This window comes from Kogia breviceps, chromosome 14 (genome assembly GCF_026419965.1).
Source record: "Kogia breviceps isolate mKogBre1 chromosome 14, mKogBre1 haplotype 1, whole genome shotgun sequence".
Taxonomy (NCBI): domain Eukaryota; kingdom Metazoa; phylum Chordata; class Mammalia; order Artiodactyla; family Physeteridae; genus Kogia; species Kogia breviceps.
Window position 1 is genome coordinate 5272414 of NC_081323.1, and position 123430 is coordinate 5395843.

Below are 123430 nucleotides of genomic sequence, written 5' to 3' on the forward strand. Positions count from 1 at the left end.
CATTAGGTGGTCAGGCTCATGACACTCACTCTGGAAACAGGGAGCAGACTGGGAGTAAATTTTAAAGGTGTTGTCAGCACTTGCTGGCCTGCCTCATTCAATGCTGTCCTGCAAGACACGCGTTTATTCTTTTTTCGCTTCAAGATATTTTTATATTGATCATGTATGTATCTCTGGGTAAATCTGTTACATCTCTGAATAGGATTATACATTACATCTGCTTCCCCCACCGCCCCTGTCATCCACGCCTCCTGGGTCAAAAGCAGACCTTGGAGGTAGAACTTGTGGCCAAGAGAGCTGAGTAGAGGTACTCGAACATTTGTTTTCTGCAACCAAGTGTTAACGTGGCCTCCTACCTTTGTTCCATTTTGCGTGGTAAGCACCATATACTTGGCCAGGACCCTTCTCTCCTTTGAGCCACACTGGCTGGTCAAAAGCTGATAATGTGGAAAGCCAAGGAACAATACCGCCCACGATGCTACAGGCCTCTGTAGCCTCTCCCAGGAGCCCCTCCAGCAAGCAGCTGTCAACCACACACAAGTCCCTTGACATCCTGCGCAAAAGGCAGGGGAACATCTCTGTCCTGAAGGAGGCAAGTGACCGACAGCTACACCAAAGGTGCTGGAGGAACCTGAGGCCGGCCGGTGCCAACCGCAGCATCTTTAGGAGATGCAACAGCATTTCCCTCTGGGACAGGATGCCAGGTCTCCCAGGTCTCAGCAGGGCTACGCTGTACCCACCAGTGCTCTCAGGGACACCTACGATGGCAAAGCCAAGCCAGGCGCAAAGCTCTGGGTATTAGAACAGACACATGGCTCAGCTTACGACCTGTGTGGCCACTTGAGACCATCAGGAGATGGGTCTGGATGGAGCAGGGACAGGGAAGGGGTAAAGGAGGCAACGGAAGCAAATCTGAGGCATTCAGGCTTTTGACAAGCCGGTTGCAGACCCACGAGTTGATTGCTCTTTTCATTCTAGACTAAATGCAGGCAACCTGCCTCGCGCTTTACCTCAGTCCCCCTAATAAACAGGGATCGAGAGTTTAACTGGTAGAAACTGCTCCACGCACCCGGGCTGAAACTGGTCACATCTCGTACTTTGCTAGTCTCCTGCGCTCCACGGGCCTTTTAGCAGAAATCCGGCATCTCTTTCTGGAGGTGTCTCCCCCCGAATATTATATTAACCAAGGACGCAGGGAAGCTTATGGAATCGGAAAGGAAGGGTCAGTTCAGATTCCACAGAGAATAAGGAGTGGACGTGACAGTCACCTGCATCCGCGAAGAAGCCAGCCCTGCCGAAATGAGGCTTCGACAGTCTGGATTCTTCCAGAGGCTGCCAGCCAAGCCTGCTGCCTTGAGATTGTGTCTGGCCTACCGGGGGGCTCCGAGTACTGCCCACCTTTGGGACCCACTCACTGGCACGGCCAGGGTAGCAGCCTGGCCCAGGAAGGCTGCCTCGACACCCGCCGCCCCACGGGTCCTGCACGTGTGCAGTCTCCTCCCCCTCCCCCAGCAGCGGGGCTGCCTGGAGACTCCCAAAGCACGACAAGCTTCTGGGGTGTCCCTCTTACCTCCACCTTCTGAAAGAAGGCTCCGCAGAGGCTCCAAAGTGACACATCCTTCAGTGGGAGGTTTGCCAGGGAGTCCCAGGGGTGCCTGCAAAGAGGAAAAGAAACAGATGCAATCTTTGCTGGAACTTTCCACATCAGAACCAAAGTTTGGAAAACCGCAGGTTTGTCTGCTGTGCTCTACCTCCCTTGAGTGCTTCACCCACATCACCCTACTCTCCCTTTCAAGGAGGCTCTTCCCCTGCTCGCCCCTCCCCCCGACTCTCTCCTCTTTAAAGCCCCTACTTTTCCCTCCAGGTCTACCTCGGTTTCCCCTTTCTATGTCCCTCCTCTCCTTTAAAAAATGTGTTTTTAATCAGTAGTTGAAATTTCTGAACATGAATTTATTATATAAATCCTGGTAAAACTTTCTAGCTGCATGGGTGTGAAAGAAATAATGCAAAATCACCCGAGAAGGCACTAAATAGGTCGTATTGTTCAAGCAGAAAAACTCAGTTAAATGATTTAAAAGAAGTTATTATAACACACTCTTTTCCCAGTGACCTTCAAATATTTATCTTCACCCATATAGCCCACATACTGTCATAGAAACCCAGACACAATGTTAAAACTAGCCATCCAGGGCTTCCCGGGTGGCGCAGTGGTTGAGAGTCCGCCTGCCCAAGCAGGGGACGCGGGTTCGTGCCGCGGAGCCGCTGGGCCCGTGAGCCATGGCTGCTGCGCCTGCGCGTCCGGAGCCTGTGCTCCGCAACGGGAGAGGCCACAGCAGTGAGAGGCCCGCGTACCGCAAAAACAAAAAAACTAGCCATCCAAGATTTTAACCAACAACCCCATTACTGTTGGTACATGAGTTTTTGGGTTTTGGGGTTTTTTTGGTTTTTTATTGGAGTATAGTTGGTTTACAATGCTGTGTTAGTTTCAAATGAGTTTCTTTTAAAAGTGAATTTAGTTCTATCTTTTGTACTATCAAAAATGAAAAAAAATTGCATATGTACTCTGCACGATAATGTGAAATAAAATACACAGAGATACAAGAAGGGGCTGTGGAGAATGAATGGGCAGACATATAGGATGCACTTTGATGGACATCAACAATTCTCTGGCTATGGATGGGAGAAAAACCCATCACTGGTTTGTTGAAAGATGGGCTCAAATGAAGTCAGGCCAAATGACAGGCCATTCCTCCACTGAGGTTCTGGAGGCCCACCCCAATCCTGTCCTCAAGAATGCTTTCTTCTTTGAGTTAATTTCTGTTTCCTGGCATCCAAATATATTTGTACACAATCAGCAAACATTAAATTTTCATTAAAATTTTGAAAAAAGGTAAAAAGTAAAAATAAAACAATGAAATTTCCTGGAATAGTGTAAACCATGCCTTAAAAACATCAGTGAACTGCAAATGATTTTAACCATCCGTTGCCTCCAAACTTGTATTTATTTTGTATCTAACTGGAGAACCAACTCCTTGTGGAGACCATCAGAGTCATTATTCTCCATTAAAAAGAACTTATTGAGATGAAATTCGTACAAGAGAAAGTAACCCCTTTAAAGCGAACAATTCAGGGACAGCTGGTGGGTTCACGGCGCCTCCTGAGTTTCACCTCTCCCCCCACCCCCTTCCCTGTTTCTCTCTCACTTTCCCTTGCCCTCCACCTGCCTTACAGGAGAGGTTCTGGAAAGAACTTTAGACTGTCTAAAGAGCCGGGAAGGATGTAAAGCTGTACGGGAGTCCAGCCCCCTCCCAGCATCACGCCTTCTCGCTCCCTCTTGCTTCCACCTAGCCGTGTCTTCCTTCTGGCCTCCTCATATCACCTCCACAGCCCGCCCTTTCCCCCCCTCAAAGTCTTTTACTCCACTGACCTCCATTTCTCACCTCCTGGCCATGTCCTGGGCTCACTCCTGTTCTCTATCACGCCCGCCGTTTTGCCCCCTTGCTCCATCTCCTCCCGCTCTTCCTCTCCTCCGCCATCAATCCCGCGCTGAGCTCTCCGTGGCCTCCAGCGGTTTCCCTCCTCCCCCTTCCACACACTCCATCTCTCAAAACCCCTTTCACTTGGTTCTCTCCTCCCTTCCACTCCCCCCTCATCCATCTCCCCCCAGGTCTCAGCGCCCCCTGCAGGTCCCCCTCCACTCCCCCCTCATCCACCTCCCCCCAGGTCTCAGCGCCCCCTGCAGGTCTCCCTCCACTCCCGCCTCATCTACCTGCTCCCAGGTCTCAGCGCCCCCTGTAGGTCCCCCTCCACTTCCGCCTCATCCGTCTCCCCCCAGGTCTCAGAACCCCCTGCAGTTCCCCCCCCACTCCCCGCTCATCCATCTCCCCCCAGGTCTCAGCGCCCCCTGCAGGTCCCCCTCCACTCCCCCCTCATCCACCTCCCCCCAGGTCTCAGCGCCCCCTGCAGGTCCCCCTCCACTCCCCCCTCATCCACCTCCCCCCAGGTCTCAGCGCCCCCTGCAGGTCCCCCTCCACTTCCGCCTCATCCACCTCCCTCCAGGTCTCAGCGCCCCCTGCAGGTCCCCCTCCACTCCCCCCTCATCCACCTCCCCCCAGGTCTCAGCGCCCCCTGCAGGTCCCCCTCCACTCCCCCCTCATCCATCTCCCCCCAGGTCTCAGCGCCCCCTGCAGGTCCCCCTCCACTCCCCCCTCATCCCTCCCCGCCCCCCCATGGTCTCTCAGCACTACCTGCAGCGCCCCCTGCAGCTCCCACCTCCTCTCCTCCACATTCCACATCCTCCATCAACCCCTCCCCCCGCCCCGCCCCTTGCACGTCGCCCCACTTTCCCGCCCTGCGCCTGCGTACTGCCATTCTTGACCCTCAGCCCAGGCAGCTGGCTGGCGGCGGCGGCGGGCGGTGGCCTGCAGCAAGCGGCGGCCTGCAGCACGCGACGAGGTGGAGCCCGCCGGGACTGGGCTGGCCGGGCCGGGCGCCGAGGCCACACCTCCCGGGTGAGGGGCCGCCCCCGGGGGCCAGACTCCAGCCTCCTCCAGAGCCGGAGCTGCCCCGCGTGGGCGTGGACAGGAAAGGTTCTGGTGCGTGGTGAGGAGGGGGCCGGCCAGGGTGGAGCCAGGAGGGGGGAGGTGCCCCAGACCAGGTGGGGCGCATGCTAGACCTGAGGTCTGCAGGGCCTAGGCTGCGTGTGTAGACGCTCGAGGCCTAAAGCCTCCGTGGCTCAAAGGGTGCTGAATTTGGAATTGTGCCCTGGTGGGAAGCTTGTCCAGGCCTCCCTTCTAGGCCTAGAATGCACATTTGCTGTAAGCTTGCCCAGGGTCAAGCGTTCCAGGCCTGGAATGTGCATTTGTTGAAAGCCTGCCCAGGCCCAAATCTGTTGGTTCTAGAATCTTCTGGACAAACACCTGCTTTAGCCTCAATCTTACTTAGTCCAGCCCCTTCTAGGCCTAGGCTGAGTTAACTTAGTCCTGAGCGGTGTGAGCCCCAAAGCCTTTAGGGGCTGGAATCTTGTCAGGCCTTGATCAGCCCCAAAGCCTGTTAGGCTGAATGAACCCACTGTGCACACCCACATGGCTTGCTTCTTTCTCCGACAGACCAAGTCACAATGGCAGGGACCGAGATCTCTGTCCCTCCGGAGCAGTTCACCAAAATCAAAGAACCAGAGTTGATGAGAGAAAAAGCCCTGGAGGAGGAAGAAGAAGGGGTGTGCAGAGTGAGGGAACACCCAAGCTCTGAAGAGTTAGAGGCCGAGAGCACCCACGGGGCCCTCCAAGCCAAGATCCCAGGGGGCGAGCCGGAGCTGGAGCTGGCCATCCCGGAGGAGGGCGAGAAGCACATCCTGACCCTGCAGATGGTGCACTTGACTTCCGAAGAGACGGCGCTGCAGGACCTGGCACCACAGCACCAGGAAGAGGTGCAGGTGATGGTGCAGCAGGCTGGTAGTGGGCTGCAGTCACTGGTGTGGCTTGGGGAGGGGTCCCAGCAGAGCCTGCACCAGTGTGTCACCACTGGCATCCAGGAGGAGGTGGACTCGCTGCAGGAGGTGGAGGTGATACAGTTTCATGTTCTGGAGGAGAATGTGACCGGGGCCAGTGAAGACAGGAAGTGTGCAGTGAGCCTGGCAGAAAGTTCTGGATCTATAGAGGTACAACTGGTTTTAATAAAATGGGGGGTGGGGGAGGAAGCCAGAAAACTATTTTTCAGAGTTGCCCTTCATGCAGTATTATGTATGGACAAGCAGTTTAAAATTTGCAATTTAAAATTAAATACAGTAAAAATATTTCCCAGGAAAATCTTGGGGGACCTCATGTTTTTTGAGAGTTTAAAAAGTTACACTAATTAGAATACGATGAGATGCATCGAGTTTTTAAATTGTACTCTGTTTCACCACCGAAACCCTTGATGCTTAGTAATTACAGTTTAAGCATTTTGGTTGCAGTGGGCAATCTTCTGTGCTTCTTTAATTTGTGTTTTTCTCTATGGATTCTATGGTTTCATCAAAGCAAAGAGTTGAATCAGGCTGTAATTAATAGTATTGTACTTGCTTGAATACTTGTTTTTGTGTATTAGCTTGAGAAAGGTCAGGAAGAGGAACAGCTGCTGGCTGAAGGTGGATTCAGTGAAGAAACAGAAGGGCAGTTTTTTCTTGTGGAAGCGAGACCAGGAGATGAAGGAAGAGATGAAATTGTTCTGACAATTTCAGCCTTACATATTGAGAAACCTGCGCTGGGTCAAGCACATGTTGAAAAAGCCAACGCTACAAAAAGTCAAAAACAGACAAAGGGTAGGTCGGTTCATTTGTAAGAGACCCTTCAAACAACAGGGCTGCTGATTCTCTTTAGGGGAAGGGGATGGCAGTTGAAGTTTGAAGTGGTTGCCTTAGTCGCTTTCAGAATGTCAGGAAATGGGAGAAATTTTGAACTAACATTCTGTATTGGGAATCAAATCCAAAAGAGTTTTGCATCTTGTGCGCAGATGTTTTGAAAGCATAGTACAGAGGCTCCCGAAAAGGGCTGTGCACATAAATAGAAGTTTGGGCCCCATCTGCTCCCTAGTTTGCAGCCCCGGTGGGTTAGGGGGTCTGACGGAGAGCAGAGCAAGTGCTTCAGGCCCTGGAGAAGGAAGGAGTGATGCCCAGAGGGCAGCAGGGGTGCCCTTTAAGGGGAGGGCATGTTTAAGTGAGGCCAGGAGAGAGGATGACTCTGACTCTCGAAAATTATTTGTTCAGCTTTTTAAAAAGTATTCGTTTCTCCCTTATTTAAATCAAGAGAGTCCACCCTTGAAGTCTCAACTTTTAGCTCATTTATAAAAAGTCACATTTGGCCGCCCTCGGCTGTTTCCTCCTTCTAGCAACAGCTAGTCGGGTTTAGAAAGAGACTCCGTTTAGAAAGCCACACTGCCACCACTGTCCCTTCTTCTTACGTGTGGTTAACGTTATTTATTTAGGCTGATTGCCTCTGGCTTCAGTAGCTGGTTGCATTCATAACCTTTGCTATATATTAGTTTCTCATATATTTAAATCAAGAGATTGTACCCCCAAATTCCCAGCTCCTAGCTCATTTTCAGGTTTTTTAATATATTCACAATTCTGTGCAAGTGTCACCACTGTCTAATTCCAGAATATTTTTATCAACCTAAAAAGAAAAGTGTACCCATTAAACAGTCACTTCTGGGCAATTCATTTAAATGGAATCATACCCAGGTAACACGTGGCCTTTTGTGTCTGGATTCCTTCACTTACCATAACATTTTGAAGGCTCATCCACGTCGTAGCATGTGTCGGTACCTCATTCCTTCACCCCTGAATAACGTTCCATTGTATGGATACACACCATATTCTGTTTATCCAGTGTTCTGTTGATCCAGATTTAGGCTCTTTTTACCTTTTAGCTATTGTCCATGGTGCTGCTATGAATATTCATGGACAAGTTTTTGTTTGCACACCTGTTTTCAGTTCTTTTGGGTGTATTCCTAGGAGTGGAATTGCTGGATACTCTACGCTTCACTATTTGAGGAGCTACAGCTGCACCAATTTACATTCCCAGCAGCAATGTAGGAGGGTTCCACTTTCTCCACATTCTCACTATTCTCCATTTTAAAAAATTACAGCCATCCTAGTGAGTCTGAAGGGGTATCCCATTATGGTTTTCATTTGCATTTCCCTAACGACTAATGACGTTGAGTATCTTTTCATGTGTTATTGGCTATTGACGTGTCTTCTTCAAAAATGTCTATTCAAATCCTTTGCCCATTTTTAAATTGGTGCCTGTATTAGCTTCCCAGGGCTGCCATAACAAAATGCCACAAACTGGGTGGCTTAAAACAACATAAACGTATTCTGTCACAGCTCTGGAAGCTGGAAGTCTGAAATCACAGTGTTGATACAGCCATGCTCTGTTGGAAGGCTCTAAAAGAGAATATGTTCCATGCCTTTCTCTTAGCTTCTGGTGAGGCGACGGCACCCTTGCCCTGTAGATGCATCCCTCCAAGTCTCTGGCTCTGTTGTCCCATAAAGTTCTCCGTGTGTCTCTTCCTGTGTCTCTGTTCTCTTCTTATAAGGATACCAGTCATATTGGATTAGGACCCGTCCTAGTCCAGTATAATCATCTGAAATTGTCTTCAAAGACCCTATGTGCAAGTAAGGTCACATTCATAGATATTTGCCATGAGGACTGCAACGTATCTTTTTGGGGAACACAACTCAAGCCCAAAACCTTGTATTCCAAGTTTGTTGAGTGTTTCATCATGAAAGGGTGTTGGAATTTGTGAAGTGCTTTTTCTGTACCTGTTGAGATGATCATGTAGGTTTTTTTCTCCCTTTCTTTTGTCAGTTTGGTGTATTACATTGATTGATTTCCATCTATTCAACCTCTCTTCCATTACTGTGATAAATTCCACGTGGTCAAGGTGCACAATCTTTTAAATATGCTACTGGATTTGGTTTGCTAGTATGTTGAAGATTTTTGCATTGGTGTTCATAAGGGATATTGGTCTATAGTTTTGTTTTGGTGTCTTTTTCTTCAGTATCAGAGTAATACTGGCCTTAGGAAATGAGTTGGGAAGTGTTTCCTACTCTTCTCCTTTCTTTTTTTTTTTTTAAGAGTTTTAGATGTTAGAGTTTAGAGTTTAGATGTTTTTTTAAAAGTTTTAGATTGATGTTAATTCTTTAAGTCTGGTAGTATTCTCCAATGATGCCATCTGGCCCTGGGGGTTTCTTTGTTGAACGTTTTTTGATTAATGACTCAATCTCTTTATTGATTGTAGGGCTATTTGGATTTTCTATTTCTTCTTGAGTCAGTTTTGGTAGATTGTGTGTTTCTAGGAATTTTCCATTTTGTCTAGGTTTTCTAGTTTATTGGCACACATTTGTGTATTCTCTTATAGTCCTTTTTATTTCTGTATGGTTGGTAGTACAGAAATAGTAGTACACTTTGCTTCCTGATTTTAATTATTTTATTTATCTTTTTTTTTTTTTTGGTTACAAGTCTAGAGAAAGTGTCAATGTTGATCTTTTAAAAGAACCAACTTTCAGTTCCATTGGTCCTCTCTGCTGTTTTCTTATTTTCCATCTCATTTATCTTCACTCTAATCCTTATTATTGATTCCTTCTGCTAGCTTTGGGTTTAGACTTCTCTTATTTTTCTAGTTCCTTAAGATGTAAAGTTAGGTTATCGATCTAAAATATTTTTTCTTTTTTAATGTAAGTGTTTACAATTAAAAGTTTCCTTCTGAGCACTTTAGCTATATCCTGTAAGCTTGGTATGCCATATTTTCACTTTTATTCATCTCAAAATATTTTACAGTTTCTTTGTGATTTCTTCTTTGACCCATTGGTCCTTTGGGAGTGTGTTGTTTAACTTCTATATATTTGTGAATTTTCCAAATTTCCTTCTTTTATTGATGTCTGACTTCATTCCATAATGGTCAGAGAGCAAATTATTTCTGTCTTTTAAAATTAATTGACACTTGTTTTCTGATTTACCATATGGTCTTTCCTGAAGAGGGTGCCCTATGTACCTGAGAAGAATGTATGTTCTCCTGTTGTTGAGTGAAGTGTTCTATAGCTGATTCTTCTGTCCAGTTGGTTTATAACGTTGTTTAAGTCTTCTGTTTCCTTGATGATATTCTGTCTAGTTCTCTTCATTGTTGAATGTGGGGCATTGAAGTCTCCCAACTGTTATTGAAGCATCTCTTCCTGCTTTCAATTCTTTCAGTTTTTGCTTCAAGTATTTTGGGGATCTGTTATTAGGTTCACGTATGTTTATAATTGTTATATCTTCATGATGGTTTGACTCTTTTACCATTGCGTTATGTTCGTAATTGTCTCTTGTAACAATTTTTGTCAAAGTCTGTTTTGTCTATTAGTAGAGCCACCCAGCTTTCTTTTGCTTACCATTTGCATGGAGCATCTTTTGTTCAGTTACCACATCAGGTGAGAAAAGGATGTGTGTAGTTACTTTGTATTTAAGTGGAACTTGAACACCTAAAGAAAGGTTTTTACAAATCCATAAATGTTGTCTCTCCCTCCTGCAGAAGTAAAACGAACCTTCCACTGTGACATCTGCACGTTCACCTCTTCTAGAATGTCGAGTTTGAATCGTCATATGAAAACCCACACCAATGAAAAGCCCCACGTATGTCACCTTTGCCTGAAAGCTTTCCGTACTGTTACTCTCCTTCGGAATCATATCAACACCCATACAGGTAAACAGCTGAGAGGGATGTTTCCCTTCAATGGTGTGTGTTGAGGCTTGGGTAAGAAAGCAAATCCATCTGTTTGCATATTAAAATAATGCATTTTTTAAAACTTTAATTTTGTCTTTTTTCTTCAATTTCAGTTAAAAACGTTGGATGTTCCAAAGATTTTTCTCATATCTTTCCGGGGCATTTGTGGTTTAAAGAGCCTCTTAATTTTTAAAGCATTTTGAGACTGTCATTTATAAGTCATGATTCCCTAGGAAAGTTGTGGTTAAATCTTGCTTAAAAGAATAAACTATGTGATTTTACAGGAACCAGGCCCTACAAGTGTGGTGATTGTGACATGGCATTTGTCACCAGTGGAGAACTTGTCCGACACAGACGTTATAAACACACTCACGAGAAGCCCTTTAAGTGTTCCATGTGCATGTATGCTAGCGTAGAGGTAAGTTCACTCTTAAAGTTTCGTAGTGTCGTATTAAGAAGCTGCTGTAAAAGTCATGTAAGTCAAACTACTAGTAGAATCTCTTGTAACATCTCTGCAGGAAATAATACTCATTTTGTTTCCTAAATTTAATATTTTTTAATGTGATTTCTTTTTTTCCTTGATTACCGACTAGTGAAAGCAGTATGTAGAGCTGTACAAATTACAAATAATCTGTGATCCTTGAGAAATAATTCCCATATTTGTTAAAAAGTTCTACCCTGCATTCTTTGTAGGACTCATTCTGCGAAATCAAAGTGTATTTGCTCTAGCAGAACAGAGACCAGTCTGAATTTTTGCTGAGATTTTTGAGCTTTCCCCAATGGCACTTGATCTGATACAAAGCAATGCGCTTAAAGATTTAAACGTGGCCATTTCCACTCTTAATGACAGAAGCCAACTTTTTAAATCTTCAGTTATAAGTCATGTTCATTTATACTAGATAGATTTATTTATACCTTCCAGCAGATTTAGCACACCCTCAGTGAAACAACAGAACAGTATATTTACTTTTGAGTGTCACTTTTGTACAATTAATCTTTAAGAACTCCACTATCTAGCAGAGCACATGCTGGGTCCCGATTTTGAGCCCCGTTGGGAAAGGACAATACACTTGAATTGAACCAAGTTAAAGGGGCTGTGGCTAAAGTTTAAATACAGTAGTGATGAAACAGTGTTTCATCAGCGAGAAAATTTCACAGACAGGGGAGAATTTGATTCCAAAAAAAATTTTTTTTTTTTTGGCTATTACTATTTTTAAAAATTATTTGTCATTTGAGTTAAAGGTTGAAACTGTACTGTGAAAACACAAAATGAGGGTTTCAAAGAACAAAGCCATCTGAGAATGCTAAGCCTAGAGTAGACTTTTGGCTGGTGTCCTGCCACAGGTCTCAGCACAAATTTCCCGCGTTCGCTGAGACCTGAGACCCTTCTCCAGGGTCGACCTCGACATATGGACCCTCTGCTTCTGCCATCACCCTGTTTTTTGCATTTTCCAAGTCCTAGCATGCTGGTCTGCTCTAAGTGGGAGTAACCAAAGCCCCCCACCCTGACGCCACCCCTTTACACATGTACCAGCAGGAATGTGCGAAGCTGGGGTGCAGAGTACACCAACTTCTGAACTCCCCTCCCTCCCCCTCCTGCCTTTCAAAGCCGTCCAGAGAAGGTTTACACACAGCCTTCTTTGTTCATGCACGCCACTCAGCTTATCAAACCTCTCACGCTACAATTTTAAAAATTCCTTTTGTTTTGCTTTCTGATATACTCAAATATGCCTTTCTTTTCTTCTAAAAATCTAAGCTACGTTCTTTGGTTTGGATCTTGTTTTCCGTTCCGAGTCTTCCTTTGTTCTTGAATGTTCTTTAGGCTTCTGGGTACTTGCTGCACATTAGGGAACCAGGCCAAGTGGAGCCTTCCTAAGATCACAGACAGGCTGCTGAGGGCTTTCCCACGTCTGTAGCCCAAGCATGGTTCATTACCTCTGTTTCTGCTAAAGGTAGAAAAGAGCCTGAAATAAGTGAATACAGAATAAGAACAGTCCTAGAAGGCTAATACAATAGGCCAAAAACATGATAAAATGGGCATGTTTGCCTTTTAACTAATTGCCTACGATATGTAATCAAATTCGAATGTGTTTTCTTCTACTTAAAAGTTCTTATAAACTGCTACAGCGTAGAACCTATTCTTTTTATATATATATATAAATTTATTTATTTGTTTATTTTTGGCTGCGTTGGGTCTTTGTTGCTGTGCTGGACATTCTCTAGTTGCCGTGAACGGTGGCTTCTCTTGTTGCGGAGCACAGGCTCTAGGCATGCAGGCTTCAGTAGTTGCAGAACACGGGCTCAGTAGCTGTGGCTCGTGGGCTCTAGAGCACAGGCTCAGTAGTTGTGGCGCACAGGCTTAGTTGCTCTGTGGCACGTGGGATCTTCCCGGACCAGGGCTCAGACCCGTGTCCCGTGCATTGGCAGGCAGATTCTTAACCCCTGCTCCACGAGGGAAGTCCCCACGTAGAATCTATTCTTAATGGCAAGGAGGGTGTTCCTCCATCCCTGGGCTGTTTAGGGTCCACAGAACTTGGAACTGTGAAGTGCCTCCGACAGATGTCGGTCCATTCAAGAGCTCACGTTTTCAAGTTTCTCTGTTTATGCAAGCAAAAAAATTTTCGGGCCTCTGCACTTCTGCAGCATGATCTAAACTTTGCAGCTATTGAGATGCCGTTGCCTTAGAAATGAAAATAAAACTGTGGACGCCACTGAGCAGCTAGATTTCCACTTTCCTTTGTAAAGTGAAGCTGAAGGTGAGAGTCTCTTGAACCTCCTGCTGATTATCGCCCAAGGATCTTATGCACACACATCAAATTCAGAACATCATCCACCACAGAGGAGAGAAAGCAGTGGCTTTAGCATGTTTTCTTCAGGGTGTGAGATAGGCTCTGCTGTTGAAATCGGACTCGTTTAGATATCTTTTATAACGCTGGTTTATTGAAGACTCCACAAGTTTGAAATTTCTATTGCAATAAATATCTTTCATTTGTTTATCAGGCAAGTAAATTGAAGCGTCACATCCGTTCACACACGGGCGAACGCCCCTTTCAGTGCTGTCTCTGTAGCTACGCCGGCAAAGACACCTACAAGCTGAAACGGCACATGAGGACGCATTCCGGTAAAAGTTTCTCACGCTTAAGGCCAAATAAGGAAAGCGTAGTTTCCTTCTTACAAGCGACCTTGTCAAAGTTATCTTCAGTGCAGAATTAAAGTTCAAACGTCAAAGCGAAGTTTTGACAGGGATGTTGCCTTTGCATTTATTTAGCGTTGAGGGAGCGTAATTCAACACATAAACACAGCACGTAAATACCCCACGGTGACACCACTATGAAGAGTCAACACCGTCACCTGTTTGCTCCCATGGGTTTTCCAGGTTTTTAAAAGTCGGTGCCTTAATTCATCCTTCAACTTTAAGCAAAACAGAAAACAAAGTGTACTGATTTCGTAAAGCACTCTCTTTATATTTTGTTGTATAAGGACTATGATTATGTGTGCTTCTGGGTTCTTTACACCAAGGGTAAGAACGAGGTGTGGGTCTTGAACCGTCAGTAGCCTCCAGATGTTAGGAGCGTCGCCCATCTGGGCTGCTGTCCACACAGCTGGACATCACGTGGTCCAGGTTTGATTTAGGAAGCTGGCCCTAGTTGGGGGTTAAACAGATGAGAAAGGAGTTGCAAAGGGAGTCTTGGTGGGGGGCGGAAAGAGAGGCTTTCAGCTCCAGGTGTCCTTTGGGGAGCACCAGGGGTTTCGGGGTGAAGCCCCTCGGCGGAGGGTCATCGCCGTCATCCGTGTCCCAGGTGAGAGGCCCTACGAATGCCACATCTGCCACGCGCGCTTCACCCAGAGCGGGACCATGAAGACACACGTCCTGCAGAAGCACAGCGAGAACGCCCCCAAGTACCAGTGCCCGCACTGTGCCACCACCACTGCAAGGAGGAGCGACCTGCGTGAGTGTGTGACGTAGAGAACGTCCTCGCGCTGCCCCGCGGGCCGGCTCCTCGGGCAGCCTGTGGAGCCCTGGGCCTGGTTCCAGGGAGGCAGCCGGATTCAGGAGCTGCTCCCGGGTGGTGTTGGTGGTTTTTTTCCGGACGTCCTGTGGTGCCATCTCGTGGCTAGATCTCATAAGTGCAGTTTCAGAGTCTGGCCCGGGCCCGGTCCAGGTACACAGAAGAGCTCTCACGGGCATTCGAGCTCATAAAGGGCTTCCCCGGATATTATTGTATTCCATATTGGGCCTGTTTTTACAGATGACGAAGCGGATAAGGGACAAAAAGCGAACTGCCCCAGAGTCTCGTGACCAGGTGCCAGGAGGTGGCCTGATGGCAGGTTCTGACTCTCTATTAAATGATCTCTCCCGTGACACTCAGCAAATTTTTCTTAAACCCTTACCGTGACCCTAAACAATTCTGGGAACCGAGGGTGCAAAGGCAAGGAGCAAGACATGGTTTTTCCCATAAGGAACTTGCTTCGGTAAAAGAGCCCGCTTCATTCAGGTGACGTGAAATCCGTATTGTGACAGCGTAAACCCTCCTAGCAATACGAGGCACCCGGAGCAGGTCCCGGGTGCCAGATTGGGAGCCGGGCTTGTATCCCGCCTGCAGGGGAAACCGGCCCTCCTTAGCCGTGGGCGGTGGCGGAGGGGACGATGAGTGAACCAGCCCCTCTCCTTTGTTTCAAGGTTCCTGCTCTCTCATTTTCTTCTTTCTAAGACACATAACACTGTGACACTCAGAATATGTCGGCAGAAATAGAGTCCCTGGTTTGCCCAGAGAAATTCTGGAGAGGAGAGGCGCAAACATTTGCAAACATTTCTGAGAGGGTAAAGGTGTTTAATGAAGTCTTAATTTTGCGTCCAAATCCTTTGTCAGTTGCAAAACACAGCCCAGTGAGACCCTGTAGGACACAAGAGTCTAGAGCCAGTTGCCAAGAAAGGACATTTTCGACACCATGGCAAAGATATACAGGTTATGTCCCATCCAAGTCGGTGGCGCACTCCGTATACCTCCATATACCCGTAAGAAGCTTTGTACACAAGCTAAGTCTTCCTTCCTGTCACTATAGGAGACACCAAGCTCTTTAAATGACCGAGTCGGCACGTGTGAGGTGTGTACCTCTGCCCTGCAGAGACGTCTTACACAAAGGATCACAAAGCCACCGCGCTTTACACTTAGTTGAGCAGAAATTATCCTAGAGCGTGCCTCTCAATTACAGCGTAGGAGAAAACAGAGCACTGTCCTCTAACAGAACGTCGGGGCTTTTATTTTAAGCCAAAATACAGAAGTTATATCTTTGTTATGTAAAGCCATCTTAACATTATCCTAAAATTCCACCCACACCGTAAGGTTCTCCAAGTGCTTTGTTAAATGAACACGCTAGGTCCAATATGCCCTACCTTATGTAACGCTTGACTCTATATGAACGAATATTGAAGTGAGATGTCACTGCGCTGTGCATTTAGAGCAGCATTTTTTTAGCTGAGAATGATTTTACCTCCCAGGAGGCATTTGGCAATGTCTGGAGGCACTTTGGTTGTCACAAGTGGGGAGGAAGGGATGCTACTGGAACTAGAGGGTAGAGGGTGGAGGCCACGGATGCTGCTGAACATGCTGCAACGCACAGGACACCCACCCGGGAAGGCATCAGCCAGCCTCAAGTGTTAATACAGGCAGACCTCGTTTTATTGCACTTTGCTTTCTCGTGCTTCTCAGATACGGCGTTTTTTACAGATTGAAGGTTTGTGGCAACCCTGCCTTGAGCAAGTCTGTTGACACCATTTTTCCAACAGCATTTGCTCACTTCTTGTCTCCATGTCACATTTTGGTAAATCTCGCAATATTTCAAACCCTCCACCTGCGAAAAGATTATCGCTTGCTGAAGGCTCAGCTGACGATTAGCACTTTTTAGCAGTATTTTTAAAGTACGTACATTGTTTTTTAGACATAGGGCTACCGCACACTTAATAGACTATGGTATAGCATAAACATAAATTTTATACAGTGGGAAACAAGGAAATCCATGTGATTCACTTTATTGTGATGGTCTGGAACGGAACCTGCAATATCTCCGAGGTCTGCCTGTAGTAGCAAGGGTGAGAAACCCTATTTGGAGCATAGGGGGAAATCGGCCTCACAGAAAGTAACCCTATTCTCCTACGTGATGTTCTGTTACTCTTTTAGGTGCCCATTTGCGCAACCTGCATACGTACAAAGCTGCAGGGATGAAGTGCCGCTACTGTTCTGCTGTCTTCCACGAGCGCCATGCTCTCATTCAGCACCAGAAAACTCACAAAAACGAGAAGAGGTTCAGGTGTGAACACTGCAGCTACACTTGCAAGCAGGTACTGTGTTTTAGGCACTTTGGGGAGGAGCCGAGAGCTGAAAGCAACCGTTCTTAAAGTGTGGTTCACAAGTGTGGTTCACAGACCCCTAGAGGTCCTTGAAACCAATCAGGATCATAAGGTCAAAATCACTGTTATCAACTAGTTGTAATGCCAACATATTATTTGCCCTTTTCACTAGGTGACATTGGCCCTGATGGTGCAAAAACAGTGGAGCTGCTTTAATGTGAGTCAGTGTGGCCACACCAAGCAGGACCACTGTGTTCTTCTTCTTCGTGCACTGGCAGCAAAAAGAAAGAGCAGTTTACTTAAGAATGTCCTTGACAAAGCAGTGAAAGTTATTCACTTTATTCCATCTTGACCCTGAATGCTCTTTTTAATAGTCTGCTTGATGAACTATGAAGTTCGCTGTCCTCCAAAGCACGGCGGTCATCTGGAGAAGGCATCTGTGGGACTTTTGAGTTGCCAGCTCAACTAGCCACTTTTTCATGAATCACTATTTTTTCGTGAAAGATCAGATGACAAACTCTGCTTATTCCATTATTGGGTATTTGGTAGACGTTCTCTTGAGAGCAAATGAAGTGATCCTGCCATGTCAAGGAAAATGGGTTGCCAAGAAAGCAATTCCCACTTGGAAAACTGATATCCATCAGCGTGAACCTGGCAGCTTTCTAATACTTAAGACTTTTCAAATGAGATTGAAGTGATTTTAAGAAAGCATTTTTAATAGTATATACTCAACACCTAGAAGCTCTTTATAACTCAGTAAGCTGATGTTTTCCAAATGACCCATCTGTTATTTACAAAATCATGCATGGGTAAAAGATCCATTCAAAGTATAAAAAGATCAACACATTTTAACGTAACAAAGTACAAAAAGTTCATTGGTGTGGTTTCAGGCCCCACATTTTAACCAACTTTTAAGAAATTACCACTTGTTGAATTTTGGTGTAATAGAGAAGAATATCCACAATTATTTGAAAAAAACTATAAAAATTCTGCTCCCTTTCCCAACTATATATCTGGGAGAGCAGATGTTCTTCATCTGTTTCAGCCACAATAACACACCCCTGCAGACCGAAGGCAGAAGCTATTTCCTTTGAACAAGGTTGCCAGACTTAGAAATAAAAATAGATAATGACCAGTTAAATTTGAATTTCAGGTAAACAACAAATACTTCTGTATATAAGTATGTCCCAAATAGTGCAATCTTATATATGAGGTGAGACATTAGTTTTTTTGTTTTAAAAAAATAGATAAAAGGCATTTACAGAAGTATGTTAACATAGTTGTTGTTATTTTTAAATGAATTGATAAATATTTTTTATATTTTTAATTTCTCAATTGATTTCTAATACAGTCAATATTAATAGATATCATCCCCATGAACAAAAGCTCCTTGGAGTTGTCCTTGATTTTTTATGAGTATAATGGGTCCTAAGACCAAAAGTTGAGGAACTGAACAGCGGTTTTGAAGCATTGTGTGCTACTGTGAATATTTTGCCACTGGTCACCAAAGGTGGAGGTCAGTTCTTATTGTGTTTCAAAGTGTGGGCTGGAAACAGTATATGCTTTGAATAAAGGAGAGTGAGTTTTTCTCGTAGATTTTGAGCTTTAGACTGTTTGGATGCCTCAGGCTCAAATTTGTTTAAATGAACTAAGAGAGCTTCCTAGAAGATGGATGAGACTTGGGAGGTGGTCCCAGGGAGGATAGAGCCCCAGGTGTTTGGGGAGCAGAGAGCAAACGGGTACGTGGAGGCCAGGGATGAGGCCGCAGCACTGCTGGGTGCACTGAGCCGCTTTGGTCCTGGAGAGCAGCCCTCCCAGGTTGAACCATGACTCCCAGCAGGAGACCAGGTGATGCTTACCTGGGAGAGAGGGATGAGCTGAAAGGTGTGTGGCGGGGAGCTGTATGTTCATGAGAGAAAGATTGCGAGGAAGACCATCAGTTAAGGCATTAACACTAATGCAGAAGTGGCTGTACATTCCATCTGAATAGTCACGCCATTTTAAGTAAAACAAATAAAATGTGTACTTTAGCTTGGCTCTCTCTATATTCTTGTCCTGATGCCCCAAATGATTTACTCATAGAAATCTTAGTTAAAATTTTTGGCGATTTCTTTGCCAAGAACAATTATTTTCACCCAAATTCCTTTTTTTTTTTTTAACAAAGGAATTTATTGGGGCTTCCCTGGTGGCGCAGTGGTTGAGAATCCGCCTGCCGATGCAGGGGACGCAGGTTCGTGCCCCGGTCCGGGAAGATCCCACATGCCGCGGAGCGGCTGGGCCCGTGAGCCATGGCCGCTGGGCCTGCGCGTCCGGAGCCTGTGCTCCGCAACGGGAGAGGCCACAACAGTGAGAGGCCCGCGTACCACAAAAAAAAAAAAAAAAAGGAATTTATTAAATTTATTTTTTTATATATATTTTTTGGCTGTGTTGGGTCTTCGTTGCTGCGCGCGGGCTTTCTCTAGTTGCAGCGAGCAGGGGCTACTCTTCGTTGCGGTGCGCGGGCTTCTCATTGCGGTGGCTTCTCTTGTTGCAGAGCACGGGCTCTAGGCACGCGGGCTTCCGTAGTTGTGGCACATGGGCTCAGTAGTTGTGGCTCTCGGGCTCTAGAGCACAGGCTCAATAGCTGTAGCTCACAGGCTTAGTTGCTCCGCGGCATGTGGGATCCTCCCAGACCAGGGCTTGAACCCGTGTCCCCTGCTGTCTGGCAGGTGGATTCTTAACCACTGCACCACCGGGGAAGTCCCCCACTATGCTTTCAAATCGATGTGAAGATTTGTAACACTATCAGGAAGTAGCCGGGAAAATGTTTAGATGCTTAACGTCCTTCAGACCCCAAAAGTCTGCAGAGTTGAAACTCTAATAATAGATTTTCAAGTTTTCAGGTTCCATCTGCCCTTTGTAAACTCAGCTCATGGCAAATAATTCTAGAAATAGGGCTTCGAATATATAAGCTCTTTTGGAGGGGAAATTGATTATGGTTTCACTCCCCAAGGTATGTTCTACTGCATCCCCCCCGGGACTGTAGGACCAGCTGGAATTAATCGTGAGAACTTGGCAACCTGATGGCAGGGACTGTGTAAGCTTGTTTCCTAGAGGCCAGACTGCGCTACTTCCGCGGTAGTGCTGTGTCAAGAATGCGTTTGCTTTGTTTTCTCTTAAAAATGCACACATCTTGGGCTTCCCTGGTGGCGCAGTGGTTGGGAATCCGCCTGCCGATGCAGGAGACACGGGTTCGTGCCCTGGTCCAGGAGGATCCCACGTGCCGCGGAGCGGCTGGACCCGTGAGCCATGGCCGCTGAGCCTGCGCGTCCGCAGCCTGTGCTCCGCAGTGGGAGAGGCCACAACAGTGAGAGGCCTGCATACCGCCAAAAAAAAAAAAAAAAAAAAAAAAAAATGCACACATCTTTGGGGAGGGAAAAAAAAGGTACACGATAAATAACGTCTGATGCTATAAAATTCCTGTCAGTGGCTCAGCCATTTGTTTTCCTTCCCTTCTAGGAACGTCATATGACAGCTCACATACGTACCCACACTGGAGAGAAGCCGTTTGCCTGCCTCTCCTGCAATAGATGTTTCGGACAGAAGCAACTTCTAAATGTGCACTTCAAGAAGTGCCATGATACAACTTTCATCCCGACTGTTTACAAATGCCCCAGGTGTGGCAAAGGCTTTTCCCGCTTGGTAAGCTCACTCAAGTCCCAATAAATCCTCCTAGTTTTATCCTGGTTATAGAAACCTGCCCGGATTTAAGATAGCATCTGTCATGCCTTAAGAAAGTGGTTATTCGTTGTTTGGAGTCACAAAACTCTTGAAAATCTTATAAACATGTGGTTTCCCTTCCGTGAAAAAAGACACTCCTTGCAGACAGAATCTTGCAAATGGCTTTAGGGAGTTCTCAGACTCCCAAACGATCTACAAAGAACCCCTGCTTTTAGGGTAACATTTTAAAAATTGTCCCTGTGGATTAGATTTAGGCTACTTCACAGAGAGAATGCAACTTGTAATATGTTTCGTAGATATTCTTAGAATAGGGCTCTCGGTACTGTGCTCAGAAATACATTTACTCTTCAATTTTATTTTTTTAAGTGTCATATTAGTTATCTATTGCACAACAAATTACCTCGAGAGGTAGTGGCTTAAGACAACCAACATTTGTTATCTCTCATTTTCTGTGGCTTGGGAAGTTGGGAGTGGCTCAGCTGGGTGCTTCTGCCTCTGGGTCTCTCGTGAGTTGCAGTCTGGATGTTGTCAGGGGCTGCAGTCCTTTGATGGCTTGACTGGAGCTGGAGGGACCGCTTCCAAGATGGCGTGCGCAACATGGCTGTTGGCAGGAGGCTTCAGTTCCTCACTATGTGTACCTCTCTGTTGGGCTGCTCAAGTGTCCTCGTGACCAGAGCAAGAGAGAGAGCAAGGAGGAAGCCACAGTGTCCCCTAATCTTAGAAGTGACACGACCCTACTTCTTTCCATTAGAAATGCATCATATAATTCAGCCCGTACTCAAGGGGTGAGGGGTAAAGTCCCTTTTGAAAGAAAGAGTGCCAGAGAATTTGTGGACATTTTAAAGCCACCACAGATGATTAGTTAGATCCCTAGATGATGTGTGTACTTTATAAAAGTTTAAAATTATCTGAACTTGACTATTTTTATGGAAGAAACTATCTTTTCTCTTAGAAGAAGATGGTAGGGTAGTTGTGTTTTCTGGGTAGTGTGTGGGACAGTTCTGGAGTGTTAATGCTATTAGTTCAAAATTTCAAACAGAAGCGGTGGCAGTGCTCCAAAAACAGTGTCATTCATACTGAGTTAAAATTGTAAAGAAGCTGCCCTTTGGTGTGAGAAACAAGAAAACAGAGAAAAGAATAAGTCAGCCTCATAGAATCCTTCAGAACATAAAGTCAGAAGTTTTGAAACTTTTCCTTCCATTCAAGAAAGCACATTGGGACTTGCATCTAGAATGTAGAAAGAATTTTTACAACACTATAATAAAAAGTTAAATACCCTATTAAAAACAGGCAAAGGGGCTTCCCTGGTGGCGCAGTGGTTGAGAATCTGCCTGCCGATGCAGGGGACACGGGTTTGTGCCCGGGTCCGGGAAGATCCCACATGCCACGGAACGGCTGGGCCCGTGAGCCATGGCCGCTGAGCCTGCGCGTCCGGAGGCTGTGCTCCGCAACAAGAGAGGCCACGATAGTGAGAGGCCCGCGTACCACAAAAAAAAAAAAAAAAAAAAAAAAAACAGGCAAAAGATCTAAGTAGACATTTCTCCAAAGAAAATATACAGATGGCTGATAGGCACATGAAAACATTTGTCACTGAGGAAATGCAAATCAGAATCACAGTGAGATACCCCTAGGATGAGCCATTAGAATGGCTGTGATTAAAGAAGGCAGATAATAAAAGATGTGGGAAAACTGAACCTGTTATACATTACAGGTGGGATTTTTAAATGGTGAAGTCACCTTGTAAAACAGTCCGGCAGTTCCTCAAAAAGTTAAACATAGAGTTACCATGTGACCCGGCAATTCCACTCCTAGGCATGTATCCCAAAGAGTTGAAACATATGGCCACACAAAAACCTGTACACAAATGTTCACAGCAGCATTATTCATAATAGCCCAAAAGTGGAAACTACCCAAATGTCCATCAACTAACGAACAGATAAAACATGGCCCGCCCATACACTGGAATATTATTCAACCAAAAAAAGAAGTGAAACACTGATACATGCTATATAACATGGGTGAACCTTGAAAAAAGCCAGACACAGAAGGCTACATATTATATGATCCATCTTGATGAAACGTCCAGAACAGGCAAATTCATAGAGACAGAAAGTAGATTAGTGGTTGCCAGGAGCTAGAAGGAGGGGGAATGCAGAGTGTTTACGGCATAGGATTTCTTTTTGAAATGTTCTAAAATTGATGGTGGTGCATAGTTGCACAGTTCTTTGAATGAACTAAAACCCTTGAACTATACATTTTAAACAGGTGAATTTTATGGTATGGGAATTATATCTCGATAAAGCTGTTTATAAAAAATAAAAGAAAGGGATTTCCCATTTCTGGTTCCATGTGTAAGGAACTTGGAAGTCACTACTTCATCCTAACAAGTAAAAAGCTGAATAGAGTGAAAAATCAACAACTCTTTAGGATCCGTAAAAGAGGTGAGGCCACAGGGCAAAACCGCTGCCCCCAAGCTTGGAGACACAGACAGGTGAATGCAGGGAGTCCCCTCTTACCTGAGCAGAGACTTAGAAGCAGGAACTGCTATGGAAGCCAGTGCCGGTGTAGGAAAACCAGATCTGTCATTGATGAATTGCTGGAGGCTCGGTGTGGACAACTCTTGAGTGTTGAAAGGTGCAGGGGGATCCATTCGTAGGGAGATCCCCACAATATTGTGAGCTTTACCACCAGGAGTTTAGCAAGGTTCCCACAGCGAATATCTAAAAAAAAAAAAACCCCAAAACTCTCCTGTTTCCTGCAGGGAGAGTGGAAAAAGAACCATTCTTCTTAACAAGGCCTGTCCTGGGGGTACACTAGTTAACCAGTGCCTAATCTGCTGGGGTTTTATCAGAGCCTAACTGACCTGGGGAAGGGAAATGCCCAACTCCACCCCATTGTAGACGTTCTGTCCCACCCAAGAGGGGAGAAAAAAGAAACTGAGAAACCACAGCCCAGAGGCACAGGCTCAGGAAAAGGCTGAGCCCTCAACACAGGCTGGAGAATGCACCCCACACCACCACATTACTAAAGGCTTATTTACAGCAGCTTCTTTTATCCCATAAAAAGAAAGATTCCAAGGTGTGCCTAACAGCAAAAAACACAATTTGAAGAGACAGAGCAAGCATCAGGAACGGCAGGGATGTTGGGTTTTGTGTGCCTAGTTCTTTAGAGATCTAGCATGACCAGTGCTGAATACTTCTATTCAACTTGTGATTCCCAAAAAGAGGAGTGGGTGTCACTTTCATCTCTTTCGCTGAACTTGTAAATACAAGAAGTGACATGGTTCTCAGTACATTGTCGTTGTCTAGGAGGACAACAGTATACTTTGAATTAACTTCCTGTGTTAGGAGTTCATAGTATACACAGTAATACAAAATGAACTGCAGCCACTGCTTGTGGGGTAAAGGATGATAAGTGTCCCAGATTAATGAAAATGGTGCGATTCTCCTCAGATTTCCCCTTTCTGAACATGAGAGCAGCCAGTTATTTTCCTGTTGAAAATTCTCAGATGTTGTATGACAGCGAGTGGAGTGAAAATGTTTCTTCATTAAGAATAGCTGTTGGGCTTCCCTGGTGGCGCGGTGGTTGAGAGTCCGCCTGCCGATGCGGGGGACGCGGGTTCGTGCCCCGGTCCGGGAGGTTCCCACGTGCCGCGGAGCGGCTGGGCCCGTGAGCCGTGGCCGCTGAGCCTGCGCGTCCGGAGCCTGTGCTCCGCAACGGGAGAGGCCACAGCAGTGAGAGGCCCGCGTACCGCCAAAAAAAAAAAAGAATAGCTATTAAACTTTTATTTCTTTTCTCCCTAAAAAAGATTTGATGGCACGGGCATAAAGAAAGAACCACCAACTAAATACTTGGTTTTCCTTCTTAACCGCACATACAGAATGGGCAAAATATAACAATTAGATGGTAGAAACTTAAGTTAATATTTACTTTCAAAGTTATGGGGCAGGACATTTCAAGAATTGGAAGAAATTTTATAAAAATTGTTCATAAAGAAAACCTCAAATTTCTCTTTAGCTTCCCAAATAGTTGAAATTGCAAGATCATGTTTTTGACCATTGCAAAAAACATTTTTTTAATCAGCAATACAAATTTGAATATTTAAAATCACTCTTTTATAACATTATTGGGACTAAAGGAGAAATCAAGAATAGAATTTAAATTATATTTAAAACTTATGAATAGCACGTGTCCAAACTAATGGGATGCAGCCAAAAACTACAGCTATTCGAGTCCTTTGCATTTCCATTTGAATTTTAGAATTAGCTTGTCAATATTTGTAAAGTTGTAGCTTTAAATGAGTTTATAATACAAAATGTAAAAGAGGAAATAAACATTTAAATTAATATTTTAGAAAGAGCAAAAAAAAAAAAGAGTTCCACATCAAAAAAAATCTTAAAAAAAAAAAGACATGGAGGAACTCTAAGTGCGCATTAAGTGAAAGAAGCCAGTCGGAAAAGGCTCCATACTGTATGATTTCAGCTCTGTGGCACCCTGGAAAAGGCAAAACTGTGGCGACAATAAGAAGCCCAGCGGTCGCTTGGGGTTGGGGTTTGGGGGAAGAAAGAATAGGCAGACAACAGAGGATTTGTAGGGAAGAAAATCTGCCTCCCTCTCAATTTTGCTGTGAACCTAAAACTGCTCTTTAAAAATTGTGTTTAAAAATAGACAAATAAATGAAAGTGTATCTGGATACTCAAATTCAGTTTAATTTTTAAAAAGTATATGATTCACAAACTTCCATTCTTTAGCCCACAGTGGCCCCAGTGTATCTCTATACCAGAACGTCACAGGGCCACCCCTCTCCTCCCCAGTCAGGACCCCTGCTCTGGGTTCAGAAAACTGGGCACCTCCTCTCTTGAGAAAGTCTCCCTGACACAGATGTTTGTTACATGACTTTGCCCCCTGGGCCATAAGTGTCCACATGTTTACTTAAAATCTTACCCCACTTACTCTTTAAAGGCTGGTCGTGTTTTTGTTTGTTTCGTTTGCTCACCCAAATTGGTGTCAGGAGTTCTTAACCATGAACTTCGTGAAGTTGTAGGGAGACTGTGTATGGAGATACACATGCCCTTTGCTGGGGAAGGAGCCTTGCTTTTTATCATATTCACCAAGGAACCCTTGACTCCAAAAGGCTTGGTTTTATATACGTCGTCATCCTATACACCAGGGATTGGCACACATTTTTCTGTAAAGGGCCAGAGTAAATATTTTCATCTTCACAGACCAGTTTCTGCCCCAACTACTCAAGTCTGCTGTTGTAGCTCAAAAGCAGTTTGCCAACCCCTATGGATAAGCATAAAATGGAAGAAATTTAAATACCATCCCCCTCCCCTTACATGCGGATCCTTCCTCTTTCCCCGACGCACCAGGACAGTCCTGAGCGTCCCACTGAAGTCTCGATGGAAATTAGGGGTCACATTTTATATAATCAGCGTATTTAACGACATGCCGCCAGTATCTCACTTTAGCATATGGACTTAGTGTAAGTGTTGTGGTCTCACTTATTTTAAACCATCCTGAGTGTTCGTAGACAAAAATATATCGTTACTAGGTTTGATAGGAAAGCTCTGAGCTGCCTTTTTAATTCCAAATGTTGTACAGTCTTAATACCTCCATGCATAGTGGGTCTGGAGGGAAGCTGGCAGGGCAGTAAAATGCCCATGGTATATTACTGATTTTCACAAAATCGAGGGTATATTGCATTTTTCAAGCCTCACTTCAGTAGAAGCAGTCTAGGAAAATAAATTTTGTCTTCTCATTGACGTCCAGGACTTTAAAACTATTTAAAAATAAGCTGGGTTTCGGCTAGACTGAAACAACAACAACAGAAAAGGGTCACCTTTAAAAAAAATCATCTTTTTTGTACAAGATTACCCAAGGCGCGCGTTCCTGCCCACTTCCTGTCTCTTTAGCCGTGGGTTTTCCACGACATTCCTAGTGATGCTGGCTTTCCCTGTGCTCTCATTTCTCTGGCAGAATAACATGCAGAGACACTTGAAAAAGTGTGGCTCCCGGCAAGAAAAGCCAACCACCTCGGAAAAAGGAAGACGAACAAAGGAGAGGAAGCCGACCATCCCGGAAGAGACAGCCAAGGAAGACGGTACCTCGTGTTAAATGAATCGGGTTTTATTTTGACGGTGGTTTTCTGGTTGTACGTTTCCCTGGGTGCTGAGCGTTACTGTGCAGGGGACGCACCCAGAAACCCTAAGTGTGTGACCCCAGCGGGCGCCTGGTTCCAGCAGCCACCGCTGCTGCTGTCCCGACGGGCGGGTTGCTGAAGTGGGAGGATGCGTGGAGGAAGGGAGCCTGGGGACCCCGGTGGGTCCACACCCCCCATCACACGGGGTCCTGGCGGGGCGTGAGAGCCAGGCGCCGCCGCCGCACATGCCCCCGCTGTCCTTGCTCGTGCTGGTGGACCGTCCCCGTGCCTGGTGGAGCTATGGGCCTGGGTCCATCTCCTGGGGCTGCCGCAGCAAATGACCACATGCTGGGTGGCTTAGAGCAACAGGAATTGATTTGCTGGAGGTTGTGGAGGCAGAAGCCCTAAATCAAGGCCATCGGCAGGGCTACGCCCCATCTGCACGCTCGGTGTGTGGGGGGGCACCCTTCCTTGCCTCTTCCGGCCTCCCGTGGACCGGGCGCCCCTGGGCCTGTGGCTGCATCACCCCGTCTGTGCCTCTGTCTGCCTTTGGCCGCATCCCCTGTATCTGCGTCTCATCTTTTCTGTCTCATACAGACACGTGTCGTTGGCTTTAGGGCCTGCCTGCAGATCTAGGATGATCTCATCTCGAGGTCCTTCATTACATCTTCAAAGACCTTTCTTCCAGATAAAGTCCCAGTCCCAGGTTGGGGGTTAGGATGTGGACGTGTCTTTTGCGGAGCCGCCGTTCAACCCACTCCAGGCGTCAGTCTTTTCCCTCCGGCCTCAGGGAGCAGCTGTGAGACCCCAGGTTAACACAGGGGTTGGCCGCGCCCCGTCGGCCCTGTGAATGGCTCCACGAGGGGGAGGCCCTGGCTCCTGTGCGGCTGTCCTGTATGTTTCCTGTTCCTTTCGTGTGAGAATCTTAGAACTTAGAGTGTAATTGGAAACCAAGGCAACCTGCAGCAAAAACAAATGGAAAATGTGTGCATGACATCCTCATCCTTTAAATTCCCTAGATTTTGATTCCAGCCCCAATCCTGGACTTGTGAATGTTCCCACGGATAGCTAGAAGCCTCTTCCTTCCTTCAAGGGTTGTCAGATAAAGTGGAGAACACGCCCAGCTCAATCTGAATTTCAGATACACAGTGAATAACCTTGTCGTATGAGTATATCCCACACGGTACCTGGGATAAACTTATGCTAAGCAATGATTCAGCGTTTATCGGAAACTCGCGTTTAACAGGGCGTCCTGCAGTCCGTCCCTTTCCCCTCTGTGCAGCGTCCCTCATTTCAGTAACTGTCCACATGCCAGACTCGCTGGTTCTTTTTCCACGTCTCACCCACCTGGCAAAGCTCACACCCTGGAGGCATCGTGGGAGCCAGGTCCTGGAGGGCGGGTGACCTGGCAGGGCCTAGGGGGCCTCAGTCGGTGCACAGCTGCCCAGCTCAGTTAGAACCATCCAGAATCGCACCCACGGCCCATCTCTGGAGCACCTGCTTTATCTCCTGCAGGAGTTACCGTGTCCCACCGAGAGCTCACACGTGGTCCCTTTTATCCTGAGTGCAGCGCCACACCGCAGGCCTTCATCCCGTCCGCCAGTAGAGAACTCAATGGCAGAGACCACAGCCCGCCCCGGGCCCCCCTGGACAGCCCGTGGCGCCTCTGCCTGGCGTCTCTCCCACCTGCTCACCCCTCCACGTTTCGCTTCTCCCTCCCCAGCGGCCAGCTCGTCCGGTTCAGCCTGACCCTTCTCGCCAGCCTGAAATATACTTGTGTCTTGAGAAAAAATAAATACACCGGCAGGACTCTCAGCTCCACTCGGCCCCCTCTTGTTCCCATGGACTCCCCTCTCCCCCGCCCCTCGGCCCCTCCATTGGGCTTCTAGCCCCATCACGCCGCCCGAGGTCACTGCGTTCCGCCGGCCTTTCCCCGCTCTCCGCAGCCCTCGCACTGCTGACCGGCCGGCCGTCTCTTGACCTCCTGACCCACTTGCCGTAGGCGCAGCCTCCTGGCGTTTCTCCTGCCCCTCTAGCTGCCCTCCCCCGACCCCGCTTCTAACCACAGCTCCTCCTCCTCCTCCGCAGTCGTCCTGGTCGCTGTCCCCATGGCCACACCTGTGTCATGTCCATCCACACCTGCACCCACACCTGTGTCATGTCCACACCGGCACCCATGTCCACACCTGCACCCTCACCTGTGTCATGTCCACACCTGTGTCATGTCCACGCTGCGCCCTATCCACACCTACTCCCACACCTGTGTCATGTCCACAGCTGTGTCCACGCCTGCACCGCATGCACACCAGGCCCACGCCCTGTCCTGTGGCTGCAGTTCCTTCAGGCGGGTCGCCGGTGTCCAGGACTGCAGCCCCCGTAGCCTCTGCAGACTGGGGGTGAACGTTCAGCCTCCTGGTGAGCACGTCTGCTCAGCTGCCTCAAACTCAGTCCATCCAAAACTGAAGTCCTGACACCCCTCCACCGTCCCTGCCCCCCTCAGCCTTGTTCTCTCCCACATCCCCGACCCACACCGGCGTCGGGGCCCCCGAAGCCGCGGCTCGCACTGGCAGCCCCTCTCGGCCACGTCTGGAGGCAGCCGGTCCTGGCACCTCAGCCCCTGCTCATGCTGACTCCACCCCTGCCTCCGCCGGGCCCGGGACACCGTCTCGCAGCTCCTCTCCCGGCCACCGGGGCACCTTTCGCACGTGCACATTGGGCCCCTCCGTCCTCACCGCCCACCTCCCGCGGCCCCTTCCCTGACCACCCTCTGCTCCAAAGCCCAGGACCCCAGACGCAGCCCCCCAACTCCGGCACCCAGCCACGTTGGTCCCCCCTCCCATCCAGGCCAGGCTCGCCCTCTCCTTTGCCGGGAATCCCTGGGTGACTGTGCCCCGGTTCCCCAAGCTCCCACCTGTGCCTCCCTGAAATCTCAGCTCTGAGCCCCGACCGGGTCAGCTCCCTTCACGTGCCCGCGGGACTGTGCCTCTGCTTTGCAGAGCCTCACCCGGGGCTGAGTTTCACATTTCTCTGACCCTCCGGTGAGGTCCCATTCTCAGCTGCACCGTGCTCCCCTGCAAGGCGGGCCCGGCCGTCAGGGGGGTCCCCAGCTCTCCGCCGCCAGGGTGGCGTCAGTGTCAGTTCATGCGCCGCTTGTTAAATAAACCAGCGAGGCACGAGCACAGTCCCTTATGGGCAAAGTCAAGCAGGTGAAATCGACTCAAATCCTTCAACCTCGGAAAAGAGATCCCGAGGTCAGTTTCCCCGGACCCCTCGGCTGGATCCCAAGATGCCGACATGAATGGGTGACTTCCTAGCTAATGAGGCACCCCGCCTTGATACATAAATGCGGTATTTTCTTTGTGCCTAAAAGGTTTGGCCCAATCCTTCCTGAATAAGAGTAGCCTTCACTAGCGGCCTTGAAATCGTTGCCCTTGGTGACATTTCTGCCAGGGAGCAGAGTTCAAGCCTAAGGGCTCCCAGCCTGGGCACCGGCCTCCGCAGGTGCAGGGCAGCACCTCACCCTCATTAATCCTGAGCTGACCTCTCCCCAACGTGCTTTCTGGACGTTGACATTGAAAGAACAGAAAAAACTTCTTTTTAGTGATGGAGAGTGAGTGGGTCCCACGCGCACCTCCTCCCCCATTTACTCACACTAGGCTTTGAAACAGGACCGTTCCGTCGACGAGCTCTGGGAAGGGCCCTGGAGACACGGCTGGCGTTGACTGTTCATGAGCCAGAAGGGCAGAAAGGGCAAAGTTCTTGCAGTTTTAAAACTCGGGGATGAAAAGACTGGATATATTAAAATGTTTTGCCTATCGAAGAGGGTCAGCTGTGTATTCAAAGCAAAGTGTGAATTGAGACAAGTAACCTGACTTGTATTAGCCAAAACCAGGACATAATTTGCACTTCAGGGTTTTTTTTTTAACCTACACCCTCCAGGTAATCGTGTCACTTCTACTTCTGCCGTGTTAGTGGGCCAGTCCTCGGTAGATTTCTGCACGTTACTGTCAGACGGCACCTATTCCGCGACTCTTGCGTTCATCTTCGTACACAAGGCCTGGGTCTTATTCCTCTCCCGCCCCCCAAATGCTTCAAGGAGCCGTAGACAAAACTCTGTTGCAACAAGTTGGAAGTCACACGCGATAAAAGCCTTCTTCTGCGCGGGGCCCTCTGTCTCTCATTCCCCGTGCCTCGCCAGTGACTTTCCACGGGTCTTCTTGGGGAGGAATTTGGAAAATGGGTAGGGGGTCGGATGTGGATGTGAGCCTCTGCTTTTAGACTCCCAGAGTTGGGCTGACTGTTTAGAAGCTGCTGGAAGGAGGGCAGGGATGGTCACAGATCTGAGTGTGGCTCAAAGTGTGTACCTAGCAGGACGCTTGACCCGGAGGTGACTCGGGGTATGTTGATTAGCTGATGGGACAGGTGTCCCGAGAGCAGCTGGCCTGTTTCATTTCATCAGCGTCACTCCGTGGGCGCCAGGACAAGACTTGTGTAAGCGGTCCGGCCACTAATTCGCAGGATCTGCATTCACCTTAGGCCACGTGGTTCTCAGCGGGGGGTGATTTTGCCCCCCAGGGCACAGGTGCCTGCGTCTGGTGGCATTTCTGGTGGCCACAGCTGGGAGAGGGTGCTTCTGGCAGCCCGCGGGTCAAGGCCAGGGAGACCACTAACCACCTAACAGGTTCCCACAGCAGGGAACCCTCCGGCCCTCAATGTCTGCAGAGCTGAGGTTGAGAAGCCCTGCCTTAAAGAGTTGAGATCAGGATATTTGTACAGTCCTATAAATGGAAGTATTGTTTTCTAAAAGGCTGTGCTAAAAATTCAGCGATTGTTTCCAAAATGCAATCGCACCGTTTATCAATTCTGACTTCTTGGCCGCTTTATTTTAAATTTGCCAACGCTGTGCCTTTTCCCCAAGAAGCCGCTGCCGAGGAGGCCTCCCTGGTGAGTGGAGAGCAGTGCCTGGGAGGGCTGGTTCCCATCGACTTCGGAGAAGCCATGGCTGGAGGCGAGGACCTGGATGAAGACATGACCTGTGAGATGATCCTGGCCATGATGGAGAAGTGATGGGGAGTCTAGGTTCGGCGTTACAACATGTCGTTCTTAATGCACGTTACGAGGGTTTAGCACCGTCTTTGAAGCAGTTAAATTCATGGCAACGGATGGTCACGGTTTTTCCAGAGCTTGTGGTGGGGCCTAGAATCGTTTGCCTATTTTCAGTTGGGTATTTCAGAAACACTGCAGGTATTTGATAAAGGGCCCAAATCCTGAATTGGAGAATGAAACCTCAAACCTATGAATTCATTCACTTGATACGGGCAGGATGGCCCACAATGAATGAGCAGTGATTTTTGGATAATAGTCATTTCCATGATAACGTAGACTACTTAGTGCTTCAGCAAACAGGCAAAGCTGGGAAACTATAGGTTGAATTGTACACACCCATGATATTTCTGATATTATGAGTTTTATACATAAAAGACTAATTTTATGTCCTTTTTTATACAAATGAATTATCCATAAAATTTAAAGCTACCATAATACTTTTAAGTGGTTCTAAATTCAATGCAAAGGAACCTAATGGTATTTTTTTAAACTGAGTAGAGAAAGAGAAACCTCAGATTAGACTGGAAAGTGATGAGCAGTTTTTTTACTGTAGCAGATCAGCAGGGCTCGCGTTGAGATTTTATATTCTTTCTTAATTTTCTTTGGCAGGTATGAAGTCCCCCCATTACATTCCGTTTCAGCTTATTAGTATATCAGTTTGTCACCCTTTTGTTTTGCTAAAACGCCTTTGTTTATATTTTTCAAATACTTGGCCGAGTGAGAAGAAACAGAAAAATCTGATAATGAAAATGTGTACTTGCAGAGAATTTGTACTTTTTTAGAGCACCTATAATGAGTATTTTTTTGCCACACCAAAGAGATTTTCCCACATTCGAGCAGCGCATGAAATGCCTCTTTAGTACTTAAAATTAACTAGTACCTATCATTTATACTGAGTCGTATTTTTCTTCTTTTCTTAGCTCAGCAGCTGCTTTTGCTGTGAACTCCCTTCCACCCCGTATTTTAAAATCTCTGATAGGTCCTAAGTTCAAATTCTATTTTTTTCAGCTTTATGGCGATACAATTGACAAATAAAATTGTAAGGTATCCAAAGTGTACCTTGTGATGATTTGATATACAATTTGATGTATGTATGCATTGGGAAAGAATTTCTCCCATCTAGTTGACTAAATTCAAATTCTTAAAATGCTGATCTGCTGTTAAAATACCCCAAGTTCAGAAGCCCCATGTAAGGTGACCATATTGAAGCAATTTCCCAGCAGGAAAGGCAGTGTATTCTTTTTATGACAGTGAATTAATTGAAATCACATAATAAGACTAAAATCCCAGGGTCTGTTGTATGCTATAATTGGGCCTATTTGAACTTTTGCAGTAGTTTCTTATTCTATGACTGTTGTTTAAAGAGGTTTTTGCAAAACTCAATAAAATAAAATGACTTTAAATTGTCTTTCTTTGTTATATGTGGAAGACGGTTCTAAAAAAACATCTTCTTTGCCTGGTGGGGATGTGGAGAAACTGGAACCCTTGTGCATTATTGGTAGGCATGTAAAATGGTGCAGATTCTATGGAAACACTATGGTGGTTCCTCAAAAAATTAAAAATAGAATTACCACGTGATTCAGCAATATGGGGATAGACCCCAATAGAATTACCACGTGATTCAGCAATATGGGGATAGACCCCAAAGAATTGAAAGCAGGGTCTTGAAGAGATATTTGTACACCCATGTTCATAGAAGCCAATATTCACAATAGCCAAAAGGTGGAAGTAACTCAGATGTCCATAGATAGATAGATAAATGGATAAACAAAATGTGGTCTGTCCATACAATGGAATATCATTTAAAATGAAGGAAATTTTGACACCTGCTACAGCATGGATGAACCTTGAGGATATTCTGCTAAGTGAAGTAAGCCAGCCTCAAAAGGACAAATACTGTGTGATTCCACTTATGTGAGATCCCTAGAGGAGTCAAGTTCACAGAGTCAGAAAGCAGAAGGGTGGCTGCCAGGGGCCAAGGGGAGGGGGAGGGGGAATCATTGTCTAATGAGGACAGAGTTTCAGTTTGGGAAGACGAAAAGGGTTCCAGAGATTGGTTGCAAAGTGATCGTACTTAACACTACTGAACTGTACGCTTAAAATGGTTAAGATGCTAAGACTTCATGTCATGTATTTTACTAGCATGTAAGTTTTTTAATTTAAAAAGAACAGATAACATAAGAAATATGGTTTGAAAATGTAAGCCTAGTTGGTATGTAGACACCATCAGAAACGCCCCAGAAACAGTCTTTCATGGGTAGTTTTCAGCGTTTTGCATGTATAACATCTGGATGAGCTATTAGGTAGAATTAAGTTCAGATGCTCGGCTTTGATTCCGTTATGCGCCCAGATTCCCACTGACGACTGGATCAAAGGAGAAATTCCTGATGCCTTTGACTTCTGTGACAGGAGCAATGACACCAGTGTCCACAAGAGGGCAGTGGTTTTTTTTCTTTTCAAACACGGAGACGGACGCCAGACCTTGGAGACAGTTAACAAACCCAAGTTACAACAGTCTTGGCGGTCCGTTTGATCCCTTTCGTACGACACAGAAAAGTGAGTAAAAAGCTGTGTCTTTAACAGTAACAGGAGGGTTTCTGGCCCTTGAGGCTCCTCAGTGAGGAAAGGGCTTTTCCGGGACCCAGAAGAGAAGACACTCGTGGCCCTGGGGTCAGGATGCCCAGAGAGAGACCGACCACCCTCGATGTAGCTCTGCGAATCCAGCAGGAAATCGTTCTGGAATGCACACCTCTTGCACAATTTAATGCCTCTTTTTTGGGGCAAGGGCGCTCAAATTACAACATTGTTTGACAACAGTTCTACTATATAAAGGATGCTTTTTAAACACACCTGAGGCTTGACTGTTGCCTCTATCGTTTGAGATCAGTCACTGAAAGAGTTGGGGCCACAAGGGGGGTTAGTCCTGGTGGAACTCAAGCAGCTTACGTTATAGAGTTCGACAGCCTTGTGAAAATGGCAGGAATTTCTTATTTTCCAGGTATTATTTCCAGTATAAATGTTATGCACTTGGCTAACCATTGACAAGCTTACTGAATAGCCCCTGGGAGTGTATCCTTTATGACAATCAGTCTTTAGTGGGCAGTGTTATTTATACTTAAACATGTTCAACGAACAGCCGTAGGACCTTTGGCTTATCAAACCGACAGTTTCTACATTTCCCCAATTTTTTTTTTTTTTACTGCAGTTTATTTTTAATTGAGTGTATCAGATAAAACAGATTTTAAGGGGCAGCCTCGTTTACGGTGCTACTTAAGTAGCTTTTGTCTCATTTCCAGGCATCGCTGCGAAGATGAGCCTCATTTCCATCAATCATTGTCTTTTATCATATGCACAATTTAGGATGTCAAAAGACACATAGGCCTGTTTTTCTGAGCAGTTGCAGGTGAGTACTATATGGGGTGCTCACCATGCTTGTTGAGACCAAAAAAAATGCAGTAAAAAAAAAAAAACCTCTTAACTGAGCCCCAATGGCTGGGAGCCAGCCACGGGAGACCATATAGGAAGACTAGAAATAGCTCTCGTGGTGGAATATTCCTCAGAGAAGCAGCCAAACGACAGCCAGCACGTGGTGTCATTTCCTGTTAATGAAGTGTGACAGTTTGTTGAAGAGTCCAAAGGTCACCAATTAAAAGACTCATCCAGATAATTATTATGATTTGTATCCCAAGGCCTGAACTATAAGTATCAGGAAAGTAATAACAGAACACAGCATGCCAGACAATGAATTACTTTAAATCAATCAGCATCGGTCACTAACTTGATTGGAAAAGCTGTGTTTAACCTTTTCCGAGGTAGCCCTTTCACTTAATGGCCATTTGAAAACTTTAAATGAATTTGTGGAGAGAAGCTCATCTAGTATCTCAAAGCATGAGAGCCGCTTTACGCCCTAAAAATGAGAGTAACATGCTTATGGCATTGAAATCGTGGGTGAATACTGACAAAATAATTCTAAAAGGGATCCTAGGATTTTTCTACGACATAAAAATACGTTGTCAGTTAAATCATTTATCTTAAGCAGGAAAAAGAGTTTCACTACACAGGCACGTCCAAGGCTTGCTGCTGGTGTAGAAGGGTTTAAGTACAGCTGCCCCGGGTGTCAAAAATCAATTTTAAATGGAATATAGGAACAAATAGGCTTTTTCTGTCCTGGCCACAGAGTGTCATGAGCAAGCCTGATGCCAACTACCTAAATAAAAAAAGCTAACATTTGAAAGTAGGAGTCTTTCGAAGGGGCTAGAGGAAGTTGAAATTTTATTAATGGGTGTGCCCAACTTAGCAGTGAAATCCTTGGAACGTTTTCTGCTGGGATAAAAGCCCTGGGGACCGAAGTGTCACCCAGCATGACCGTCTCCCTAGAAGCGGCCACAATTGTTGACCACTCTTTTTCAACTTTGTGCGCCTGGATTTTAGAATGTGATCCCAAAGCTGTGGATATTCAATATTGCATGCGTGAACCCACGTTACATGTGATTCTTGAATTCCCTCGGAAGCCCCAGCACAAAATGGAGGTAACATTTCAGGATGTGGGAGGAGCAGCTGCGTTCACGAGCCACGGCGGGAGGGGAGCCTGGCCCCCTTGCTGGAGGGGCGGGGGGTAGGGAGGGGTGTCTTCAGGGATGGAGGGCGTGGCTGGAGCTGCAGGTGGGCAGTGAGGACAGCAGGACAGCCCCGCCTGGACTGAAGCCTGTGTCTGCAGGCAACACCCCAGTTCTCTGGGGCGCTTCTGCCCCAGGGGCAGCCTGTCTGCAGAGGGCCTGGGTCCTGCTCGGAGCGGTGTCGCCCGCTGCTTGGGCGTGTACTTCTCACCGCACTGGTCACCTGGTCCCCCACTGGCCTCGGCCAGCGTGAGGCCCCTCCTGAAGCATAGCTCTGTGTGCCACCACACAACGCACCTGACCGTCACCTGCTCCCGTCAGGGGGGTGGGGGTGGAATCCCAGCTCCTCCAAGGCCCTTGACCATGGAGTTCAGAAATCTCTCTGGGCATTAGGACTGTCCAGGGGCTTGTGAACTGGACACCCCAGTCCACGGAATTAGCAGCTCCAGGCGGCACCGGAGAATCAGGCAGTGTTTGTGGCAACACCACCTCGGCATCATCTGCCCTCCAGGCTGGGTTTCTTCCCTGTTTTCACCAATGTCCGGAAAACTGAAGGTGCTTTTAATACCAGGACCTAAGCATTTCACTCTGGGTGGTTCTACCCCAAAGAGCAACTCAGCAGCTCTCAGGTGGCCTGTGAACTGGTTTTTGTCCCACAGGGAACAGAAGACAGAGCCTCTGGAAGCGACGTGTGAGCTGTGTTCTGGAATTTGCGGGGCCTCCTCCGTGGTTTGGCACTGAGATCACACGCTCAGGTGGCCCGGGACAGCTGTTTCACGGTGACAGCGCGTGACCCATGGCAAGGGGAGGGCGATCCGGGACCTGCCAGTGGTACAGCAGTTACTATCAGGCTGCCGGTGTAAATGTGTCACGTAGAGCACGAACGTTTGAAAATGCATTTGTCTGACTTTGCAAACTTTGCATGTGTCCTGTGTCAGGCTAAGAGTCCACTTTGCATAACACAGACCCATTTCAGAATAAGAACAGCTGGATCTTCTTAAAAATTATTCTTACCTTTTATTGCAACAGGTAGGATAATGTCAGGACAGATGGATGGATGTGTACAGGTAGATACTTGCTCACATTTTTAAAAATTTTGTTTTTAAAAAATTTCATGAAGAATCAGAAATTAGTCATGGGTCTATGGGGCCTTTAAAAGTTGGCCACATAGAAATTAATTTACTCATCACAATTTTTTTGTCTAAGTGAAATGGATATTAGAATTCTCCTTCGTGCTATTTTCCAACAATACATTTTTTTACATATTTTTAATCTTTGAGTTACATAGAGTGAAATTCCCCCTTTTAAGTGTACGATTCTGAGTTTTGACAAACGAATGGCCATGTAACCACCACCCCAAATCCCACTGTGCCCCTTTGTTGCTACCCTGCTTCCGAGCCATAGCAACCACTGGTTTCTTCATATGCCCCTACAGTCGTCATTTCCAGAATGTCATATAGATGGAATCATATGTTTCCAATCAAATACACTATATATTTGAGTCTGGCTTCTTTTATTCAATGTAATGACTTTGAGATTCAGCCTTGCTGTTTCCTGGATTATTTGTTAATTTCCTTCTACTGTGGGATAATATTACATTGTACGGCTATTCTACAGTTTGCCTGTCTATTCGCCAGGTCAGGGACATCTGAGTTGTTCCTACTTTGGGCGGATTATGAACAAAGCTGTTATAAACATTTGTGTACAGGTTTTGCACAAATATATATTTTCATTTCTCTTGAGGTGAGATCTCCAGGTCATAAGACAGAAGTTGTTTAACTTGATAAGAAACTACCAAACCAGTTCCCAAAGTGGACACACCTGTATTCCCACCAGCCAGGTACGAGTGCTCAAGTTGCCCGCACATCCTCGCCTTCACTTGGTATTGTCAGGGGGTTGTTTTGTTTTGTTTTGAGCTGTCCTAGTAGGTGTGTAGTGACATCTCATTGTGGTTTTCGTTTGCATTTCACTAATATCTAGTGAGTTGGAAAATCTTTCCATGGGCTTACTTGCCATCTGCATATCTTCCCTGATGAAATATCTGGTCAAATCTTTTAATCTTTTTAATTTAAAAATTTTTTAATTTGGGTTGAGAGTTATTTATAGATTCTGGACACAGGTTCTTTACCAGACATATATTTTGCAAGTATTTTGTCTCTGTTTTCTCCTTTCATTCTCTTAATGGTGTTCCTCAAAGAGCAGATTTTATAAAAAATTTTTTGATGATGTCTAATTTATCATTTTTTTTGCTGGTGAATCATTCTTTTAGTGTCCTGGCTAAGACATCTTTGCATAACACAAGGTCACAAAGACTTTTTTCTAGGTTTACTTCTAGAAGTTTCATAATTTTATGTTTTGCATGAAAGTCAAGGATCCATTTTGAGTCAAATTTTGTATATGATACAAGGTGTGGATCAAGGTTTCTTTTTCACATATGGATGGCCAATTGTTCCAGCACCATTTGTTGAAAAAAACCATCCTTTGTCCATTGAATTCCCTTTGTAGCTTTGTTGAAAGTAAATTGGCCACACATGTGGGATCTATTTCTGGATTCCATTCTGTTGCACTGGTCCAGGCTTTCATCAGTACCACACTGTCTTGATTACTGTGGCTTTATAGTAAGCATCGAAATTAGAAAATGTGAGTCCTCCAACGTTGTACTTCTTTCCCAAAATTGTTTTGGTTATTCTAGATCTGTTGCCTCTCCAAATAAATTTACAAATCCATTTGTTGATTTGTACAAAAGATGTACAAATTTGTACATTTTGTCGGACAAAAGTACATTTTGGAGGGGATGAATTTACAGATCTGTTTGGGAAGAATTTATCATTTGGACAGTATTGAGTCTTCCAATCCATGAACACAATATATCTCTCCACTTATTTAGGTTTTTGATTCATCGTTGTTTTGTAGACTTCAGTGTACAGATCTTGCACAGATGTTAGAACTTATACTGAGTTTTTCATGAGGTTTTTCTTTTTTTTTGGTATTATTGTAAATGGTACTGTTTTTAAAATTTCAGTTTCCTATTGTTCATTGCTAGCATAGAGAAATACAGTTGAGTTTTGTATATTGACCTTGTATCCTGCAACCTTACTAAACTCACTTGCTATTAGTTCTGGCAATATTTTTGTAGATGCCTTGGTATTTTCTAAATAGGCAGTCATGCCATCTGCAAATAGAGACAATTTTATTTTTTCCCCTCTCCAATCTATGTTTTTATTTTCTTGCCATATTGCTCTAGCTAGGGCCTCCAGTATGATTTTGATTAGAGGCAGTGAGAGTAGACATCTTTGCCTAGTTCCCAATTTACAGAGAACTCAATTTACATTGAGCCTTTTGCCATTAAATAAGATGTTAGCTGTAGGAGTTTTGTAGATGCCCTTTATTGCACTGAGGACATTTCTTTCTATTACCAGTTTGCTGAGAATTAATCATGAATGAGTACTGAATTCTGCCAAATTCTTTTTCTACATTAATTAAGATGATTATATGCTTTTTATGTATCTGCCAATATTATATATTACACTGACTGATTTTCCAACGTTGAACAGCCTCACATTCCAGGATGAACTTCACTTGGTCATGATATATTATCTTTTTTATATTTTGCTGGTTTTGACTTGATAATATTTTGCTGAAGATTCTTTTATTTATGTACACTAGCAATACTGGTCTGTCGTTTTCTTGTAATATCTTTGGTATTAGGGTAATGCTAGCCTCAAGAAATGAGTTGGGAAGTGTTCCCTCCTCTTCAGTTTTCTAGAAGAGTTTGTATAGAATTAGGATTATTTCTTCCTTGAATGGTAGTATTTACCAGTGAAGCCACCTTGTCTGGAGTTTGCTTTGTTAGAAAGTTTTAACTGTGGATTCCATGTCTTTAATAGCTATGGGATTATTCAGGTTCACTATTCCTTCTTGAGTGGGCTTTGGTGGTCCATGTCTTTCAGGCATTTGTCCATTTCACCTAAGTTGTCAAATTTGGGGACATAAAGTTGTTCATAACATTCCTATATTATCCTTCTCATGTCTGTAGAGTCTATAGCAATGTTCTCTCTTTCATTCTTAATACTGCTAATTTCTGTCTTTGTTTTTGTCATGGTCAGTCTGGCTAAAAGTTTATCAGTTTTGTTGGTCTTTTCAAGTAGACAGCTTTTTGTTTCATTAATTTTCTCCGTCATTTTTCCTGATTTTAATTTCATTGATTTCTGCTCTTATCTTTATCATTTCATCCCTTCAGGTTAAATTTGCCATTCTTTTTCTAGTTTCTTAAGGTAGAAGTTTGGATAATTCATTTGAGATGTTTCTTATTTTCTAACATAAGCACTTGATGTTATAAAATTCCCTCCCAGCACTGCTTTAGTTGCATTTTACAAATCTTGATATGTTATATTTTTATATTTAGTTCAGAATATTTTCTACTTTCCCTTGAGATTTCCACTTTGACCCATGGGTTATTTAGAAGTGCATTTAATTTTTAAATATTTGGGAATTTTCCATATACCTTTCGGTTTGTGAACTCTAGATTTATTACATTACAGTCAGAGCATGAACTTTGTATGCTATCATTTCTCTTAAATTTGTTAGGGTTTGTTTGGTGGCCCAGAATATGGTCTATCTTGGTGACTGTTCCATGTGCACCTGAGAAAACTGTGTGTCCTGTTGTTGAGTGGCGTGTTCTAAAATGTCACTTAGGTCACATTGTTGATAGTGCCGTCCAGGTCTTTTATATCTTTACTGATTTTCTGTCTGTTTGTTCTTTCAATAACTTAGAGAAGAGTGTTGAGGTCTTCAACTATAACTGTGGATTTGTCTATGTATCCTTGCAGTTTTTCTTCATATATTTTGAAAAGGCATACCTGCTGCAACTTGGGACCTTGTGTTATTAAATGCTGTACCCATCACTTGCCAAAACCATCTTGCACAGTTGCAAATTGTTAGGAAATGAGTGCTCAGAACAAAGGCCTTGAACATTAGGGCCTCTGGGAGGGGCAGAGTCTCCTTCATTGGTGGTAGCAGAGCATGTGGGCTCAGCTACCAGCAGGGCCTCTCGGTCTTCCAGGTGTCAGAGATGAATGCACAAGAAGGGCTGATTCCAAGGCGGGGCAGGGGATCTGAGCTCAGGACTCTGCCCCACCACCAGGTGACCTTGGACCCTGATTTCCTCAAGTCAGTTGACACCCATAAATGGAATGTCCTTGCTAGATGCTGGGGAAACCAAAGGAGATCAACTGTGGTTCTTGCTCCGAGGATGCTACAATCTCTCCTTCCTGTTACTTGGGGTCCCTGAAGAGCAGATGGGGCCCTGCCTGCGTTCCCAGGCCTCCTTTCAGCACCATGCCTGTAAATGTTTAACCACAGTTTTGGGTGGGGTAGCCATATTTGCAGTGTTTGCCAATTTCCGTGGTGTGAATACTCCCAACCATGGCGGGTTTCAAGCTACCAGCGTGACTCACTGTGTGTGGAGCGGGGAGACAGACGGGCACACGCTGTCCTACAGCATTTCCACTGTACAGAGACAACAGAGATAAATAACCCCAAGGTCATGGATAATAGCAAAGTGTCGTGAAATAATTAGGGAGAGGTAAGTGCCGAGTATTGATCACCTTTGGTTTTAATATAACTCATTTAATGGTAAGTTTATATAATTTAGTTTTAGTATTGGCCATGCTTGACAACTGCTATGCAAAACTCCTGAGAATTCAGCCATCAGCTTGTGTGGATTCATAAGGGTGCTGCCTCATTTGCTTGCAGAGGCCCAGTCACGACTCAGAAGAACCTCAGACGAACCTCAGACAAGCTTGGCCAACTGGAATGAATTCGTTGGTGTGACAGAGGTTCCAGAGTAGCTCTTAAGCGGAGGGTCTTGGGTTCTCCGTTCTTAACAATGTCTGCAGTAACCTCTCTGCTAGCTGTGAGACCTAGCCCTGAAGAACCAGGGCCATGCAGTGCTTTGATTGGCCAGCCTTGGCCACGCCCCTCCCTGGAACTGGGGGTGGAGTCAGCACCCAGCGGACCAGAGCAGGGAGCAGTAGTGTCCCTGGCACATCTGAGAGCATTAAGGGCAGCGGCCCCCAACCTTTTTGGCCCCAGGAACCAGTTTCATGGTAAACCGTTTTTCCACAGACCGGGGTGGGCGGTGGTTCCAGGATGATTCAAGCACATTACATTTATTGTGCACTTTACTGCTATTATTATTACATTGTAATAGATAATGAAGTAATTATACAACTCACCATAACGCAGAACCAGTGGGAGCCCTGAGCTTGTTTTCACTAGCCACTCACCGATAGGGTTTTGATACAGTCTGCAAGCAATTGATTCATTATGGTCTCTGTGCAAACCTCTCTGCTAATGATCATCTGTATTTGCAGCCGCTCCCCAGCTCCACCTCAGATGATCAGCCATTAGATTCTCATAGGGAGCGCGCAACCTCGATCCCTCGCATGCGCAGTTCGCAGTAGGGTTCGCGCTCCTACGAGAATCTAATGCCGCCGCTGATCTGACAGCAGGCGGAGCTCAGGCGCTAATGCGAGCGACGGCGAGCGGCTGTAAATACAGATGAAGCTTCGTTCACCCCCAGCTCACCTCCTGCTGTGCGGCCCGTTTCCTAACAGGCCACCGACCGGTACCGGCCTGGGGGGTGGGGACCCCTGCATTAGGGAATGGGCAGTGGATGTCCAGTTGTCAGAAACAGTGAGGGACCATCACACAAAGCCTCAGAAACCTTCAGCTAACTGTAAAATCCCACGTGAGCATTTGGCTTGTGGCTTTTCAATCTTGGGATATAGTTAAACTTTTCGGTGCTCAAGGTTTTTCAAATTTCAGAAGTTATCCACACTTGTTTTAAACAGTAAACGTAAAGCTTTGCTTATGTAAGCATAAAGGACAGAGTGACTCCTCTCCCCAGCCTCCAGCTCCGCACCCCAACGCACCCTACCCCCCAATTGCCATTGTTAGCAGCCTGCCCCATGCCCCTCTCTGGGCTATGCAGCCCCAGACACACATACACATGGGGGGGTTGTTTTGTTTTGTGCAGAAGTAGACCCAGACACACATGTGATTCTGCAACTTGCTTTCTCTCACTGTGAGATAAATCTTAGGTGTCTCACCAGTCGGTAGACAGACCCCGGCATGCATTCGGGTGGGCTCTAGCTGGACTGGTGGGGGGAAGGGGGGCTTTTCATTCATTACTCCTACCAAGGGCGTGGAAGTGCAAAGACCTCTTGTGATTTCTAAATTTGGTCAGAGTGTATGAGGCTGTGCAGGGTGCCTGTGTGCTAAAAATACCAGCCCGGGCCTGGGGTGGAGGCTGCACATTCAGAGAAGACAAAATGGGGACGCCCAGTGTGGCAGCACGTCTGAGGTCCTTGGCAAAGCATCTTCAGGCTTCTCCAAAGAGCCTCGGCCTCTCTACTCTGAAATCCACGGCCCAGGCCGCAGTGGTGCCTGTTTCCAGTTGACCAGGGTACGTATTCTAAAAGCTGTGCCCCACTGAGTCACCTCCCCGCCCCCCTGTTGGTTATGTTAACCTGTCATTCAGTACCACGTCAGGATGTGGGCGATATCCGGGTACCACTGCACAGATACTCACTTATTTCCAACTCACTTTTTAAAAATCAAATACCTTTATTTTTAAATAAAACTTCACAACTACAATAAATGGAAAACCAAGATAGCTTGTCATAAATAGTTATGATATATAGATAAGTAGATAATGTACATCACAATAGTACATAATATTGTTGTTGTTATTAACACTTTTGAGCATTTGCTCTGTGCCGGGCTCTCTTCTGATCTAAATAGGAACTCATTTAATCCTTACAACAGCTCCCCAAGGGAGGTGCAGGGTGACCCCCTTTCTACTGTCCCTCATCATGCAGATGAAAAAAGGAGGTTCAGAGTAGCAGCACCTTAAAATAGACAGGTCACTACCAAAACCAAAGACACGGACCACCTCGATTGTCCAGGTACCTGTGGGCCGGGAACCTCAGCTGTGCTGGACTTTGAATTCACTTTCGGCACTTGCTTCACTCATTCACTCGTTCATCTCTTCAACAAGTGTTTACTGAGCACCTACTGTGTGCCGCGTGCTGGGGATGGGGAGGGGGGATTCTGGCTCTGCCCTCCACGAGCTCTGTCTGGTAGTGGAGAGGGTGCCATGTGGTGGGTGCTTCAGAGCTAACGTGCAGGGGAGGGAAAGGGCATTCACCAGCCTAGGCTTCGGGTGTGGGTCGGGGTGCTGGAGCAAGTTTCTAAACTTTTCAAGAAGAATAGGAGCTGGGTGAAATAAGGGAAGAGGAGAGGGGAGCATGGTGATTCAGGTGCATTCAAAAGATGAATTCAAGTCAGTTTCATGTCCTCACCGGAGACCCCTATTGTGAACAGACTGAAAGAAGGAAACCTCAGTTTCCTTATCTGTAAAATGGGAATAATGGTACCAGCCTCATAGAGTTACATCCGTGAGGATGAATGTGTCACACAGTTTGTAAAGCATTCTGGCGGTTCCTGCCACAGAGTAAATGCTCAAAATGTCACTAATAATGATGATGATAATTATTACTGTTTCTGGCAAGTGAGGGTGTTTTCCATTTACCAAAGCAGTGTTGAAAAGTTCTTTTCAAGTATTTTTGATTCAAATAAATGAGTTTAAATGTGGCACGCTTCACCTGAAACTAATACAATATTATAAACCGACTACAATTCAAAAAAAAAGAAGTAAAAAATAAGAGTGGCCCTCTTGCAGTGAGTTTAAGTTAATATCCATATTACCATTTTTGTCTTCATTTGCGTACATCCTGAATTTTACAATCACACAAAAAATTAACCTGTAACTCACCTGTCCTTTTGTTTTCCTGAGGCTCTATTTAGAAAGAAGTGGAAATCCAACACCATTCTTTCAAACTAATAGCAATTCATTTACTTGATGGGGGATTTAAATGCCTTACCAAATGGCGCCAACAATCTAATAATGAACAATATTTCTAAGTAGCACAGCTCACAGCGCGGGGGTCCCTGGATCTGACTTAGACGGCGAAACGTCCATCTTTATGACTACAGTTTCTCATCACAAAGCCGCATGGTTTCGCAAAGACATCTATTGGAGTAGCCAATGGAAGCTGAGTTTTTCTTCAGCTCTCCCGTCTCCAACATGCTCACCTGGCGTCTGTGAGGAAGGTGGTGTCTGGGGGGAAATTAAAAATCTGGAAGTATTGTTTAATCAGATGACGGAAGAGTGAGCGTAGGCTGTGAGACCAGCCTGGCCTAGGATTCCAGCTTCCGCCTCCCGTTTGTAAGGGATGACAAACTAGTTACTGCCTCTGAGCTTCATCTCCTCGTCCGAGAGATGGGTTACTAAACCTCTCTGTGCCTCAGTCTCCCTCTCTGTAGGACAGGCCACCTCTTGGACTCTTGGGGTCGTGAAACGAGACAGTACAGGGAAATGCGTTTGGCACAGACCTGGCGCTTAGGGCCAAGAGAATGTTTTCTGTTATTGGTACTATGTTAATAACGTCTATAGCCTGAGGACGATCCCACGTGGCTGCAGGGGGTTTGAGGGTGGCAGGGGGTGATGCTGGACGGCACCTGCCCTTTAGAAGCAACTCTAGAATTTTGGACAGAGCCATGAGTAGGCATCCACAGCGCTGAGGGGGGGGGGTGTTGAAATCCGAGGTCAAAGCCATCTCAGGTGGACTGTAAAAGGCAGAGAGTTCAACGGAAAGAGGATGGAGGTTGCTGCTTTTTGGAATTTTATTCACAGGAAATGCAAGCCTGGGAGACACTAGTGCCCCCCTCTCAACTTCCCTGCACCCACCCTCTACCCCCGCCACCGAGCCCACACGTGGCCCAAATGAAGCCCACAGCTGATGCAGGGCGCCCACCGAGCCCACAGCTGATGCACGGCGCCCACCGAGCCCACAGCTGGAGTGTGAACGCAGAGCTTTAAGCATTGTCCCATAACAGTAATGATAGTAGTCAGGGGCCCATGGGTGATGGGCTAGTCCTACTCCAAGGGGTTTGCACTGATTATCTCACCTCATCTTCACAACCATCCCTTAGGGGAAATGCCGTCATTATTCAGCTTTTGAAAATGCAGAAAGCAAGGCTCAGAAGGAGTTGAGAAACATGCCCCAGGTCACACAGCTCAAAGATGGAGCCACGATTGCAACCTGGGCAGTGAGACTCCGCGAGGCTCTAGGGGAGAATCCATTTGCTCGCCTTTTCCAGCGTCTGGAGGCTGCCCAAATCCCTTGGCCCATGGCCTCTTCCACCTTCAAAGCCAGGAAAGGCCGGTCTTGGTTTTCTCACTCTGACGCTGACTCTCCTACCTCTGTCTTCCACATTTAAGGGACCCTGTGATGACACTGGCCCACCTGGATAATCTAGGACAATCTCCCTGTTTTAAAGTTAGCTGATTGGGGCTTCCCTGGTGGCGCAGTGGTTGAGAGTCCGCCTGCCGATGCAGGGGACGCGGGTTCGTGCCCTGGTCCGGGAGGATCCCATGTGCCGCGGAGCGGCTGGGCCCGTGAGCCATGGCCGCTGAGCCTGCGCGTCCGGAGCCTGTGCTCTGCAACGGGAGGGGCCACAGCAGTGAGAGGCCCGCGTACCATAGAAAAATAAATAAGAACAATAATTTTTTTAAAAATAAAATAAAGTTAGCTGATTAGCAACATTAATTCCATCTGTAACTTTAATTTCCCTGCCACATAAGATGACGGCACAGGTTATAGGGATTAGGACGGGGACATCTTTGGGGGGCCGTTATTCCGCCTACCACAGCAATCCTGAGTAAATGACTCCACCTCTCGGAATCTCTCCCCTCATCTCTAAAAAGAGCAATGATGTCTAACCCCCACGGATACTGCAGTGAAGAAAAGCGATAATAGACATGAAGCCAAGATCTCAAACTGGCCACTGACAGGCTCTACATCCAGCCAGTGGACGTGACTACTCACTCCCCCCTCCTTTAATGTGAATTAATTGCTGGTGTTTTAAAATGAGCCAATTTCCCACTAAAATTCAGAGTTCCTGCTTCTCTTGACTCATCAGAAGCCCTCGCCCACTGGGCCTGCTTCCCAGGCACTGACCGTCATCTGCATTGAGTTTGATGCCCCTGTAGGACGGGCCATGGTTCCCCAGTTCACCACAGTCCCCACCACTCCCTGTCGCCTCTCAGTCTGCTTCCTACAATTACATGGCCTTCCTGGCCCCTGGAGGGAGCCCAGTTTTGTGACATTTGCCCAAAAAATACCCAGTATGCAGAAGATGTTAGATAAACAATAGTTAATGCTATTCCCATTCACAAAGATCCATTAACACGGGGATCCTCAAGGGTGGCTGTGCAGTAGAATTCCCTAGGGAATCCTAGTGTCCCAGCTGCATCTAGACCAGACCCTCTGGGGCAGGACCCAGCTCGGTATTGCTGAAGCTCTCCCGGGATGCCAGCCGTGGTGAGGGCCAAGAACTAGGGCATTCTCAGATGTTCGCTGAGGGTCAGATCTCAGGCGACCTCAGAATCTGATCAGCGACTCAGAGAGAAAAAGATTGAGATCTGAAGTCAAGGGCTGTGGAGTAGACCCTTCTGGAAGCTTCCAGCACTCAGGCAATCCTTCGCAGTGGCTGGGGTGGGCTCCTCAGACCGGTGCCTGGCAAACTAGCTTCCATTTCTTCTATTCTCACGCCCCCTGGAGCCCCTCCTGGCTGCTTTCTGAGTGATCAGTGTCCTCTCTGCTCTCCATTCCAGAGATGGGAAACCTCCATGCTGCTCCTTTGCTGCTTGAGGGGGGTGCTGACATCTGAATGTCCTGGTAACTCAGATGCAGGATCAGAGTGCGTTTTCGTTACTCGTGATGAGAAAGAAGCAAGCCATTTATTCAATGTACAGATCGCGTCCACAAGTATTTATAGAGCACCTGGTGTATGCAGAACACTATGTGCTAGGGAGAAAACAGACTGAGACCCTTTCCCTTGGCAGAGCTTACAGTCCAAGAAGTAAAGAAAGAAGTAAAATGCCTGGTGGGCAGAGGGTGGTCTGTGCTGTGGAGAAAAATACAGCAAGGATGGGGTAGGGAGTGCTAGGGAGGGAAGGATGGATTTCGTATGTTTTTTTCAAAAGATGGCCCACGAATTTGACATTTGAACAAAGAGGGAGTGTGTTGTGTGAGAGAGGGATGCCAGGCAAGGGGGGAACAGCACATGCAAAGGCCCTGGGGTGACAGTGGCAATACCCATGGTGCCCTCATCACAACAGCACCCTGTGGTTGGTAGAATGACCACCCTGACTTTACAGCCAAAGAGGCTCAAGAAGGCTGAATAGCTAGGCAAAGTTCAGCCAATGGGACTCTAAGCCAGGATTCGAGCTTGGGCTCTCCGGGTTTCATCTTATCTCTGATGAAGGCTAGGTTGGCCCCTCCTGCAAGTTAATTAGCATCAACCCTATAACCCTACCCGCCCCCCGCCCCGTCCCACAGCCTGTGGGTGAAGGAAGGGGGCGCAGAGAGTTCCAGCCACTTGCTGGGCAGCAGAGGAGGCCAGAGGGCTTCCACTCGTGTTGCATCTCGTGTTCTCTGGAGTAAATCCTGATGTTTCTCCACGTGGAGGCATCCTTTGGAAAGGACAGCCTGGGCTGCCAGGTCCCCACAGAAGGGGTCAGGGTGAGGAACAAGGTGGGGAGGGGAGGGGGGAAGAGAGGGAGAGGGGAAGCGGAGAGAGAGACACACACACACATACACACACAGAGGGACAGAGGGACAGAGAGGAGAGAGGAAGGAGAGCAGAATGGAAAGCCAGCAGCGGCTCGCTCCACCACCCCACGGGTTGCGGGCTCCCCTCCTGCCCTTGTTGGAGGGTCCCTAACTCGGCTCCTTGGAAGGACTCAGTGGCCGCAGCCTCCCTTTCCAGAGCAGGTGGCAGGAATGGTGCTGCCCTGGCCTGGGGAGGCTCATGGCTCCTTTGCATATGCAAAGAGGCTCCGTGTCCAGAGGGGAGGCCAGGCCAGGGTCTGGCAGATGTTGGGGGGCTGGTTCAGGGATCTTCAGCCCCCATCCCCCCCAGAGATCCCCCCAACAAGCTGTTTGTCCTTACACTCAGCCTGGCCCCGACAAGGCTTCTTGACCTTGAAGCCAGGCCTGCCACAAAAAATCACTCTACGTGGCTCACAAGAACCTCACCTAAGGAGCGAAGAAAAGAGGGGGAGAGGGCGGAGGAAGGAACAAAAGAAAAGGGAGGGAAGGCTGTGGGTGCAGGACTGCATTGCAATTGCAGGAGAGCAAGGCAACATCAAAACAGCCTGAACAGTGAGCAGGAGGGATGCCGAGCTGAGGGTGCCACCTGGGGGGGGTGGGCTTGCCTACCCCAGCCCTGAGCTCAACCCACCACCGCATCATCACCTGGACCCATGCAACCACCTGTGAGGTAGGTCGCCATGCCCATTTCACAGATGGGGAAACTGAGGCTCACCAACGGGAAAAAGAAGACGGAGAACCCAGGACATGGCCACCAAATGCTGAGGACCCCCCGGAAAACAGCCGCTGCCCATGTGTGCCTCTTAGGACAGTGACAGCAGCTGATCGGGCAGCCACTTTGACCAGACCTGTTACTCATCCTGGTGCTTTGAGGCTCTGGTGGCGCCACAGGAAGGGAATATGCAAAATCAAAGGCAGCTGAGCCTGGGGGGCGTTTTACAGTGCTCCCCTTTATAAAATGTCCTTAAATTTGCTTTCAATATTTTTTAACAGAGAAAAAGAGACTGAGTTAATTTGAGTTAACTGAGTTAATTTGAAGGGAGAGGTGTTTAAACAGAAGGGAGAACTTTTCAGCTGGGAGGCGATAGGATTTCTTTTCTTTTTTTTTTTTTTTTTTTTTTTTTTTTTTTTTTGTGGTACGCGGGCCTCTCACTGCTGTGGCCTCTCCCGTTGCGGAGCACAGGCTCCGGACGCGCAGGCTCAGCGGCCATGGCTCACGGGCCCAGCCGCTCTGCGGCACGTGGGATCTTCCCGGACCGGGGCACGAACCCACGTCCCCTGCATCGGCAGGCGGACCCTCAACCACTGCGCCACCAGGGAAGCCCAGCGATAGGATTTCTAAAGGGACCTCACACCTGAGCTGTGAACCTCTGCGCAGCCAGAGTTCTCACGCGTAAAATGAGAGGTTCAGCTGAACCCCCAATCCCACCCCACCACAGGACCAAGTCACCCCAGGGCCACAATTCAAATGCCCCCTGGGTCAGGCGGGTGCAAAATGGGTGAGTAGGGAAAGGCAGGAACTGCATTTTCACGTGAACATTCCTCTTGATTCTTACATATTAGGAGCTAATTTGCAATTTTCAGAAACAATCCCATTTGCTGGAAAATGCCATCTGCAGCTGCATTTGCCTGTGGGCCTCCATCTCCCGTCTCAGCTGCTCTGGGTTCCCTCTTGGTCCTCCTCAGAACAGTGTGTCTCTCCGAGGCTTTCCAGGACTCAGAATAGCTAGGAGCAGGCTCTTTTACAGGACTCTGAGAGCACAGGTCTGAGGAGCTCCAGGGCCAGGCCGGCGCTGGGCTTGGAATCCTTATCGGCCTTTATCATCCAGCTCTGAGCCGCTGGACTCGGGGCGCCTGGAAGCATTTGAGAAGCTCAGGAATGTTACCACTGGTGACATCTGCTGAGTCCAGGCAGCCCGTGGAAGGTAAAAATAGGACATCAGGGCTTCCCTGGTGGCACAGTGTTTGAGAGTCCGCCTGCCGATGGGGGGGACGCGGGTTCGTGCCCCGGTCCGGGAAGATCCCACGTGCCGCGGAGCGACTGGGCCCGTGAGCCATGGCCGCTGAGCCTGCGCGTCCGGAGCCTGTGCTCCGCAACGGGAGAGGCCACAACAGTGAGAGGCCCACGTACCGCAAAAAAAAAAAAAAAAAAAAAGGACATCAGCCGGCAGGCTGCAGGGCAAGGAGGTTCCTGCTCCACAAACCCCTCCATCTCGTCTTCTGCCAGAGCCTCAGGGGCCCATTTCCCTAACATTTGCATGGCAGTTGTCTGGGTCCACAGTCAAAGTGCGTGCAAATCCAAGTTCTGTGCCCCAGCTTAACTCCTGATGGACGCAGTTCCCAGGACAGCCCTGACACGAGATGCCCGGGGAGAGAGGGGGCAGATGTTCTTTCATCCCCCAAATCCATACTAAGCACCTACTATGTGCAGGCAATGTGCTGGGGGCTGGGTACCAGAGTGAGAGGCCAGCCCAGCTCCCTTGGGGCTTCCAGCCAGACAGATCAACCACGTGCCTAACATGTGAACTGGGGACGGATGTGAAGTGCGAGGGTGATGCCTAAAGCAGGACTGTGCGAGAATGTTCTTAGCAGCTTTATTTATAAGAGCCCCAAACTAGAATAATCCAAATGCCTGTCAACAGGGAACGGGGAACCAGAGGGTCGTGTATCTGATGGTGGAATATTCCCAGTCGCTGAGGACAGATGGATACGTTCCCAGCCACAAGGATGCATCTCCATGCGAGAAGGAGGCCAGACCAGGAGAACACACTGTGTGCTTCCATGTTTAGATCATTCGAAGGCAGGGAGGGTCAATGTGTGGAGCTGCAAATAAGGACAGTGGTAACCCCAGGGTGGGACAGTGGGCACCAGAGGGGCACGAGGAAGCTTCTGGGGTCACGTCCTCTTTCCAGATGTGATTATTGCTGGTTACCCATGTGTGTTCCCTTTGTGAAGATCCATGCGTCTGGTCGGTTCAGATCTGTGCACTTTTCTCTTTGTATATTTTACACCTCGATAAAAAGTTTACATAAAATAATAAAGGAGGGAAGTGGAGAGAGGGGGGAGTGGTCCAGGAAGTAGGGGTGCAGATAAAACACAGGGCGCCCAGTTAAATTTGAATTTCAGATAAACAAGGCCTCCTTGTTTAGCAGAAGTAGGTCCTGAATATTGCTGGACCCACCAGGCGTGTTACCGGGAACCACAGCCCCAAGAACTGGGATCCCTCCGTCACCTCTCATGGCCTCAGGTGGAGGTTTGTAAATAGCTCATCTGCTCCCCAGATGGGCCGCATCGGGGTGCTGCCCGGCACGAACCCCAGGGCTCTGGGGACTCCCCAGGGCAGCTCAGCTCTGCACCAAGACCTGGAACTTGGGGTCAGGAAGTGGAAAACACCAGCAAGCCCCCCACGAGGACCCCCCTGTGTCCAAACGAAAATACAAAGCGGGAATAACGTCAGAGCGGGACTCTTTGGAGTCTGATGGGTAGCGGCCGCGACGCAGTTCCTGAGTGTTCAGCAAACATTAGGAGCCCCTGGCTCGATCAGCGGCAGCACTGATTCAACGCTGACTGTGCGCCCACACGTGGGTGTGTGATTCCAGCGCTTAACCCAGAGGAGATGCTTTGTAAAAAGTCAGTTGACTGAATGAGCTCTCCCGTTGCTACAGTAACCCTCCTGGGGGACTGTCACGCCCCCCACCTACCGCTCGGGTGGTGGCTTTGGAACACTCCCCTGCTTAAGCCTCAGTTTCTTTTTTTTTTTGTGGTATGCGGGCCTCTCACTGTTGTGGCCTCTCCCGTTGCGGAGCACAGGCTCCGGACGCGCAGGCTCAGCGGCCATGGCTCACGGGCTTAGTTGCTCCGCGGCATGTGGGATCTTCCCGGACCAGGGCACGAACCCGTGTCTCCTGCATCGGCAGGCGGATTCTCAACCGCTGCGCCACCAGGGAAGCCCAAGCCTCAGTTTCTTTCTCTGCAGAACAGAGAGAACAATAGTCACTGGCTCACGGGGCAGGGTTTCTCAGCCTCGGGACCAGGCCGTTTGGGCTGGATCATTCTGTGCTGTGGGGCTGTCCCGTACTGGGGGGGCCTTTGCAGCATCCCTGGCCTCTACTCGCAGGATGCCAGTAGCAGCCCCTCCCGGCGGTGACAAGCAAAATGTCTCCAGACATCATCAAGTGTCTTCTGGGGGACAAAAGCACTGGGTGAAAAAGCCTCTGAGTTATTATGAAGACTAATGAGATGACGTCTGCGAGGGACTTAGCAGAACCCCCAGCACTTGACGACCGCCATCAAATTGAAGAGCCAAAAAGTGCCGGGACGAGGACTTGAACTCTGGTGTGTCTGACCACAAAGCCGGACTGTGCCCAGGGTGGCCCCGGGAGGCTTGCTGGCTGCGGATCTGATGCAGCCTGTCTGGGGTGGGCCCGAGATGCGGCCCTCGTATGAAGCGCACGAACCCTTGCGCTCGACGGCCTCCGGGGCTGCCCGTGGCCTTGAGGTGCTCGTGGTCCAGAGCGGAGATAAAAAGGACACACACCACAGGATCTGCTGTACTACATTCTTTCACCTTTTCCGCATGCTGGAAAGTTTACATAATAAAAGTAGGGTGGCAGTCAGAGGCAGCACATACACGAAGTCTTCAGTTCGAAAATTCAAATTGGTAAACTCCAGCCCCCAGGCCTCCATCTGTTTGCGTAAGTCATGTTTATTGGCGCCAGGGCCGGGTTTAGGGTGAGGCAAATAAGGTAGGCTGGTGCCAGCACAGGGCTGCAGCCTGTCTGTGTTAAACATTTTCATATTTTGTACAGCATGGATGTTTTTTGGCATTGATTTTGATATTTTTTAATTTGGCATCGTGTTTATCTTGATGACAGCGTTTGCTGTGGGCAGGGCCATGCATCACTCGCCCCAACCTAGCCCCAGCCCAGCTGGAAGCGTTCCAGAAGGGCTCTGTGCCCCCCGGGTGGAACCAACGGGGTCTCAGATGTGACACTGCCCTGTGTCTATGTCTACACCCCACTTCTGCCCCCTGCTGGCTGTGTGGCTTTGGGCAGCAGCCTGAGCTCTGGGGCCTCAGTTTCCTCCCTGTGAAATGGGGCCAGCGAGGCTCACACCGCCCAGACGGGCAGGGATAGTGCAGGAATTAAATGAGATAGCATAGGCAGAAGCTTTCCAGAAAGCTGAAAAATACTCGTTATTATCAGCTGGAAAGCAAAGTCAAGTTCACATCCATGGCATGGAGGCCAAGAAAATCCAGGGAAACCTTCGTGGGGCTGAGCTGGGGCATCGCGGGTGACTCTCGAAACGGGTCTGAAGGAATAAAGAAGGGCTCAGACAATGCAGAAAGGCATTCAGGAGAAGGAGCCCTCAGAGGGCAAGGCTTAGGGGAAGGAGTCCTCCCAGCAGGCGGGACGCAGACCGCCACGTGCAGGGGGACAGCCGGAGCTCAGCGTGTCCACACATCGGCAACCGAGGTCCTTCTCTCTGTGACCAGGAGGGAGGGGAAGTCCCAGGCCGGCGTAGATCACAGTGGAGGGCAGTCACCACTCCGGCAGCAACGGGCCCACCTGCCAGAGCCTCAGCAAGTAGGGAAGGACTTTCCCAGCACAATCTCCTTTGCCATGGACACCGCGTGCCGTTTCAGAGGTGAGAACACCAGGCCTGGAGGGAGGGAGATACAGACCAGGGTGGCCAAGATGCAGGAAACCAAACTGAAAATACGTAGCAGAGGATTTGGCAATGGGCACCGGGAGACAAGGAGCCAGTGGTGGCCAACCTCGGAAATTTCAGCTTCAGACAGGCTGAGTTTCAAGAACCGCAGGGCCCCCACGTGGGGTGGAGACAGGCCTGACGAGTTGTGCTCTGGATTGGAAGCAGCAGGTTCCTGCTGGGGGCCTGGTCTGGGTGATTATCCTCCAAACTTCCCCAGAGGTGGCCCCAGGGGCCATCCCCTTAAGTCACACAGGCCTGGCACGTCTTAAGATGCACCGTCTTGGGATGCCTTCCCTCTGTGTCCACAGAACTGGGTTGCACAACTCCGGGGGCACCGGCCCTGGGTGTTCTGTAGAACGTCAGCCTTACCTCCTTGATCTGTGCTGTCAGCACCATTTTTATGCCCTTTTGCAGCTGAATAGAGTAAGGCTCAGAGAGGTGGTGTAACTTGCTCTCTGGTCAATAGCTAATAAAGGTGGAGAGAGATTCATGGCGAGCTCCGTCCTGCTCCAGAACAAATGCCTTCTACCCCACTGGCCTCTCCCCTGATGGTTCACTTTTATCCATATCCCCTCAAAAGATGCTAAATATTCTCCTGCACCCTCTAGTTCCTCAGCCTGTGAGAGTTGGAGGCTGTGCTTAGGGAAGTCCCCGGGACTTAGGGTTTCTTGGAATTGGAAGAAATCGCTTTCCCAGGACAACACAACTGAGCCTTCTCCCCATGCATCCACCTGGGGCTGCTTGGGAGGTGCAGCCTCCAGGAAGTCTGGCTGCTGGGGGTTCAGTGTCGTGCTGAGGTCTGATTTCAGCAAGGAAATTGCCCAAGTCAGATTGCAGGATGTCAGAGAAGTTTCCTAAAAATCCTATAGCAAGAGAGGTAGAGAGGTGGGCCGTACACCCTCCAGGGATCAGCCCGGGAAGGCGGGGGGAAGGGGACACCCATAAATGCCTGATGTTCCCCGCAGCACAGGGGATCCGCACGCAACCTAAACTGAGACGAGGATGTGAGCTCTGGTTGGATGACAAGGTAGAAGATCAATTGTCATCACAGCCATTTACAGCATCTGTATTCATTTTCCTGTGTCTGATGCAACAATGCAGCACGAACCGCTGGCTTAAAACAACAGAAATTTATTCTCTCACAGTTCTGGAGGCCAGAGTCCAAAGTCACGCTGTTGGCAGAGCCTCTGTCCCTCTGCAGGCTCTGGGGGAGGGTCCTCTCCTGGTCTCTCTGGTGGCCCCAGGGGTCCTGGGCTTGTGGCCGCCTCACTCCAGTCTCCGTCTCCATGGTCACATGGCTTCTCCCTGTATGTCCGCTCCTCTTCTCTTTTTTTTTTTTTTTTTTTTTGTGATATGCGGGCCTCTCACTGTTGTGGCCTCTCCCGTTGCGAAGCACAGGCTCCGGACGCGCAGGCTCAGCGGCCATGGCTCACGGGCCCAGCCGCTCCGCGGCATGTGGGATCTTCCCGGACCGGGGCACGAACCTGTGTCCCCTGCATCGGCAGGCGGATTCTCAACCACTGCGCCACCAGGGAAGCCCTCCTCTTCTCTTCTAAGGACACTCATCATTGGACTTGGGGTCCACCCTGATCTAGGATGACTTCATTTTGAGATCCTTAACTTAATTGCATCTGCAAAGATCCTCTTCCCAATGAGGTCACATTCACGGGCTCCAGGTGTACATAGCTTTTGGGGGCCACCCTCACCCCGCTGCTAAGCCCTTCCCGTGTGCCAGATGCTCAGCGGGCAAGGGAGGGCTTCCCGAGCACAATCTCATTTGCAGGCGCTGTTTTGTATATGAAAACATGAGCTTCGGAAGAAACAGTGAGTTGGCTGTGAAGCTGCAGCTGTGTCGGTTGAAGTCATTGCCTGGGGTTTCCTTCATCACCGAGTAAGGGGGGCGGGGAGGGAGGGAGCTTGCAATGGCACCTTCACTACCCTTTCGAGACGTCTTATATGGGAGGAAAATATTGCACACCTACACGCATACAAGTTTGAAAGCCGAGCATCTGGTCATTTTACAGATGGGGAAACCGAGGCTGGGGTGCCTGGAGGGAGGATCACCAGAAGCCAGAGAATCGCAGTGACAGCCTCTGAGCCCAGGTGAGCTTGGCTGACCCCCGGCGGGCATTTCATCCTGCCTTGAGCCTGGTCTCAGAAGGACATCCTCAAATACCTCCCAAAACTTTGGTTGAGAGACTTCCAAGGGAAAATCCACGCCTGAAGCCTTTTTCCTCACACTCCTGGGCTAAGCCTATGTCCGAGCAGATCCAGGCCTGCGTCTCGGAGCAGCGTCGAGGCAGGCGCTGCACAGACGGCATCTGTTTGCACTCCTGGAATAAGCTTATCTTGCCGAGATTAAATCCGTTCTCAGGGCTGAATTAAAGTTTGATGAAAGATATTTCTTAATGCCTTGCTGGCTTTCCAGAGCCCCGTGGGAGACAAAGTCCTTCAAAATTCCTTCCCATGAGCCCCTAACCTCCCCAAATCAGACACACCATCCGAGGTAGGGCGCAGCAGAAGCGGCCCGAAGGAAAACACAAGTTTTATTCCGGTGGAAAGTTTGGCGTCTCCACTACCAGGATTAAAATTCTGGCCCTGTTTCAGACTAACTGAGGAGCAAAGGCTATTTTCATTCGTTCGTTCATCCATTCATTCGTCCGCAAGAATTTGCTGAGGGCCTGCTTAGCCCTGGGGCCCGCATGACCTCACCGTCTAGAGGGAAGGTGGACAGCAAACCGATAATCACCAACCACACAATGACGCCACGGGAGCGTTGAAGGAGAGGCGCGGGCTGCTGCAGGGTGGGGCCGGCGGAGCTGACAGATGCCATTGGGAGGGAGACCCTTCCCAGAGGAAGGGACAGTTGAAATGAAACTTTAAGGACAGCTAGGACGGACCCGGGGGAAGTGGACCTGCGGACGGCGGGGAGCCATCCAGGCATAGGAACTGCACGTGCAAAGGCCTTGAGGTGGGAGGACACCGAGGTAGGAGGGCCTGAAACAGTCCGGGGGAAAGGGGTGCGTGGACCACAGGTGGGAACTCAGGTGTGTGCTGGGGTGGGCGGGGCCGGAGCACGGAGGGGCTTGGATTTAATTCTGGGCGCAACCAGAAGCATTTGGAGCATTTACTTTAAATTAAGCTTTGAGTTTTTAGATAATTGATCCCCATGCAGGGGTAAGAAATAATTCAAAGAGATCCTGTGTACCTTTACTGCGTTTCCCCTGGTGGTAGCGCCTTGCAAAACTATAGTGTAACATCACAACCGGGATGTTGACGTGGCCACAGCAGCCACCCATTTTATTCCGATTTCCCCAGTTGGCTTGCACTCGCGTGTGTGTAGGCGTGCGTGTGTGTCTATGGGTGTATTTGTGTGTGTACATGTGTGTGTATGTGTATACGTGCAGTGAGTAAGCTCTAGGGCCGCTCACACGTTCAATTACCATTTCACAGAGAAAGCAAAAAGCTTCATCAAAATGAAAATACGACAGATGGGGTTGAAGTCCCCAGTGACCACTGCCGTTACAGGTCCCTGTTGCCCTCCCTCAGAGTGACCCCTGGAGATGACTTTGCCGTGGAGACCTCCACAGCTCCAAGAGACAGATGTACACACCTCCACGCTTTGGGTGGAAAGATGTAATATTATTAGTTTTCCAGGATGGCTAACGAGTGAAAACAGTGCCATGTGGATATCATGTAGCCCGTGGAAGGATGTCACAGGAAGGGTATTTCCCCTCTGTGGTTTTCCTTCCAGAAACCCCAAACCCTGGTCTAGTCATGAGGAAAACATCAGGCAGACCCAGATCAGGGGACAACTCACAAAACACCTGAGCTCTACTCCCCAAAATGGCCAAGATCACCAAAAACGAGGAACGATGGAGAAGCTGTCACAGACCAGAGGACTAAGGAACCATGAGCGCTAAATGCAAAGTACATCCTGGATGCGAGCCTGACGCGGACACACTGTGGACTCGAAATCAAGTCTAGCGTTGGGTGAACGATGTACCAGGGTTGATGCAGAACCCCGGTCGTGTGGAATGACAGCGTTACGGGAAATTCAAACTGAGTGAGGGACGTACGCAAACACTGTGCTATCTTTGCAACTTTTCTTCAGAGTTCAAGGGCACCCCTTGAAGTTCTCAAGGGGCCCCAGGGAGCTTATACATACAAAGGAATACAAAGCCCAAAATTCAACTTTCCTTTCTAATCTTCTACCCCAAACCCACTCCCCAGTAGCTAAAACATGTGATTTTCCCCACCTTCGGGAGTTCTTTTAAAAGAATCTTCCAATGCCTGATGATAAATCCATCTTTTCAGAGGAGTCCTAAATCAGGGCGGGGTCTCTGGAAAGATCCACACTTGGTCATATTTCAAATACGACCGTAAAACCCACATAGTTGGAGCTTCTGCCGGGAACCAGGCCCTCTGCCTCCTAACCCCAGCGCACCAAGCAGGAACTGTCATTAGGCCATTCTCAAGAGGAGGAAACTGAGGCCCTGAGTCCCAGCCGTCAGTGATGGGGCTGGAATTCGGTCCTAGGACTCCGATGGCAAAACCTGTGCCAGTCACCACCGCACAGCATCACCCCCGCCCCCTGGGGCGTCTCTTCCACAGAGTACATGCCCCCTTCCTCCCCTCCCTCCCCCCTCCCTCCCTCCTTCCCTTCCTTCCACGCTCTCTCCCTCCCTCTCCACCTCTCTTTCTTTTTCCCTTTCCCACTTTCTTTCCTTCTCTCTCTCCCTCCCTGGGCCAGCAGCAGCAGCACCACCAGAACGTGGATTGTGAGGAACCCCTGGGATACTGGGGGGCACGTACAGTCCTGAGAGGTCTGCTCAGAGCTTCTCCCCTCGTAAGGGGCACCAAGGAGAGGTTCCTGGGCCCGTTTCACCCCAGATGCCGGGCCGGGCCGGGCCAGAAGCTCGACGAGCCTCCATGACTGGGCTCCAGGACATTTGGGTCTCACGCTTCAGCCGGGCACTTAATTGGCATCCTCCTCTTTCCAGCCCAGGAAATGGCTTTAAAAAGCTCCTTAGAGCCCAGCCCTGGGAACCCTGGCTCGGCCGGTGCCTCATGTCCCCAGGGAGGCCACTCTGCCAGCCCAGGCGAGGTCCAGGCTGGCTCCTGGTACTAACCGCTCGTGGCCCCCACTGACGGGTCTCATGGGTGGCCAACCCCCCTCCCAAAGATGCAGCCATGGATCCCGACCACCTCAAAATCTTGCACCGTCCCCAGCACAGAGCAAGCCCTGGGGAAGGGAGATTGCAAAGGGGAGGAGGATGTGGACCCAGGACACGCTCTTCCCTCCTCCGACCTCTGTGGCGGAGACCTCTGCCCTTTGTGGGCAGGAAACGTCTACTAAGGGTCCTGGGCTCTGCAGCCTGGATTCAGGGCCGTCTCAGCCTGTCGCATGTCTCCCAGCCTCGACTTCCCCATCTGTAAACTAGACTGACGATCGTTTCCGTCCCCTGGGGGGTTTTGTGAGGACTCAGCGAGATGCTGAAGCAAGAGGGGTCAGCCTGGCACCAGCTCAGACTCGATGAATCGATGGCCAGAAAAAGGTCGAAAATTAAAGAAAAAGCTGGAGGATCAGAAATGGGGTGCAGCGGGGCAGCTCTGAGGGGGCCCCTGGACCAGAATGAATGAACCGCCCCCAGCGGGGCCACATCAGTGAGACAGCCCTCAGGAGGAAGCAGACATTCGAGAACGTTTGGGAAAAACAGGGGCTCTTCCCATGGCGGCGGGGGGCAACCTCAGGGCCCCAACCAGCCCCATAATCCAAGGGCAGGGCCCAGCGAGAAAAGGAAATTCGGGGCCCTTGTTCGAAAAGTGTTGAGAATCTCCCAAGAGTGACAGCAGAGCACTAAACCAAGCATGGGGTCCTTTAGGGTTCGAGGGCCTGTGTGACCACCCAGGCCACACGCTCCTGGAGCCAGCCTTGCTCAGGTCTCAGCCTTCAGAGAGTGAAATGTGGAGACCGCTGTTAACAGATACCTTTACCCAAGCAGCCTGGCCGCCCCTGCTCCCACCTCCCCTCAAAGCTCCCCGTGGTCAAAGTGCAAATCGATCTAGAGGCCAGAGTGGCCCGCACCATTGTCAAGAGGAACAAGGGGAGGAGGGAAGGGGACTCTGGGAAAAGTCAAAGTATCACCACGCAGCTCCAGGAGATAAGCCAATCAGAGGCCGTCGGCCAGCAGCTGCCAGACGTTTGCCGTGATGCCAGCAATGGCATCGCTCTGGTTCCCGTGGTCTCGGACGAAAATCACCTCTCCCGCAGGGGACACCTGCTCCACTGCCGGCGGTGGGTGGGCGCTTTGAGTTCATACTCCCCCAGGCACGCTGCGGGACGGAGCCAGCATCTGATGGGACCGCAGAGCACAGGGGCGACCTTCTCAGAACATCCCTGGGATGCCTCTGGCCCCTGGCAGCCAGAACAGACCTTGAGCCTGCAGACTGGTGGAGGTGCTCCTGCCTGAGGACCCGGGACCCGCTGGAGGCCTTCGGATGGGGACGCACAGAGGGAGGGAAGGAGGTGGGCCCCTCAGAACAAGACGAAAGGACTCTGGCATCGGTGACCCTGCAGAACAGCCAGGGCCCTGTGGCAGGGCGGGGCGTGCGGGGAGGCCAAGCGGCAGGAGGAACTTGGGGGTGCATGATGGGGCATTAAGTCCTCACCTCACACACCCCCGAGGCAGTGCCAGCAGAGGTGGCCGCAGACAGAGACCAGGCCCCGTTCTCGGGGTGTCCCGGACTCCGGGGTGATTGCAGACGGACAGCGCCCCCCAGCAAGCACGCCCCACACCCTGCACAAGTTCTCCCAATGGACGACGGAGAAACCTCGGAGCCCAGCGATGCGGCCACCCCCAAGGCTGCTCCGTGCGGGCCCAACTAACCTGTCGCCATCAGAACCTACATCCCGCAGAGAAGGAGCCTGAGGGTCAGAGAGGAACCGTCTCTCCGGGGTCACACAGCTGATCAATGGCAACAGCTGTATTTAACCCAGATTTGAATCACATTCAGGCTCTTCTACCTTTGAAATGAGGCTCTGAGCCCAGCGAGTGCATCTCTCCCCTCTGGCACAGGCGAGCAGAGTCTGTCTTTCTTCCTACTGCAGCCCAGAGAGGATGCGACCCCGGGCGGAGTGCCTGGGGGGAGAAGGATGCCGCAGTGGAAGCGGGAGGCATCACTTGACTCAATTCTTCTAAGTCAGATAAAACTTGATTTTTGTTTTGTTTTGTTTTTTGCGGTACGCGGGCCTCTCACCGCTGTGGCCTCTCCCGTTGCGGAGAACAGGCTCCAGACGCGCAGGCGCAGCGGCCATGGCTCACGGGCCCAGCCGCCCCGCGGCACATGGGATCCTTCTGGATCGGGTCACAAACCCGTGTTCCCCGCATCGGCAGGCGGACTCGCGACCACTGCGCCACCAGGGAAGCCCAAAACTTGATTTTTGGAGGGAAGAGCTGGGCTCCTCCCCCACTGCAGGGCAGCTTCACACGTAGGCACGGCCAGGGAGACACGCAGCCCCGTGCTAAGAAGGGCCTGCGCTTGGTTGGATACTCTGCTGTCTTGAAACTCTGTAACAGTTTTTAAACAAAGGTCTTCATCTCCACTTTGCACTGGGCCTCACAAATCCGATCGCCCATGCTGCCCCGGTGTCCCAGGTATCATGAAAAGCCAGGGTCCCTCCCCGGGTAGAACTTTCCAGGTGCTGGCTGCTCACTCCCCACACGTTGCCCTGATGCACCCGGTCGTCGAAGCCCACGTGGCCACCTGAAGGAGGCAGATCTGCAGCCTCTGCTGGGCCAGAGCTGGAGCCCCCGAGATGGGTCAGGCCTCGCCAGGTGCCCCAAGGAGACAGTGCGCCCCGGGGATCCTGCCATCCACCCACTACCGTCACTGCAGGGAATTGGCCACGCCCCCTCCCCTTCCCAGTCTTAGGAAGTCCCCCTCTCCCCCGGGGATGGCTGTATCCCCTTTGCCCCCCGAGCTCCTCCCTCCATCCACCCACCTCAGGGAGGGCCCACTGATTCACACACACGCATGCAGCGGCTTTAGAATTTCCCCTCAGTTGGCTCCTTGCCCCTGGCTGGTGTGGGACACGGGTGTTCACACCTCTCCCCCTGGTTTTGTCTCATCAAATGCAGAGACAGCTATGGTCTCTGACATCACTCTCTGCTCCCCCTCCCATGCCCCAGTATGCATTCCTACATCTTCTGGAAACAGCACTTAGAATTTTCTTACAGGACCCTCTGCCCCACTGGATTCCCTATTGTTTGGGCAGGGGAACCCCTCTCCCGGGGTCCAAGGGTGGACATGTGACTCAGGCCTGGCTCATCAGCTTACTCCATCCTCCAGGCCTCAGCGACTGATTCACGGATAGAAACATGCCCCAGAACAATCCAGTCTGAGTTAATTCTGTGAAACTGTTGGAAAGAAATAATCTGCGTTTCTATTAGAAAGGGAGGTGGGCGGCTGTAAATCTTGAGCTGCCAGGAGCTGACTGGAAAGGAAGACAGAGCCAGAGGTGGAGAGGGATCAAGTCCTGAGGACAGCATTTGATCTCCTGGATCCAGCTGTGCCTGAAGCCAGACCCAGACCATGTCAGTTACATAAAAATTATTTTTCTTAAGTCAGTTGAGGCAGGTTTTGTGTCACTCGTGACAGAGAGAACCCTGAGAAGTACCCCGTCTCTCTCTGTTGTGAAGGATGCAGCCACACAGGAGCAGACGCCACACTTGGCTCTCAGACACAGTATCCAGCACTTGGAGAAACTCCCAAAGCCGGCCAAAGGAAGGCTTTGGAATGGAGCCTGTGCCTCTCACTGACATTTCTTTCTAAGGCAGTTTGGCCAGGAGTCCTTCCAGAGAGCGCTCTTGTCTCCCCCGGCAACACGGAAGAGCCCGCATCCCTTGCGGGTGGCAGAGCACTGTCTCCCTGGTGCAGGCACTCAGCCTAATCCCCTGCCCTTGAACGTGGTCAGCACTGTGAATGGGATGGAATATCCGTCCCAGGAGGAAGTTACTAACTAGTTGACTTGGAGTTTCTCAAAAGGGAGATTACCTAGGGTGGACCTGATCTAATCAGGTGAGCTCTTAAAAGGGACCCGTACTTTCTGAAATCAGAGCTTGAAAGTGTGAGAGGGCTGAAGGAGGAGGTCACACGGTAAGGACCTGGGAGCTCCCAGGTCCCTTCAAAGCTGAGAGCTGTTCCCAGCCAACAGCAAGTGGGACAAAGGCATCTCAGTTCTGAGTTGGCCAACAACTTGAGGGAGCTTGGAGATGAGCCTCTAGATGAGAACTCAGGCCAGCCGACTCCACGGCTGCAGCCTTGTCAGACTCTGAGCAGAGAGCTCGGCTGAAACGTGCCGACCCCTGACCCGCGGACACCCTGAGTGCTCTTTCAGCCACTAAGTTTACGGTACTTTTGTTACACAGCTTTGAAGACTAACACACCTCTCCTCTGCCTGGCTCACCCCTTCTCTTCGTTCGGGTCTCTGCTCAAATGTCTCCTCCCCAGAGGCCTCCCTGAGCACCCCGTAGCACCCATCCCATCAGCCTCCAGTCTCTAATAACCCACTTGAATGGTCTTTCTAGCCCTTCCACCTGCCACAGCACGGACACCACGCGCTTGCTGACTCATTACCAGTCTCCCCTTCGGACCTGGAACTCCAGGAGAGGGGGCGTGGCCTGACCGCCTAAGGCTGCTGCCCTGGGTGGGGAACCCAGTGCAGGAGAAGGCCTGCCTCGACATTGGTTGAATAAATGAATGAGCGAGTGAATGAAGAACCAGCCGACTTTCGCTGCTCAGGAGCCCTGCCGAGCTGCAGCTCTTGTGGGGAGCAGATAAGAATGTGGTTTCCAAATTTCCGGTTCCCCTTGAGCGGCCGAAGCGCTCCCCGTGACCTCTGCGGCTGGCCGGGCCGAGAATCCCCTCCCAAGGCACGTGCAGACTCAGGGTCAGCAGGCTTCTTCCCAGAGCCGAGGCGCTCAGGCTGTGCCCCCACTCTAGCACTGCTCCCAAGAGTGTGTGGCCCTGTCAGCTGAGCTCTCCGTGCCTCGGTCTTCTTATCTACAAAATGGGTACAAGAGCTTACCTGGCGCCCAAGGCTTTCTGAGGATTAAATGAACTCATTGGTACCCAGGTTGAGAACGGTCCCTAGCAGGTGCCCGGCAAGCTTTGCCAGGTATTATCATGGAAACAAATTTGCAGCACCACCGAGAAGGGTGGTCTTCTATCACGAACCTCCACCCTTTCCTGGGCAAGCTGCAGCATCTGACTGGCCCCATCTGGGGCGTGGCCAAGCCAGAGCAGAGGGCACAGCAGACTGTTAGCGCGGTGACACCCCAGGGCCACGGGTGGAGGGGCCGTGTTAGCGTCAAGGGGGTAGGTGTACCACGTGATGCCTCACCTTTGGGGGGGTTGCCAGGGAGGAGCCCTGGTCCTCCCACTTTCCTGCCCTGCATTGACCCTGAAGACTCCCCACCCGCACTGCCTACTTCACTGAGCAGGAAACAGAAATGCCCAGGGCCCCGGCCAACAGGCCAAAGAAACACAAGCCTTTGGGGAGAGCAGGGAGCTGAGTGCCGAGGGCAGAGGGCCACCAGGTCCGGGGCTGTGTGGCTCTGGGTGACCCTGGAGGAAGCCAGACACCTGCCAGGCCCGGAGATGTGTCCCAGCCTTCCACTGGCGGGGGCAGGGCCACGAGTACTCCTGGGAAATGGGGAGACGTGCCGCCCACAGTCCCATCTCTTGCTGGCTCCCACCCCGGGCTCCCTCAGTCCAGCCCCTCCTTCCCCCCCGCACTGGGTCCCAAGGCGCCCGGCAGAGCAGAAGTGTCCTGGAAACAAAGTGTTGACAGCGCGTTACCCCAGCAGACCGCGATGCCCTATCTCGCTCTGGCTGCCAGTACACTTCATCGCCTGGCCCCAAAAGTGAGCCGCCCAGACTTCGGAAGCTGTGCCCGGAGCCCTCCGAGGAAATAATTCCCGACTAACGGGCCAGCAAATTGACCGCGGCCAAGTGGAACTTAGGATCTGGCAACCTTCAAGTGACATCCAAGCAAGAGCCCTCATGGGCTCCCTGAGGGAATCTGCTCCCCCTCTGCCCGGCCCCAGGCCTCCCTACCCTCTCTGCAGTCAGCTGGTCATCCAGCAGAGCCATCGTCACCCTTGATGGAGCAGTGCTGATGGACAAGAGCGGCCCATGTCCACGGACAGCCAGATGTTGGCAGATCCAGAATCATCCCTGAGGCCATGAGGGCAGCTGCCCGTGTAGGCCGACTAATTGGCCCCAGGAAACCCCAGAGCTGGGCCACAGCCACACAGAGTGAGGAAATGGGGCCTGTGGGAGAGGAAAGCACATGTGTCACCAGCAGCTGCTGGGCCTCAGTTATGCAAAGTTAGCTGAGTGGGCTTCCCGCCCTCTGTGTTACATAACTCTTTCTCTGACCCTTCCGGAGGGAAGCTCGCACCTCAGCCCAACCTTGGAGTCAATGCAGATGCCAGGGTCCACTCCAGAGATTCCAAAGCAGCTGGTCTGGGGCGTGGCCTGGGCATCAGGATTTTTAAAGCCCTTTGGATGACTCCAAAGGCAGCCAGGGTTAAGGACACAGGCTCCGGGTTCAGAGGCAGAGCCATGGCCCACGGCCCTAAAGGCTGGACTCCACCCAACCACAAGGATCACAGAGTTTTAGGTGTGAGCCGAGCCCTGGAGTTGTGCAGTCCACAACTTGTGCGACTGGACACAGCAGCCCTGTTTGGGGCAGGGGAGAAACTGAGCATCCAACCCTCTTTATTGATATATAACAACATGGAGCTTCTGCTGTTTGTCCAGGGAATTTATACTCAGTACCTCCAACCCTCTAATGGTCTTGGGAAGGAGACAGAACACAAAGAATCTCACAAGTGAATATATAATGACAAATTTGATAAATGTGTGTGATGCAAAAGACCAGTAAGGTAACTATGGGAGGAAAATAGTGGTCCCCCAACCTTGTCCAATCCCGATCCCCATATTCTGTAAATTTGTTAGGTTACATGGCAAAGGGCGGTTAAGGCTGCAAATGGAATTGAGTTTACTAAACAGCTGACCTTTTTTTGTTTCACATACCATACGAGATGTTTTCCCTTAATTTTAAACGTTAGGTACAGTTGGGATATGTGACAATTTCACGTGCACAGACTGGAAGGTCTTAAAACTGTGGAGTCACTTAGGCAGGAAACAGAAATATATGAGAAATTAGAAAATGAATGAAAACATCTAGGCAAATTAGAATGACCCGCTTTTAAGGGAACAAGTTAAAGATTTTTTTAAGAAACTTCTACTCATTTTAGGGACTTCCCTGGTGGTGCAGTGGTTAACTCTCCGTGCTCCCAATGCAGGGGGCCTGGGTTCGATCCCTGGTCAGGGAACTAGATCCAACATGCACGCCGCAACTGAGAGTTCGCATGCCGCAACTAAGGAGCCTGCCTGCTGCAACTAAGGAGCCCGCCGGCCACAACTAAGGAGCACACCTGCCACCTGCCACAAACAAGACCTGGTGCAACCAAATAAATAAAATAAATATAGTCTTTTAAATTTCTACTCATTTCATTTTATATTTCAGGTTACACTGAGAAAATCTTTTTAAATTTTTTATTAGTTAATTTTTAACTGAGTATAATTGACATACATTATATTCATTTCAGGTGTACAGCATAAGGATTCAATATTTGTGTACACTGAGAAATGATCACCTCAATAGCTAACATCCGTCCCCATGCACAGTCACGAAATGTTTTCCTTTTTTCTTCTGCTAGTGAAGACTTCAAGTTAATCTACCCTCTCAGCAACTTTTAAATATGCAATATGGTATTACGAAGTACAGTCACCTTGTTGTACATTACATCCCCATGATTTATTTATCTAAATAGCTGACCTTGGGAATTCCCTGGTGGTCCAGTGGTTAGGACTCCACGCTTTCACTGCCAAGGGCGCAGGTTCGATCCCTGGTCAGGGAACTTGAGATCCCACAAGCTGCAAGACGCAGCCAAAAATAAATAAACTAATTAATTAAAAAATAAAAATAAACAGCTGAGCTTGAGAGGAAGGATTATCCTGGACTATCCAGGTCCAATGTAATCACAAAGAGCCTTAAAAGTGGAAGATAACATGTTATACAGATATATAATTTTTTTTTTTTTTTTTTTTTTTTCGGTATGCGGGCCTCTCACTGTTGCGGCCTCTCCCGTTGTGGAGCACAGGCTCCGGACGCGCAGGACCAGCGGCCATGGCTCACGGGCCCGGCCGCTCCGCGGCACGTGGGATCTTCCCGGACCGGGACACGAACCCGCGTCCCCCTGCATCGGCAGGCGGACTCCCAACCACTGCGCCACCAGGGAAGCCCCAGATATATAATTTTATATGTCAATCACACCTCAAGAGAAAAAGTGGAAGAGAATTGAAGGAGAGAATCAGAGAGACGGCAGAGGAGGAAGACTTGGCCTGGAGGCTGCTGGAGGTGGGGACCATGCGCCAAGCCTCTGAATTCTGCCAGCGACTCAAGGGAGCGGGAAACAGCTGCTCCCAGGGGCCTCCAGAAAGGAGTGCAGCCTACCACCACCTTGGGAGACCCCGAAACAGCGAGCAGGTGGGGCCCACCGCGCTTCTGACCCACGCAAACTGCGCTAATAAAGGCTGTCGTTTTCGGCCACTACGTTTGTGGTGATGGGTTACAGCAGCAAATGGAAAAACTATATAGTAAGCGCCCCAAAGGAGCGTGGAGTCTAGTTTGGGGGTCAGAGAAGGTCTCCCGAAGAAGCAGCGCTTGGAGCGAGAGGGGAGACGGAGGGAACCGAAGCAGGAGGAAACCAGGAACTGGTGACTGGAGGGCAGACCCCCGGGGACGTCACCGCTCTCTGCGCCCCAGTTTCCTCCACTGCAAGATGGGACCATGAGAGCATTTCCTCGCTGTGAGGGTGAAGTGGGCCTGGGAGCCGTGCAGGGAAGGAGCGGAGCGGCTGCGCTCGACAGTCAGACCAGAGCTGGGTTCAAACTCTACGTCTTCTGGCTACTCCTGGGTGACCTGGGCCGGCAGCAGCCCCTCTCTGAGCCTCGCTTTCCCACCTGAAAGACGAGAGCGGGCGTGCTCAACCAGTCCCGGCTGCCCTGTCCTCATTGTTGGGAGACTGGGGCCCAGAGACGGGAAGGGACTTGCTCGGGGTCGCACGGAGACCCGGTAGGTGACCCCCTTCCTCCCAGAGCCCAGGTGGGGACAGAGCACTGGCTGCAGCCTTGCATGCCCCCCGCCAAGCTCCGCTCCAGATCAGTACCATTCCCGCTCATTTGCAAAGTTAATTCAGTGTTGGCAGAACGAACCCAAGGTTTCCACATGTACGTATCAGCAGCCTCGATAAAAACCAGCTGTAAGGTTTTAAAATAGCCTCCCGGGCTTCCAGAGATGCCAGGTCCCTGGCTGGGAAGGATAAACCCAACCCCAAAGAGGGGGGCACCGTCTTCAGAGAAGAGTAACAGCTTCCACGGGTCCGGGCCCAAAAGCTTGCCCCAGAGATGGGCTGAGCCTGAGCCCCTCAGAGAGGCACGGCTGGAGGGCAAGCGAGGGGGGTCCAGAAAGCCCCCCGAAGCGGGACATCGTCTTCCCGTAGCCAAGTCTCTTCCTCTCTCCCATCCTCTCCCCACCTCTCTCCTCTCTCAATACCTTATCATTAAAAGATCAGGCTGCAGAGGGACACCACCCCGACTCCACACCTCGAGCTGGGCGATGGTAAGCAAGTGACTTCACCCCCTGTGCCTCCGTTTCCTCATCTGTCAACTGGGGCCCCCTCCCCACTGGGTGGTCCTGCGGGTCCACAGCACAGGGCAGTGAAGAGCTGACGGAGAGACCTGCCCGTCAGCACTCGCCTCTACCCCAGAGAAGGGCAACGATGGTGGCAACCCCTCTCCCCGACTCCTCTCCCCAGTCCTTCTCCCCTCTCCTGGCCCCCGGTCCTCCCCCCGCTTCCCTAGGGCTCCTGACCTGGCCCGGCAGGCTGAGGACAGATGATGGAACCTCAGAGCTGGGGGTCGGTTTGGCCAAAGTCCACCTGCCGTGCAGCCCTGTTGCCCGGATGTGCCCCAACGCTGGCTTGAAGAGGGAGCCGGGGCCGGGCACGCAGCCCATATCCCCCATCAACTCTCACAATAACTTGTGGGGGCTGCTTGGTTCCCGGCTGCATCCCACCTCCCGGAATGGTGCGTGGTACGTAGTAGGTGCTCAGTAAATATCTGCTGAGTGGCTGAAGTGGTACTCTTTCTGTCCCCATCTTACAGGTGACAAACAGTCTCCAAAAGGTCAGCTGGCACGTAGCAAAGTACAACCCTCAGAGGATGAGGGAACCCAGGTTTGGAAGGGAAAGGTCCTGCCCAAGGTCCCAGAGGCAGAATGTGAACCCAATTCCACTGGCACCAAAGCCTGAATCTTAACCACCAAATGATACCCCGTTTTCCCAGCTCTTCTAGCCAACTTCTGCACTCATCTTCCTTGCAGGCCAAAGCCTGCCATGCACATGCTGTGTGGCCTTAGGTAACTCACAACCTCTCTGAGCCTTGGTTTCTGCATTTATAAAACAGAAAACCAACTTCGCTGCACTCAGGCAGAATTTCCCTCAGCTCATTTTTCCTCTGCTCTCTCGGCATCTAGCGGCCGGCTCCAGCGCGCGGTCATGCCAAATAAATCTCTGTTGATTAATTAACTGAAAGGACAAGTTTACTTTAGAGCACTGAAGTCTGCCCAGAACCTCTCTGGTTGGTTGTCTCTGTGAACATATTCCTTCTCTCTCCACTTTAAAGAAAGAGAAACTGCAAAAAGCAGGAGATGATTTAGGCATGTGGTTTATGCAAGAAAGACGTGAGCTGTCAGCAGACCCCTCAGACCCTTGCAGGAAGGACCTTGTCCTGCATCAAAAAATAAGCCAATGCACGTGAATCATCGGGCTTTCCATTAAAATAAAATGTCAGAGGACTAGATAGCACGCTTGCTGGGACCCCAGCCTCCGAGGAGGATTCTAATGAACACCAGCTCTGATGGCGTGGGCTACACAGGGGCCTGCTGTGCTCCCCCTCCACGCAAAGGCTCTTCGGCCCCCCCACGCAGCGCTGTGCCAGCCTCTGGGAGACCCCAGGGAACAAGCCGAGCCCAGTCCCCTCCCTGAGGGACCTCAGAGCTCAGGAGGGAGGGACCCGGAAGGTTCCGGGCAGAATCCCCGAGGTTCCCAGCGGGCGCGTTCAAGCCCTGGGTGGGTGGTTTCTGGAGATCACAGAGAACTTTGCAGAGACGTGGGGAAACACACTTTTCCAGCAGAGTGTAACCCTGGGGCCGGTGTCAAGTGGCAGCCGTGAGGGCAGCCCCAAGCCCCATGGAGGAGCCCCCAGATGGCAGCATCCGGTTCTCGTGCCAGGGAGGGGCTCTGGGCTCTCAGGACATCCTGCCCCTCGGCCCTGGCCTCTGCCTCCAGGGCTCACCAGCTCTGTCCCTGCTGCCCGCCCAGCTGAGCCAGTCCCGGCCCCCCGATGGGTGTCCCGTGCGCAGACAGCCTCACCCTCAGCGTCCCGCCAGGCTGGCTAAAAGCAGGAGCTGCACACACTCGCCGGCCTCTGGTCCAAGGGAACAAAGCTCACTTGGACTTAAGGAGAACAGCTGGGAGAGTGCTTTTATCAGGGGCTCCATGTCCTGACCCGGCTCCTGGCTGCTTCCGTGACTGGGGGCTGGGAGGTCACTTTTACAGACGTTAAAGACCCTTCCTGCTGATCGCGTGACCACGGCCCAGCCCAGGTCACACACGCTCACGCTGCCAGGGAGAGGGAGGCGACAGGGCCGAGGGGCAGCCACACGGGGTCCGCACGCTCGGAAAGGCCCCACGCTTGGTTTAATGCTTTGCTGCTGCCACCTTGAAAGTCTTGATACTGTTTGAACAAGGGGTTGCACATTTTCATTTTGCACTGGGCACCTAATTCCATAACCAATCTCAAGAGAGGGGCCCCATCACCCAGAGGTTCCCAGACCTCATGAAAAGGCTCCGGAAATGGAAATCAGCAGAAACCACATCTTCGTGCCCACGCCAGGGGTCTGAGCGCCCACACCCTAGCGTACATTCACGATCACACAGCTGTGCTCATGGCAGCTCACGGGGGCCCTACACGTTCAAACACACCCATGCGTGTTCACACGTGACATCCGTGTCACCCCCAGCCGCGTGCTTTCTGCTCTGGGAGTGGCTCAGGGGACCCCAAAATGCCACCCCAGCTCCCCTAGGCTATTGAGAAAGCAGGGAAGGCAGTGAGAAACTGGGCGGGGATGGCATCGGGAACAGAGGGGGGGCCCCTGTCTCCCCCTGTCTCCCAGGGAAGGAGGGATCCCCTCCGTCACCCGGCATCCCACTTAATCGTCAGACAGCTGTCTCCAGAGCCCCTCCACACGCCTTATCCCGCTGAATTCCTGCAGCCACCCCTACGGTAGAGTTTGTATTATACCCATTTTAAGGATGGCACGTAAAGCAATTATACTCCAGTAAAGATGTTAAAAAAAGGGGGGGGGCAGCTTCCCTGGTGGCGCAGTGGTTGAGAGTCCGCCTGCCGATGCAGGAGACACGGGTTCGTGCCGGGAAGATCCCACGTGCCGCGGAGCGGCTGGGCCCGTGAGCCGTGGCCGCTGAGCCTGCGCGTCCGGAGCCTGTGCTCCGCAACGGGAGAGGCCGCAGCAGTGAGAGGCCCGCGCAACGCAAAAAAAAAAAAAAAAAAAAATGGATGGCTGGGGAGCTCCATGTCCCACAGGGGCTCCTGAGACGTGACAAGCCCCAAACCCCCGCCACGCACAGCGGGCTTGCCCCTCCCTCTTCCTGTTCCGCAGCTGCAGGCTGCTTTCCCCGAGGTGCGGCTCAGCCTGGTTCACAGGGATGGGGCCTTTCAGGTTCAGCCAGTGCTCACTCCCCCGCCTCCCACTACAGGCACAGGCTGGGGACATAGCAGTGCCCAGGGGTCCTCAGTTTTCTCTAGAGACCCTGTGTGCCTTTCCTAGCCCCTGGGCCAGCCTTGCCCTTTGATACCACAGACCGGGCACCGGGAAGGAGCTGACGGGTGTAACCGGTGACCCACAGATCACTCCCAACAGCAGAACGGCCCTGGGGGCGTGGGAGCAGGTGCGGGCGTGTGCACGTGGTCGGGGGGCAGTTCATCCCTTGGGCCTAGTTTGGGGCTCCCGGGGCCACAGCAGGAGTCCCAGGGATCTTCCTGCACCTTGACTCATCTCAGATTCTAAATGCAGCTTCCCGAAGCTTCCATACGGAGCATTCCAACGGTTCTCAACGGAGGCTCCTCTCCCGGGGATGCTGAACAGTCCCCCGGGCCTTCTTGAGGTGGGGCTCCCTGAACCTCGGGGCCAGCACTCTGCGGGGCCAGCTGGCTCGTGCGTGAGGAGGAAGAGGTGACCCGGCAGGCCCGCTGCCGCCCGCCGCTCTGCAGGAGCTTGAGCTTGTCCAGGCGATGCGGCCCAGGCCTTATTTGGTAAGAAGAGCCAGTGCTGCCAGCCACTCGGGCTGCGAGCGGACGGGACACTGGGAGGCCCCTGAACCGGCCCTGTGCCTGCCCGGCCTGGCAGCCCGCGCCGGCCCACCTGGCCTCCTCTCCCGGCCCCTGGGCCAGAGGCTGGCGGACCTGGAGGTGCGAGATGCCAGGGGTCGGGCCAAGGCTGGGCCAGCCGCCCTCAGATGTCCGTCCGGTGATGGGAGAGGGAGGCTTTTGCTTATATGTGGCCGGGCAGAGGCGGTGCGCTCGCGATGGGCCCGCAGGCCCCGGAGCTATCGTCTTAAGAGGGTGTTTGGCATTGGGTAGCGAGGCCTTGGATTCTTGTAAAAACCTGGCAGGGACATTGTTTGACAGCTTTGACAGTGTGCTGGAGTCTGGAGCCGAGAGCATGTGACGCGTCAGCTGCCTGCCCGGTCCTGGCAGGCAGGAGGGAGGCGAGGCCGGGCCAGGCAGCCACGTTCGGGAGGAGGCTGCCCAGCTCGGGGCGACCAGACAGGGAGGACTCCTTCCGGGACTCAGTTTCCTGATCCGTGTGTAGCGTGTGCGCTGGTCCACTGAGGACGCAGGGAGAGGGTGGGTATGGAGGTGCATGTGAGGTGCCCGTGGGCAGGGCCGCCAGTCCCTGCATCCCACCCTGTGCGGCCATGGTGAAAGGACTGGCCCATCCTTTTTTTTTCCTTTTAATAAATTTATTTATTTATTTATTCATTCATTTATTTATTTATGGCTGCGTTGGGTCTTCGTTGCTGCGCACAGGCTTTCTCTGGTTGCGGCGAGCGGGGGCTTCTCATTGCGGGGGCTTCTCTCGTTGCGGAGCACGGGCTCTAGGTATGCGGGCTTCAGTAGTTGTGGCTCGCGGGCTCTGTAGTTGTGGTGCACGGGCCTAGTTGCTCCGCAGCATGTGGGATCTTCCCAGCCCAGGGATCAAATCCGTGTCCCCTGCACTGGCAGGCAGATTTTTTTTTTTTTTTTTTTTTTTTTTTGCGGTACGCGGGCCTCTCACCGCTGTGGCCTCTGGCCTCTCCCGTTGCGGAGCACAGGCTCCGGACGCGCAGGCTCAGCGGCCACGGCTCACGGGCCCAGCCGCTCTGCGGCATGTGGGATCTTCCCAGACTGGGGCACGAACCCGTGTCCGCTGCATCAGCAGGCAGACTCTCAACCACTGTGCCAGCAGGGAAGCCCGGCAGGCCAATTCTTAACCACTGCACCACCAGGCAAGTCCAGACTGGTCCATCTTTGTACCCCCATCCATGCCTCACAAACCCCAAGGAGCTGGATGCCCCTCTCACCCCTGTGGACAGAGGAGGAAACCGAGCCTCAGAGAAGGAAAGACATTTAAGACTCTGGGTTCTTTCTCCAGCCTGCTAGGCACCTTCACAGGCCAACGTTCATTCATTCATCCTCTTGACGAACGTGTCCTGAGCTCTGCTCTGGGCAAGGCATCATCCTAGAGCCTAAGGCAGAAGCAGTGAACCATCTAAGAAACATTCTGTTCCCAAGAAGATAAATATCCCTTCAAATTTGGTAGAAAGGGAAGGGCTCTCTGTGCAGATGACTTTTAAGCCAAGGCCCAAAGATGAGAAGAAGCCAGTCCCAGGAAGGAGGTAGGGGTGGAGGGGGGGCTGGTACTGCAAGCAAAGAAAACAGCACATGCAAAGGCCCTGAGGCAGGGAGAGGACAGGTTAGGTCTGGGTCAGCCAGGAGACCAGCATGACTAGAGCAGAGTGAGCAGAGGAGAGCAGGAGATGCAGCCAGAGGTCACAGGGGCAGATCACAGGAGCTTCAAAGGTCCATGGGTTTCTTCTAAGAGTGCTGGGAAGCTGGGTTTTAAGCAGACATCTAATAATATAATCAGACATGCTCTCCTGTATCAGATGTCCACACTCTGCTAAGTGCTGTATGTTTGTTTTCTCATCTGATTCCTCGGCATCCCTGTGAGGAGAGTGGAATCTTATCTCCATTTTACAGAGGAGGCAACTGAGGCTCCAAGTGCTGAAATGACTTGCCCAAGCGATTGTTATGGGATGGGACAGGGATTCCTCACTCAGCTCTGCCTGATGCCAAAGCCAGGCCCAGTCCAGAAGCCCGCAGGCAGCAGGGCCAGAGGGGCACAGAGCAGTGCACTCAGGGTAGCTGATCCTGCGTCCTTCCCACGCGCTATCCAGCCCACCGCACCACCACACAGGGTGGGTCACCAGGACCTTCCTGGTTTTAGCACTGAAAGTCCTGCTTCCTGGGAAACCCCTCTGTCCTGGGCAGACCAGGACAGCTGGTCACTCACCCTGCAGGTGGCCCAGCCAAGGCCTCCAGGCACCACCAGGAGCTCAGAGAGGGAGAAGCGGACCGCAAATCCTCCCCACCTGCACACCTGACCTCACGCCCACCTCCGCCCAGGCCAGGGAGGGCCGTGGAGAGGAAAGCAAATAGCAACCTGTGTGTGGCTGCCTCAGCCTCCCCCTGGCGCCAGGGCAACGCCACCTGCTCCTGGAGAGCCAGCGACAGCAGAACAAAGGGAGGGCGTGGCTGCCGTCAGCGGACGGCAGGAGCAGGCCCGGGAACTGGCCAAGCGGGGAGAGCTCGTCCCCCAGGCAAAGACCCAGAGTCACACAGGCCTGCCTTTGAATCCAGAGGCTCTGTGATTTGAGCATCTTCTAGGCCTCAGTTGCCTTATCTATAAAATGGGAGAGGGACAGTAGCCAGAGGTTTGCTGGATGCCAGGCCCTGTGTTAAGAGCTGTGCCAATTATCACTCCTGGAAGGCTTGGGGCACCCTTGGAAGGAAGGGCTGTGAACTCTGTGCAGACAAGGAGCAAAGTCCAGAGAGGGTGAGACAGGCACCCTGGGGCACACAGCTGGTAACTGTACAGCAAGGATTTGAGCCTAGAACTCTCTGCTTCAGACCCTCACGCAGTGCAGGAGGCAGCACTCCACAGGGGTGGAGTGCAAGGGCTCTGGGGAACCCCTCCCTGTAGATCCCTGTGACCCTGGGCAAGTGGCTGCACCTTTCTGGGCCTGTTTTCCACCTACCAAGTAAGGATAACAATGGCACCCACCTCCTAGGGCTGGTCACTTATACCACAAATTTGTATTAGGCATCTACACTATGCCAGACACTGTTCTAGATGATGAAGGTACAGCAGAGAACAAAACAGACAAAAATCCCTGCCTACAGCTTATATTCTGGGTGGGGAGACCCAAAACAAACAAATATATATATGTCGGGGGAGGGAACAGAGAGTGAAGGGGGGTCTCCTTTGATGAGGGGGCACAGTGGGCTGTTCAAGGGGGGGGACACTTGAGCAGAGCCTGAATGAAATGAAGGAGCAAGTCGTGCAGATATTGGGCAGATACCGTGGGGAGGGCATTTGGGGCTGCAGAAACAGCCAGTGCAAAGGCCCTGCGGCAGGCTCAGGTCTGCAGTGGCTGCAGCAGAGTGAAGCAGGAGGTGGGGAAGGAGAGGCAGGCAGGGCTCCGGTTGTACAGGGGCTGAGGAGCCGCTGCAGGGTTTCAAGCAGAGCGAGGACAGAACAACACTTGACTTTTTAAAGGATTTGTCTCACTGCCTGTGGACAACCAAGAGGAGGCAATCATGCAGACAAGAGGTGATGGGGCTTGGCCCAGTGTGGAAGCAGGCGAGGTGGGGAGAAGGTCAGATTCTGGAGATGTTTTCCAGAGTCAGTAGCGTTCACTGATGGACTGGGTGCAGCGGGAGATGGGTGATGGGGAATGAGGGGGGCGCGGTATCAGAGATGACTTCAGGATTATGGTGAGGGTTCAATGAGCTAACAGCTAAGGAGTTCTTAGCACAGTGCCCTGCATGCAGTAACTGCTCAGGGACTGTGAGCTCCTCTCATCAGTATTAAACATGACGCTTTCTCCTCTAAGCTGCACCTCACCCTATAAAGCCTCTCGAACTAGCAGGCAAGGTAAGAACTGGTGCAATGGCCTAACAAAGGGGGAGAGGAATAGCCGGGGAAGGGAGAGCCAACACCCAGGGCAGCGCAGCCACCCTCCCCATACGGAAACCCTCAAACCAACATGGCAATGGCAGGGGGTTGCACTGCGATCCTTCCTGGCCTTGACTTGGCAGGAGGGAGAAGGAGGGAGGAGGAGAGAGGAGGAAGGGAAGGGGAGGCCAAAGGTCCCCGAGACTCGAGAACCGGCCACTGGGATTTCCCTGGCGGTCCAGTGGTTAGGACTCTGTGCTTTCACCACTGAAGGCATGGGTTTGATCCCTGGTCGGGGAACTAAGATCCCGCATGCCACATGGCACGGCTGAAAAAAAAAAAAAAAAGAACTGTCCACCTAGACACAGAGGACTGACGAGCCAGTGGGGGAGAGGCCAGCAAGACCCACACCATCCAGGGCCATCTCGGCAGGGAGGACCAAGGAGGGCCCTTAGCTTTGGGTCCCAAACTTCAGATTTTCAGGGGTCACCTCTATGACTGACCATCTCCATCTGATCTCTCATTTGCCTCACATTTTTATTTAGGATGACTCGCCTTTTCGTTTTACTTAAGTTTGTCTGAAAAGGAAATTCTCTGTCACCAAGGTAAACGGAAAACCAGTACCACTTGCCACTCATAGAAGATAACTCTGAAAGTGAGCCACGGAGAAGACAAATGCCTGCCCGTGGCCCTGAGCCTGAGGCCTACTAAAGAGGGGGTCAGGCAGGGGGTGGCCGGCCGTCCAGACACGGGAGCGCCAAGCTGAACTGAGAAGGACAGAAAACTTGTGGCAAAGGGATGGCCCTCTCGCCCGTGCCCCACGTCCGCCCCACGCAGAGCATCCCGCGGCCAGGGCAGCCTGGGCCCCATATTTTCAACAAACTCACATGGGCCAACCCTGCTCTTGAGAGATGGGGAGGGGAGACCCCAGGAGCGGGAGCCGCTGCTCCCGGAGAGTTCGCAGCACCTCAACACTCACACCAGCCTCGGACGTGCCACGGGGACGTGTCCCCTCCTATCCCCTTCTCGGGAGGCAGAGGATCCAAGCTCTGGCCTGCGCCAAGAGCATCTCCAAAATGTCACGCCCTCCCTTGAAGCCGCCGGTGCCTGGAGCTGTCACTATCCTTCCAGCCGCGAGGCCACCGGCATTTCTGCCCGAGCGGAGCTGTCACTATCCTTCCAGCCGCGAGGCCACCGGCATTTCTGCCCGAGCGGGAGACACGAGGGTGCTGGGCATCGGTTCGACTGCTCAACGCCCATCAAGGCGGCACGAAGGGCGTTGGCTTGATTCCTTGGACAAACACAGAGCGTGTGTGCCGGCTGGGTCCGTGGCCCGGGCCGGGCCCACCAACACCGGCCACCAACAGCAGGTCTCCGGGGTAGCGGCTCACCCGCATTCCAGAACCACAGGCCGGGGCACGCCTGCCGGGCAGCAGGCCTGCATTTACCACCAGGAGGAAGCAGAAAGAAACTCTTTTGCCTCTGGTCGCATCCTGGTGACAGCGTACACGCACATAGCTGCAGCACCATCGCTTTGGTGGACGATTCTGCTTTCACGGACCCACCCCCCCCCCAAGCTTCCGGTGGGACAGCCTGGGTTCAAACCTCAGCTCTGCCACTTACCACCTGCATGACCGCGGTGGGAGGGCTGGACTCCAGGGGCCTCCAGGTCCTCATCTCTGAAATGAGAGCTCAGAAACACACACCTTGCCGAGCAGCTGTAAGGTTAAAGAGGTAATACATGTTCAGCGTTTCAAATACTGTGAGTATTCCACAGAAGTTAGCACAGGGCATCTGGGGGTTTTGGCTTTTGTTTTTTCCATTTCCCACTCTTAAATAAGGCCACACTTCGCCAAAAGACAAAATGCTGGGTGAGAGGGTATGTGCAGTTTCTCAGGGCTTATTTCACGCAGACAGATCCATCTTCAAAATCTGAATCTGGGGGCTTCCCTGGCGGTCCAGTGGTTAAGACTTTGCGCTTCCAATGCAGGGGGCACAGGTTCAACCCCTGGTGGGGGAGCTAAGATCCCACATGTCATGCCGCACGGTGCGGCCAAAAAAGAAAGAAAAAGAAATCGGAATCCATTTCTAGCAAAGCTGATGTGTTTCTTTTCCCGCATCCCTGCCAGCACTGGGCTTTATCATTTTAAAATTGTTTTCTAATTGAATCAGCAGGTAGTGGGGCTTTTGTTTGCATTTCCTTCTTTGCCTGCAAGGCTGTGCCTTCTTCCATGTAACAACTGTCTATATTTTCTCGGGGATAAATGATTTGTTCACCCCGTTTGAACGTTTCTTGGGTGGTTTCTGTGACATCCTCTGGCGGGTCCATGTGGGAAATGTCTTCTGAGCAGGAAGGCCCCAACTGAGGAACTCCTTCCCTGGGATGGGATTGCAGGCACCCGGGCTGGAGAGGAGGCAAGGAGGGACCAGAGGAACTGATTGCATTCTCGGAGCAACAAGCCAGCCCACTGAGGCAGGCGTGTCACAGGCACCATCCCTGCCCCAGCGACCACCCCTGCTCACCCTCAGCCCTCCAGGAGTCCCCGAGTATCCGGAGACTTTCCTTCCAAACTAAGGACGTGAGAATAAATTCCTCCAAGTTTTGATACTGGGATGACTATATCTCTTTGTTCCTTAATCACTCAGGCTTCCGGGCGCTGTATTAACAAGATGCCCAGAACCTCCTTCTCGGGTCCTCCCACACCTTGAAGGGTCCAGGGAACCCGAGATCGTCTTCAACCCACAGGTGGGCCTGAGGCCCGTTCCCCGCAAAACTTCACTGCTGTCATGGCGTCTTACCACCACATGGGGTCGCTGTTGAAGACGGCTCTCCAAGAGTCCTGTGGACGCTTGTCCACTGTGCAAGGATGCCCGAGCTGGTCTCCGAGGTCTTGGAGGTCAGCCACACTTGGGACTCGAGTTTACAGCTCTTGTGGGTCACTCTTAAACACTCAGATTAGAATGGGGAGACACCTCCCCATCCTGTGTCCCAATACCCAGCGCCTCACTGACTGTACAGAAGCCTCCTCGGGGGACCAGAACTGCTAGCATTGCCCCTACTTTGACAGAGAAGAAACTGGAGCCCCCAAAGAGTAATTTTTCCCAAGTCACCTGGCCAGTTAGTACCCAATTCAAGCTGAAATCCAGTCTCCGGACTCCCGGTCCTGTGCTCTCAGCACCTTTGCATTTAGAGGTTGCCAGTGAAACTCCTTCTTCTTGGCCCGTGAGACTCTGCAGGATGTGACCCCCGCCTTCCTTCCTGGCTTCATCTCACTTCCTCACCCAGATTCAAACTCCTTTCCCACCTGCCTTTGCACCTGTCTCCCTCTCCTTACAGCTCTCCCCCAGATCTTCCAGGGAGGTCCCTTATCATTCAAGCCTGTGTTGTCACCTCCTCCCACAAGCTGTTCTCACCTTCCCTCTCGGGTGTCCCCATCACGCCCCTTCTCAACAATGGCACTTGCCACCATCAGACGTCATCCTGTCCTGTCCGCTCTACCTTCAGACTATACCTCGAATCTCAGCCGCCTCCTCTCCTCCGCTGTCCTCACGGTCAAAACTACATCCTCCTCCAGACTCAGCACCGTTGACGTTTGGGGCCGGGCCTTTCTCTGCTGTGGAGCCGGCCGTCCTGGGCTGTGTGGCAGCTTCCCCGGCCTCTTCCCCCTAGCTTCCAGGAGCATCCCCTCCCCAGCTGTGACAACCGAAAGCGCCTCCAGACATTGCCCGACGTCCCCCCAGTGGAAAACCGCTGCTCTGGACTATGGCAAAACCGGTCTCCTGGATCCTAGAAACGGATCTGGTCCACCCGCATGACTGCAGGGGTGGCGGCGGGGAGAGCCCGCCAGGAAGCCGGAGGAGGCCCCTATCCCGGGCCTCACGGCCTGAGCATCCCCCCACATGCCCCCTGCCCCACAGGCTCCCGGGGTTCTTGGGAAGCCACGTGGAAACCCCTCTGTAGGGCCGGAAGCAGCCTCAGGCCCAACCACACCCAGCCGGAGAAGGCAGGCCGGGGTCTAATTATAGAAGGCAGGCTGTGAGAGGTCCTCTCTGGGAAGAGGAAGCGGCGCTCTGATTAACCCCCGGGTTGGTTCACCCCACATTGAGACAGTCCCCACGGGGAGAGGAAGTGTGGTGCAATGAATTCCGCCGCGGGGCCGGGGCAGCACGGACAAGCCAGGCGGCTCTGGCTCCCGGCCGCAGGGGTGGCGGGGAACCGGCTCTGTGGCCCAGGGGCCAGGTCCGCTGAGGAAGCCTTCAACTCTCTGGACCCTAGCTTTAAAAGAAAGGGGGCTGGACCAGATTCGATCTTCAAAGTAGGTCTCTTGTTTCAGGGCACGGGTTCCCAAGTCAGGAGCTGTCTGAGCCTCCGTGTCCCCACGTGTAGAATGGGGTTGACGGGCACCGCGCCTGTCACAGAGCCTTTGCAGGATGCGCTGAGGTGGTCTGTGCTGCCGGCCAGCCTGGCACAGGACGGGGGGCTCGGTTAGGTGTTCCACGTTGTCAGAAAATCAACACGATTAGTGGGCTCCAGTCAAAATGAAAATGCGGGCCCCTCGTGCAAAAGTTACTGAGAATTTCAAGACGGAGACAGCAGAGCGTTAAGCCTGGCGTGGGGCCCTTCTGAGCCCTGTGTGGCTGCCAGGGCTGCAGGCGCATGAGCTGGGGCAGACGCAGGGGTCGGGGAGGGGGGTGGGGAACGGCTCCTTAAAAGGATGGATCCCTCTCCACCACCGTCACGAGGGGACCTCAATGTGTAGCTGATTGGAACACGCAGAATCAGAGCTCTGAACACTGTAGGAGACTGTTCATGTGCAAGCTGTTGAAACGGTGCACACAGAGCAACACGGAAAACTGACCGTCACCGTAAACACGCAGGTAGAAACCTGTGCGTGACGCTGCGGCTCCCGCTCCCACTGAGGTCGGCTGTGGGGGGGGCGGGGGCGATGGTAGTTACAGCAAAGCCGAGCTGTATCTGTGACATTTTATTTCTTTAAAAGAAAAAGGATTAGTGACAAATGTGACAAAATCTTCGTGTCTCATTGTATCGTGTTTAATTCTGGGTAGTGGTAGTAGGGGCTCATTATTCTCTGAATAATTTCATTTTTAAAAGGTAGATTTCACCACTTTAAAAAGCTTGAAAGCATTGGGTGAGGAAAGAGCTGCCTTTGGCTGAGGTCCTGGGAGTAAGGGGTCTGGGAGACACACAAATGTTAAATTGAGCACCTACTACATGCCTGGCCCAGGGCTGGGTTCTAGGGAAATAAAAATGAGCATTTCCCTTCCAGGAGCCCAGAGGTCAACACGGGGGGCCGGCCTGTCCTGTGTGGGGACCCACATGAAGTGATCCCCAACCCCAGCATGGGGCTGCCACTTGGCTATTTTCGCAGGAAAGCAGGATCTGGGGCGTTTTTTCCCTCTTGCGAAGGATGCCAGGAGCCTCGCGGGAGTCAGCTGGCAGGCACCAAGGGCTGTGTGTTGGGGTGGCAGGGGCGGAGGGGAGGTGGAACAGAGGGACATCAGTAGGCATGGTCATGGGTGCAGGGGAGCGCCCGGGGCTGCCTCAAACACGGCTGAAACCCTTAGATGAACAACAGGAGAGTCACGAGTTGTCAGCAGCCTCTGCTGGCAAGCCTCAGGGTCTGCAGCCTCGGGCATAGAAGTACCTCACCGGAACTAGAGCCTGCTCCGGGGCATCAGCAGCCTCTTTGTCAGTAATGGGCAGAGGACTAGACACCAGGCCCCCCCAGCCCAGGGCTTTATCCCGAAGGGGCCTCGGCTGGTGGTCCCCTCGGGGTCGGGAGCACAGGCAGTTCCACTGTCCCAGGGCTGCTCTCTGGTCATTTCTGTCTCCTTTGTTTGTTTGAACTTTTTAATTTTGAAATAATTTTAGGCTTAGAGAAAAGGTGCAAAGATAGTCCCCATGTCCCCTTCACCTTGCTTCCCCTAATATTAATCTCTTACATAATAGTACAATGATCCAAACTAAGAAATTCACTCTGATGCAGTACCATTAACTAAACTGTGGACTTTATTCGCATTTTCCCCCAGTGTCCTTTCTCTGTTCCGGGTCCTACATTGAATTTAGTCACCTCGTCTCCTTCGTCTCCTGCAGGCCCAGGGATGGTCCCTGCTCTTTCCTTGTCCTTCCTGATCTTGCTGGATTTGCAGAGTATCAGTCAGGTGTTTTGTAGATTGCACTTCAATTTGGGTTTCTCTGATGTCCTCTCATGTTTTCAAATGAGACATAATTCATGTTCCATAAAATGCAACCTTGTAAAGCATACAATTATGTGGCTTTTCATATACACAGAGTTGTGCAACCGTCACCACGATCTAATTCCAGAACCTTCCCATCACCCCAGAAGGAAGCCCAGGGCCCCCATATCCCTTTTTGTCCAACGCGCAGTACTTTCTCTTGTCCCCTCCCGCTTGCCCCAGCTCCACTTCTCTCCAGGACGCTGGTCCTGTTTTCTTTCGGTTTCTCTTTGTGTCTCTGTCTCTGAGTTGCTCTGTCTCTCTCTCACATTCGTTTCTATTTCTGTGTTTCTCTCCATCAGTCTCTCCCTGTCTCTCTCTCCATCTGACTCTCTCCCTCTATTTTCTCCCTTCTCATTCTGTTTTGCTCTATGTAGTGTGTGCATCTTCCTCTTTCATTCTAAAGGAGACACCGGCAAAACCCAAGAGGAATGATAAGGCATCCACAGAGCTCTGGAGACAGACAGGGTGAGGATAGGAAATATCTAAGGGCTGCAGCTAGACAGGGACCTCTCTGAGGAGGTGACGAAGCAGCCAGCCCTGGAAGAGCTGCTGGGAGAGGGCCAGGCAGGAGGGAAGCAGGAGCAAAGGCCCTGGGGCAGGACAGAACTCCAGGGCCGAGCTAGGGAGAGGCAGGGGACAGAGACAGGGGCCTCCCTGTGCCCAGGCTCGCTTAGAGGGAGCCCTGAATTCCTCCCCAGGTCAGGCCCCCAGGAGCCCCAGCCAGCCCGGGGCGAGACTTGTGGAGACTATGTCATGGCTGAACCTCTGAGAACTTTCCAGGACCAGGCCACATGCTCAGCCCTGGGGACCCTGAGCTGGGTACAACCCACCTCTGCCTTGAAAGAACCTGCAGCAGAAAAGCACAACCCAGGCTCAGAAAAGAGTCTGTGTGTTGATGTATTCCATTATTGATTCCAGAAACACTGATTAAGTGCCTGCTGTATACCAGGACCACACACAGGCATGGGCAGCGCCCTGACCTCACGGGCTCAGAGTCTAGAAAGAGAAGCAGCCCACCTACTCACCCCGACCATGCTGGGGAGAAAGGCTGGAGCTCAGATGGCCATTTATTCATCCAGCAGCTATCGGGGCCACTGCACACGGCGGACAAACACAGACGACCCTCAAGGGGGTGGCCCCTGTTCGCAGCACAGTTTCTAGGGCAGCATGGCATGGATTCAAGTCCCAGCTCGGCCGGCTATTAGCTGAGCAGCCTTGGGCAAGTGGCTCACCCTCTCTGAGCCTCAGTCTCCTCCTCTGTAGAGTGGGCTGCTGTGAGAGCTACAGGCCAGAATGTCACACGCTGAGCCCCCCTACCCTCCCCGCCCCACCTCCGACATTCAGAGACAGGACAGGGGCTGAGTTTGGCAGCCGGAGTCCTTCTTCCCAGCTGGTGGGAGGGCTGGCTGGTCAGGAGGATCCCAGGCCTGCTGGGGACCGGGGACCAGGCATGTGCAGCAGCGGGATAGTGGCTTGTGTCCTTAAGTCACCGAGGGCAGCACCAGGCAGGCTGGCCAGGGCCCAACAGCCTGACCCAGCCTCATTTGTGATGCAAATGGCTGGCAGTGGCTTCGGGCCAGAGCACACGGTCCCCAGCCAGGGCCCCGAGCTTTTAGTCTGAGCAGAGCCGGGCAGGTGGGGGTGGGGGTGGGGTTGGGAGGGAGGCAGTGGGGGAGCCTCCCCAGACAGCCTCGAGGGACCTCTCTGGGTGGGGCAGGGGTGAGCAGGGACCCCAAGGCCAGGAGATGCATTCCTGGAGGCTGACTGGGGTGGAATGGGGTGGAAGGGCTGGGCCAACCCCTGCTTGGCCAGTAGGGTGAGTGGGAAAGCCTTCGGCTGGCAGGGCTCCGTCCTGCAGAACCCGGAGGTCCTCTTCGGGCTTTCTCCCGGGATCCTGCGGAAACCAGGGCCCCGCATGTCACACCCTGTCACTTCCAAGCTGGCCCCCACTGGATCTCCAGCCCCTCCAGGGTCCCCGGCAAAGCTGCGGCCACACAAACGTTTTCTCCCTCTTCCCTGGCTCTTGGCCACACTTGGCTTTTTCACAAGCTGTTCCCTCTGTCTGGAATGTCTTTCCCTTAGTGCCAGTCGTTTTTCGATCTCTGGCCCTTACTCTGTACATGTAACCATATACTCTTTTTCTTAAAGACAGTGCCCCAAATTGTATAAACTTCAGGCCCCATGAAGCCTGGGTCTGTCCCCAGTGGTAGGAAAACATCCCCTGACACCGTCCTTCCTGGTCCCCGAAAAGATGAGTAGGTCACATCCCCCGTTAGGTCATTCATTCATTCAACAAATATTTACTGAGAAGCTACTATGTATCAGGCTCTTTTCTAGGCACCTCGGATAGAGCAGTGAACAAGGCAGGCAAGAATGCCTGCCGTTATGGACTGACAGTCCACCAGGGGTACAGGTAATAGACAGATGAATAAGCAATAATAAGTGATACATAAAGTAAAAGTAGGTTTGAGGCGTGATAAGAGCTACAGAGAAAAATGAACAGGCAAGGGAGCGGGAGCACGGTGAGTAGGGGGCTATGAGTTTGAATGCAACAAGATAAGAGGTGAGCCGTGTGGATACCTGGAAGATGAGGGGTCCAGGTAAAGGGAAGAGCATGTGCAAAGGCCCTGAGGCAGAGGAACACCTGGGAGGGCTTGGCACTTCACTGTAGTGTTTCTCAGACTGAAATTAAATAATTATTCCAGTGATGACTTACGAATTTTTTGTCTTCCTCACTAGGACTTTGTATCTGGTAGTTGTTCAATAAGTACAATAAGGACACAGAATGTATTTATTTCTTTGGGAGGAGGGGGTTGGTGCTGGTGGAGTTGTAATGAAGCCCCCACCCCAGGGGACTAGGTCGGCTCACGGGGTGGAGCTCTGCAGGCACCTGCAAGGCAGGGACCCAGGCCTGGCACCAGTGTCTGGGGATGAGGGCACCAGGCAGCCTTTTCCAGGGGCGAGGGGGCAGCAGGCATGGTGAGGACAAAGTAGGAAAAGAACAACAGGAAGACCCCACGGTGACCTCCGAGCTTGGTTTGGGGCATGTGTGATCCCTCTTCAGATGCCCCAGAAAGAACAGTGACACCATTTCAGGGGCCGAGTTCTAGCCAGGCCACTGAGTTTGGGAAATGAACTTTAAAAGCGCGGCCCTGAATAGTTATCTCCTCTGGTGTGACCTCCCGGCAGCGCCGTGTGAGGTCTGAGAAAGAGCCTGCAGGTGAAATCCCGGCACACAGCAGGTGTGCACGCACCGGACAACGGCAGGTGCACCGGCAACTCTGCTCGAGGTGATTCGTTCTACCTCTGCCTGAATGAGCAAAAGCCTGGAGACACCTCCGTCCCAGGCGGCGGGCAGTCGAGCACGCCCGCTCGCACGCGGAATACTAGGCAGAGGACAGCCAGGCGAGCGCAAGCTCCGTGTGGGCTCAGCGGGGAATCTCCAAGATGTATTTAAGGGAAAGGAGCAACGCGCCTCACAGAGCGAATGGCGCGTGCTGACTTGGGAACAGACACACAGAAGCGTAAAATGCAATGTGTTGCAACTGGAGGCCCTGGATGCCTGGAGGGAAGAGAACCGGGTGGGGGATGGGAGGGACTTTCCCATCCCACAAACCGCGCCCCCTCGCCCCACAATGCCCAGTCAATACCTGGTGAATGGAAGCTGTGCAATTATCCTGAATAAAAATGCCACCGCTCTTAGGAGCAGGAACGTGACTACTGGCATCTGGAGGTGGGAGAAACTACCAGGCAGGGGGCAAAGGGAGCGGGGATGCTGGGCACACCCCCTCGGGCCGGACCTGTCTGTTCCCCTTTCTCACTAAGTCAACCACCCGAGGAACAATAGTGCTTCCCCTCCTCCTAGAGGAAGGGCGGGTGGAGACAGGGCCGGGGCGGCAGGTGGAAACCTCAGTGAGGTGCCAAATGCTATTCTGAGAGGCCGGCGGAAGCAGGGGCGGAAGTCGTGCTGGCGATGCTCTCGGGCTCCGTCACTGCACAGGCGGAGGTGCTGGGGGAGGGGGCGGTGCCCCGGGGAGGGGAGGAAGATGTCGGGGGGTGCTCCCACCCCCCCCACACGAAGCTGCTAGTCCAAAGCCAAGCCAGTTTCTGTTTTGTAGGAAGCGGGGGTAGGTTAATGCATTTCATCCCCACCCAGTTCCCTCTCCACTCTGCCAGCCTCAACCGCCTTCCCCTGACCACACTACTCTTGCCCTCCCGGCCTCCCTGCAGGTCCTCAACCTGGCCCAGCGCACCCGACCTCAGGACGTTTGCACAAGCTGTGACCGCCTCTGGAACGCTCTACCGTCTTGCTCCCTTCCATGACTTTTCTCCAGTGACTTTTTAAAAAAATAAATGTATTGGGCTTCCCTGGTGGCGCAGTGGTTGAGAATCCGCCTGACGATGCAGGGGATACGGGTTCGTGCCCCGGTCCGGGAGGATCCCACGTGCCGCGGAGCGGCTGGGCCCGTGAGCCATGGCCGCTGAGCCTGCGCATCCGGAGCCTGTGCCCCGCAAAGGGAGAGGCCACAACAGTGAGAGGCCCGCATACCACAAAAACCACAAAAAAAAAAAAATAAATAAATGTATTTATTTATTTATTTCTGGCTGTGTTGGGTCTTCGTTGCAGTGCACAGGCTTCTCATTGTGGTGGCTTCTCTTGTTGCAGAGCACGGGCTCTAGGCGCGCAGGCTTCAGTAGTTGTGGCACGTGGGCTCAGTAGTTGTGGCGCACGGGCTTAGTTGCTCTGTGGCATGTGGGATCTTCCCGGGCCAGGGCTCGAACCCGTGTCCCTTGCATTGGCGGGCAGATTCTTAACCACTGTGCCAACACGGAAGCCCTCCAGTGACTTTTGCTGGACCCACCTCTCACCTGGACTCTCCCGGTTCTTCTCCATTACCTCACCTGCTTGTTTCCTTCACAAATTTGTAAGCCAGTGATTTTTTTTTTTTTTTTTTTGCTTATGCCCCTGTCAGGTCAGTAGCCCCACCCACTTTTTTTTTTTTTTTTTTTAACTGTTGCACCTCCAGTGCCTAGCATAGAGAAGAAGCTCGGACATTTGTAGAAGGAACAAAATAAGAATCTTTGGGGCACAATGTGCTGTCACTTGGGGGAAAATATTCAATGGTTCTGAGGCTAGTCAAAGGGAGAGCGAGAATCTAACCGAGGTGGAGGATTTTAGAGCAAAATATTAGACTGCCCTTCAAGATAAAGGAGGTTGATTTTGTGATGGGCTTGGCTAAGGTTAGGGACCAGCGGGAAGGAGACACATTTTCTTTCCTGTAGAATAACCCAGAGGGTGGGAGCCAGGGGCCATGGACTCTGAGCCTGAAACCAACATAGGCTGAGAAATAAAGAGAATTTGGATCCTTATAACAGTGCTTGAGCTGCTGGATCCAGCCATTCCTGAAGCCAGAAATTCAGCTGCACAAGCCAGTCATGTCCAACTAATTCTCCAAAAGGAGGGTGAATCATTCAAGATTCTTTTCTTTGCAAATGACAGAAAACCCAAGTCAGACTGCTGTAGTGGGCGGAATAACGCCCCTCCCTCCAAGACATTTGTGTCCTAATCCTGGGAACTTGTGACTATATTAAGTTTGAATATATTGTTACATGGCAAAAGGGACTTTGCAGATGTGATTAAGGTTATAGATCTTAAAAGAGGGAGAGTATCCTGGGTTATCCAGGCGGGGTCAATCTAATCACATAAGTCATTAAAAACAGAGAGCTTTCTCTAGCAGGAGGCAGAGAGGTGCAGCAGAAGAGGAAGTTGGAGAAATTTGAACACTAGGAGGGACTTGACCCACCGTGGCTGAAGGGAGTCATGTGGAAAACACGAGAAGGAATGTGGGCAGCCTCTAGAAGCAAAGACCTATCCCTGCTGTCAGCTAGCAGGAAATGAGGACCACAGTCCCACAGCCACAAGGAACTGACTTCAGCCAGCAAACTGAATGAGCCTGGAAGAGGATTCTTCCCCAGAGCCCCCAGTAAGGATCACAGCTCTGCAGGTACCTTGACTTCTGCCACCCCAAGCTGAAGAAAAATCTGGGTCATGCTGTATCTGGAGTTCTGACCCACAAAAGTAGGACATAATCATCTATTATGTGTTGTTTTAAGCCACTAAGTTTGAGACGATTTGATAGAAAACTAATACACTGGTTTAATGAAAAAATAGAATTGACAGGCTCTCTCAGCCCGACTTCAGGAATGGCTGGATCCAGCAGTTTAAACACTGTCCTCGGGATTTAATTTCTCTGCTGCCTCCTAAGCTGGTTTATGCTCAGGCTCCATGGGTCACCCCGGCAGCTCCAGGCACCCATCCCCCAGGTTAAGTCCACAGGAAAGGGGGGCCTGCCTCTCCCAGCTGTCCCATCATAAGTCTCACTGAACTCTCATTGCCTGTAGCTGGACCATGTGTCTACTCCCGAGTCAGTCACTAAGGCCAGTGGCACGCAACGTTCTTTTTGGCCAGGTCTGGGTCACATGCCCATCTCAACGGGGTTAGGGGTGGATCTGGAGCCACCTGAGACTCGGGGACAGATGTAGGGAACGGCTAGTTCCCAGGGGGACATTTGGGCACAGTTAGGGGGCCAAGGGCCACAGAAGCCACCACACAAGGGGGCTTGAGATCGCACAGAGAATTTGCCTGTTTTACTTTCTGGAGACGAGCACCAGGCAGGGTGGCCTGGGCCGAGGAGCCCCAAGCCACCCCAGCAAATGTGACTCAGAACCTCTGGACAACTCCCACCCCAAGGGCCTGGTTCCCAAACTCACGGGCTAAACAACAGGGAAGCCTTGCGTTCCTCAGAAGCATGCTCAACTGGGACACAGAGTAAACAAACCGATATTTATACCGTGGCCCCACGGGGTGGCCACTTGGCTCTGAGGCAAATATGGTCAAAACTGAATCGTGCAGCCCTCAGAAGAGACCGAGGCTATCCCCAGAGGAGCCCGCGGGAGGCATCCACATCCCACACTCCCGCGGGCATCCTAGATCCTTCCCAGAAGACTTGGGTGGGGAGGGAGGTGTTCTTCTCATCCCTGCCTCACACCCAGACCAGGCGATCCCTCCTTTCCCCAGGCCTGGACTCTGCTGGCCCTTCCCAGGTCAGGTCCTGGCTGGGTCCAGAGCCCACAGGCAGGGTACCCACTCCCCACACATCCTCTCCTGAAGATGCACTCCCCACTGCCTCAGATTGCCTCTCCTCAACTTACAAGATCATTTAATTTAAATTATTTAGAATTCATATGGCCAGCACATATTATAAGCCCCCTTCTGTGTGCCCGGCATTGGGTGCAGAGGCTGGGTACCAGCATGGATATCTCTGGCCTGCTCCTACCCCTCCCAGCTTACAGTCCAGGATGGGAGACAGATATTAAATGAGCAAATAAAATGCACAAACCCTGATAAGTTCTCCAGAGGCGGCAGGCAAGCAGAGTGCAGAGTGGGGAGATGGCAAGGAGTCGGCCAAGGATGGACGCTGCGTGAACATCTGCGGGAAGGGCACACGCAGCAGAACAGCTCATGCAAAGGCCCTGTGATCACCAGCTGATTTCCTCCCCAGCTCCTGCTGCTTCCATAACGAGCTTAGTTAACTGTTTCCTTGTCTAATGCCCACTTCTCCCAGTAAACTGAAAGCCCTGTGAGGGCGGGGATTTGTCTGCTTTGTTCCCTGCCGTCTCCACAGGGCCTAGAAGAGAGTCCGTGCACAGTAGGCGCTGATACAAGTTAGCAGAGCTCACGGAACACAGAAACGACAAGGGGGCCGTGAGCTATGGAGGTCAGCGGACAAGCACGTTGAAAAGTAGGGAGGTCTCATTTGAAAATATTTATGACTATGTCCCTGCCTTGCTACAGAGAAATCTGGAGAAACAAACACAAACGTTATCTGGGATTGGAGGGGATATTCCTTTGTACTTTACAGAACTCTGCAGCCATCCAACGTTTTACCCTGAGATTGTATTTCTTTTCACTCTTTTTGTTTCTTATCATCACAGAAGCAATGCGTGAATGCGGCACCCCATTCAAACAAATGCAGGGCCTGGCGGAAGCGAGGTGCTCAGTAAGTGCAGGATTCTCTGTCCTTCCTTCCCCACAAAGAGGAACATGGCGGTCCCACAGCCCCTCTGACCTTGGAGACTCTTATTAAACCGCAGCTCCAGACTCAGGCTTATGGCCTTTTTCACAAGCCCTTCCCTCATCCTGGGCCCAAGGGAGCCAAGCAGACTCTTGCGATGCTCACCTCTCCCTGGGTCAGGAGAGCTCGTGTATGCCGAAGGGACAGAGCCCAGGTCCACACCACACAGCGGTGAGTCCCGGGCATGCTGAGCACTGGTCAGCAGGGACGGTGGGAGGCCTCAGGTCAGGCAGGAGTGGGGTTGTCAGGAGAACGCAGCCCAGAGGACCCGGTCAGCTCCAAGTAGGAAGAGGGAGGAGCCAGAGGGCGCCCAGACTCATTCCTATGACGCTCGGAGGCCAGGTCCAGGCTCTTGTCCCAGATGATGGCAACAGAAAGAGAGACCACTGCCCCCAAAGAAAAATCAGAGAGAACAAGGGTGGCGGGCAGGGTAGAGGCAAGAGCTTCGACAAGAAGGTCTGGGAAGGCATCTAGCAGGTGGGGAGCGGGGATGACATCTGAGCTGAGACTTGGTGACTTTTGAACTCAGGCTGAGGGACAAAAAGGGGCCGGCACAGGACACCTGGAGGGAGGGTGGCTCTTGACAAAGGCATCCGAGAGATGGCAGGCCCAGTTCGGCCATGGCAAGGAACTGAGATTGTCTTCCAGGCCAGTGGGGAGGCACAGGGGCTTCTAGGCCAGGGAACAGCATGCTCTGAGTTACCTTTTTAGAAGATCGAGTGGGTCCCCACAGGCAAGAGGCGGGTGGAGGCAAGGACAGCTGTGGACCCCACCCAGCTCCGGCTCATCAGAGACACACAGAAGAGCAATATAAGCAAGCCTGCGGGCACCAAAGTGACCCCACCCTGTTAGTATGGGGGGTATGAACACACAGATGTAACATCAACCAAATGGCCAACTTCATTCTCCAGTTTTTCTTGCTCAGTTGTAAATCGTACAGAACTGTGTTAAGAGAAAAGTAAAACTCTCCTGTAGTCCTAGTACCATTAACATCTAGTCCATTTCCTTCCTCCCGTTTTCATACACATGTGTAGCTTATTTTAATAGATTTCCTTAATTTTGGAATTTTTCCCCACCAGTTCTAATGTTATAATTTATTTTTTGAAAAACTTTAATTTCTCTAAAAATGTCCCTATCCCGGGCCCAAGAAGCCAGCAGGAGGCACCAGGAACTCTTGGGCTGCCTTCAATGCACCAAGTTCAGCTGTCTGGTGGGCTGGGCTTCAGGGGGTGGGGTTGCCCCATCCTTGATCTACAGGCTGCTGGGCACCCCGATGTGTACACAAGGCTTGCAGTGAGCAGACGCGGCTGATAAACGAGGCCGTGCACTTATCAGCCCCAGCAGGAGGCCCAGGAGGTATCTGGGGGGCCAGGTGCCCACCCCACACCATGCCCTGTGCAGACACCCAGCCCCAGGGCACGCAGGACAGCTGCCCCTGTTACCCTCGCTGTATCTGGATGGTCCCCAAACCCAGGGGGTGTCCGGTTCAGCGTTTACATCCCTGGGGACAAGCACAGGTGTGACTCAGCAGTCAGGGCAGGGACATGCTGGAGGGGGTCGGGTGACAAGGGAGAGGAGCACGGGGCGGGGGAGGGGAGGTCAGAGCTCAGCCCTCTGGGGAGGGCAGCGTGTGCCCTCCTGATTCAGGATTCTTGTGGACAAATCCTGGCTCGGCCACGCCAGCTCTGCAGCCTCGGGCAAGCGGCTGAATCTCCCCAGTCTCGGTTTTCCCATCTGTGAGCTGGGCACGCTCAACCTCCCACAGGTTGCTGGAGGGGTTCAGAGAAAGAATAGATGTAAAGCCGTAGGAAGTATTTGATGAAGAGTTTTCATGAGTTCTGGGGCTCTGAGGACAGCCTTAGTTCCAGAGCTGAGGGTAAAACAAGGTGGGAGCTGCCTCATTTGACTGGAAACACGGGGTCCTTCATCCACAGGCGGGGCTCTGGGAGGCAGCCGGCGGCTTTCACAGGAATTAGGGTGGTTTTCTCACCTCCACCCGCCACTGCTCGCTCAGCTTTCCCACTGGCATGGGGACCTGGGGCTCCAGGAGCTGGGCACCTACCCCACAGGGGGCTATCACTGAGCACTTTGCCCAAGTCACCCCCTTTCATCCCAGTGGTGACCCAGGGAGGCCGACCGTGAGGATTACCCCCTGTGCAGGTGATGTAACCACGACCCAGTTATTGCCCAGAGACGGAGCCAGAGGTGCCCAAGCATCTGGCCCTTGGCACTGCACCATGTTGGCCCGATGGGGTCTGCTTGCCTGGAGGCAGCAGGCAGGGTGGAGGCGAGGGGGGAAGCCCGGGCCAAGATGTTCCACCTCAAGCTCCCGGAGGCCGCAGAGCCAACAACACAGGCTTTGGAGTCAGACGGACAAACCCAAGCCTGGACCAGCTACGTTCAACCACGTAGCCCCTCTGAACCCCAGTCTTCCCCTCTGTAAAATGGGACTGTGAGCCCACCCCTTGTGGGAGGGTTCTGACCAGGAGGAAAAGAGCCAGTACACCGGAAAACACCAAGCGGTTCCCCCCGGGCAGCAGCAGACCCAGCACCCCACTCGAGGACCCTAAATGCGAAAGCACCTCGGGCTGCAAGTCCTGCGCAAGGGTGAGATGCCCCGTGGTGACTGTCCACCAGACCTGAACACACCATGAGGGAGAAGCTTCGGCTGCCATCTCAGAACTTCCCCTGGGGAGCCAGGTGACCCCAGGCAAATTCTGTGAGCACTCTGAGCCCCGACTTCTCCATGTGGGAAATGGGCATAATGACGATAGACCCAGCCCACCTCGCTGGTGTGCAGGTCGAAAGAGAGACGGAGTCAGTGATAGTCTCCACAAAGCCCCTGTGGATGAGACATTAGTATCCTGCACTCACAGTTAACTGCTGCCAGAGTCTGAGACAGAAACTGCATGATGGACACTCCCACCTTCTTCCTTAGTAACCAAACGCTGTCTGTACTCCAGCTATATACCCAGCTAAGCCCCTGCATTACCCACCCACCCCTCAACAGTTAGGGGTGGCCATGTGACTAAGTTCTGGGCAGTGAAATGGAAAAGGAATGTGCAATTTCTGAGAAGCCTCCATGGAAAGTCCCAGCTTGAGGTATTCCTTTCACTTTCCTCCTTCTTCCTTCTGCTGCCTGGAACCCAGACGTGATGGCTGGCGTTCTGGCAGCTACACTGTTCTCTGAGATGGTCTTGAGAAAGTAAACCATGCACTGAAATAGTGCCATGGGAAGTTAGAAGGAGCCTGATTCTGATAACTGGAGCTCTCATTTAAACACTGGACCTTCTGCTTCAGATTTCTTTTACATGAGAAAAAAAAAACTTGTAACTTGTTAAAAACCACTGTTATTTTGGGTTTTTTATTGTATGTCACTCAGCCTAATTTTGTAAGTAATGCAGCCCCTTTGAGATTGTATATATCCAGAGTCTTGATTGCAAGGAACAGAAAAAAAAAATTAAATAGGCTTAAGTGAAAAAGGAAATTTATTAGCTCTTGTAATGGAAAAGGTCAGTTTCTAACTCAGGCATAGCTGGATCAAGGGGCCCCAAAGATGTCACTAAGACCCTATCTTCACTCCTCAGCTCTACTTTCCCTAGTTCTGGCTTCCTTCTCAGACGGTCTCTCCATGAGCACAAATAGTCCCACCTCTCAACCCCACCCCTTCACCCCACCCCCCCACACACCCTACCCCCACCCCAGCAGCTCCAGGCTTATCTGCTCCCAGATTGGCTTCCCCAGCAGAGAGACAGCTTCCTTCCCCCAGGAGTGCCAGCAGAAATCCAGGACTGACTCACTGACCCAGACTGGGTCATATGCCTATCCCTGAACCAATCACTGGGGCCACTCTCACTACACTGTCTGCTGGGGACGCAGCGGAGAAGGGACAGAGCCCCGGCCTCAGAGGATCATCATGGCCCCATTCCCAGTGAGGCTCAGGGAGGTGGAGGCCTGGCCGAGCTCACCCTGCTGGCCTGGGGGGGACCAGGGCCGCGGGTCAGGCCCACGCCCTTCAGCTCCACGGCAGAGCACCTCCCACGGTGCTCCTCAGGGGCCTGGGCAGTGGTGGCTCCGCTCCCGTGTCTCAGTTTCCCCATCTGTGCAAGGGGGCCACTCTGAGCGTTCACCTCGTGGGTAACCAACCATCCGTGAAAAGCGCTTGCACAGCACCTGAGCCGAGTCCGCACCGCGGACGTTAGAAGCAGTGTTCACCATCGTCATTTACAATCATCGTCACCGCATCCCCCGCGGGCACAGATCACGGCCCTGCCGCCCTCAGCTCGCCCCTGCTCTGAACTCAGTGCCCTGACTCTGCAAGCTCTATGTCTCTCCTGGGTTTGCCACCGTCCAGAGCCCTCAATCCTGGGCTCCAGGAGGATGTTTTCGAGTCCTCGAGGTCTGTCCCAGAGGCTGCCACTGGCCGATAGTGACAGGAAACGGGCTGGCCACAAGTGGCCCTCCCGATAACCCTGGCAGCACCTGCAACCCTCTCCATGGCCCCCCGGCCCTTATCAGCCGCAGCATGTCTCCTCTGAGCTGGAAGCCCCATGTTGACCTCCCTGACCCCCTGCCAGTGTTTGCAAACTAAGACCCAGCCAGAGGGAGAGACGGGCAGGTGGCAGGGGCAGGCAGGGAGGGGCATCATTGGTTCCAGGTAAGAAAAGGGGACCCTGCCTGGCAGGATCCCACCTGACTTGACCCCGGGAACCCTGGCCCGTCCCTGGGCAGAGGCTGGGGGCCTGGACTACAGAAAGGGGGGATTTGCAAATCTCAGAATCAAAGGGATTGGAAAGGGCCCGAGGAGATCCCACAGGGACGCTAGGACAGAGCAGAGAAGGTGGCTCCCGGTCACCCCCAGCCACCTCCCGAATCTGGGTGACCCATCTCACTTCAAAGCCAAGGGCTGCCCATGCGGAGTTGTCACTGGACTCTGAGGTCAGACCCAGCTGCCCAGCTCCATGCAGGTGCTGTGCTCCCCATGCATCTCCTCCACCCCATTCCCTGCAGCAACTCTGACCTCTGCCCGCCCCCCCTTTCCCTGGCCCCAGTCTCAGATCTGCCAAGCACGCTCCAGCCGGGATGGATGGTCCCAAAGCTCCCGCTGGTGTCCTCTGCCGGAATCAAGTTCTGAGTGCTGGCAGGCCTGGCACAACACTAGGTGTGGGGGAACAGCAGGACACGAGGCAGCCAGCCCCTGCCCCCTGGCGTCGGTGTTCTAACGCGGGTGGGACAGAGACAGGTGAGGACGCAGACGAAGGGAGACACAGTTCAGCTGCCTGGACCGAGACTGGGGTCGGAGGAGGCCGCCGGGACAAAGACACTTCCGTGTTGAGAGCTGAAGGAGGCCGGCAGGTAAAAGCTGGAGGATTCAACAGCAGGTGCAAAGGTCCTGTGGTGGGTGAGCTGTGCCCAGTGTGGGCAGGGGCCTCACAGACCACAGTGACAGCTTTTTGGCTTTTTCCTCAAGGATGATGGGGAGCCACAGAGAGGAGCTGGAGGAGCCAAGACCCTCTAGCTGCACGTTGAACAGGACCCTCTAACTGCACGTGGAGTGTGGACTGAAGAAGGATGGGGCAGAAGCAATGAAGGGGCCACTGCAAGGGGCCAGGAAAGAGGGTGTGGTCCTGGACTGGGGCTGGAAGCGGAGAAGGGGCAAGGAGGGGAGGAGGAGGGCAGATGTGAGACAGGCTTAGCAGGAGTCGGCTGTGAAGGAGAGGGAGGAGTTCAGAGTGACCGTAAGGAGCCTGGCTCGCCCGCTGTGCGCGGTAGGTGAACGAACGAGGTGGGACAGATGCGTGTGTTGTGTTGCGAGGCCGAGCTCCGCTCTGCAGGGTTGGGGCGGTGGTCGCGGGGAGGACAAGCCTGGTGTCTGGAGAGCGACCGTCCCAAAGGAGGCCAAGCCGCAACCTCCGAGCTCTGCCCAGCCTGGTCTCCGCACCAGGAGTGCCCACCCCACTCCCCCAGACCACCAGGAAGCCCTCCCTCCTGCACGGCCCAGCTACCCCGCGGTGGCCCCTCGCCCCTGTGCAGCCCTCCCCTCCCCCATGGCACCGACCACACCGTGCTGAGCTGGCCAGGCCGTGTCTGCGCGTCGCCACCCCCGCTCCCGACTGCGCTCACGGCACATCCGTCCACCGGGTCTCTGCTGCCGCCCCAGCCCCATCACCTCCGAAGCTCACCTCCCACTGACCCTCCCCTCACTGTGCCTCTCCAGCCACACTGGCTTCGTCCCAGGGCCTTTGCACCTGTTGTTCCTCCTGCCTGGAAGCCACTCATCCTTCATCAACCCCGGTAATACGTCCTGACCAGCATATGAAATTGCCCCATCTGCGTTTGCTGCATCTGCCCCACTGGTTTGCATGCCTGCTGCGTGCCCCCAGCAGATTAGAAACCCCAGCGGGCAGGACTGTGTGCTTTATGACTATCCCCAGTGCTTTGCATGTGACCCAGCACACGCCATTTCTCAGAATGAATGAATGAAGGAGAAAGTGAGGCAATGAGTGAATGAACCTCCTCTCCAGCCTGCACACCCCCTCCAGGAGGCCCCCGTGATTCCCCCAGTGCTGAGTCGGGGCTCCAGCCGGATGGTGGGGGGGCCCGGGACCATCCCGGGATGCAGCCCCTCTCCCGCACACCCAGACGTCCCTTCCCGACTTGCGCCGCGCCCGGCTGCCAGCACCCTGAGGGCAGGGGGCCTGGACACCTGCTCCTATGCCTTCTCAGCAGCTCCTGCCCTGGTTCTGCCAGCAGTGCTCTGCTTTCTCCAAGGAGCCGCCCCCTGTCCCACCAGGCTCTGGTGGAGCCGCCCAGCCTCTGCCCCCAGGGCCCTGCTCTGAGCACAGCAGAGACTGAGCCTGCTGGCTATGGGGCTCAGAGGCGCCCACTTCGAGGGAAAAACTACAGACCCACTTTTTCTTTAAAGAAAACAAGTTTTATTTTTATAATCAGAACATTCTAATAAAAATATTATTAGAATCTGAGCTACCTTTGCTTTCTGGGCCTTGACTCTGCCCTGGCGTGCAGGGTAGCGCCTGCCCATGTGCAGCAGCCCCGAGGCCTCCCACTTCCCTGAGGTAGGTCTGCAGGAGCAGCCCACACGCCCCAACCCACTCGGGCCTGTCCCCTCATCTCACTCTCCCCTCCCCCCCACCAGAGCCCCATCCCGGGCTGTGGGAACTGTCACCTCCCCCGTCCCCGAGCCCCCAAGGCAAGCAGATGTGTCTCAGCTCAATCCCGAGCTGCTTGGGCTGGTACATACACAGCAGGCGACACCGCGGGGGGATGCGGGGGGCACTCTGAGCCTCCACCCTGCCGGCCAGGACGCTGCGGTCCAGCCCCTTGGCCCGCAACCCCGTCACGGCCGTAGGGAGGGGGACAAGCTTAAGACAACTTACTGTCTGGAGACGCCCACCCTCTGAGTGGCTCGGGCGCCCAGGCCAGCAGACACCTTATCACAGAAATACTGTCACTGGCTCCTCGGGTGTAGAGCCATCGACAAAAGCGAGTCTTTCAAAGTCAAAAACAGGTTTTGGATTCTTGGTGGTGGGAGTCTCTGCTGAAAAAATAGACTGAAATTCTGAAATCATCTTAGTAGCAAAACAATGATGATAAGAAAAAAAAGTCGCAGTGCTTCGACGTAAAGGACCACGGCCAGCTGCCCCGTCGCCGGTCACCGGTGGCCCTGATGCACCTGGGCGTCTGGGGGCCGGGGGGGGGGGAGCGCCCCGGGGCCAGCATTTAGAAAATGGGAATTCAGGGGGCCGGTGATCCCCCCCACGCACGGTTCACAGCTGTGCAGACAGAGCGACAACAGTCAACACACTTCGTCATCCCGGGCTTCCCTGGAGTAAGGCCTCTCTGAACGGGACAAAGTTTCTGCTCACCCCAGAGGGCCGCCGGGGTCTGTGGAGGGTCCAGAAGGCCCCACAGGATGCTGGGGGGACCGCCCACAGGCTCCAGGGGTGCGGGAGGACGGGGACAGTGCGTGTGCGACATTCAGGCTGATCTTCAAATGGCTCTTGGTCACTCTTTTCTCTCAAAGTCCTCCCTCAAGGTGCGACAGTCCTGGGTGTAAAGAGAAGTGGTCTCTGGGCCGCCCGGGGTGCAGGTGGGGTCCCGCGGGGTCTCCCGAGGCACAGGTGCGGGGTGCACCCCTGGGCTCGGCCGGCACCCGCCCAGCATGTGATGATGGGGCCACAGTTGCAGGGGCAGAAACGGCCCTCATTGCATCCTGTCGGGCTGCAGCTGCTGAGGCTGGTACTGCACGAAGGCAGTGCCCGCGGGGGCCGTGGCCGAGAGGGCCTGGGGCACGGCGGCCGGGTAGCCGTAGCTCACAAAGCTGGCGGCTGTGGCGGGCGAGGCGGCATACGGGTACTGGTCGTAGGTGGCCGGCGGGTACTGGGCGTAGGCCGGGCTGGCCGGTGTGTACTCAATGTAGGGCGAGGACAGTGACGGGACTGGGGCCGCCGGAATCACCACGCTGGGCTGGACGATGGCTTGTGGGTAGATGTAGTGGGGGGTCAGCCTGTGGGGCCAAGCAGAGAGGGTCAGGGTCAGGGTCGGGGTCGGGCGACAGAGCGGGGAAACACAGCTGGCTCGGGTGGAGTGGAGGTGCTGGAAGAGCCGGGTGATGCTGTGTCGTACCCCCCCCCCGGCATCTCTACTTCCTTATCTGTAAAATGGGTGCAATTACAACAATAATGGTGCTCCTACCACAGGGCCTTTGCACCGGCCATGACCACAACCTGCACAGCACTTTCCCCAGCGACCCACAGGGCTCCCACCTCCCTTCTTCAAGTCTGCACTCAAATGTCTCCTCCATGAACCCCTCCAGGCAGCACCCCCATCCCACCCTACACCCCAAACACCACCCATCCCCCACAGGAGCAACACAACATGATTTGGGGGCAGGGGTGGGGAGTTTAAAAATGATGAACAATTTCAGCACCAAAGCATTAAATCCAGCACAAGCCCTTCTGAGCACAGGTCCCTGTGTGATCACCCAGGTCACATGTCCATGAAGCCAGCCCTGTCCCCCCACTTCCCTGGGTTCATCTTCCCAGCGTCTGCCACCTCCCAGTGACACCCTGCACAATTTACTTGTTTATCACATCTGTCTGCCCTGACTACAACGTCAGCCACCCATGAACCGACAACACAGACCCCGGCTTAGGCACGGGCTCACTTGCTGAGTGAATGAAGCCAACGATGGAGTACAAGTGTAGCCGCAAGGACAGTGCTGCGGGCAAAGGTGACGGCCAGAGCCTCAGGGCCAAGGCTCCGCCGGCTGGTGCCTCACACACAGTAACTGGCTGACCCTTCCCCCAGGCTGGCCTTCAGGTAACCGTCTCATTTTACAACAGAAAAACTGGTCTTGGAGGTGCCTCGCCCAAGGCCCCCCGGGCATCAGCCTGGGAGCTGAGAGCTGCACCCCGCACTCGGCCCTCCCTGCAGGCTGCCCACCGCAGGCCCCATGCGTGCAGCGCTCCACTGTAGGGGCGACCCCACACGCTGCAGACGGAGCAACTGAGGCTCAGGAAGGCAGTACCAGCAGGTGCCCGCTCTGGCAGCCAGCGCCGGGCCCCACGGCAGCGGCGGGCACACAGCGGCCTCGGCGGGGCAGACGCCGTGGCCTCCAGCATCAGCTCCTCCTCCTCTCAGGCCTGCACAAGTCACACAGGACGGGGCTGACGTGGTTACAGACTTGGGGGCTGCCCCAGCTTCCCTCCACGCCTGTGAGACAGGCCCTGGACCCCGGACCGGACCCCCTTCCATTCCGAAGAGAAGCTGCTTTGAAAGGAAAAGGGAAACGTTCCCTCCCGGCGTTCCCGCAGGCCTGGCAGCTCTGGGAGAGCAAAGGGACGGAAAGCCGGGCCCTGGAAGCTGGGCTCCCTGCCCCCGCCAGGCCCCTCGGCATCCGGCAGCCCTCCCTCCCGAACAAGCACAGGGGCTCGGTGGGTCCCGGCGGCACCCCTGGGAACAGCAAAAACGCAGAGAAACCCGAGCGTCGTCCACGGGGACGGAGCAGCGTCCAGTGGCCCCAGACCACCCTACATGGCAGCAGGACGAGGTCCACGCTCAGCCCTGAGCCGCCCCCTCCACGCTGCCGGGAGAGAAAGCCAAGCCACAGAACAGAGACACTGTTTATGCAAAACTGTGATATTTATACTGAATGGTGATAATGTTCATGCTAAAAAAATCAAATGTGTATTTATATCCGTGCCAAGGATGGGTGAGGTGGAATTGTAGGAAACTGCCATTTTTATGGGTCCAAGAGTTGACTGAGGGCAACTTTATGTAAGGCAATGTTTTGAATGCAAAGAAAAGGCCTGGAAGGAGGCTGTATAAGGGTTGCATGTGGGTCCGAGCATCTCTAAAAGGCAAATGGATTCACAGGCACAAAGGCGAATAAGAAGCACTACCCACAACAGCCAAAAAGGAAAAGTGAGCTCCCATCCGAGCTCCCATCCGAGCACCCATCCGAGCTCCCATCCGAGCTCCCATCCGAGCACCCATCCGAGCACCCATCCGAGCACCCATCCGAGCTCCCATCCGAGCACCCATCCGAGCACCCATCCGAGCTCCCATCCGAGCACCCATCCGAGCACCCATCCGAGCTCCCATCCGAGCACCCATCCGAGCTCCCATCCGAGCACCCATCCGAGCTCCCATCCGAGCTCCCATCCGAGCACCCATCCGAGCTCCCATCCGAGCACCCATCCGAGCTCCCATCCGAGCTCCCATCCGAGCACCCATCCGAGCTCCCATCCGAGCACCCATCCGAGCTCCCATCCGAGCTCCCATCCGAGCTCCCATCCGAGCTCCCATCCGAGCACCCATCCGAGCTCCCATCCGAGCACCCATCCGAGCTCCCATCCGAGCACCCATCCGAGCTCCCATCCGAGCTCCCATCCGAGCACCCAGCCGAGCTCCCAGCCGAGCACACAGCCGAGCACCCAGCCGAGCACCCAGCCGAGCATCCATCCACTGATGAATGGATTTCCAGATTGCAGTGTATCCACGCCAAGGAGTATTATTCCACCATAAAAAAGAATAACGCGCTGACACACGCCACTGTGTGGATGGATGAACCTTGAGGACACGATGCTGAGTGAAAGAGGCCAGACACAAAAGGCCACAGACTGAATGATTCCATTCACGTGGAATCTCCACAAAAGCAAAGCCAGAGAGAAAGTGGTTACACTGCAGGGCCTTTGGAAAGCAGGGGAGGGGAGTGAGTGCTGTGGGTCTCCTTCTGGGTGACGTTAAAGGTCTGAATCAGATAGTGGGGATGGCCACACGACTGTGAATATATTTAATGCCCTAGAACAGCAGATTTTAGATGACGTGTACCTTACCACAATAAACGCACAAATACAAGGGGCAAATCCTGGGCGAGGGGTGAACGACCCAGTGAGCAGAGAGCTAGGGTGGTGACGGGCGCACAGCCGCATGGATCCAGCAGCAAACGCCTGTGGGTGAGGCCTGGGCACACCTGGGCCGGTCCTGGAGGGGCCCGCTCCCCCCGGCCGGGGAGCTCCTATACCAGGTCCCCGCCTCCCCGTCATTTGCTCCTGGGTGGTAGCACGCCTATGGTCGCCAAGGCCACACACGGCTGCTTGTCAGGAAGCCAGGCAGCTTTGGCCAGGAACCCTGCGCCATGGCCCAGGCCATGGCACCCACTCTCCCTCTGCGCCCTATGAGGAGTTTCTACTGCCCACTCCCCACCCCTGCCTCCCCGATGGGAACACGAGCCCTCAACAGAGCGGGGCCTGGGTTCAAACCCCGCCTTAGCCGCCCAAGCTGCAACCAGCCTTCCCACCTGTCTGTGGTGTGCTCTGGGCAAGGGTGCAGCAGTGAGCAGATGACCCAGGCCCGGGCCTCTCGACGCTTGGATTCCAGAGGCACACAAACACACCAACCCGTGAACCAGAGCTGGGAGTGGTCGGGAGAGGCTTCTAGGAGGAGAGGGCAGCTGCTCAGAGCCTGAGCTCCTGGCCCATCTCCGCCACTGGACCTCACACGAGCAGGTGGTGCCTCGCCCAGGGCCGGGCCACGGGAGGGGCTGGACACGCAGTGCTGACCAACAGCCGGCGGGCACAGACCCCTCCGAGAAGGACAAGGGGCCCCGGCCGCCCAGATGCCTCTCTGAAAAGGAGCCAGGGGACACACGATGGAGCGTGTCTTGGTGCAGTGCCCACCGTGCCGTCCTGGGCGTCATCGATGCCCCACCACGTGAGCCCCACGTGGCTCCCGGAACCCTAGAACATTCTTTAGTGGGAAGCTACGGAAGCTTTCAGCCCAGAACTTCTCCCAACACGGGCAGGGGCACCACTGCCTCAGACAGCATTTTGCTAAAAATGTGGATCCTCGCAGACTGCCAAGTCAGATGGGGTCCGGGAATCTGCATCTGCCAGGCCCCCGGGGATTCGGATACACACTGGCACTGCAGAACCACTGCCTAGACCAAGCACACACTGTCCACACGGCAGAAGTACCCGGGGTCGGGCTTCCCTGGTGGCGCAGTGGTTGAGAATCCGCCTGCCGATGCGGGGGACGCGGGTTCGTGCCCCGGTCCGGGAAGATCCCACGTGCCGCGGAGCGGCTGGGCCCGTGAGCCGTGGCCGCTGAGCCTGCGCGTCCGGAGCCTGTGCTCCGCGACGGGAGGGGCCACAGCGGTGAGAGGCCCAAGTACTGCAAAAAAAAAAAAAAAGTACCCAGGGCTCTGAAATGACAGGTTTCTGGACACACCTGCCTCAAGGCTGCTGGCCAAGGCAGCTGTCACGTTTACCAGGTTTCTGACACTCCGTGTCGTCAGGGCTAAGCTCTGCTCTGGCCCCCACGGAGCTGCCCTGCTGGGAGACGCGCAGACACGGTGTGGGCGAATAAGCTTCAGGGTGAGAGGAAGGGGGACACTCCCTTTCTTCCTGACCTGCGGGGACACTGCGTGTCTCTATCTGTTCACCTGTTTCCCTCAAGCACCCCGTCCCCACTCCCCACTCTGTTTGTGAAAAGCCCAAGATAACTTACGAAGCATTTCACAGTCATAAAACAGGTGCTGCTGTTACCCTACTTCCCAGAGAGGGAAACCAAGGCTCAGAGAGGCCGAGGACCAGCAGTCACACAGCCGGGGAGACAACGGCTGGTGCGGGTTCTGCCGCTGGGTAAGCACTGCTGAGTCAAGCGGGGAGCAAGCTGTGAGGCTCCCCGCCCCCCGCCCCCAGAAAGGGGACCGGGGCCCTCAGCTCTGCGCTCAAGTTACAGAGCTTCTGTGAGTCTCGGTTTTCCCATCTGTAAAACAGGTCTGGCAGAGGCTGACGTCAGGGCTTAAGAACCGAGACCCTCCCCTGGAACAGCATTTCTCAGCCACAGAGGCTCTGCCCCCAGGGGACACGCAGCTGCATCTGGGACATTCCTGGTTGTCACACTGGGGGCTGGGGGGGTGCCAGTGGCAGCCAGCAGGTGGAGGCCGGGGACGCTACCAACATCCCACGGCGCAGGATGCCCCCCCGCCCCCCGCCAACCACGAAGAATCCTCCAGCATCATGGCAAGGTCGAGCCCCTGCTGTAAACTACAAAGAAAAAGGCAAATACCACTGTCACGACCACAGACACCCATGCAGAGGGCTGGGAAGAGGCCAGCTGGGGACCAAGGGACTGAGGTGGTGTGCGCGCGCACGCGCGCGCACACACACACACACACACACACACACACACACACACACACACACACACACGGGAACCCACTGGACTCTTCGATGAGAAGGAAACCCCAGCCAAACCGCCGGCTGGCCCCATCTGAGCACAGCCCCTGCACCCCCTTCCCAGGCCCGCACACCACGACGGGGGAGGTCCCACGCGCCTGGCACCGGGGAACAGGGTGTGTGTCCAGCGGGCTCCTCAGCTCCCCATCTACTCCCCAGAAAGGTCAGGGTGCCGCCGGCCTCCGTGTGCTTGCTCTGCAGGCTTCTAAAAGGGCACAGGCCCGGCACGTTCTGTCCTCGGGGACTCCCCTGCCCACGTCCACCCCACCCCACCCCCGGTCCCCCAATTCCCCCGGTTCTCCCCCAGTCCCCCAGCAGCAAGCCTGCATCCACCCAGACCTGGCAGGCCTGCTGCGCCGCCCCCTACCCCGCGGCCAGGGGTCGTCTTAAAAACAGTCCGGGAGACCACGCCACTCAGGCACGTCCCCACAGGGGCCTCCCTTTCGCCCAGAGCCAAACCCCGACTGTTCCCCACCCCCCAGGCCAGGGCCTCCCTCAGCCTACCTCCCCAGCTTACCGCCAGCTCACTGTCCCCACTCCGGCCACCCAGAGCTCCTTCTGTCCCCCAGACTGCACATGCTTCTCCGAGCACAGGGCCTTTGCACCTGCTGCTCTCGCTGCTGGCAGGGTTCTTCCCACGGCTCAAACCTCACCTCCCCGGAGGCCTTCCCCAACCATGGCCCCCCGCTGGCCCTACTTCCTTCCTACAACCCCAGACCGCCCTTTCATCCACCTTCTGTGCCGCTGTCTTCCCCACGAGAACGCAAGACCCACGAGGGCGGGACTGCCGGGTCCCAAGCGCCTAGCCAGCCCCTGCCGAGTGCCAAGGGCCCTGCGGGCACCCCGTGGCAAAGGGGCCCCTCCGGGGCTGCTGCCGCTTCCTGGGACGGGAGTCACGGCCCTGGAGAGGCAGAGGAGGTAGCCCGGCCGGCAGAGCCGGGGACCCTGGGGAAGCAGAACCTGCAGCCTCAGTTCAAGTCTGGCTCTGCACCTGCCAGCCTCGGCCTCGACCCGGGGGCCAGGCCTGCCCCCTCTCCACACCCCAGAGACCCCCTCCTCGAGCCTGAGGGAGGGCAAGATCAGCCCCCACCCAGCCAGGACGGACCAAAGGCCCTCCCAGCCCGGCCCCACGGAGGGCAGCCCAGGGTCCTGGAGGGAAAAGCAAACCAGCTAGCAGGACGGTCAGGTTTGGGGTCAGAACCTAAAAGTCAGTTGAACCGATGCCCAGGGCCTGGGCAAAGCAAACCCCCGAATCCCCAGATTAGGAAGAGGGCTGCAGCCGGCCAGGTTCAAAAGGCCAGACCATCCTGGAGGGGCACACGCTCAGGCTGAGCACCCCTTGCTGAAAGGGTGGTGGCCGAGACCCCCGCCTGGACCCGCACGCCCAGGGTGGGCGGCGCATAGCCAGGCACCCGGCTGACTGGGCCCGATGGAGACCAGGGCGGAGGGGCAGGAGCCCGAGCCTGGATCCTGGCCGTGCCCGTCCCAGTCCGTCGGCCCTCTCCGGCTGGCCTCGTTTCCCCATCTGTCAACTGAGGGTGCTACAGAGTCCGACAGAGCCTCCCCTGGAGTCCCGAAGGCAGAGGTCTTGGGGTCTGAGCAGGAGTGTCTGGGGACGCTGGGGCAGGTGAGGGGGCCGAGGGAGCCGACGCCCAGGAGACAGACAGACGGGCACGCCGCCCACACACTCAAAGCAAAACTCTCAGCGAAAAGGGATCAGCTGCAGCCCCAAGCACTCATTTTGTGAATGCACAGCTACCCCCAAAAATAAAAATAAAAAAGGCAAATGAGCCCATTTCACTTTCTCTGCTCTCTGGAGGTTTGGCCTGATGGGTCAGAGAAGCCGGCGGCCGCTGGGGCACAACTCAGGAACCTCAGGCCAGGGAGGGGCCTCCCAAGGCTCTCCGGAGGGGGGAGATCCAGGCTCCCTGGGGCCGTCGGACCACAAAGCAGGTAAAACGCATCTCCCGCGGGGCAGTGACAGACCCTGGCCCGGCATCTCCACCGGAACCCGTCCAAACCCAGACGGCCGCTCTTCTCCCCAAACCGCAGCCTCCCCTCACTGACAAGGCCAGCTGACCCGCCATTAGCTCAGGCCCAAAGTTCTGGAATCTTCTCGGACTTTCTTTCACACATTCTTTAAATGTGCTCAGAATCCCACAGCTCCTCACTCCTGGGCGGCCACCACGGCCTCACGTGTGGACTGGATCACTGCGAGGTCCCCTAGTGGCGTCCCGACCCTGGCCTCGGTGGTTCAGGCCTACCCAGCAGCTGAAGAGACGCTCTAAAGACGCAAGTGACCCGGCCCCCACCTGCTCAGGGCTCACAGCGGCCCCCGAGCACTCAGGCAAATCCAAATGCTCCCCTGGGCCACCGTGGCCCGACGTGAGCTGAGGCCACCACGCTGGGCCCCTGACCCCACCAGTCTCCCACTTCTCCAGCCTCCCCTGCCCAGCTGCCCCTCTCCCCGCAGAGCGCCTGCCGCCACCCAAGCCGCCACCGCTCTGCCAAAGGAAGCTCCGTAATCACAGGCAGGGCCGGGCTCCCTCCGCCTCCACGAAGTCCCCAACCTGCCACAAACTGGCTGAATGAAAGCACAGCTTCCTCCTTTCAGCCACGTGGGAGGGGTCAGGAGAATGATCCAGATGCACCCCGCCCCCCGTCAGCACGCTGCAGGGCACGCATCACGTCCACACGGCAGATGGGGAAACTGAGGCTCAAGGACAAAAAACTCGTCGCGAGAACAAAGGGTCACACAGACAAGTCGTGGGACTTCCAGGCTCCTTACACAGCCTTCTCCCGCTGCAGGGAGAAGGGGTGGCCCGGCCCACCTGGGAGCCCCCACCCCACCTGGGAGCCCCCACCCCGGTCCCTGCTCTGGGACACACCCGTGAGGCCGAGGGAGACGCCCACATCAGCCTGCGTGTGGTCAGGCCTCTCCCTTCAACCGGAGGCTTCCTGACGAGGCCTCGGTACGGGGCCCCTCCCGCCAGGGCCACTGGGGCCGGTGAAGAGCTCACCCTTGGAGAGGAGCCCGAGAACCGCCCCCGAGGCCAGTGTCTGTTACAGCAGACGGGGACAAACAACAGGTGTGCGCGGGCCGCCAGCCAGGGAGGGCCACGCGCCGGCCCACTCCTCCCTCCAGTGAGTGCCAAACAGGAAGCGACGGGCTGGAGAGGGGCAGGGCCCCCCCAGACACCCTGAAAGTAAAAACAAGCTACGTGATGCCACACGGAAGGGCACCAGCTTCCTCTTTGCCCCCATACCCTCTGGCTCTGACCTCACTTCCTGCCACACCTCCAAGGTGCGGGCCCCCTGCTCAAGGCGCTGCGACTCCCCCCGGCTTTATTGACTTGGTATCGTGAACTCACGAGAGACTCTCCGGAAAGCGCAAACACAGTAGAGAGAGGCCCCACGGGCCCACCCGTGGTGTCCCCAGAGGTGACGTCCCATAACCCAACATGCTACCAAACCCAGGAGGCGCACGCCGGCGCACCGCTCTGAGCTCGGCTCCGGGCCTCGCCCGGATTCCACCAGCTCGGGGGTGTCCTCGGGTGTAAGTCCACGATCCTGTATCGCACGCACAATCACCCACCCACCGTCACAATCTCGACACAGGCCTGTCCCAGCCCACGAGGCCCTCCGCCAGCCAGCTGCCCTGTTCAGCTGTCCCCGTCACCACCTCGGCCCTCACGTGCCCACGCAGATGTCTAATGTCCTGGCTTCCCCGCCAGAAAGCGAGATGGAGAACCAACCACATCTTTTTTATTCAAAGTATCCAGCAGGCGCTCAACAAATACTGGATGAAGGAAGGATTCCTGGAAGAGCTCTCGGCCTTCTGCCCGGCCCACTGTGCTCCGTGACATCTTCCTGTCACTCTCTGGCCCCTCTCCTGCCCTGGGGACCCAGACACTCTGCTCAGCCTCCCTGGGCAGGCATACACCCACAGCCTGGTCACAGCAAGGGCGGCGGGTCTCCATCTGGGCACCAGGGCCCTTCACACAGAGGGTGTAGGGGCCCTGAAACTCTAGGCCAAACGGCGTGGGCACGTGCCGGGGAAAGGGTCCCGTCCCCCGTCGGCCCTGGGAGGTGGCACCGACACAGTCCCCACCCCGCAGACGGGGAGATGAGCCCGGAGAGAAGGGGCTGGGCCTGGCCTCGAGCCTGGGGCCTCGCTCCAGCACAAGGCCTGCCTGACACCCAGCAGCCCCGGGACCCTGTCCTGCCATCTGGGACCTAGGGTCTGGCCCCAACGTGGCGCCGAGGGGGGCAGCTCGCGGTGCACGTCTGTGGAGCCCACAACAAGGCACCCTTAAGAAGCTGGGGTGGGGAGCTGAGCCCGGAGAAGCAGCTGGCCCTTCAACAATAACCCAAGGAGAGGCTCCCAGCGCAGCCAGGCCTGGGACAAACCTCAGCTCCTACAAGCCTCAGGCTCGGGCCTGGACAGACAGCCCTGACACTGGGAGGCCCCTTCCAAGCCAGACCCAACACTCTGCCTGGACCTGTGCCTCCAGTCTGCTGACTGTCCCACCCCATCAGCAAGGGGCCGGTCGGCTGGGTGGTCTATGGCCGCAGTCCCCCACCCCGGGATCGAGCCACCCGCCACCTGCCAAAGTAGCCTTCTCCAAACCCTAACCCTCACTCTAACCCTCGGCCCCCTGTAGTTAACGTGACGGAAGTGTCCCAGTCGCGTTAGGTCCTGAAAACTCCCGTTCCTGAAGAAAAGAAAAACTGCGAGCAGGGAATCCAAGCGAAAAGCAGAGTGAAAAAGTTCTTTGGCAGATCTTTCCATGCTGACATTTACGACCCAGCCAGACGAGGATTCCGCAGTGGCCTTGCCCAAAAGCAAGCTGTGGAATCTTTAGAGCTGTCCCAGGCACACGATCGGGGCCAGAAAGTCGGGGAAAGTTCCGCCGGGCAGGAGAGGGTTAACGGGTTTGCAAACTCTGGGCTGCCCGGGCCTTGCTGCCAGCCCAGAGCTGACACCACTGACCGCTGAGTCAGGCCCGGCCGGGCCCAGGCCCGCTGTTTGCAAAATCAAAAGGGACGCTGACGGCCCAACTCTCCAGCCAGGCGGGCGGGCGCCGGGAAGAGACAGCTGACCCCAAAAGCCCGGCCTGGCACCCCTCCTGCCCCCTGGGGTCTCAGCAAGGCCTAGTGGGAGGCGGCACAGCTCTGAGAGGCTGCAGTCCACCGGCCGCTGGAAATGCAGAGCTGGACTGTCCCTCTGATCCTTGTCCCTGTTTGGGTCTCCAGCCCCTTGGTATCCAACAAATAGAGCCAGAGGCCTCTTCATCATCACAGGTATTAAATGGCCAGCCAGCAGACTCACTTACAAAACACTGTCACCTGCAGTCGGGAGCACATGGCAGTAAAATCTGTGACCGACGCCTGACCACCCTCCCACGGGTGGTGCTCTGAGGACCGCGAGGGAGATCGTCGGAGCACCCTTCCCACCTGCCCGCCCCAGAGAGCATGCGTTCCACAGCCAGCCCGCGTGGGCTCAAATCCTGTCACTTCAGCCGCCCTGAACAGGTTGTTCACCTTTTTAACCTTCCTTTGCCACAGTTTCCCCACCTAAGAAGCAAGAGTAATATCGGTCCCAACCTTAGAGGGCTGCCGTGAGGGCAGAAGAGAATACAGACAGCTATGGAGCCCCCAGCCCCACGTGCCAGCACTGCCTCGGGTGGTTATTATTCCCATTTTCCAGATGAGACAAATAGAGGCTCAGGAAGAGAACATCTCTTGCCAAGATGGACCAACTGGTAAGTGACAAAGTCAGGATTTGAACCCAGGTCTGCAGGCTCCAGAGGCCAAGTGCTGATGGTCACCAAGTCCCAGAGGCAGCTGTGACAGATCAGAAGGGAGCCCAGGCTTGAGCGGTAAGCTATGGTCGCATTTCAAGCAGGACCGAGCCGCATGTGCTCGAGGCTCACACCCAGATCTCCGTGCCAGCCCCTGGCCCAGCCCCTGCCCTGGGGAACAGAGCCAGGGCTGTGGAAAGTGAGGAACACCCTCTTCGTATGGCCTGAACCCAAACAGGAAGAACCTAGGTGATGGCAGGAAGACGGGGGTGTCCCCAAACACCTTCCAAGATGGCTGCAGACACAGATGAAGCAGATCCAGGGCGAGAAGGAAACCAGAACCCCCTGCTCCCTGCCGCCCTCCAGGCTTCTTCTCAGGAGGACAGACGGGGACCTGGGCTCACACACTTCCTCCAATTCACGTGGGGGCCACTGTGCCGCCACAGAGGCTGCCTGTCAGGGTAAGCAGCCCCGAATCATGGCTGACCTGCCCGGTCCACCCAAGCCCAACTCCCAACCTGCTCCAGTGCCCGGTTCACGCTGCCCCAGTGAGCCAGGTGGCCCCTTAAACTGAGCCTCTGGGGCAGGTACACACCCACGCTCACATGCGCGCACACACACACACACGTACACACTTGCAACTTTCAGCACAAAATGCAGGGCCTGGGATTCAGTCTCTGATAGCTTAAGAAGTTCTAACATTCTAAAAGGGGCTGCCTGTTCTATAACTGCCCCCCCAGAACAAACCCCCATCCCCATCAGCACGCTCCCTGCACTGGGGCACACAGCCGACACCAATCGCAGGGCTGGGAATTTAGCCGGCATGGTAGGCTCCTTTGTGCCCCTAAAGTTTCTGTCCTTTCCCAAGCAGCTGCTAGACCTTATTAGATGTTTAAAAAAAAAGACGACGACGAAGGCCCTTTTCGGATGGAGGAGACTGGGACACACTGCTCTAAAGCACACCAGACAAAAAGCCTAAAAAGGCCGGGCCCACTCGGGCGGGGACATCTGGCCCTGATCCCGGCTCACCTGTTGCAGCTTCGCAAACACTGGACCGGTTGGCAGTGACCTGCTGCCGCCATCTGTCGGGCACTGGAGCAGGTCAGAGGGGCACCCTCAAAGAACCTGGCCCGGTTCCTAGTCGGCAAACCCTTCCAGCATACTTACCTAACCTGCATGGGGCCCATGCCAGGCCTCCACCCCCAGAACTCAGAGGTGCTGTCACCATCCCATATCACAGGTGAGAAAACTGAGGCACTGGTGGCTGCATGAGCGGAGGTCACGCACCCAGCAAGGGGAAACCGGGATCTGAATCCAGGCCACAGGCTCCAGAGCGCACGCTCCCCATCTCTCTGTGGTGTGGCCTTTTCCAGGGGCAAAGAAACGCAACCTGCCTTCTCCCCCTTCTCCCACCTTGTCTCCCTCCCACTCCCAAAACACAATCACGCTTCTGGAAGGACGGAGCAGAGGTCGGTTCTCAGACACAGAAAGGTGGCTGCAAACAGCACAACCGACCACCATGGGGTCGGCGGTCCCAGGGTAAGAGGCTCCCTCAGACTGATGGGCGCCTGCACTAGAAGACCCAGGAAGCTCACAGCCCCCTGGCCTGGCTTCCAAGGCCTGTTTACCGCCCCCCACCCCAGCCAGCCCTGTCCACTCACCCGTAAGTCCGCTGGATCAAGGTGGGGTGCAGCTGCTGCACGCCGATGGCAAAGCCTAAAACGAGGGACCAGTTAGGGGCCCGGCCTGACACAGGAAAGAACCTCACAACCATCCACCTCTAACCCAAAGAGTTAATCGGCTTCCTTTCCCCTTCCAGGCCACCTCCACATGAACCCCAAAACTCCCAGCCGAAGGAGGCCAAGGGACCCAAGAGGCAGCAGCCTCTGGGTGTCTATCCTCCCAACCTCCAGCCCCAGGGACCAACTTCCTCCCTCTGGTGAGGACAGCTGACAACTGGGTGACGCGCCCTCCTTGCCCTGTCCCACGGGCACACACAGCTAGGGGAAGGGGTTCAGCTTCCAAGCTGGGAGATGACTGCTCTGTGATGGCTCTCTGGGAGCACATGACAGCCGACTGCCACCCCTGGAGGGTGGGGGGGCGGGCGGGTGCCTTTTCCACCCGACAGATACCAACGCTGAATATAGCAACCAGAAGTGCCAGAGAAGGAAAACAGGGCTCTCACCGGTCTGGAGGCTCCGCGGCTTGGCACCCAGATAGGCCAAGTTCACGTTGGCCTTGCGGCCGTCAATGTTGGGGTTAGGGTCTTTGCAAGCCCTCTCAGCTGCCGCCCGGTCAGCCATGGTCACCTGGAGGAGCACAGACGCATCAGGGGCTTCCCTTGCCGGCGGGGGGAGCAGAGAGAGGGCTCTAGAGCCCTGGCACGAGGCACTCGTTTCCCCCACGCCCCAGGAGCCCATTACCCAAGGCGTCCAGCCCAGTCCCCTCTGACCCCAGCCTGGGGCCCTCCCAAAGCTGCCCCTGGGCCCCGGCTCCTCCCCCCGCGAGTTCAAGTGCTAGGAAACGCTGCCCTCAAGGACGGAAACAACCACCAGGGAAGACACGGCCACTCCGAAGGGAGGCAAGGGTCCCGGCCAGTGGGGACCACAAACCTCCTCATGGGAAGGGTTTGGGGACACCCTAGTTAGAAAGGGAGTAAAAGAGGTGTCTTCAGGCCGATTTTTACTTAGGTTGTTTGGGGTGTCTGAGGGGGCTGCTGGAAAATAAAATGGGGGTTGCTTCAGGGCTCCTGAGCGCTCGGGGATGAAGCCCAGCTCCTCGCTCGCTTGTTGCTCCAGGAAGTGCCGAGAACCTCTCCACAAACTTCGGAATCCTAATTGAACACAGCGGCTCTCCCTTTTAAACCGGGCTTGGGGAGGGGGCAGGGAGACTGGGCCTCGGGGGCGGGGGCAGGACCGGCTGGAGCCCGAGAGGGGGCAGCAGGTGCCGAGCCGGCGGGAGGCGCCCGGGGCTGGCGTGCGCCCGCCGGCTGACTCAGCGGCCGGGCCGCGATAGGTGCGGGGCGGGGAGCGCCCGGCCGCGGGGCCACTTACGAAGCCGTAGCCGCGGGACTTGCCCGTCTGGCGGTCGGTGATGACCACTGCCTCCTCGATGTCCCCGAAGCCCTCGAAGTACTTCCTGAGCGAGGCGTCGGTGGTGTGGTAGGGCAGGCCGCCCACGAAGATTTTGGTGAACGTGGTGTCCTTCTGCGAGCCGTGCATGGCGCCGAAGGCGGCCGGGGGCCGCGGGAAGCCCGCGCTCGGGGCGCACGGCGCGGGCTGCAGCAGCATGGGGGGCGCCCCGCCGCCTACGGACCCGGGCCGCGTGGGGCTGCGCTCATTGGGGGCGCCGGGGAGCGAGCGGGGCAGCAGGGGCGCCGGTCCAGCCGCCGGGCCCGTCCACTCGCGGGTCGCTCCCGCTCTACGCGCAGCACTGCGCTGCGTGGCGTTCCGGCCGGCGCTGCGGGAACTCTGCGCCCCGTCGCCCATCCAGGCTTTGTAGTCGGCCCCGCCCCCGGCCCGCCCAGTCCCCGCCCCGGGCGTCCGGCCCCGCCCCCTCATCCCCGCCCGGGCGCGCGGGGGCTGCCGGGAAGTGTAGTCCGGCCACGCCACGCCACGCCCCACGTGCCCCGGGGAAGCCCGGGGGCAGGGCGCGCACATGGGTAGGGGGCGCATCCGGGTGTTTGGGGGGGACCAGTACGTGCTCACTGGGTTCCTGGCCCCTGCTCTCGAGGAGCGCACCGTCTAGAGAATCAGATGTAAACGATTCAGACCATGTTAAGTGAGTCTGAATCGTTTCCCCAGTGCAGCTTACGGTACAGAAAATTATATTAAAGGTGAAACAGCCTTTGTTTTTATATGTGAATGTAATTCGTTCGACGAATATTTATCAGGACGTGGGGTATGCAGAAATGCACGCAACACACTCTACCCCAGAGAGCTTCTATGAACAAGACAAACAGGCAAATATACAATGTACTTATCCATTAGGAAATAAATCACGGTGCTGCCATCCAGGAGTGGCCAGAGTGGTCCCGGAGACCCCTCTGAGAAGGTGACTGGGCAGGGGAAGTAGTTCTGGCCTCCTCAAAAGTCCATCCTTGTGCCAAGGATCCCTCCATCTCTATGGGCCATCCTTGGGGGAAAGCAAACAGAGGGTGGTCCTGTTCCCTCTGTCCCCTTCCCCAGCCCTAGAAACAGGCCCACCCCTGGGTCTCTGTAGCAGGACCCGCTACAGAATTGTCAGGGCACCTTGTCCAAAGTTATTAGGAATTTCATGTCTGACAAGAGCACTGAACCCGAGGTCCTGGCACCAGCACACCCCCCACCCCCACCAGTGGGTCACACGGCCGTGCAGAGCCAGGCCCTGAGGATCTCAAAACCTCCACATGTCCAGGCACCAGCATTGTGATGTCCTGTGCAATCGGGACTCTGCTGTGGACGAAAAATGTCACCTGCCATGTCAGTAAACAAAGGATGTTGCAGCCATCAGCCACTGCAGCCACCCCCAACTGTGTACCCTGAGGGGGTTCAGGGTGGAAAAAGACAGGATACTGGCCCTAGATGGTTAAGGTGCACATCAAAGAAATGATTTCAATGAGCCCAGACTCTTGCATCTTTGCATACATAGAAAATCGCTAAATTCATTAACTTGAGATGTCTGGTTTTTCTTTAATTAACAGTGATCTTTTGATGTTCCGACGTTTTGGTTTCTGTTGCCAAAACTCCTCTATATCCTGGCTCCTCCCTGACCTCTTTGGAGCAGTCCTTGAGAGCTGCTTCAAGGGTTCGAGTCCTCAGAAAGTCCGCCAAATAAAACATAATTCTTAACTTTTAGGTTGTGCATTTTTTTTTAAGTTACCACTGCTCTGAGTGGGGTCGCTCCTGGTGACCCCAGGTCCTGGCGGACTGAGGGGTACAGGGAGGCAGGCGAAGCGTTCACTAGTCTTTCAGGCGTTTATCAGGCACCTTCTCTGTCAGGCTGCGTTTGATTCCAGGACCAGACCAGCTGTGCTTCAAGCCCCTGGACTCCCTGACCCCGCGCGCCACCCGGCAACCATTGGTCTGACCCTTCCTTCCCCCCAAACCCCCGCCCCAGCCCCCTCACGCTGGGAATGGAACCTCGAGTCCTCCGGGGACACACTTTTCAGTCTCCCCTCATCTCTCCCTGGTCTTGTCGCTCCCAGTTTCCTCCAACTCCCCAGGCCCACTCCTGCCTCGGGGCTGGGCCTCATCACTCACCCTTATTCTGCTCTTCTCTTCCTTCAGTGTACTTTTCACCTCCCCAAGCCCTGGTTACCTATTCACGGGTTTAAGGTCTCTCTCCCCTGCGGGGTGGGCCCTTGGATGGTTTGCTCAAGCTGTGCGGCCTGGAAAGCAGAGGGCCCCCGGGAAATTATTGAGTGAATGCACGATGGAAGGAAGAAGCCGAGGAGAGCCCTCGACCAGACAAGGGACACTCAGCGCGCCCTTGGAAAACTTTGAGAAAGTGTGACTTCCACTTTTTGGGCCAGGGAAGGCGGTCACCGTGCGGCCGCTCGATCTTGGGCACACTGGGTCCCATCCCCGGGCCTCAGTTTCCCCTTCCGTGACAGACAGGGCCTCTGGGGACGGGGGGAGGCGGGGCGGGGGCGGCGAAGCTCCAGGCCTACAAGTCCCAGAGCCGCCCGGACCGGACCCGCCTCGCCCCGCCCACCCCGCGCCCCCCCAACCCCGGCGGAGCGGCCGCGCGGGGAGGGGCACCACGGGGAGTGCGGCTGCGCGCCGGCCGGCGGGCGTCTGCGGGGCACGTGCTGGCGCTGCGGGGTCCGAAGGGTCTCAATCCGGGGGGCTGGCGCCTGGGATAGGGACACGGGGCCAGAAGAGGGAAACGCGCAGGACCCGGGCAGGGCGTTCTCCGCCCCGAGATGGGCAGGCTCGTTGCGTGCATCTCGCGCTCCCGCCTGGCCCGGAAGAGGGCAGGGGGCGTCAGTGTCTTAAAAGGCGGATGCGCCCGCTATGGTTCTTTCACGTGTTCATTCTCCGGCCCTTAAGTTTCTGCGTCACCAATCTCTCCGCCCGTCGGGTGGCCCCACGTGCCCACGTGTCACCAACTTCTGCCTGAGAATCAGCTGTTCACCCAACACATCCTTATTAATGATCCATTAGGTGCCACTCCAGGGTTCTAGACCCCGGGAAGACTGCAAGTAGAAAACTAATGACGTACCCCACCCCCAACACACACACACACACACACACACACACGAGCTTACATTCTAGGAGGAAGAGAGAGAAAATGAATGAATATTATATGAATTATGAATTAAATATTAATTATATTTAATATAATATATTATATATAATATATTAATTATATTTAATTATATGAATTAAATATTATATTTAAATTTTTCCAGGCGGGTCCTGAGATGGGAGCAAAGAAAAGTGACAGGTGTTCTTTAAAGTCTGGTAAGGCCTCTGGGAATTGGTGAGAGCAAGTGGTGAGAGCCAGAGCCATTGGCGCATAGGGAACAGCACAGGTAACAGAATGCAAAAGCTTAGAGGCAGGAGATGCAGCCACCATCACTAACGGAATAACCTTTGAGTGCCGGGCACTTTTAGTGGCTAATCCTCCCACACCACTAATAATAATAAAGGTCAATTGTTTTAGTGCCTGTTTTTAGCCCAGCCCTGAACTGGGTGGCTTATAGATATTAGGTGATTTAACCTCAAAACACCTTTTTTTCTCAGGTAGGTACTATTAGCCCAGTTTTAAGAGGGAGGGAAGTGAAGCTCAGAGTGACTTCCCCAAGGCCACCCAGAGCAGTAAATGGCCAATCCATGATCCCATTTTGTCCTCCCACAGCCTTTAGAGAAGGCCTTGTCTCCCTGCTTTGAGGGCTGGGCAGGTGACACCTCAGAGAGGTTGAGTGAAGTGAGAACCAAGTAGAAATCTGTTTGGCTTCCAGCCTTCTGCTCAAAGAAACAATGGTAGCTGGTACCAGCCCCTTATTGTTATTTCTGCTCTGAACATGGTTGGGATGTTCGGAGCTGTGGCAGCTGACTTACGACCATGAGGCAAAGTGCAAGAGACTCACAGACATCAGTCCTGATACCACTAAACCCAGGGGACATTTGGCAAATGTCTGGAGACATTTTTGGTGGTCACAACTTGAGGGAGGAATGCTACTGGCATCTAGAATGTGGGGGCCAGGCAAGCTGCTAAATATTCTATACTGCACAGGAGAGCACCCACAACAAAGAATTATCCAGCCCAAAATGTCAGCAGTGCTGAAACTGAGAAAACTTGGGCTAAACCAAGGCCAACAACCAGGATCCTTGTTGGGTAAGAATAGATCCCAACGTGTTTAAGCCACTGTAGTTGGGTTTTCCACGATGACAACCGAAAGCGTTCCCAAATGAAGCAGATGCAGTTTGATAATTTCTACTGAAGGGGCCAGCATGGCTGGACAGGGGTCATTTGTCCCTGCTTCTTTTGGTGTCCGTCACATGGTGGGTTGGGAGGTCAGCCCAGAGGTTGATCTCGATCCCAACGCTTTGGGCCTTTGGGCCGATGCTCCTCTCCCTAAAGTTCCAAGCCCTTCATTACAAGGGGACAGAGCAGGACACCGGCGGGACACTGGTCAGCCCCCGGGTGGGTGGGCTCACTGCAAGCTCCGTGCACTCAGGCCCAGCCAGGAAGGGGACAGGGAGAGCATCGGTGTCTCAAGAAGAGGACAGCCAGGTTTGAATCGTTGACTCATTCATCCTCTGTCCCCTTAGGTCTCTGCATCACCAACAGAAGGGAAGGGGGGTTGGGAAGCCAAGTGGAAAGACACGGGAGTGACGAATTAGGCCAGGCTGCTCGGGGGGAGGGTCTGTCCGCTGCTGCCCAGCACACATGCTGCCTCTCCTCTCCTGAGGACACTTTCCCAGGCTCACAACTCTGAATGTGGCAGGTGGATAAAGCCCCGTCCTCTGCCCACTGGCTACCGTCGCCTGACACAGCTCACTCCGGAGATGGCTGAGTATGAAGTCCCACCTTACAGGCTTTGTCACTGTCCCCACGAGGGGAGCCTGGACTCAGGACCCTGCTCTGAGACTAAGCCTGGATGTGGGCATTTGCTATGGGTTGGACTGTGTCCCCCAAGAATATATTCAAGTCTCTGGTACCCGTGAATGTGACCTTATTTGGAAATAGGATTTTCGTACTATCATCCATTTAAGATGAGGTCATATTGGAGCGGTATGGGGCCTAATCCAATGACTTTCATCCTTATAGGAAGGCCATGTGAAGACACGGACACGCAAGGAGGAGGCCATGTGACGAGAGAGAGGGAGCCCTTCAAGCCGAGGAACACCGTGACTGCTGGCAACCGGGGAAGCCAGCACCGAAAGGCGTACAGGGGACCGTCTTCCCTCTTAGTGCCTTCACGGGGAACACGGCCCTGCCGACACCTTGACTTTGGCCTTCTGGCCTCCAGAGCTGTGAGCGAGTAAACTTCTGTTGTCTTAAGTCTTCCAGTTCACGGTCAGATGCTGCAGCAGCCCCAGAAGCCTAGCGTGGCCGGAGGGGAGAGGAGGCCAGAGCCCCGAGCGGGTGGAATCACGGCTGTCAAACGCATGGTTTGGAACGGCCTTGAGGACCACGTGAGGGTCCCGGGACCCCCCCCCCAAGGTCATTCCAGGGCTGGGAAGCAGCCCTGTACCTCCCTGGGCTTCAGCTGCCCAGCTGGGAAAAGTGGGGGTCCAAAGACATCCCCAGTTGATGTCCAGTCCCATCCTTCCCTGCCAACCCCCCTTGGGAATGGAACCCGCGCCCACCTTCCCTGCCCCCCTCCTTCTGGCCGTCTCCTGAGTCTGGACCCTTTCACTCAGCGAGCAGCCAGGCTGAGACCCCACCGTCCATCCCCACCTGCATCTCAGAGGCAGCATCTGGCTGCAGCCCCAGGAACGACGCAGACCCTCAGCTCCCGGCCTGTCCTGGAGGGCAGCTGGCCTGGTGTTTGGATCTGCTGTCGCTGATCTGGATGCTCCCAGGGCCTGGAACTCGGACTCCATCCAGGCCTCTCCTCCAGCATCCCTCAAAAGCTCGTGTCCCTGCCCGACCCTGCTTTATACATCTGTTTGTTTCTGTGTGGACCGCCTCCCCACGAGAGGCCAGCTCCAGGAGGACGGGCTGCTGGCTGCTTCGTTCACTGCCGTGTACCCAGAGCCAGCACTCAGTAAAGATGGGCCGAGTGAAGGAACAAATGCGTGGATGAACACGCTCCGGAAGACTGAGACTGGGAACGTGGAGGGATCCCCAAAGCCTGTTTACCTTAACGGAGATGCAGGCTACGCAGTGCAACTGTGGAGTCAAGCCTAGGCAGCCCCCTCTGCATCCCAGACCTGGGCTGCAGCTGGGGCCATGCAGGCCACCTGCACCCGCCTCCACCCAAAACGGCGGAGGCCCAAGGAGCCTTGAAATAAAACACCGACACAGCGAACCAAAAGAGGAAGCGCGAGAGACTTTCGCTTGTCACCCGGGCGCGGATTGGGCGCTGCTGTTTCGGCTTCTGAGAGTAACCTGACCCCTGGGCTCCTCTCTGATCCTCCCTGTCAGGTAGTGAAGTCCCTCCCGCTTCTTTTCGGGCCGAGGGCAGGCCACACTTGTGTCCTGCACGCATCACGTGCTTGCTAGCCAGCGCCCCTCTGGGCCTCAGTTTCCTCGGCTGTAAAATGGGCATAACGACAGGGACTTCCTCCTAGGGCTTCGGTGAGGCTGCAGTGAGATCGTACACAGGGTGCTGAGCTCGTCCCCACACTCAATGGGAGCTTGGTAAATGCGAACTCCTGCAGTTTGGGTTTTTTCACCAGGCACGCATCAGTTTCCAAGGACCCTGGCAGCCCTCCCTCGTGTGCTGCTTTGGTGGATTCCCCAGTGCCCTGGGGCAGAGTCCCAGATCCCTTTGTTCAAGATGCCTTCCCTGCTCTCCTAACCGGAGCCAAAGGGCCCAGCCTCCTCAAGTCATGTCCCCTCCCAGGGGCCCACAGCTCTGTGTAGGCGACGGAGCCCTGGGCAGTCTGCTGCGACTGAAGGGCCCTCCTCAGACGGATGGTCTTCTAAGACACTTAATAAAATGCCTAGGAAAACAATCATATACTAAAACACAGCTATTAAAAGAGTTAAAAGCAAGCATGTGCTCCTTTACTAATGCATTAAGCAATAAGATCCAGCTAGTGAGTCTGTAGTTTTGAAGGCCTGATGAGCAAGACGGCTGTGTCAGAGATGTCAGGATGTCAGAGACACGGTGCGCTACAGCCTCCGTGGTTGGGTCACAGCTGTTGCTGGCGGTGGGGCCCCGGCCAAGTTCGTGGCTCCTTTGTGCCTCGGTCTGACTCTGGTTGCTGAAGATGAACGCTTCCCCCTTCCATTTCACGGACCCCGAACTCTACATATGGGATCTATGGGTCCCAGGTAAGGACCCCTTTGCATTAGCTCCCCTTGTTGCTGTCACAGAGTGCCCACACTTTATGGCTTAAAGCAGCAGACATCTATTCTCTTACAGTTCTGGAGGTCAGAGCCCAGAACGGGTCTCACGGGGCTTAAGTCAAGGTGTAGGCAGGGGGTGGTCCTCCTGGCGGCTCCAGGAGGGAATCCGTTTGCTTGCCTTTTCCAGCTTCTAGAAGCTGCCTGCACTCCTAGCTCGTGGCCTCCTCCTCCACATTCAGAGTCATGTCTCTCCCACAGCATCTCTCTGACGCTCTCTCCCTTCTACCCGCCTCTTCCACTTTAAAGACCCTTTCAACTCCACTGGGCCGCTGGATAATGCAGCGTAATTTCCCCATCTCAAGGCCCAGGGCCTTGGTCACATCTGCAAAGTCCCTCTTACCATGTGAGGTGGCATGGAAAGCAGGGGGCCCCTTGGGGACTGATGATGGTGTGTCAGTGCACCCCTTGGGACACCACCTCTGTCAGCCTTAGAAGAGCGGCCACTGCTGGTGTGAAAATGTGGACTTAACGGTCAGTCCCATCCCACCCGGAAGGCTACGTGCGTCCTAGTCTGGGGTGCTCTCCAGGCCAGCAGGTGCGCTGGGAAGCCTGTCCTGCCAGCGGGAGACCCCTTCCCCAGGACGGCGTGTGCGTGGTCATTCCCAGGCTGCGAGTGGCCCCCGAGAAGCACCGCTGGGATGCGGGCCAGCCTGTCCCCGCAGCGGGAGGGAGGGCGCCTCCCTGCTGGCAGCGGTCTTCCCAGTGAGCGCTGGGGGGAGACCCTGCCCCGGCAGATGCAGCCTGGCAGGCGGCTCACACCACCTGCTCTGGGAGCCCGGGAGCGTGTGTGACGGTTCCTGCAGGTGCAACATGAACACGGGCTCTACTCCAAGGGGGACACCTTGTCACACAGCTGAAATTCACATGGCTACCTGGGATCCCTTAGATCAGGGTGCTGTGACAAAGCACCACCAAAATTTATTTCCTCACAGTTCCGGAGGCCAGAGGTCCAAGATCAAGGTGTGGGCAGGGTTGGCTTTTGTGAGGCCTCTCTCTCTGCAAGACAGCTTGCAGACGGCCGTCTTCTCCCTGTGTCATCACATGGTCTTCCTCTGTGGCGTCTGTGTCCTAATCTCTTCTTTTAAGGACACCAGTCATATTGGATTTGGGCCCATTCTAGGCACCTCATTTAATCACCTCTTTAAAGACCCTTTCTCCAAATCCAGTCACATTCTGAGGTACTGGGGAGTTAGGACTTCAAGATATAATGGGTGGGGGCACAACTCAGCCCATGACAAACACCTTCTTCGCATCTGCAGGCGACTGAGTTGTTAACCAGAATCACGCTCGGGGCCTTCCGCACTGGTCAAGGTCACTGCGGAGTCCCACCGATGCGGCCAAGGAACAGGTTCATGTCACATGAAGTCCGAGAGCTGAAGAGCCTTGGGGGCGTCCCTGGGCCCTGGCACCAGGAGACACGCACTGATCTGAGAACAGTGGGTACTTTGCACTCTCAGAAAAGAATCGGCCTCCATTGCACTTCTGTTTTAAGGGCCAACCCAGGAGTCAGAAAGATCTGTGAGGGAGTGGAAATGATGGCAGATATGGTGGCCGAGGAGGCGCCCAGGGTCAGGAGGAGCCGGGATTCGACTCCACTGCAAGCAGCGTGTCCTGGCGGGAAGCCCGGGTCACAGGGAGCATCGGCCAGCCCCTCCCGGTCCCCAGGCAGCCTTGTGAAATCTGGTGAGTGACCAACGCCCATAAACTCACCTGGAGCAGTGCTGACACTGTACCCAGGGGCTCCCGGCCACATCTAAATTCAAGACTCAAAAGGAGAGGGAGAGCCCGTCACTGCTGAGCAGTGACGGGGAAGAGAAACTGAAGCGG

At 53.2% G+C, this 123430-nt stretch overlaps 2 protein-coding genes across 14 annotated transcripts; one reads left to right on the plus strand and one right to left on the minus strand.

Annotated features, from left to right (window-relative positions):
* Positions 1 to 1605: 1605 nt before the first annotated feature.
* On the minus strand, positions 1606 to 114573 carry RBM38 (RNA binding motif protein 38). 11 transcript variants are annotated; one of them, XM_067011818.1, is made up of 6 exons: positions 114145 to 114572; positions 113277 to 113400; positions 112753 to 112807; positions 78749 to 78843; positions 67541 to 67638; positions 26422 to 27410 (listed from the first exon to the last, which is right to left on the minus strand). In XM_067011818.1, the coding sequence occupies exons 1-5, from the start codon at positions 114379 to 114381 to the stop codon at positions 67568 to 67570; spliced, it is 582 nt and encodes a 193-aa protein (XP_066867919.1). In that variant the 5' UTR covers positions 114382 to 114572; the 3' UTR covers positions 26422 to 27410; positions 67541 to 67567. The 11 variants fall into 11 exon arrangements, with proteins under 11 accessions (XP_066867923.1, XP_066867917.1, XP_066867919.1 ...); XM_067011822.1 differs by lacking the exons at positions 26422 to 27410; positions 67541 to 67638 and adding an exon at positions 1606 to 1655; XM_067011816.1 differs by lacking the exons at positions 26422 to 27410; positions 67541 to 67638 and adding an exon at positions 22838 to 23028 and having other exon boundaries at positions 114145 to 114573.
* CTCFL (CCCTC-binding factor like) lies at positions 5120 to 31517 on the plus strand. Of its 3 annotated transcripts, XM_067011813.1 has the most exons (11): positions 5120 to 5434; positions 5534 to 5659; positions 6085 to 6298; positions 10048 to 10218; positions 10524 to 10657; positions 13240 to 13360; positions 14040 to 14189; positions 16419 to 16579; positions 20087 to 20269; positions 26288 to 26411; positions 31369 to 31517. In XM_067011813.1, exons 1-11 carry the CDS (start codon positions 5120 to 5122, stop codon positions 31515 to 31517), a joined length of 1848 nt encoding a protein of 615 aa, XP_066867914.1. The 3 variants fall into 3 exon arrangements, with proteins under 3 accessions (XP_066867914.1, XP_058894966.1, XP_066867915.1); XM_059038983.2 differs by having other exon boundaries at positions 5120 to 5659; positions 6100 to 6298; XM_067011814.1 differs by lacking the exons at positions 14040 to 14189; positions 16419 to 16579; positions 26288 to 26411; positions 31369 to 31517 and having other exon boundaries at positions 5120 to 5659; positions 20171 to 20208.
* Positions 114574 to 123430: the final 8857 nt, after the last annotated feature.

Bases quoted from the DNA above. Each gene is read 5' to 3' on its own strand.
- CTCFL (XM_059038983.2), top strand. From the start codon at position 5,120: ATGGCAGGGACCGAGATCTCTGTCCCTCCGGAGCAGTTCACCAAAATC. The intron at 16,580-20,086 runs GTACTGTGTTTT...CTTCCCTTCTAG, and splicing joins GCAGCTACACTTGCAAGCAG to GAACGTCATATGACAGCTCA. The intron at 26,412-31,368 runs GTACCTCGTGTT...CTTTTCCCCAAG, and splicing joins AGAGACAGCCAAGGAAGACG to AAGCCGCTGCCGAGGAGGCC.
- RBM38 (XM_059038978.2), bottom strand. From the start codon at position 114,381: ATGCTGCTGCAGCCCGCGCCGTGCGCCCCGAGCGCGGGCTTCCCGCGG. The intron at 113,401-114,144 runs GTAAGTGGCCCC...GTGCTCCTCCAG, and splicing joins AGTCCCGCGGCTACGGCTTC to GTGACCATGGCTGACCGGGC. The intron at 100,049-112,752 runs GTGAGTGGACAG...TTGGCCCCACAG, and splicing joins TTGATCCAGCGGACTTACGG to GCTGACCCCCCACTACATCT.